Source organism: Oncorhynchus gorbuscha, linkage group LG07 (genome assembly GCF_021184085.1).
Source record: "Oncorhynchus gorbuscha isolate QuinsamMale2020 ecotype Even-year linkage group LG07, OgorEven_v1.0, whole genome shotgun sequence".
NCBI lineage: Eukaryota > Metazoa > Chordata > Actinopteri > Salmoniformes > Salmonidae > Oncorhynchus > Oncorhynchus gorbuscha.
In genome coordinates, this window is record NC_060179.1 from 42,912,344 (window position 1) to 43,056,522 (window position 144,179).

The window sequence follows — 144,179 nt, forward strand, 5'->3', positions numbered from 1 at the left end:
TAAACATACTGATTGCACCCGATAATGACCAAATAGCGCTTGCAACGTTTGAACTATTACTTAGAATTAGTTGAACTGTTATATTAGTGTCGCTGTAGCCTCAAAGCCATAGCAGATGACAACATTTTTAATTTATTTTTTTACAAATGTTTTGAATGAAGTGCGTTATGTGAGCGAGTGGTGCTGTAGTTTAACTAGTCTTGTCAGACCCTATTAGGCCATTTACTGTGAGACAATGTGAATATGCATGACCCATGAGAGTGTTGACTAGAACACCTACTCTAAACATGCACACTCACAGACACGCACCTTGTTTCTCCGGACTGGGTAAAAAAGCTATTGAAGGATTCTCTCAGGTAAAAAAAATTAAATAACATTTTCTAGATAAATGATGATAGACCTTAGATGAACCACAATTGTTAGCTCATCTTTGTTGCCCTATGGATGGAGAATGTTATGCTATGTACTGTTTGCACTCCCTCTCGTTGGTTTTCCCAGTTCCTTCCCCCTTTACCCTTCCTCGTACGAAGAAACTGGCCCAAATACATCCTCATAGCTTTGTTTTAAATGAGAGGGTACTTCTGCCCGCGTGTGTTGGTTTGTGAGTATATCTGTCTTTCCATCTCTGTCTGCCTGTATTTATAATGTCTGTCTGCTTCGGTGTGTGTGTGTGTGTGTGTGTGTGTGTGTGTGTGTGTGTGTGTGTGTGTGTGTGTGTGTGTGTGTGTGTGTGTGTGTGTGTGTGTGTGTGTGTGTGTGTGTGTGTGTGTGTGTGTGTGTGTGTGTGTGTGTGTGTGTGTGTGTGTGTCGGTGGGTGGATGTACGTGCGTTTTGTGATAAACACTCTTGACTCACGCAGGACTTTTCTGTATTTGGGCCAGTTCCTTGCCCGCAGACAAAAATAACTATACCCTACGTTCCAGAAGGAATCACGCCTCACCTTTGCTTACTACATACAGACACGCATACAGTGTACAAAACAGATTGTAACAATCCCGGACAGTGGATTCCTGTTTAATATTCCAGTCTATGCGCTTTCCCCCTTTTACAGCTACAGTGCAAGCAGCAATACTCAGCTGCCCCGCACAGTGAGCGAACGGTCCACTTGCATGGCTTCCATTCAATATGGCAGCAATTCACCATCAGAGGAAAAGCTTTGCACCTCTGTCCACAGACGTGTTCTATTTAGGTCTGCTTAATGCCAATACTTAGTGATGCATCGGAAGCTTGGTATGGCTCAAATTTGTTTGTGGTGTATGTGTGTGTGTCCGTCTTCGTCGGTTTGTATGTGTGTGTTGTGGTGTGTTGAGCATCCACTGACCCGCTTTGGTCTCCCCAACTCCCTAAGCATCTTTTGAGGCCGCAGTACGAGACAGATTTCTGTAAAACAGCCTTGTCATAGGCTCACATTTGTATTTCCCTTGAAGAATGTAGCCAATAACGGGTTTGAGGGGTCAAATAGGGGTGCTTATATTTGTCCTTTTTTGCTCCATGTACAAGTGGGTAACCTGGATGAGTGTGGAAATGTTTTTGTTTTTTTGCATTTCTCAACTCCCCCCGAGGCACCCTCGAAGAGTGGGGTCGCAGCCAGGGATCAAAGATTATTGACGGTGACCCTGGAGCAATTAGGGTTAAGTGCCTTCCTCAAGGGCAGATCAACAGATTTTTCACCTTTTCGGCTCAGGGAATCTGAACTAGCAACCTTTCGGTTACTGTTCCAATACCCTGACCGCTAGGCTACCTGCTGCCCAAAAGGCTTGGGAACCGTTCGGGGGTGGGTGAGGGGGGTTGTAACTCACAAGTGCAGAATGCGAGCTGGTAGGAATGCTTTTTAAAAAGGAAACGGCTGCCTTACTGATTGTGTTTTGTATTGCTCCCATGTGAAACTGTACTGCAGTATTTTATGTAGAGATCGATGATTTGTGTAGACTTTCATTGGTTGTCTTTGAAAAAATGCAGACAATAGAGTTGGGCTCTTGGGGGAAAGATAGGCCTATATGTATGTTTGCTTGATTTTTCCAGCTTCGGTCTCCTAAGAATAACATTAGGAGGATATCGTCACAGAGAAGTAGAAATGACTAGAGCAAACAACCCCATGGAGGCAATTCTGATGCAACCGAAAAACTATTTTTCGAGTTCAGAGATCGGAGGGATCTAATGAAATCACCAGATTGCCATGTTAATCCTGCCAACGATAACAGGGACAAGGGAGTTAGTGTGTGTGTGCGCGCCTGCGTCCATGCGTGTGTGTGTATGCGTGATATAGAGAAAGAGGTAGGTCACGCAGCTCTGTGCGACTATATTTTGTGTTGTGAAGTGCTTGGACTGTTCAAAGTCGTGACTGTTAGGCGTCGGTAAGCCATCCTCTAGATGTGCTTGTGTACAGTAGTAAGTTGAGTAAGAGTGAGCACATGACTGTAGTCATTAAAAAGCACTATGACCATTCTATGGCACATTGACCTGCACTGTGGCCTGCTCACTGTCTCAGGCATGGACAGCTGGGCAAGTTAGAACGTGTGAAGATCTTTTAATTGGAGTAAAGCAATTGCTCCGGCGATTCGTCCGATTGTGATGTATTGAGTCTGTTACTTACTAGGCCAAATTGTTCACATATTTTTCCAATTAGTTATTAGCACTATTAGGTAGTGCCTTCAAGAGCTTTTGAAGGCAGGTGATTATAGTTGGTTGGTCGGCTTTATGCTGCTTGGACATCCTATGTGTCTATTGAAATTTGTAAAATTGAGATATTTTTTGTAAAAGGTGTGGCGGAAATGTTATGCCTAGACAGCAAGGAATGTAGACTATTAATGGAAAAAAATAGAGAATTAACACACCATATGTATGAATGCATATGCAAAGTTTGTCAGGTTGAAAACGGGTTTGATCGGTCGGGACTGCTCAGGTTTGAATGTGAGGCCTCAAAGGGTGCTTTCCTTAAACCCCTCCTCTTCCCATGCTGTCCATCAAATGTCTCTCCTGTCTTCTTTTCATGGCACTGCTCTGACATGTACCCTCCTAGCACAGATCAAACCTCAATCCAATCGACCAATACTCTACTATAGCCTTTTATTGTATGGACAGCCAGAGATATACTCTGTTAGTGAAGATAATGCCGCAAAAGGGATCAAACGTTCTCACAGAGAAGTTCCACACAGAAACAGACGGGTCTAATTGAGTTCCATAGTTCACAAATACCCACTACTCCATCTAGTCTACAGTAGCTGGTCTTGACAGAAGGGTCCATGTCAAACTGCCTTTCTTACCGTTTCCACTGTTCTCCAGTCCTGGAATAGGGACTACACTCTGGGCGATGTTTTGCTGTACAGGTGTGATCTCTTTGTGTTGACATCTATCACCTGCACTTTTGCAGTCCACTGCTCTATCCAGAGAAAACTGGCAGACGTGTGCCAGTTTTCTTCGAAAAGGTCTTGAACGGTGCACTTCGACATGACACCTGATTCAAATCTATTGGGTTTTAATCTTACCAAATTTGACCAACGGAAAGACGTGGAGGCGAGCCTCGATATGGCTGGGTTGGATTGTATTTTCTCTGGTTCGAGTCATTTCTGTGTCTCTTGATGTTGTTTTTATGGATATGTTTTTATGGATAATTGTTTTTGTTTTTTTTCAAAAAAGTTTTTTAACCAGTCCGTTAGCTAACTTCTCATTATATTTGTGGTTATTGTCAGATAAAACAGAATTCAAAACCTTCAGCCAGCAGTACATGTAAATCTATCAAGGCTGTAGTCTTAATCTGAGACTGCCGTAACTGGTGGTGGCCAGAGAGCACACAGTACCCTGCTGAAAAAAACTGCATAGGCTGGTGACCAGCCTTCTCTGTGTTGTTGCTGGTGACCAGCCTTATCTGTGTTTTGGAAACTGGTCACCAGCGTACCAGCATATGCTGGTCACCCACAAAACCTGCGTCAAATCACATTATGCTGGCATGCAAGGTGACGTCTCATTCCTATTATAAACTGGGTGGGTCGAGGCCTAAATGCTGATTGGCTTACAGCAGTGGTATATCAGACTGTATACCACAGGTATGACAAAACATTTATTTTTACTGTCCTATTAGGTTGGTAACCAGTTTATTCTAATAATAATAATAATAATAATAATAATAAGGCACCTTGAGGGTTTGTGGTATATGGCATATTGCTTATATAAGAACAGCCCTTAGCTGTGGTATACTGGCCATATACCACACCCACTTGTGCCTTATTGCTTAACTGGAATCCAGTCTGAGGGGGGATAGCCAACAATTCACTTATCTTATTCACTTATCTTACTCACCCACAACCAGCATTCAGAATGACCGCCTGGGTTGGAAAGACAAATAAACCATCTAAACGGGAACAACCATTTTAGTAACGGGTGCAATAAATCCAACTAACAGATTGGATTAGTTTAGAAAATGTTATGTATCTTTGTGTAGTTAATTGATTAATAAATCAATGTACATGCAAAAATGCAAAAACACAGATATTGAAACAAACAATTGTAAAAAATAAAACTGCAATAGAGCATGCTGGGAAATAGGATTATTATGGGTGTGGTTTAGCAGACCAGTTTGGCCAGCTAGACAATGTTGGACCAAAGCATACAGGCATATCATGAAGGGTTCTTTACTGCTGTGATGGTTGTGAAGAACCATCCTGTTCTTTCCCTCTCCACCATGTTTTCCTTTCCTACAATGAAAATGCTACACTGTTAAACAGTTCCTGTAATTTTACAGTACACTACAGGCTACTGGTTTCAATGAGAGTATGCTAAACGACAACAAGTTACAGATGTTTTACAGCTGAATTAAGGCATTATTGCTGTAAAAGGACAGTATGCTGCTGAATGCTGGTTACCTGAGACAATACCACACTTGGATTTGAACTCACGATCTCTTGGTTGCTAATGACCTGAATTTCCTGCTTTACACTGCCAGGTCTGTGGGCATGACAGAGATTGGCCATAGATTTTAATGGCAAGAATACATTTCTGCACTTTGCTAAAAGTTATCCCAGAATCAGGTCAATCATTGTCAGATAATCTGACAACACAAACTTAAAAATAGCAGTGCTCAGGGACACTTGATGTAAGTGTGCATAATTGCTTTGGGGATTTGAACTTGTAAGCTTTTGGGCTGAAGTGCATTAATGTTTCAGCAGTGCCACAAGGTACACCTTTATTACCAAGAACATACCGCGCCTTAGGAAAGTATTCAGACCCCTTCACTTGTTCCACATTTTGTTAGGTTTACAGCCTTACTCTAAAATGTATTAAATAATATCCCCCCTTATCAATCGACAACGATACCCCATTATTTCAAAGCAAAAACAGGTTAAACATGTTTGCTAATTTACAAAAAAAAAAATGAAACATTTCATTTACATAAATACTCAGACCCTTTACTCAATACTTTGTTGAAGCACCTATGCCAGCGATTACAGCCTCAAGTCTTCTTTGGTATGACGCTACAAACTTGGCACACCTGTATTTGGGGAGTTTCTACCATTCTTCTCAAGCTCTGTCAGGTTGGATGGGGAGCGTTGCTGCACAGCTATTTTCAGGTCTCTCCAGAGATGTTCGATCGGGTTCAAGTCCGGGCTCTGGCTGGGCCACTCAAAGACATTTCAGAGACTTGTCCCGAAGCTACTCCTGTATTGTCTTGGCTGTGTGCTTAGGGTTATTGTCCTGCCCCAGTCGGAGGTCCTAAGTGCTCTGGAGCAGGTTTTAATCAAGGATCTCTCTGTATTTTGCGCCATTCGTCTTTGCTTCAATGCTGACTAGTCTTCCAGTCCCTGCCGCTGAAAAACAGCCCCACTGCATGATGCTGCCACCACCATGTTTTAGTGTAGGGATGGTACCAAATCATGTCCAATCAATTGAATTTACCACAGGTGGACTCCCAAGTTGTAGGAACATCTTAAGTATGATCAATGGAAACAGGATGCACCTGAGCTCAATTTTGGAGTCTTATAGCAAAGGGTCTGAATACTTATGTAAATAAGGTATCTGTTTTTCGTTTTTTTAATACATTTGCAATCATTTCTAAAAACCTGTTTCCGCTTTGTCATAATGAGGTATAGATTGCTGAGTTTTTCTTTTTATTTCATCCATTTTAGAATTAGGTTGTAACGTAACAAAATGTGGAAAAGGTCAATAGGTCTCAATACTTTCCAAAGGCACTGTATAACCACAAACTCTCAAAATTAGGATACGGTTAGGCTACAGTGTTGTTCCCTGGGGTACAAAAAGGTCATACTCACATGGTACTTGTCGTTTCCTTTTTAGGGGACGTGCAGATTATCTAGTATAATGTCACATTTTTCTACCCAATATTTTGAATATAAGGTACAATCATCGCTGCACTTTGAAATCCAGGTGGTGGCAATGTACTGGTGGGGCTCATTAGCATATTTGTGTGTGTGAGCTAAAATACGTGTATATGTGCCAACCGTCAGTAGAAGTGTTTTACCACTTTAATTGGATGATGGTTATGTTGTCAAAGGTTGAGCACCTTTTTTAACACTGTCAGTTCTGGAATCTTTGTAACGAGCATGTGACATTAAAGAGCTTGCACTGTTAAGAGGTTACTGTGTATTTCACAGTAACTTAATGGAAGTTAGTTGCCTGGAAGTTGCTGTGAATTTTGTATTACCTAATTGGCAACCAGCAGTCAGAAAATTGTCAAATTCACATGAACTAAATAGCCAGTAACTGTTAGAAACTAACTGCCAGTAACCTACAGGCAGCCTTAACTGCCAGTAAGATGTTATTGTAAAAGCACAGTAACTTACTAATATAATAATATAATAATATATGCCATTTATCAGACGCTTTTATCCAAAGCGACTTACAGTCATGTGTGCATACATTCTACGTATGGGTGGTCCCGGGGATTGAACCCACTACCCTGGCATTACAAGCGCCATGCTCTACCAACTGAGCTACAGAAGGACCACAGTACCTTCACTGATTACAAGAAAGCTTATAACATTAGCTGACAACGAATACACAGTCTTTGAGACACATCCTAAACTTGCCTCAGCCTCTTGGTTGTGTCAGAGATCAGTTACTGTGAATTTTACAATAACTACTTGCCACAAGCTGACAGTATGTTATTGAACATGAACGTCCTGGTAACCAACTGCCATTATGTTATTGGAACATGCACCTCTTAACAATGCAGCTCTTGATTGTCACAAGCTCTTGCAACTACTACAGAACTGGGAATGGACAAATGAGGTGCTCAACCTTCAACAACATAACAATAAAACCACTTAAACTGGTACAACACTTCCTCTAATGGTTGGGACAAAAACAACATTTTAGACCATGCCCACAAATATGCTAATGAGCCCTCACCTGCACATTGCCCCCATCTACATTTCAAAGTACTGTGAAAGTAATGTTGCGTTTGTAACCAAGTGGGAAGAGAACATTTTCCAGTTGTGAAGTTGTAAATGCCAGCATACACGTTGAGAAATGCTGATTGGCTGATGGATAAAAAGCTGCAAAAACCATAAACTAAAAGTACACTGTAAAAAAAAACAAATTGTTTTTATGGTAACCTACTGGCAGCCAGGTACCTGTATGTTACTGTGCAAAAAGTTACAGTATGTTACTGTAAATTCCAAAGAAACTTGGTTTAACAGTACATTCATTTTTTTTACAGTAATGCACTGTTAAACCAGGTAACTGGCTGCCAGTAACTTACTGTAGAAACAAGTTATGGTTTTTACAGTGTGGTCAACAGTGAAAACACAACAAAGGCTGATCACCAGCAAAAACACAACGAAGGCAGGTCACAAGCGACTCCACAATGAGGACTGGTCACCAGCATAAAAACAAAATATGCTGATCATCAGCAAAAACACAACGAAGGCTTGTCTGCCAGCTTGACCATGCTGGTCTGCCAGCATAACCAGTGACCAGGAGTAGGCAACCCTGGTCCTGGAGTGTCGCAGGCACTTCCAGGCCCTCCCCCCACCCCCACATTTTGCCATGACTTATGCCATGTTAATATGATATCTCAGATCTGAAATGGGGGCCCCCTAGAGGTCAGACAAGTTTAGATAGCTGGCTAGACTAACTACCCTAATTTACCAATCTAAATATTGTTAATTGACATGGGCTAATTGATTTACTGACAGTGAGCTACATATAACAAGAGGAAACTGCTAATGCACAACAAAGTCTTGAAATTGTACTATTCTAATTCATCAGTAAGTTGAGACCCCGACTGAGTTCCACATTTTAAAAAAATGTAAAGAATAAAATACACCTCGGTGTCCTCATATGTAGCTACTGCAGGGTTTCCCACCCCCTTCCTCCTGAACCTGTACCCTCGTCCCATTCCCCCTTCTCGCCCTAGCATCTTAACCCCCACCCCACTCTTCCTCCAAGAATCCAGTGGGTGGTGTGATGTCAGGTTTTTGTGGTGGGCTGCTTATGACAGGTCCAGACAATCAGCGTGTTTGTAAACGTTAGTATGTGATTTTTTTCAAACCTTTGTTTATGGTCAGGATTTTAAAGGAAGATATTTTTATGGTGATTGTCGCTGGTCTATTTTACTATATATTTATGTAATAAATATGTGACTAAATTTACATTCCCCCGCTCCCTGGTCTGTTATTGCCTCCTCCTCTATCCCTTTGTTAACAGTTGGTTACCTGAGCCTGCCAATATCATGGGGTAAGCGGATATATCAGAAGAAAAACTTTCTATCAGCTTAGCGAGCTATTTCTGTGCCCGTGCATTGCAGAGTGGGTATTATATAATAGTAGCTGGCAGGTAATAAATAGGGGGGAGAGAGAAACTGCTGATTGTTATTTTAATTCATGACTCGTAATTGTGATAGTTGGGTAGATGTGAAGCTCACATTGGAAATGACATTTTAGATCCAGTGTTTCCTACTGCAGCACGGCTAGACATACATTATTTCTGAGTGTTGCCAGGCCTATTATTGTGTGGATAGCGGACCACTATAAAAGAACGCTTGGGAAGGGAAGGCGGGAGGGTGGTTGCGTCTGGACTTCACTGGCTTCACCCATGTTTACCTGACATTAACCTAACGTAGCAGGCGTAAAAGAAATGCCTGAGCGGTGTTTCTTTCTTTCTGGGCCGGATGAGAATGTTAAAAACTATTGGGCGAGGTTCTCTTCTGCACTATTGTACCAATCCAGTCAAATGTGGAGGAGGAGTTATGTTGTCAGTTTGTTAACTTCCAAAAGTGGAATTTGCATCACAGGCTCTCTTTCCATTTCCCCTGAAAACCCAGATGCATACGGTTGTTGCCGAACCCCGGAGAGGGGGACATGACATAGACACATCGAAACAGTCTTCCTTTGCCCATTCAGTCAGTGACCCCATCACCCTCCTGAGGAAAAGACACCGCCATGGGAACGTAAACAGGGTAATTCTAGAGCAGACTGATAGTTTGTCTTAACACAAAAAGAAAAGCCTGGCAATTAAAGCAAGTCATGCTTGGCAGGGTCCCCCCACCAGAACCCCTAGGCTTTCTCTCCATCCCTTCCTGACACTGCTTTACTGAAACCCAGACAGTGGCAAGAAAAAGTATGTGGACCCTTTGGAATTACCTGGCTTTCTGCATAAATTTGTCATCAAATTGGATCTGATCTTCATCAAGAATGGACGAACATAGTGTGCTTAAACTAATAACACACAAATTATTGTATTTTTCTTGTCTATGTTGAATACATCATTTAAACATTCACAGTGTAAGTTGGAAAAAGTATGTGACCGCCTAGGCTAATGACTTCTCCAAAAGCTAATTGGAGTCAGGAGTCAGCAACCCTGGAGTCCAATCAATGAGACGTGATTGGAGATTTTGGTTAGAGCTGCCTTGCCGTATAAAAAAAAATAACTGACTTGAGTTTGCTATTCACAAGAAGCATTCCTGATGTGAACCATGCCTTGAACAAAAGAGACCTAAGATGAAGAAATGTTGACTTGCATAAAGCTGTAAAGTGTTACAAAAGCATCTCTAACAGCCTTGAAGTTCATTAGTCCACGGTAGGACAAATTGTCTATAAATTGAGAAAGTTCAGCACTGTTGCTACTCTTCCTAGGAGTGGCCATCCTGCAAGGATGACTGCAAGAGCCCAGTGCAGAATGCTCAATGAGGTTAAAAAATAATCCTAGAGTGTCAACTAAAGACTTACAGAAATCTCTGGAACATGCTAACATCTCTGTTGACGAGTCTACGATATGTAAAACACTAAACAAGAATGGTGATCATGGGAGGACACCACGGAAGAAGCCACTGCTGTCCAAAACAAGCATAGCTGCAAGTCTGAAGTTTGCCAAAGTGCACCTGGATGTTCCACAGGGTTACTGGCAACATATTCTGTGGACAGATGAAACTACAGTTGAGTTGTTTGGAAGGAACACACAACATTATGTGTGGAGAAAAAAAGGCACAGCACACCAACATCAAAACCTCACCCCAACTGTAAAGTATGGTGGAGGGAGCATCATGGTTTGGGGCTGCTTTGCTGCCTCAGATCCTGGACAGCTCGCTATCATTGATTGAAAAAGTAATTCCAAGTTTATCAAGACATTTTGCAGGAGAATGTTAGGCTATCTGTACGCCAATTGAAGCTCAACAGAAGTTGAGTGATGCAACAGGACGACAACCCAAAACACAGAAGTAAATCAACAACGAAAATGTGCCTTCTGGAGTGGCCCAGTCAGAGTCCTGACCTCAACCCAATTTAAAATGCTGTGGCATGACCTCAAGAGAGCAGTTCACACCAGACATCCCAAGAATATTGCTGAACTGAAACAGTTTTATAAAGAGGAATGATCCACAATTCCTCCTGACCGTTGTGCAGGTCTAATCCGCAACTACAGAAAACATTTGGTTGAGGTTATTGCTGCTGGTCAACCAGTTATTAAATCCAAGGGTTCACATACTTTTCCCACCCTGGAATTTATGCAGAAATCCAGGTATTTCCAAAGGGTTCACATACTTTTTCTTGCCACTCTATATAAACCCAAGACAGATTATGAGTGCACATTGGCTCCCTGAGTGTGCGGTTGGGACCCATCCCACTAAGCACTTATCGATAGCGACATCTTTTGGATGTCTTTTTATACTACTAATCATTTGGTCCTGTTCGGACTGGCCTTGATTTCGACGTCCAAGGAAGTAGATTTTTGGTTTGAACTGGACCAAATCTGAACCAATTACAGAGGTCTATGTTTGGTTTAGAAGTACTTTAAAAGTTTCTTCAAGTGCAGTTGCAAAAACCATCAAGCGCTATGATGAAACTGGCTCTCACGAGGACCGCCACAGGGAAGGAAGACCCAGAGTTACCTCTGCTGCATAGGATAAGTTCCTTAGAATTACCAGCCTCAGAAATTGCAGCCCAAATAAATGCTTTACAAAGTTCAAGTAACAGACACAACATCAACTGTTCAAAGGAGACTGTGTGAATCAGGCCTTTGCGGTCGAATTGCTGCAAAGAAACACTACTTAAGGACGCCAATAATAAGAAGAGACTTGCTTCGGCCAAGAAACACGAGCAATGGATATTAGAGAGGTGGAAATCTGTCCTTTGGTCTGATGAGTCCAAATTTGAGATTCTTGGCTCCAACCGCCGTGTCTTTGTGAGATGCAGAGTAGGTGAACGGATGATCTTCGCATGTGTGGTTCCCACGGTAAAGCATGGAGGAGCTGTGATGGTGTGGGGGTGCGTTGCTGGTGACACTGTCAGTGATTTATTTAGAATTCAAGGCACACTTAACCAGCATGGCTACCACAGCATTCTGTAGCGATACACCATCCCATCTGGTTTTCGCTTAGTGGGACTATCATTTGTTTTTCAACAGGACAATAGCCCAACACACCTCCAGGCTGTGTAAGGGCTATTTGACCAAGGAGAGTGATGGAGTGCTGCATCAGATGACCTGGCCTCCACAAATCACCCGACCTCAACCCAATTGAGATGGTTTGGGATGAGTTGGACCGCAGAGTGAAGTAAAAGCAAATAACAAGTGCTCAGCATATGTGAGAACTCCTTCAAGACTGTTGGAAAAGCATTCTAGGTGAAGCTGGTTGAGGGGATGCCAAGAGTGTGCAAAGCTGTCATCAAGGCAAAGGTTGAAAATCAAATATATTTTGATTTGTTAAACACTTTTCTGGTTACTACATAATTCCATATGTGATATTTCAACATTTTGATGTCTTCATTACTTTTCTACAATGTAGAAAATAGTACAAATAAAGGAAAACCCTTGAATGAATAAACATTTGACTGGTACTGTAAGTGCAGTTGAAATTTGGCCATAAAAATCAATGACAGAAAAATATGTATTTTCAATGTCTGTAAATGACATATTTAATTTAGCACCTAAAATGCACCTGATTTCAACACCCGAAAAGTATGTATTTTCAACATCCGGAAAAACATCTTCAACTTTCATTCAGCACCTAAAATGCGCCTGACGTCAACGTCTGGAAAAGACATCTAAAATATGTATTTTCAACGTCAATTTGCTTTCTGGGATCTTTTGTATTTCCATACATTTTCACTGCGATAACAACACATATAAACAGACTATACAGTTGCACGGCCCTTTTATATTTGTTGATCTTCAAGGCTTTCAGAAATGTTCTGGGGGGGGGGGTACATTTGTGATGCTTTTCCAGTTAGAATTACCCCCACACCAGTGGGTCACCATTGTTTTATGTTCATGTTGCCTCTAGTGTTACTGTGTTTCCATCAGGAGTGTGACACTCAAGACTTGCAGTGAGCAGAAGCAACAACTTCCGTATCATTCAAGACTGTTGCTTTGTGAGAAGGTGTGAAAGTACACAGTTAGCCATTGTGATGTCAATGCCAGTTAAAGTACCAGTGGCCTGGCTTTGGTCCTAAGTTAGAGCTGGTCCGCCGGAGCCATGCACGGGTGTCAGCCTGCGTACTGTAGATGGAAACAGAAAAGTCGGAGCCTTTTGGGTAAAACACAGGGGTAAATCCTCATTGGAAATGCACCATTGCTAAGCTCAGTTTGCAGTCAGCCAAGGATGGAAATGCATCATGCACGAATTGTAGCAAATGATGAGTATACAGAACCTGTCATGTCACATTGCTATGGGACTGAATGGAAGGGACTGCTACCACTGTCCGGTCCATCAGTACGTCACACTGAATTCTCCCCCATGACTGAGTGCTGTCTTAAGTTTTATTCATGTTTTCATGTTGTTGTTTGATGATTGCACGCACTAGATTGCAGGTGAAATCTAGCAATAAACACTTGGTGTGGGTGGGTATCGTTCCAATTTCACAATCTCAGACAGCATGATGTGAGGGTCCCTCAGGTGAGGACATGGCCAGCCTGACTCTGTCTCCCTCCGGTGGCGGAAATACTGCATTACCCAAGCTTGACAGCTTCAGGTCAGCATGTGCAAGATCATTTAAAAAAAGAGTATGGGCAAGCTATCACCTTTGCACACATATACACCCGACATGACTGAAAAACAATCAGAAGTGGGTGGACAATATATGATGAAATGTTCCTTCTCTTTAAAAAAAAAAATGTTTTACAAGGCCTAGCTCTACTTAAACACATGTTCATCAATGTGAATGTCAGTCCATTAGCCAGTAAATATGAATGAGTCACATAATAAGATGCACAGTGTTTTCTCATTGATACTTTTCTTGTCTCAGAATCTTTAATAGGGAGCCCGCTCACTCGTCATGTGGGTGGGAAGCTGTTGTGGGGGCTGTGATCTCACAAAGGCAGCTTTTCTGCCAACCAATCCCTCCCTTGCTTTTCGGACCCTAGCACGGCCCCCTCAGCGGCTCCCTCCACCTCTCTTCCCTATTTTCCCTCTCTTCATCCTCAGTTGTAGCAGGAATTTTCCACTCAGCGGCAGGCAAACATCTCAGCCAGCTGTGCTGTCAATTCAAGTATATGCACGCATGTGTACGCGCATACAGAGGCTTCACCTTTCTCGTACACTCCTCCCCTCTCTCACCCGCTCGTTCTGACACAAACACATTGCCATACTGAACATATAGCGCCACTGTGAATTCACTTCCTGCCTGTAGGTCAACGGCACATTTGTTTGGAACCCCATCTTGCCGCTCTTTTTTTGCCCCAAGCTCACTAATGTAGCAAAGAGCTCGGATGAAGTGACAAGAAATAAACATAAACACGAGGAGGGGGGAACCTGCATTCAATCCACCTTTTTTTAATGTTTGAGTGCAGGGATCTTTTCCCATGATGGTTAAACAGGGGGGGGTTAAACAACCCCCCCCCCCGAGTTGGTTGTAAACAATCAGGAAAGAATGTACTCTTGACAGGGGTTCTCTCTCGCTTACTCACTCACTCACTCACACACACACATAGGCTAATCCCACACAGGTATAAGTCCATTGTGAAAGAGTCTCCACTCGCTCCTCAGCTCCACTCCGCTGGGTCAGGTAAGGACAAGAGAGGGGGGCCTCAGCTGCACCCCCCCACAGATCCATTTCAAAACACATAGGAATATGTAGGCTACACCGTGCTGGAAAAGTGAAGAGGGGAGTGGGGGATGATTATACAAGCCCATGGCTGGGACCTAAGCAGTGAGCCAGGGGGTAGAGAATGAAAGGGGATAAAGGATACACAAATCTTGAATGAAGGAGGAGAGGAAAGAGACTTTAGAAGAGGGGGGGGGGGGGCAAGTGGGTCTCTTGAAGGGAAGGAGATGGTTCTCAGAGACAGCAGTGCAAAGAAAAAGTTTGAAATTCAGGGCAGTTGGGTAACTCATCATACATAAAGACAAGGAAACCTATTCAATTATCTCTAGGGTTATAAAAACCCATTAAAAGAGTGTGTCGTAAGAGAGATGATGTACTTGTGGCTGCAGCTCTTCCTAGATAGCAGTGGTTCAGTGCAGCTGCATGTTCAGGGTTGGGCAGGTTGCTTTTCTAAATGTAATCCGTTACAGTTACCTGTCCAGAATTTTATTCAGTAACAATTTTTGGATTACCCAAACTCATTTATGTAATCTGACTACTTTCCCTCTTTTATTTAACCTTTATTTAACTAGGCAAGTCAGTTAATTCAGAACAAATTCTTATTTTCCATAATGGCCTAGGAACAGCGGCTTAACTGCCTTGTTCAGTGGCAGAACGACAGATGTTTACATTGCCAGCTCAGGGGATTCGATTTAGCAACCTTTCAATCACTCGTTCAAACTCGTGTATGTCTGTCACTGTGGCAGTCATAACATCCGGTCAGTGTCCATAGAGACAGTGTCCATCTTGGGAGAGCCCTAAAAACACGCCCCTTCCATACAGTTACGTCTTTTCGTAGCATATTAGGAGGATTTACGCAAGAAATTAGAATAATTAGGTTGAGATTAGGACTTGCGAAAATTCTCTGCTAATTTTACCTTCTACGAAGTGTCTTGTATCGAACTGGAGTGTTTTTAGGGAGTCCCCTTTTGGGAATGGTTTTAGCACCACCAGGTGACAAAATTCAAGAACTACACCACACACACTAATTTCCGGCAGAACCGGAAATGGTGTCATACTCCATCAAATTCCAAATATGTCTGCTGCTGGTTTCTTCTGAAAACAAAACAATCTCGTTCAGAATGGCAAACATCGGAGATAACGAGCTAGAACAGCTCGAATACCTTTCGTTAGTATCCAAAGTGTGCACAGAACTCGACAACCATCTGGGGATAAGCGATAAAGATCTAGGTATGAAAACCGAAAGTTGTTTAGCAGCTAACTAACCAGCTACATGTTAATTTAGGTAGCTAGCTATCGTTGGATAACTGTCTACGGTCTTATACCCCAAATGAGTCCCAGTAACTCGCTTGGCACTGTTGTGGTTGTCTTGTTGCAAATACAAACGTCTCCGGACTAACGTTAGTTAGGTAACCAACACAGCATTGACATCTGTCTGACCTAGCTAGCTAAATTAGTTCTCAATCTCAAGGCGGCATTCTGGCTTCTCCCTGTCTACAGTTCTGAGCCAAAATTAGCTTCGCCCACCACTGCCTCGTGTGAACTGCAATCCCGACGTTGTTTTAACGTGTAGGAACTTCAATAATCATTGGCACTTGTCTTCTATAAGCGATGAAGAATCCTCAAATAAAAAGATATACACTTACGGTATCCGTTTTGGACAGATCCATAACGTTATAACTATGGGTGACTCAATCTACGAAACACTTCCGCTACACTTACACACAGGTGTTAGATGGACAATTAGCACAAGTGGTCGCCTCTTGTCTTCTGCCTGTTTTATTTTTTAAACAATGTAACATGGATATGGCAGTGTGGGAACACTATATCAAGGTGTGCATCAATGTAATGATTTATTTATGTATATACACTACCGTTCAAAATTTTGGGTCACTTAGAAATGTCCTTGTTTTTGAAAGAAAAGCACATTTTTGGTCCATTTAAAAGAACACCAAATTGATCAGATACAGTGTAGACATTGTTAATGTTGTAAATGACTATTGTAGCTGGAAACGGAAGATTTTTAATGGAATATCCACATAGGTGTACAGAGGCCCATTATCAGCAACAATCACTCCTGTGTTCGAATGGCACATTGTGTTAGCTAATTCAAGTTTATAATTTTAAAAGGCTAATTGATAATTAGAAAAACCTTTTGCAATTATGTTAGCACAGCTGAAAACTGCTTATTAAAGAAGCAATAAAGCTGGCCTTTAGACTAGTTGAGTATCTGGAGCATCAGCATTTGTGGGTTCGATTACAGGCTCAAAATGGCCAGTTTCAAAAGAAACAAAAGTTTATTTTAAAACTCATCAGTTTATTCTTGTTCTGAGAAATGAAGGCTATTCCAAGATCTCGTACAACGATGTGTACTACTTCCTTCACAGAACAGCGCAAACTGGCCCTAACCAGAATAGAAAGAGGAGGCCCCGGTGCACAACTGAGGAAGAGGACAAGTACATGAGTGTCTAGTTTGATAAACAGATGCCTCATGAGTCCTCAACTGGCAGCTTCATTAAATAGTACCCGCAAAACACCAATCTCAAGGTCAACAGTGAAGTTGTAAGTTCTTTTGCCCATCTTAATCTTTTATTTTTATTGGCCAGTCTGAGATTTGGCTCTTTCTTTGCAACTCTACCAACGGAACATTTTCAATAACTTTTCAAGTTTCATCAAGTACAGTTGCAAAAACCATCAAGCTCTATAATGAAACTGGCTCTCATGAGGACCGCCACAGAAATGGAATACCCAGAGTTCAAATCAAATTTTATTGGTCACATAATGTGTATAGCAGATGTTATTGCGGGTGTAGCGAAATGCTTGTGCTTCTAGCTCTGACAGTGCAGTAATATCTACCTAGTAATATCTAACATCGGTGCTTTTTGATTGCACATCTGTAAAAGTTTGAGGGTTTTAGGTGACAAGCCAAATTTCTTCAGGCTCCTCAGGTTGAAGAGGCGCTGTTGCGCCTTCTTAACCACACTATCGGTGTGAGTGGACCATTTCAGTTTGTCAGTGACGTGTACGCCGAGGAACTTGAACCTTTGCGGTCCCGTCGATGTGGCTAGGGGGGTGCTCCTTCTGCTGTTTCCTGAAGTCCACAATCATCTCCTTTGTTGTTCTTTTTACATTGAGTGAGAGGTTGTTTTCCAGGCACCACACTCCCAGAGCCCTCACCTCCTTCCTGCAGGCTGTCTCGTCATTGTTGGTAATCAAGCCTACTACTGTTGTCTGAACACTCATTTTATTTAGAATTCAAGGCACACTTGACCAATATGGCTACCACAGCATGATTCAGCGATATGTCATCCCATCTGGTTTGGGCTTAGTGGCACTATCATTCATTTTTCAACAGCACAATGACCCAACAAACCTCCAGGCTGTTTAAAGACTATTTTACCAATAAGGAGAGTGATGGAGTGCTGCATCAGATGACCTGGCCTCAACCAAACTGAGATGGTTTAGGATGAGTCGGGCCACATACTGAAGGATTTTGGGATGAGTCGGACCGCAGAGTGAAGGAAAAGCAGCCAACAAGTGCTCAGCATATGTGGGAACTCCTTCAAGACTGTTGGAAAAGCATTCCAAATCACATACACTTCCCGGTGAGGCTGGTTGAGAGAATGACAAGAGTGTGCAAAGCAGTCAACAGGTCAAAGGGTGGCTACTTTGAAGAATCTCAAATATAAAATCTATTTGGACTTTTTTTTGGTTACTACATGATGTGTTATTTCATAGTTTTGTCTTCACTATTATTCTAAAATGTAGAAAATAGTAAAACTTTTGACCGGTAGTGTGTTATGGAAGATGAGGTCAAAGATTTTTATCACTAACTCAACAGACCAGAGCCTGTCATTTCCAATGGGAGCAAATTAATCATAATGGGCAGAACAAGCAAGGAGGTGGGCCCAGCCAAGCACAAGCTAGTGAGTTCCCATTGGCACGTTCTAGCATTTATTTGAATATTTTCACGAGGGAACACCTACCCTGATGTGTGCAGTAACTCAATTTGCCCTTGCACTCCTTCTAAACAACACAATGTTTTGAAACCTTAGCAAAGGGTGAAGTCTACAAAACAGTGTTACAGATTCTAGTTTTTGAAAGAGAACTGTATGGAGATCAAATGTTTAATCGATGAGTACATTTGCAGAATGTTGGCCAAATTCCATGTTCTCCCACTGCCGGTCACTTGGCTTCCTCATCACAATATTTGGTAGTGAGTGGAAACGCCACCTGGAAGCTTCACATTTTATACAGTGGTCCTTCTGTAGCTCAGTTGGTAGAGCATGGCGCTTGTAACGCCAGGGTAGTGGGTTCGATCCCCGGGACCACCCATACGTAGAATGTATGCACACATGACTGTAAGTCGCTTTGGATAAAAGCGTCTGCTAAATGGCATATATTATTATATTATATATCCAGTGAACGATCTGGCTCATTGTTCTATATGTGATGAGGTCCTTATGCTTCCGATACCCTACCGCAAGCAACGAGTGTTAATGGTCTTAACAAAACGTCCCTGTAAGAGGATCTCTTCATTCAATGACTCTTGTATGTGTAATGGAACTGAGTCATGCTCAAGGGCTATATCTGACCTTAAAGTTGGCTAGCTAGCTGGCGTGATAGCCCTGTTTAACAAGCAAACGAGTACATTCTTAATGTTTAGGAGTAACATTACTTGGCTAATCAGGTTAACCCTGAACTAATGGGTCGTTTCTTTGCCACACAGCCGAGTTTGTCATCAGCCTTGCTGAAAAGCAACCAACGTTTGATGGCTTTAAATCACTTCTATTGAAAAATGGCGCTGAATTCACAGTAAGTACTGTCCACTGCTATCTACTGTCACTAGCTAGATAGCCAGCAGATCTGACCCACTTGTGTACAGCTCCACTAGGTTTGTATGGACTTTCTGTGTAGATTAAGACACTGCGGATTCTGCGCAAGGTTTGGAAAAAGCACATCAATCCAGGTTTAAGAAATGCTTGTGCTGTTACACCGAGAAGATTGAACTACCAGCCGTTCAATCTTCTCTGTGTAACAGTTGGGATAATGGAACAAGTCGGGAGTACAACACATTTCTCATCCCTGAATTGAGGTACGTTTTCCAAGCCATATCTCGCGCTGGCTCCGTGGTGTCTTAATCTACACAGAACGTCTGTCCGACCCTAGTGCAGCTGTAAGCAAGCATTTAAAAAAAATGTATTGTTTATTTTAACCTTTATTTAACCAGGCAAGTCAGTTAAGAACATATTCTTATTTTCAATGATGACCTGGGAACAGTGGGTTAACTGCCTGTTCAGCGGCAGAACGACAGATTTGTACCTTGTCAGCTCGGGGGTTTGAACTCGCAACCTTCCGGTTACTAGTCCAATGCTCTAACCACTAGGCTACGCTGCCGCCCCAATTATCTGATGGCTACAGTTGAAGTCGGAAGTTTACATATACCTTAGTCACAATTCCTGACATTTAATCCTAAAAATTCCCTGTTTTAGGTCAGGTCGGATAACCACTTTATTTTTAGAATGTGAAATGTCAGAATAATAGTAGAGTGATTTATTTCAGCTTTTATTTCTTTCATCACATTCCCAGTGGGTCAGAAGTTTACATGCACTCAATTAGTATTTAGTAGCATTGCCTTTACATTTTTGTACTTTTAACCACAAGATTCCCACACTAAGTTGGGTGAATTTTGGCCCCTACCTCCTGACAAAACTGGTGTAACTGATTCAGGTTTGTAAGGCCTCCTTGCTCGCACACGCTTTTTCAGTTCTGCCGACACATTTTCTATAGGATTGAGGTCAGGGCTTTGTAATGGCCACTCCGACAACCTTTGTTGTCCTTATGCCATTTTGTCACAACTTGTCCATTTGGAAGACCCATTTGCGACCAAGCTTTAACTTCCTGACTGATGTCTTGATTTTGCTTCAATATATCCACATAATTTCCTTCCTCATGATGACATCTATTTTGTGAAGTGCACTAGTCCCTCCTGTAGAAAAGCACTCCCACAACATGATGCTGCCACCCCCATGCTTCACGGTTGGGATGGTGTTCTTTGGCTTGCAAGCCTCCCCCTTTTCCTCCTAACATAACAATGGTCATTATTGCCAAACAGTCTTATTTTTGTTCCATCAGACCAGGGGACATTTCTCCAAAAATTACGATCTTTGTCCCCATATGCAGTTGCAAACCGTAGTCTGTCTTTTTTTATGACGGCTTTGGAGCAGTGGCTTCTTCCTTGCTGAGCGGCCTTTCAGGTTATGTCGATTTAGGACTTGTTTTACTGTGGATATAGATAGTTTTGTATCTGTTTCCTCCAGATCCAAGTACATTTATCTCTAGGAGACAGAACGTGTTTCCTTCCTTAGCGGTATGAAGGCTTCGTGGTCCCATGGTGTTTATACTTGCTTACTATTGTTTGTACAGATTAACGTGGTACCTTCAGGCATTTGGAAATTGCTCCCAAGGATGAACCATACTTGTGGAGGTCTACAAAAAAAAAAATTCTGAGGTCTTGGCTAATGTCTTTTGATTTTCCCATGATGTCAAGCAAAGAGGCACTGAGTTTGAAGGTAGGCCTTGAAATACATCCACAGGTACATCTCCAATTGATTCAGATGATGTCAATTAGCCTAACAGAAGCTTCTAAAGCCATGACATAATTTTCTGGAATTTTCCAAGCTGTTTAAAGGCTTAGTGTATGTAAACTTCTGATCCGCTAGAATTGTGATTAAGTGAAATCTGTCTAAACAATTGTTGGAAAAATTACTTGTCATGCACAAAGTAGATTTTCCTAGCTGACTTGCCAAAACTATAGTTTGTTAACAAGAAATGTGTAGAGTGGTTGAAAAATGAGTCTTAATGACTCTACTTTAACTACGTGTTCAATTTATTTTCGATCTTTCAGGATTCACTTGTTGGCAATTTGCTCAGACTTATTCAAACGATGCGGCCTCCATCAAAGACATCTACAAACAAAGGTATGTGAGCTATATTCCACCTATATCGTCTGATTTATGGTGATGTATGCTTTTCACTTACAATTGCAAAGCTATGGGCTTTGTGCAGTGCATTCGGGAAGTATTCAGACCCCTGCCCTTGACTTTTTCCACATTTTGTTACTTTACAGCCTTATTCTAAAATGGATTAAGTACATTTTTCTTCAATCTACACGATATAAAAAATGTACACATACCTTTTGGGCCCTTTGCAATGAGACTTGAAATTGAGCTCAGTTGCATCCTTTTTCCATTGTTTATTCTTGATGTTTCTGCGTCTTGATTGACGTCCACCTGTGGTAAATTCAATTGGTTGGACATGATTTGGAAAGGCACACACCTGTCTATATAAGGTCCCACAGTTGATGGTGCATGTCAGAGAAAAAAACCAAGCCATGAGGTCGAAGGAATTGCCCGCAGAGCTCCAAGACAGGATTGTGTCGAGGCACAGAGCTGGGGAAGGGTACCAAAAACATTCTGCAGCATTGACGTTCCCAAACTGAGCAATCAGGGCAGAATGGTCAGGAAGGTGACCAAGAACCTGATAGTCACTGATAGAGCTCCAGAGTTCCTCTTTGGAGATGGGCAACCATCTCTGCAGAACTCCAGCTATCAGGACTTTATTGGTGGAGTGCTCAGTAAAAGGCATATGACAGCCCGTTGGGGTTTGCCAAAAGGCACCTAAAGGACTCCCAGACAGTGAGACACAGGATTCTCTGGTCTGATGAAACCAGGATTGAACTCTTTGGCCTGAATGCCAAGCGTCACATCTGGAGGAAACCTGGTACCATCCCTATGGTGGCAGCAGGATTGGGGGAAAGATAACCCGAACAAGGTACAGGGCGATCCTTGATGAAAACCTGCTTCAGAGCGCTCAGGGCCTGCGACTGGGAGCGAACAGAACAACAATCTAAGCACACAGCCAAGACAACACAGGAGTGGCTTTGGGACAAGTCTCTAAATATCCTTGAGTGGCCCAGTCAGAGCCCGGACATGAACCCGATCGAACATCTCTGGAGAGATGTGAAAATAGCAGCGCGGCAATGGTCCCCATTCAACCTGACAGCTTGAGAGGATCTGCAGAGAAGAATGGGAGAAACTCCCCAAATACAGGTGTGCCAAGCTTGAAGCGTCATACCCAAGAAGTCTCGGCTGTAATCGCTGCCAAAGGTGCTTCAACAAAGTAAAGAGTCTGAATACTCATTTTGTTTTTTTCATTTGCAAAACATTTGACATGTTTTTGCTTTGTCATTATGGGTTTATTGTGTGTAGATTGTTACGTACCAGTATTATTCTATATTGATGGGAAAACAATTTAATCTATGTGGAAAATATAATGGCGTCTGACTACTTTCCGAATGCGCTGTTTATGCTATTGTTACTATGTTGTAGACTTGCTGACTCTTTACTCTATGATTCTAGCTTTTGAGCCTGTGGTCAAGCAGAAGAGTGAGAAGGACAAACTGAAGGAGTTGTTTCCTGCGTTATGCAGGCCAGACGATCCGGCTCCTAAGGTAAGTCTTTGTGCTTTAACGTAGTTCATTTGCAGGTAAAATATACATTATAGACTACTTTGGTTGACTGTGTGACCTACTGATATTTGGCCTACCATTTCTGACCCCCCCCAAGGCCATACTAGACGAAGACGACGTGAAAATTGCAGACGCTGCCATGAAGGAGTTGGAGATGTTCATGCCCAGTGTGAGTAGATCAGACTCAAAGAGCAAGAGCAGGTAAAGAGATTTCCCCAATTACACTCTTATTGGCTTCAAGTGTACATTTTCCTCAGTTACTTAGATGGGAGCTCATAGATTTGCATTCCTCAGGTCGGACAAAAAGAGGCGGCACAGCAGAAGCCGGAGCCGAGACAGGGACAGGAGGAGGCGTCATCGTTCTCGGTCCCGCTCTCGCTCTAGATCTCGCTCTAGGGACCGCGATCGTCAAAGAGACCGAGACCGTGAGAGGGACCGCGACCGTGGTAAGAAACGTGCGTCTCGCTGGAGTGAGCGCAGTCGCACCCCCAGCCCCCACAGAGACCGAGACAGGGACACAAAGGACGGCTCTGACCGGTGGAAGGACAAACACGTGGACCGCCCACCACCAGAGGAGCCTACCGTGGGAGACATATTCAACGGCAAAATCACCAGCATCATGCAGTTTGGCTGCTTCGTGCAACTGGAGGGGCTGAGGTCAGTAAAAGAGTTGTTAATGCCTCGGCAAAAGTCATTAATTCAATAGTGATGAACTTGGTTTGCGTTTGATTGTGCAGTGTTGAAAGCCTGGGGCGGCAGGGTAGCCTAGTGGTTAGAGCGTTGGACTAGTAACCGGAAGGTTGCAAGTTCAAACCCCCGAGCTGACAAGTTACAAATCTGTCGTTCTGCCCCTGAACAGGCAGTTAACCCAATGTTCCTAGGCCGTCATTGAAAATAAGAATTTGTTCTTAACAAACGTGCCTAGTTAAATAAAGGTAAAATAAAAAATAAATACAAATAATCTGTTTTGCATTGTAGGAAACGCTGGGAGGGGTTGGTGCACATCTCTGAGCTACGAAGAGAGGGACGTGTTGCCAATGTGGCTGATGTGGTCCAGAAAGGTCAACGAGTCAAGATCAAGGTGCTGTCCTTTACTGGCTCCAAGACCAGTCTCAGCATGAAGGTATGTGCTTTCAGGAAGTATTCATACCCCATCAAATTGTATTGGTCACATACACGTGTTTAGCAGATGTTAATGCGGTTGTAGCAAAATGCTTGTGCTTCTAGCTCCGACAGTGCACTAATATCTAACAAATTACACAATATATACCCGATACACACACATTTAGTAAAGGAATGGAATGAAGAATATAAAAATATATGGACGAGCAATGTCAGAGCGGCATAGAACAGGATACGGTATATACATATGAGATGGGTAATGCAAGATGTGTAGACATTTTTGAGTGACTAGTGTTGCATTTTTTAGTGGCCAGTGATTTCAGGTTTATGTGTATATAGGCAGCAGCCTCTGTGCTAGTGATGGATATTTTAACAGTCTTATGGCCTTGAGATCAGTCTCTCGGTCCCATCTATAATGCACTTGTACTGACCTCGCCTTCTGGATGATAGCGGGGTGGTTGTTGTCCTTGATGATCTTTTTGGCCTTCCTGTGACATCGGGTGCTGTAGGTGCCCTGGAGGACAGGTGACCCTGTGATGCGTTGGGAAGACTGCACCACCCTCTGGAAAGCCCTGATGTTGTGGGCGATGCAGTTGCCATACCAAGCAGTGATACAGCCCGTCAGGATGCTCTCGATTGTGCATCTGTAAAAGTTTGGGGGTTTTAGGTGACAAGCCAAATTTCTTCAGCCTCCTGGAGTTGAAGAGGCGCTGTTGTGACTTCACCACACTGTCTGTGGGAGTGAACCATTTCAGTTTGTCAGTGATGTCTACGCTGAGGAACTTGAAGATTTCCACCTTCTCCATTGCGAGATTGCAAATGTGGATGGGGGGCGCTCCATCTGCTGTTTTTTGAAGTCTACGATCATCTCCTTTGTTTTGTTGAGTGAGTGTTATTTTCCTGGCACCACACTCCAAGAGCCCTCATCTCCTCCCTGTAGACTGTCTCGTCATTGTTGGTAATCAAGCCTACTACTGTTGTCGTCTGCAAACTTGATGATTGAGTTGGAGGTGTGCTTGGCCATGCAGTCATGGGTGAACAGGGAGTACAGGAGGGGACTAAGCACGTACCCCTGACGGGCCCCTGTGTTGAGGATCAATCTAGTGGAGGTTTTTCCTACCTTCACCACCTCGGGGCGGCCCATCATGAAGTCCAGGACCCAGTTGCACAGGGCGAGGTTCAGTCCCAGGGCCTCGAGCTTAATGATGAGCTTGGAGGGTACTATGGTGTTGAATGCTAAGCTATAGTCATTGAACAGCATTCTTACATATGTATTCCTCTTGTCTAGATGGGATAGGGCAGTGTGATGGCGATTGCGGCGTCTGTGGTTCTAATTGAGACAGTAAGCAAATTGAAGTGGGTTTAGGGTGACGGGTAAGGTAGAGGTGATATGATCCTTGATGAGTCTTTCAAAGCACTTCATGATGACAGAAGTGAGTGTTACGGGGCGAAAGTAATTTAGTTCAGTTACCTTTGCTTGCTAGGGTACAGGAACAATGGTGGCCATCATGAAGCATGCGGGGACAGCAGACTGGTATAGGGAGAGATTGAATATGTCCGTACACACCAGCCAGCTGGTCTGCGCATGCTCTGATGATGTGGCTAGGGCCGTCTGGGCCGGCAGCCTTGCGAGGGTTAACACGCTTAAATGTCATACATCGGCCACTGAGAAGGAGAGCCAACAGTCCTTGGCAGCGGGCCGCGTCAGTGGCACTGTTATCCTCAAAGCAAGCAAAGAACGACGTGGCTGGTTTTCCTTTTTGTAGTCCGTGATTGTCTGTAGACACTGCCACATAGGTCTGCTGTCTGAGCCGTTGAATTGTGACTCCACTTTGTCTCTATACTGACATTTTGCCTGTTTGGAAATAACTACACTGTTTGTATTCTGCCATATTCCCAGTCACCTTGCCATGGTTAAATGCAGTGATTCGCACTTTCAGTTTTGCGCAAATGCTGCCATATATCTACGGTTTCTGTTTAGGGTAGGTATTGAGCACAACATCTCCTATACACTTCCTGCTAAAGTGAGTCAGTCTATTCGTCTATGTTGTTCTCGGAGGCTACCCGCAACATATCCCAGTCCGCGTTATCAAAACAATCTTGATGCGTGGATTCCGATTGGTCAGACCAGCGGTGAATAGTCCTTAGCGTGGGTACTACCTGTTTGAGTTTCTCCCTATAGGAAGGGAGGAGCAAAATTGAGTCGCGGTCAGATTTACCTTATAGGTATCCCGGAAGTTGGAGTAACAGTGGTCGAGTTTTGGCAGCGCAAGTCCTACAGTCGATATGTTGCTAGAATTTTGGCATCCTTTTTCTCAAATTTGCTTTGTTAAAATCTCCAGCTACAATAAATGCAGCCTCAGGACATATGGTTTGCATAAAGCCAACTGGAGTTCTTTGAGGGCTGTCACAGTATCAGCTTGAGGAGGAAATATACACGGCCGTGACTATAACCAATGACAATTCTCTTGGGAGATAATACGGTCTGCATTTGAGGTATTCTAGATCGGGTGATCAAAAGGACTTGAGTTCCTGTATGTTATCACAATTACACCATGAGTAGTTAATCATGAAACACACCCCCGCCCTCCTTCTTCCCAGAGAGATATTTATTCCTGTCTGTGCAATGAACTGAGATTCAAACTGGCTGGACTGATTCGGACAGTATATCCTGAGAGAGATGTTTCCGTGAAGCAGAGTATGTTACAATCCCGGTATCTCTGGAAAGAGACGCCATCCATGAGCTCCTCAACTTTATTATCTAGATAGTAATATGCTTGGAAGCGGTGGGTGGCATGTGCGCCTCTTAAGTCGGACTAAAAGACTACTCCGAGTACCTCTCCTTCGCCGGAGTTGTTTTGGGTTCTGGAATCAGTTCATTTTCCCTGGGGGGTGCGAACAATTGATCTGCTTCGGGAATGTCGTATTCCTGGTAGTGCTAATGAGTTACCGGCGCTTTGATATCCAATAGTTCTTCCCGGCTGTATGTAATAACACAACATTTTCTGGGCTAACAATGTAAGAAATTATACATAAAAATAAAAAATTCTGCAGAGTTTCCTAAGAGCAAGAAGCGAGGCAGCCCTTTATGTCAGTGGCATTTTTTACTTATTCAGAAGGTTGTTACAGCCTGAATTCAAATTGGATTAAGTGGATCCCCCCCCCCTCGCCTATCTACACACAATTCCCAATAAACTTTGTTTTTAGACATTTTTGCAAATTTATTAAATTCATTAATTAATTTACATAAGTATTCACATACCCGAGTTAATAAGCACTTTTGTGGCGATGATGGCTGCTTTGAGTTGTCTTGGGTATGTATATCAGCTTTGCACATCTGGATTTGTGGATATTCTCAAGCTCTCTTAAGTTACAATAAATGGAGAGTGGTGGTGAACAGCAATCTTCATGTCTTTCCACAGATTTAATGGGATTCAAGTCTAGGCTTTGGTGGGACCACTCAGACTTTCACATTCTTGTTCTGAAGCCATTCCAGCTTTGCTTTGGCTGTATCCTTGGTGTCATTGTCCTGTTGGAATGTAAATCTTCACCCCAGTCTACCATAATTGCTGGACTATTAAGCGCACCTGAATATAAACCGCACCCACTGAATTGTTAAAAAATATGTATTTTGAACATAAATAAGCTGCACATGTCTATAAGCCGCAGGTGCCTACCGGTACATTGAAACAAATGAACTTTACACAGCCTTTAAACGAAACACCTCGGTGTCGGAGTTGAATAGCCTCAGAATTGCTTCATCCGATGTTGGATCGTTTTCATTGTCGCTCTCGTCACTTTCATCCGGAGGCAAATACCCCGCTGAGCTCATGCTGCCCCTTCAACACGCAGCAGTCCAGCCTTTCGAAACCCGTTGATGATAGTGGATTTTTTGACAATGCTCCACACTGTCAGGACCTACTGGCAGACTTGACCATAAGATGCTCTTCGCCTGCGGCCCGTTTTAGTGAAGGATTTCTCCCCACTTGTCATCCAAGCCTCCCACTGAACAAGGAGCGCCACCTTAAATGCACGATTTACACTGATGTCGAGTGGCTGCAAATACTTTGGGCCATCTGCTTTTCTTCCCTCTGAAAGCTTTTGTTGTCTTTCTGCACTGAGTCAGTTCCTCACGCTGCTGTTTCCAACGTCTTATCATCGACTCATTAAGGCCAAGCTCCCATGCAGCAGCTCTATTTCCTTTTCCAACAGCCAGATTTATCGCCATCAACTTGAAAGCTGCATCATGCATTTCTCCGTGTCTTTGTCATGATGAGGGTGACAAAATTACTACGGTAATCAGAATGATGGGAAGTTTGAGCGCGCTCGATTTACGTCACATTATGTGACTGTGCTCAGTTTTTTTGGCGGCATGAATCTTGTGAAAGCGGGAAAAATCCATAAATTAGCCGCATCATTGTATAAACCGCGAGGTTCAAAGTGTGGGAAAAAAGTAGAGGCTTATAGTCCGGAAATTACGGTAAGTTCATTTACATTCTGAAGCAAGTTCTCATGAAGGATTTGCCTGTATTTGGCGCCATTCATCATTCTCCCTATCCTTACCAGTCTCCCAGTCCCTGCTGCTGAAAAGCACCCCCATAGCATGATTCTGCCGCCACCATGCTTCACAGTAGGGATGGTGTTAGACGGTTGATGAGCTGTGCCTGGTTTTCTCCACACATAGTGCATTTCATTCAGGCCAAAGAGTTCCATTTTGGTCCCATGAGACCAAAATGTGATCCCACAGGGCGAACCCTATGGTATCGCGATACTACTTGGTATCACATCATTAGTATATGTTGGTGTTGTGACAAACACACTGAAAATAGATATTTTTCACGCGGAAATTTGCATCACCTTTTTGGGCGCTCACTAGTTTTCGTCCCTGTAATCATGTTGGTAAAAATATGGGCATTTAAAGTAATTTTCCTGATTTAATTTTTTAAATATTTTATATTTATTATCTTAATTTATATTTATTTTTTGACAACTGCAAACTTCAAGGAGTTGGTTTGTCATTCCCCTTGCTTGAGGAACAAAAGAGAAGAGCCCCCCCCACACTCGGGTGCTATGGCATGACTTACCTTGTACCACATATTGAGATGTACCCTTTCTGTTCAGAAATCAGCTGTTAAATGAGGTGAAAAGGAGACTGGAGTGCCACTAAGTTTTAAAGACTTTGGAACTTTTGGAAAGCACTATGAAAGACCTGTTTAATTATTACTGAAACACTGGCTCTCCTCTTTGTTGACAGGATGTGGACCAGGAAACTGGGGAGGACCTGAACCCCAACAGAAGGAGGAACCAGGGCCCTGATGGTGAGGAGGAGAAAATCATGAGGAACCCCGACCGCCCAACCAACCTCAACCTGGGCCACGCCCCTGAGTTGGAGGATGACACACTGGAGCGTAAGAGACTGACCAAGATATCTGACCCCGAGAAGTGGGAAATCAAACAGGTATGTGTGCACACAGGGTTTTTATCAAGACCTCTTGACTGTTATCAGTGTGATTTTTGATCTAATAATGCTATTTTCTTCTGTTCTCAGATGATTGCTGCTAATGTTCTTTCTAAAGAGGAGTTCCCTGACTTTGACGAGGAGACTGGTATCCTCCCCAAAGTTGATGACGAAGAAGGTAAAACATTACTTATGTTATTGTGTGTTCCACAGCGGATTGGTCAAAGCAAGCTTTGTGATTTGCTTGAGATGTGTTCTAAGCCATACTAAAAACTGTTTAGCACGGGTGAGTCGATGATGCAAAAATGGGCATCTTTTTTTCTGTTCCATCTGAGAAATCCCTGCCCATCCGCTGTCTCATCGGCCCAGCCAGCCAATTCATTAATTTGATCTCCATTGTAAAAAAAAAAAGTATGTCGACGTTATTTCCTCTTGCTTCGAGCCTATCATTTGGTTTGCAACAACAGGGATTTGTATAAACGTTGCTGCCAGTCTCTCGACATTTGCAACATTGTATCAATATTGAAATTCGATCTCCACTGTCTTATTGAGAATGAACGTGTCAGGACGAGACAGTTATCTTTTCGCAGGCAGTCAGTCATGAATCTGCATTTTTATATATATATATATATATATATATATATATATATATATATATTGCTCAAACAAATAAAGGGAACACTTAAACAACACAATGTAACTCCAAGTCAATCACACTTCTGTGAAATCAAACTGTCCACTTAGGAAGCATCACTGATTGACAATAAATTTCACATGATGTTGTGCAAATGGAATAGACAACAGGTGGAAATTATAGGCAATTAGCAAGAAACCCCCAATAAAGCTGTGGTTCTGCAGGTGGTGACTACTGACCACTTCTCAGTTCCTATGCTTCCTGGCTGATGTTTTGGGCACTTTTGAATGCTGGTGGTGCTATCACTCTAGTGGTAGCATGAGACTGAGTCTACAACCCACACAAGTGGCTCAGGTAGTGCAGCTCATCCAGGATGGCACATCAATGCGAGCTGTGGCAAGAAGGTTTGCTGTGTCTGTCAGCGTAGTGTCCAGAGCATGGAGGCGCTACCAGGAGACAGGCCAGTACATCAGGAGACGTGGAGGAGGCTGTAGGAGGGCAACAACCCAGCTGCAGGACCGTTACCTACGCCTTTGTGCAAGGAGGAGCAGGAGGAGCACTGCAAAATGACCTCCAGCAGGCCACAAATGTGCATGTGTCTGCTCAAACGGTCAGAAACAGACTCCATGAGGGTGGTATGAGGGCCCGACGTCCACATGTGGGGGTTGTACTTACAGCCCAACACCGTGCAGGACGTTTGGCATTTGCCAGAGCGCCCTGTGCTCTTCACAGATGAAAGCAGGTTCACACTGAGCACAAGTGACAGACGTGACAGAGTCTGGAGACTCTGTGGAGAACGTTCTGCTCCCTGCAACATCCTCCAGCATGACCGGTTTGGTGGTGGGTCAGTCATGGTGTGGGGTGGCATTTCTTTGGGGGGCCGCACAGCCTTTCATGCGCTCGCCAGAGTTAGCCTGACTTCCATTAGGTACCGAGATGAGATCCTCAGACCCCTTGTGAGACCATATGCTGGTGCGGTTGGCCCTGGGTTCCTCCTAATGCAAGACAATGCTAGACCTCATGTGGCTGGAGTGTGTCAGCAGTTCCTGCAAGAGGAAGGCATTGATGCTATGGACTGGCCCGCCCGTTCTCCAGACCTGAATCCAATTGAGCACATCTGGGACATCATGTCTCACTCCATCCACCAACGCCACGTTGCACCACAGACTGTCCAGGAGTTGGCGGATGCTTTAGTCCTGGTCTGGGAGGAGATGCCTCAGGAGACCATCCGCCACCTCATCAGGAGCATGCCCAGGCGTTGTAGGGAGGTCATACAGGCACGTGGAGGCCACACACACTACTGAGCCTCATTTTGACTTGTTTTAAGGACATTATATCAAAGTTGGATCAGCCTGTAGTGTGATTTTCCACTTTAATGTTGAGTGTGACTCCAAATCCAGACCTCCATGGGTTGATAAATTTGATTTCCATTGATAATTTTTGTGTGATTTTGTTGTCAGCACATTCAACTATATAAAGAAAAAAAGTATTTAATAAGAATATTTCATTCATTCAGATCTAGGATGTGTTATTTTAGTGTTCCCTTTATTTTTTTGAGCAGTGTGTATATATATCACACACACACACACGTCACTAGAAAAGCCGGTCCAGCTAAATGAAAGGCAGCTACTTTGCTATTATAGCATAGTTTGACGTGACTGTGTTAGTTGTAGTTGGCTAGCTAGCAAGCGAGGGATAATAGCTTTGCCAGCCAGCATGGCAATGGAACATTTAGATTGGAAAATATATACATATTTCAATTTGACTCGTAACCCATTGTAGAAAAGCAATTGTACACTTGAGGTTGTGTAAAAATGTTTTTTTTTTAGCACGATTGTGCTAATCTGCGGTACTCTGCTCCTCCTCGTACTTATGGCCGTAGCACAGTCGTGCTGAAAGAGTAAGTTAGCACGCCCTCGTGTACATTTTCTTCATAGAAAACCACTGTCGGTTTAGATTCACATTGAAGTATTGGATGCTGATTTGCCCACCACTTTCTTTCAGATGAGGACCTGGAAATTGAGCTGGTGGAGGAGGAGCCTCCGTTCCTGAGAGGACACACTAAACAGAGTATGGACATGAGCCCTGTCAAGATTGTTAAGGTATGTTTCCATGTCCTCTTGATCAACCTACTTTCAAGGCAATTTTGTTTGAGGGTTTTCATCCTGTTTAGTAGTGTGAACAATTGCAGCTCACTTTGTTTCCCTCTGTCAGAATCCAGACGGCTCGCTGTCCCAGGCTGCCATGATGCAGAGTGCTTTGGCTAAGGAGAGGAGGGAGGTGAAGCAGTGTCAGCGAGAGGCTGAGATGGACTCTATCCCCATGGGCCTGAACAAACACTGGGTAGACCCTCTGCCTGATGGTAAGTCCGTATGGAAGCACACAGTAATCCTCATCACAGTCCGGTCTGAGCCACTACATCAGACTTCCTCCAGTGTAGCAGCAGCAGCCCTCAGGGTTTGCAGGGCTGGAGATGGTTATCTGGTTTCTTTTAGCATCCTAACAGGCCGGATAGAGTGGCCTGCTGTAGTGTGCTGTGTCTTCCAGGGTTACAGGGGAGGCTTTGTGGGTGTAAAGGTTCCTCCCAGGTGTCCTAGACTGGGTCTGGATCACCAGTCATCTGAAGGGGTGGAGGTTAAATATCACACCAGTTCATCTCAATTAAAGACGCTTCCCCCTTACACAGTTGATGGAAGGCAGATTGCAGCCAACATGAGAGGAATTGGCATGATGCCAACTGACATCCCGGAGTGGAAGAAACATGCCTTTGGGGGCAACAAGGCCTCTTACGGCAAGAAGACGGCAATGTCCATCCTGGAGCAGAGAGAGAGCCTGCCCATCTACAAGCTCAAAGAGCAGCTCATACAGGTTTGTGCAAAAGTTTGCAAATTATATATCGCTAGTTATTTATATTTCAAAAGCTGTTTTTGACCATTTATGCATAACATTTTGCTCACATCTCTGCTTCTCTATTACAGGCTGTCCACGATAACCAGATCTTGATTGTTATTGGAGAGACTGGTTCTGGGAAAACTACCCAGATCACCCAGTACCTGGCCGAGGCGGGCTACACCACTCGGGGGAAGATCGGCTGCACTCAGCCCCGTCGTGTGGCAGCCATGTCCGTGGCCAAGAGAGTCTCTGAAGAGTACGGTTGCTGTCTGGGCCAGGAGGTGAGTGATCTCCTGGCCCACGTGACCATGAGATGATGACGAATACATCTGATCGCAGAACAATCTCAAACGTCTGGCCCTAGTTATTTTTAACTTGTGTCTCCGTTCTTCTACACCAGGTGGGCTACACCATCCGTTTTGAGGACTGCACCAGCCCTGAGACGGTGATCAAGTACATGACAGACGGTATGTTGCTGAGAGAGTGTTTGATAGATCCGGACCTTGGCCAGTACGCCATCATCATGTTGGATGAGGCCCACGAGAGGACCATCCATACTGATGTGCTCTTCGGTCTGCTCAAGAAGGTATACCAGGGTCTTGTTTCCCCTTGACTTCAGGGTCTAAACATCGCTAATATTTTAAAGGAAAGTTTTGTATTAAGCTAAGTCTCCCCCTTTTCAGACAGTGCAGAAACGCACAGACATGAAGCTGATTGTCACTTCAGCCACGCTAGATGCCGTCAAGTTCTCCCAGTACTTCTACGAAGCGCCCATCTTTACCATCCCAGGACGTACCTATCCAGTGGAGGTGCTCTACTGCAAAGAGCCTGAGACGGACTACCTGGACGCCAGTCTCATCACAGTCATGCAGATCCACCTGACCGAGCCTCCAGGTACGGTTTTAACAAAGGTTAAACCCAGTCTATAGTCTAACTGTAATTTATAGTCATTGACCTAAATCACTGCATGAATGCAAATCCATTGCTATAAAATGTCAGTTTGAAATTCACCCTTGATTGTGAAGAGTTATCAACCTTCTTTATGTCCTCTCTCGCTCCTTGTTTGCAGGTGATGTCCTGGTGTTTCTGACGGGTCAGGAGGAGATTGACACCGCTTGTGAGATCTTGTATGAACGGATGAAGTCTCTGGGACCTGAAGTGCCCGAACTCATCATTCTACCTGTCTACTCTGCGCTGCCAAGCGAGATGCAGACCCGTATCTTTGACCCTGCTCCCCCCGGCAGCAGAAAGGTTGTCATTGCCACTAACATTGCTGAGACGTCTCTGACCATTGACGGTATCTACTACGTTGTGGACCCAGGATTTGTGAAGCAAAAGGTGTACAACTCCAAGACTGGTATTGACCAGCTGGTGGTGACTCCCATTTCACAGGTAGACTGGTTAATCACTCAGTTCATATTTATTTTCTAAACCTACCAAGATTGTAACCCCTCTGTCTCTCTCAAGCAATTACAATTTGGTATGCTAAGGGCTTCAATGTAACTTCTGTTAGGCCCAAGCCAAGCAGCGGGCTGGTAGAGCTGGAAGAACTGGCCCAGGGAAGACCTACAGGCTGTACACCGAGAGAGCATACAGAGACGAGATGCTCACCACCAACGTGCCTGAGATCCAGAGAACTAACTTGGCCAGCACTGTGCTGTCCCTCAAGGTATGCATACAGTCACAAAAGGGGATAAACCTTGTTTCACTGTACATTCTTCTGTGATCTATACTTGTCTGCTGAGACCAACTCCTCCCGTATCATCCCCTGATGTCCCTTTCTCCATATTCCTTCAGGCCATGGGCATCAATGACCTGCTATCGTTTGATTTCATGGACGCTCCACCCATGGAGACGCTGATCACTGCCATGGAGCAGCTCTACACTCTGGGGTCTCTGGACGATGAAGGGTTGCTCACTCGTCTCGGACGCAGGGTAAGAGTTTATACCAAAAAAAGGAGACTATTGTTAAGAAAGGCAAAAGTGAGGATTAATTACCAATGAATTATTTCCATCTCTCTGTCAGATGGCGGAGTTCCCTCTGGAGCCCATGCTGTGTAAGATGCTGATCATGTCCGTCCACCTGGGCTGCAGTGAGGAGATGCTCACCATCGTCTCTATGCTGTCTGTGCAGAACGTCTTCTACAGGCCCAAGGTACGTCAAATCACAACACTCATAAACACTGAAATAGGGTCATATCACTTCTCTGGGTATCCTGATTAGATTTTTTTATTTTCTTTGCAGCACAGTTGAATGTTGTTGAGGTTTAACATTATGGTTGGACACCTCAATGAGGCAATTATATGGTGTGCCATTGTTGATCATTTGATGACTAACAGTTCTTTTATTCTCTGTGTCTCAGGACAAGCAGGCCCTGGCTGACCAGAAGAAGGCCAAGTTCCACCAGGCCGAGGGAGACCACCTTACTCTGCTGGCTGTCTATAACTCCTGGAAGAACAACAAGTTCTCCAACCCCTGGTGCTACGAGAACTTCATCCAGGCCCGTTCCTTGCGCAGAGCCCAGGATATCCGCAAACAGATGCTGGGTATCATGGACAGGTAGGTTCCACTGTCCATTTGATGATCAAGGTAATTGTATGTCTGGTAAAGAAACCTCACTTACTAGAAATCTTCTCACACAAATCCAAAAAAACGTTTACCTCTTCTCAGACATAAACTGGATGTGGTGACTTGTGGAAAGGCCACGGTGCGTGTGCAGAAGGCCATCTGCAGTGGTTTCTTCCGGAATGCAGCCAAAAAGGATCCCCAGGAGGGCTACCGTACGCTCATTGACCAGCAGGTGGTGTACATCCACCCCTCCAGTGCCCTGTTCAACCGCCAGCCTGAGTGGTGAGTCGACCCTCATTTCTGATTACCACGGGGACTAATGGATTAGTCACTAGTTTACATTGAATGTCAACTGTTACTGAGCCATCCTGGACATTATTTTCCTCTTGCTCCTCTCTCCACAGGGTGGTGTACCATGAGTTGGTGCTGACCACTAAGGAGTACATGAGGGAGGTGACCACCATTGACCCACGCTGGCTGGTAGAGTTCTCGCCGGCCTTTTTCAAAGTGTCTGATCCCACGCGTCTCAGCAAACAGAAGAAGCAGCAGCGCCTCGAGCCCCTCTACAACCGTTACGAGGAGCCCAACGCTTGGAGAATCTCCCGCGCCTTTCGGCGGCGCTAGAATGTGCATCTTGTATCACAACACAGAAAGAGAGGGACACATTCCTATATCAGCTGGTTGAGAAATACCATGGAGAGACATTGTCTGCCAACAGGCCTTTTTAGCTGTAACATGCGATTTGATAAAGCTGGGTCATTATCTACTTGTTTTGGACATGTGTAAAGTATGTGTTATATGTGCTCAGCTGTTTTCTATTAACTGCAATTCTATAATTTTGAGCTGAATTCTGGTAGGCTGAATTCTTTCTCTTGACCTGTATAGTAGTCAACTAGTAAAATGAGGTCATTGCTCTCCTGTTCTTACAGGCTTACCTGGGTAACATGAATAAAAAGGTCTCATCCCCCTGAGGAGAATCAATCTTATATTTGAGTATCATGGACAACGAAACATGTTTGTTTTACTTGAATGTCACATCTGACCTGTGTGTAAACTTCTGAAAAATGATCAATTGAATAGGAAGGGGACTGGGCAGTAATTTGACAAGGCAGTGAACGTCTTTGTTTAAAAAGCACAGTGCTCTGAGACAGTTTGTCTTTTATAGTAGGCTATATTTTTATACAATGAAGGGAGATAACAGGATGGAACTTAATACTTGGGCATTGTCTTTGGTTTAGCTTTGTGTGATTGCTTTACTGTGCTAGTGTAATCCTAACATTTTCTGCACTCATTAAATGCATGTTCTCATACTTTTTGTTTCTAATGTTTCATTTAGAAGTGTTTTATTGACACCCACACTGGAGACCACAATATCAGTTTTGTGGCTCCTGAGTGGCGCAGCGGTCTAAGGCACTGCTCAGTGCCAGAGGTGTCACTACAGACCCTGGTTCGACTCCAGGCTGTATCACAAGCCGTGATTTGCAGTCCCATAGGGCGGTGCACAATTGGCCCAGCGTCGTCCGGGTTAGGTGGTCATTGTAAACAATAATTTGTTCTTAAACTGACTTGCCTAGTTAAATAATGGTTTAAAAAAATGAACTTGGAGTTTAGGTTGTCATATTGGCAATGAGTTTACCCCCACCTGGTGACCAATAAAATAATTACCCGGAAGTGTGGTCTAAGTTCAAAGTTCGTAACGTGCGTGTTACCAATGCCTGCGTTTTCTGAAAACAAAACAAACACTGGACACAATGGCAGACTTTGGAGTTGAGGAGCTTAAGCGGCTTGAATACCTGTCTTTGGTGTCCAAAGTGTGTACAGAACTTGACAACCATCTCGGTATATGCGAGAAAGATCTTGGCAAGTTCAATCGTCACACACTACTTCTGTCACCCCACATTTGGAATAATCTTACTAGCTTGCTGCTAAGCTAGCTATCTTAGCTACCTTCGGTTTTAGCTAGCTAACGTTAATTTTACTCCCGAATTCCGATTGTAAAACGTATTTTTATTTAGTCATAACGTTGTCTATTGTAAAGGAGATGTTTACTTTGCCTTGAAAGTGTGGTGGGTGGTCTGAACCCCGTAACATGTTTAAGCGTGTGACATTTCCCTGAGTTCTATAAAAGCTAGCGAGTTCATGTTTCATGTGAGCATTCTTGGCAAAACAATAAAAACATTTTTTTGCTGCTGATCAGTTATTTATGATAGTGGCATAGTTACCCTAAGCGAATACAGTAGCCTACCATTTTTTCTCTTCTGAAGTGTATTATTCTTGCTGTCTCTTTTAGCTGAGTTTGTCATCTGCCTTGCTGAAAAGCAACCAACATTTGATGGCTTCAAATCACTTCTGCTGAAAAATGGAGCAGACTTCACAGTAAGTGTTATAGTGTGATGTAGCTGTATGATATGTTTAAAATTAGCCCGGCCCATTCAATACTCTTTCATTCTGGTTTTGAATCCACTTTCACTCTTTCATAGGATTCTCTCATCAGCAATTTGCTCAGACTTATTCAAACTATGCGGCCGTCAAAAGCATCTACGAGCAAAGGTTAGTTGATCATATGCTGTGTATAACTCTGGTTAGTGTCGAATGCAGCTGATGTCTTACATTCAAGTATGATTTATACAATGTTGGTATACAATTTGATATACTGTGTCTGATTATTTCAAAATGTCATACTGAATCTCTTTAATTTTATGGCGGTAGCCTCTGAGCCTGTGGTCAAACAGAAGAGTGAGAAGGACAAACTGAAGGAGATGTTTCCTGGATTGTGCAGGCCAGACAATCCAGCTCCCGTAAGTCTCTCAGAAATTAGTACATACATAGTGGCTAAACAAGTACGGTTAAACAAGGCGCTGCTATTACGTCCCACTCCCCACACACAGCATATGGTTGTCAGTAGACCAATGCTCTCTAACAACACCCACAGATTCCGCTAGAAGACGATGATGTGAGGGTAGCAGATGCTGCCATGAAAGAATTGGAGATGTTCATGCCCAGTGTTAGTGGAACAAACTCAACGAGCAGGTAAAGACATTTGATGATAATTCAGGGTTTGCAGTTTTACTGGTGCACTATGAATAGCAAAACCCTGAATTGGATGAAAAATAGGTGTTTTTTAAATTTATTTTATGGCTCTTGTTTTAGGTTGGACAACAAAAGGCAGCGAAGCAGAAGTCGGAGCCAAGACAGAGACAGGAAGAGACGCTCACGCTCTCCATCTTGCGACCGTGAGAGGGACAGAGACTTCAAACGTGGTCGAAAACGTGTTTCCCGCTGGAGTGATCGCAGTCCGAGCCCCTCCAGGGATCGAGACATTGAGGTTGGTTCTGACCGCTGTAAGGACAAACACATGGACCGGCCCCCACCAGAAGAGCCTGCTGTAGGGGACATATTCAACGGCAAAGTCACCAGCATCCTGCAGTTTGGCTGCTTCGTGCAACTGGAGGGACTGAGGTTAGTAAAGAGAATAGGAAAATATCGAAAGCATGCATCCAACACGTTCTGTATCTTACGGTGATCCAATGTTTTGAAAACCTTTTTGGTTTTTCATTGTAGGAAACGCTGGGAGGGGTTGGTCCACATCTCTGAGCTACGCAAAGAGGGACGTGTTGCCAATGTGGCTGATGTGGTCCAGAAAGGTCAACGAGTCAAGATCAAGGTGCTGTCCTTTACTGGCTCCAAGACCAGTCTCAGCATGAAGGTAAGACAGCAACACAGAGCAGGAATGAATTCAAAGCCTACTGCCCTTTGGTAAGCATGATGAAGGACATGAAGCTAAATTAAATTATAACTGAAACTTATACTCTACTCTTGGTTGCCAGGATGTAGACCAGGAAACAGGGGAGGACCTGAACCCGAACAGGAGGAGGAACCAAGGCCCTGATGGTGGGGAGGAGAAAATCATGAGGAACCCCGACCGCCCAACCAACCTCAACCTGGGCCACGCCCCTGAGTTGGAGGATGACACACTGGAACGCAAGAGACTGACCAAGATATCTGACCTTGAGAAGTGGGAGATCAACCAGGTATGTGTACATATGTAGGGTTTTTCAAGACATCTTTGCTCATTTTGTGTGTGATGTGTGATGTTGATCTATACATGGTATTTGTCCTGTCCTCAGATGATTGCTGCTAATGTTCTTTCTAAAGAGGAGTTCCCAGACTTTGACGAGGAAACGGGTATCCTCCCAAAAATTGATGATGAAGAAGGTAACATTTTAGCATGTTTTTTGGGGGGGGTCGGGAACAGTGATCTACTGAAAGCATTAGGGGTGTAATGATTCATCGATACAGATCGGAATCCGGTTCAATTGTTTAAGATGCTTCAGTCAAAAACAATCCAAATGTTTATTTATTTTTATTTAACCTTTATTTAACCGGGTAGGCAAGTTGAGAACAAGTCTCATTTACAATTGCGACCTGGCCAAGATAAAGCAAAGCAGTTCGACACATACAACAACACAGAGTTACACATGCAGTAAAACAAACATACAGTCAATAATACAGTAGAAAAATAAGTCTATATACAATGTGAGCAAATGAGGTGAGATAAGGGAGGTAAAGGAAAAAAAGGCCATGGTTGCCTAGTAAATACAATATAGCAATTAACATTTACATTTACATTTAAGTCATTTAGCAGACGCTCTTATCCAGAGCGACTTACAAATTGGTGCATTCACCTTATGACATCCAGTGGAACAGTCACTTTACAATAGTGCATCTAAATCTTAAAGGGGGGGGGGTGAGAGGGATTACTTATCCTATCCTAGGTATTCCTTAAAGAGGTGGGGTTTCAGGTGTCTCCGGAAGGTGGTGATTGACTCCGCTGTCCTGGCGTCGTGAGGGAGTTTGTTCCACCATTGGGGGGCCAGAGCAGCGAACAGTTTTGACTGGGCTGAGCGGGAACTGTACTTCCTCAGTGGTAGGGAGGCGAGCAGGCCAGAGGTGGATGAACGCAGTGCCCTTGTTTGGGTGTAGGGCCTGATCAGAGCCTGGAGGTACTGAGGTGCCGTTCCCCTCACAGCTCCGTAGGCAAGCACCATGGTCTTGTAGCGGATGCGAGCTTCAACTGGAAGCCAGTGGAGAGAGCGGAGGAGCGGGGTGACGTGAGAGAACTTGGGAAGGTTGAACACCAGACGGGCTGCGGCGTTCTGGATGAGTTGAAGGGGTTTAATGGCACAGGCAGGGAGCCCAGCCAACAGCGAGTTGCAGTAATCCAGACGGGAGATGACAAGTGCCTGGATTAGGACCTGCGCCCCTTCCTGTGTGAGGCAGGGTCGTACTCTGCGGATGTTGTAGAGCATGAACCTACAGGAACGGGCCACCGCCTTGATGTTAGTTGAGAACGACAGGGTGTTGTCCAGGATCACGCCAAGGTTCTTAGCGCTCTGGGAGGAGGACACAATGGAGTTGTCAACCGTGATGGCGAGATCATGGAACGGGCAGTCCTTCCCCGGGAGGAAGAGCAGCTGGAATGATAGATTTAACAGTAGATGAGTGTGCAAAGTAGAAATACTGGGGTGCAAAGGAGCAAAATAAATAAATACAGTAGGGGAAGAGGTAGTTGTTTGGGCTATTTTATAGATGGGCTATGTACAGGTGCAGTGATCTGTGAGCTGCTCTGACAGCTGGTGCTTAAAGCTAGTGAGGGAGATGTGTTTACAGTTTCAGAGATTTTTGTAGTTTGTTCCAGTCATTGGCAGCAGAGAACTGGAAGGAGAGGCAGCCAAAGGAGGAATTGGCTTTGGGGGTGACAATATGAGTGAGTGTGAGATATACCTGCTGGAGTGCATGCTATCGTGACCAGCGAGCAGAGATAAGGCGGGACTTTACCTAGCAGGGTCTTGTAGATGACCTGGAGCCAATGGGTTTGGCGACGAGTATGAAGCGAGGGCCAGCCAACGAGAGTGTACAGGTCTCAGTGGTGGGTAGTATATGGGGCTTTGGTGACAAAACGGATGGCACTGTGATAGACTGCATCCAATTTGTTGAGTATGGTGTTGGAGGCTATTTTGTAAATGACATCGCCAAAGTCGAGGATCGGTAAGATGGTCAGTTTTACGAGGGTATGTTTGGCAGTGAGTGAAGGAGGCTTTGTTGCGAAATAGGAAGCCAATTCTAGATTTCATTTTGGATTGGAGACGTTTTATGTGAGTCTGGAAGGAGAGTTTACATTCTAACCAGACACCGAGGTGTTTCTAGTTGTCCACATATTAAAAGTCAGAACCACCCAGAGAAGTTATGCTGGACGGGCGGGCAGGTGCAGGCAGTGATTGGTTGAAGAGCATGCATTTAGTTTTACTTGTATTTAAGAGCAGTTGGAGGCCACGGAAGGAGAGTTGTATGGCATCGAAGCTCTGTCTTAAGTAGTTGAACATGTTAGTACTCCAACCTCGTGGTAGTGACAAACTGACACGTTTTCAATACTGTCAAAAAACAACTTTATATCAAAGGAGTGCCTTTGATTTGACGGCCTGCACATGCTCAGTTAGGCGTGACCAGATGTCATGTTTCTATGCATGAGCTTAGCTAGCCAACGTCGCCATGACATCGCCTACATGTGTGCTCTATCGGAGAAGCCGTTTCAGCCTGTCTTCATGCTGTACTGTCTTTGGTTTCTCTAGAGATAAATCAGATCCAGCCTGAACTGTGTGATGTTGTAGTTTCCCAACAGGCCAATATTCTACATAGTTTAGCGCATAAAACATGGTAATTAACTACGACCATAATCCATTGCTCATCTACCTGTCCGGTCTGTTTCTTTTATGCCTGCTATGGAAGAGAAAAGAAGGCGCGGTCGTGAGGGGATATAGAGAGCAGCTGTTGATAAAAGATAAAAGAGATTCAGCAGTCATAAAAGTATGCCTTATTTACTTTGAATTACTTCAAAATAGTGATTTTGTCAGACAGGATAGGCAGTAGCTCTGTAGAAATGAGAGGACTTGGAATTAAATGATTAAGTCATCAAATGTAACAAACATAACAATTTAAATATATTTTTTAAAGTAATGTGAATAAATGATGGTTAATAAGTGATCAGCAGTAACGGGCAGTCACTACCATTATGGGACTTTTATTAATTGTTTCGTTCTGTGTTACAAACATTCAACCCAAATAATCGAAACCAAAATCGGAAACCGTGGTTGTTTTTATAATCACACTGACCTCAAAAAGCACTAGTCGCTCAGTGCTATTAATATTGCAAGACAACACCGCAAATAAATTAAAATGTTTGCCAAAATTAAAGATTTGGGTGAAATCCAATATAACAGCAGCATTATGTTATAGATATGCTTGTCACCAGCAGGGCCTGGGGAGTTCCAGGATCAAAATAAATTAATAAAACCAAAAGCTTACCTTGGATAGCCAAAGCTAACATAGCATCCCTCTCTGTTTGGGTAAGCTAAACTAGCTAAGTAAGTGAAAGTCAAAAAGAAAAACCCCCAAAATATATAGCTAACTCTTCTTGCTTCTCGATTTTTTAAAGAAATGAATTTGTTCAAAATTGTTCAACTATTTTATTTTTCTCTCTTTGAGTCAACTACTCATCACATTTTGTACTGTAGACCTTCATTGCAAAACAGTGTGTTTTAATAAATTATTGGTCACGTGAATATATTTAGTATACTTTTATCTAAAATTGATAACTTTTTTACAGCTCTGAGTCTTTCTGGGTAAGTCTAAGAGCTTTCCACACCTGCATTGTGTGACATTTGCCGATTTAAAAAGAAAAAATAAACAATAAAAAAAATCATATTTTTTTACAATTTTCTAAATTCTTCAAGTGCTTTCAAATTGGATGTTGATCAATTCTAGACAACCATTTTCAAGTCTTGCCATACATCTTCAAGCAAATTTAAGTAAAAAACTGTAACCCGGCCACTCAGGAACATTCACTGTCTTCTTAGAAGCAAGTGCAGTGTTGAGTTGACCTTGTGTTTTAGATTATTGTTCTGCTGAAAGGTGAATTCATCTCCCAGTGTCTGGCGGAAAGCAGACTGAACCAGACATAACTTTAGGATTTTGTCTGTGCTCCATTCCGTTACCTTTTTTTATCTTGAAAATAACTCCTCAGTCCTTAACTATCACAAGCATACCCATAACATGATGCAGCGACCACTAGACTTGAAAATATGGAGAGTGGTACTCAGTAATGTGTTGAATTGGATTTGCCCCAAACATAACATTTTGTAATCAGGACAAAAAGTTAATCGCATTGCCACATTTTTTGCAGTATTACTTTAGTGCCTTGTTGCAAACAGGATGTTTTGGAATATGTTTTATTATGTACTGGCTTCCTTCTTTTCATTCTGTCAATTTGGTTAGTATTGGGGCGTAACTACAATGTTGTTGATCCATCCTAAGTTTTCTTCTATCACAGCCATTAAATTCTGTAACTTTTCAATTGGCTTCATGCTGAAATTCCTGAGTGGTTTCCTTTCTCTCCCGCAACTAAGTTATTCATTTTATTTAACCTTTATTTAACCAGGCAAGTCAGTTAAGAACAAATTATTATTTACATTGATGGCCTACCAAAAGGCAAAAGGCCTCCTGCGGGGACGGGTCCCGAGATTCTTTTAAAAAATATATTGGAAAAAAAACACATCAGGACAAGAGAGACGACACTTCATAAAGAGAGACCTAAGACAGCAACACATGAAAACACAGCATGGTAGCAACACCACATAACAACAACATGGTAGCAACACCACGTAACAACAACATGGTAGCAACACCACGTAACAACAACATGGTAGCAACACCACATAACAACAACTTGGTGGCAACACAACTTGGTAGCAGCACAACTTGGTAGCAGCACAAAACATGGTACAAACATTATTGGGCACAGACAACAGCACAAAGGCAAGAAGATAGAGACAACAATACATCACACGAAGCAGCCACAACTGTCAGTAAGAGTGTCCATGATTGAGTCTTTGAATGAAGAGATAACTGTCCAAGTTTGAGTGTTTTTTTGCAGCTCGTTCCAGTCGCTAGCTGCAGCAAACTGAAAAGGGGAGCAACCCAGTTCAAGAAATAGTTAAGGGCTTGTAAGCAGGATTGCACGTGTTGGGTAATATTCAGAGGTGGAAATGTTCTGTGAGAATTAACAGAAATATATGCAAATGAATGTAGATGTTTTTTGTATTGGTTATATTTACCATATCATATGGAAACAGAAACATAAACCTTTTACCTTATCATAAGTAGACATAATTGCAAATGATTAAATCATTCCAATAGAATATAAAATAACAATTTAGTTACGAATTTAACTTTAATTAAAATGAGGTGACTCTTCACATGGGAGGATTTCACTGAACAACAAAAGGGAATATTGAATGATCCCCAATGATCCATCGTATCTCCCAAAAATGTTTTCAACATACATCTGTAAAATGATAGTCTAGAAACTAAAGCTTTGGTTGTCTTCCTCTCAGGCTTCCATGTCTTCTCCACCTCTTGAACGTCAGACTCTGAGGCCTCATCTTCACTGTCACTTTCCAACCTTGTTGAGGATGGCTCGTTGTCAGGCTCAAAAAGCCTCAAATTTGCCCGGGTGGCTACCAATTTTTCAACCCTTGTATTGGTCAGCATGTTGCGTGCCAAACAAGGACCAGTTGTGCTCTGAGGTGGTTGATGTTAGTGGGATTTGGAGGATGATGGAGGCAACAGGGGAAAGTGCCTCAGATCCACAAAGTCCCTTCCACCAGGTGGCTGATGAGATATGTTGGCACGACTGCCATATTGAGTCTCCATCCCAAAGCCCTTGCTTTGAAGTGTACTTCGCCAGACTGCCAATAACCTTGCCCTCATCCAGGTTAAGGTGGTGAGACATGGTAGTGATGACACCATAGGCCTTGTTGATCTCTGCACCAGACAGGATGCTCTTGCCAGCATACAATCCGTACAATGGCTACTGCTGTAGGTTTCAGGAGTTTCAGGCTGCTTACCACTCTCTCCCAAAATACATCATCCAGGAGGATCCTCTTGATGGGGCTGTCCATATCGGAAGACTGTGATATGGCCATTTCTTGTAGAGAGTCCTTCCCCTCCAGGAGACTGTCAAACATGATGACATCACCACCCCAACGGGTGTTGCTGGTTAGCTTCAATGTGGTGCTCTTATTCTTCTCACTTTGCTTGGTGAGGTAGATTGCTGCTATAACTTGATGACCCTTCACATACCTTACCATTTCCTTGTTTCTCTTGTAGATTGTATCCATTGTTTTCAGTACCATGATGGCCTTGATGAGAAGATTCCATGCTTGAGCAAGCACAGCCAATTGGTGTGATGTGAGGGTAGGACTCTTTAGACCAAGCAGCCTTCATGTTTGCAGCATTGTCTGTCACCAGTGGAAATACTTTCTGTGGTCCAAGGTCATTGATGACTGCCTTCAGCTCATCTGCAATGTAGAGACCGGTGTGTCTGTTGTCCCATGCGTCTGTGTTCTTGTAGAATACTGGTTGAGAGGTGGCGATGATGTAGTTAATTATTCCTTACCCACGAACATTCGACCACCCATCAGAGATGATTGCAATGCAGTCTGAATTCTGTTGAACTCTGCATCCAGCAAATTAGTAGATAAAGCATGTCTGGTTGGAGGGGTGTATTCTGGGGGAAGAGCATTCAGAAGTCTCTGCAAATACTCATTGCCTGTGAGCATCAGAGGTGAACCAGTTGCATACACAGCTCGAGCAAGACATTCTTCAGCATCTCTCTGACTAGGTTCCTCCATTGAGTCAAAAACAACTTCTGATTCCAGGAGGACCATCAGGTGTTGCTATCGATAAGGTGTCTGATTCATCATTTTCAAGTAGAGGGACTTTTGTCAGAGGTTGCTTGTTGTGAGCGCCGAGGGAACTTTATGCACTTGGCCAGATTATTCTGCATCTTTGTTGCATTCTTCACATGATTTGGCACAGTATTAGCAAATGTACACAGCTTTACCTTCTACATTAGCTGCAGTGAAATGTCTCCACACATCAGATAATGACCATCAAACTTTCCTGTAAAGATGAGTAAAAAAAAAAAAAATACTATTCCTTGTACCAATAAATAGTTAAGCAGTTAGATTAAACAACTCCTTTGTAAGATAAATGTTTTAAAATGAAACATGTATGGAACAGGTGAATTTAACACTCAGTTAGCAGGCTCAAGCAAGCTAAAACCCACTATCAAAAACGTCCCATGGAAAATTTCTGGGGAAAATTACCGGAACTTTTCTGACCCTTTGCAACCCTACTTGTAAGTAAGGATTTCACAATAAGGTCTACACATGTTGTGTTCGAGCGTTGTGACAAATAAAGTTTGATTTGATGTGGAGGATGAGGGCTGCAGTAGGTATTTCAGATAGGGGGGGTGAGGCGTTAGTGGGTTTTATAAATAAGCATCAACCAGTGGGTCTTGCGATGGGTATTCAGAAATGACCAGTTTACAGTGGAGTATAGAGTGCAGTGACGTGTCCTATAAGGAGCATTGGTGGCAAATCTCATGGTCAAATGGTAAAGAAGATCCAGCCGCTCGAGAGCACCCTTACCTGCTGATCTATAAATTACATCTCCGTAATCTAGCATGGTTAGGATGGTCATATGAATCGGGGTTAGTTTGGCAGCTTGGGGTGAAAGAGGAGTGATTATACCAAATCTAGATTTATCTTTATCCTGCAGCTTCGATATGTGCTGAGAGAAGGACAGTGTACCATCTAGCCATACTCCCAAGCCCTAAACCCTCAGAGGTAGTAATCACACCTGTGGGTAGAGTGGCATTCTTCTTTTCCAAACCACATTAACTTTGTTTTGGAGGTGTTCCGAACAAGGTTTAGGGCAGAGAAAGCTTGTTGGACACTAAGAAATATTTGTTGTGGAGCATTTAACACAAAATCCGGGGAGGGTCCAGCTGAGTATAAGACTGTATCATCTGCATATCCAATTTGTAAGCCGCTCTGGATAAGAGCGTCTGCTAAATGACTTAAATGTAAATGTAAATAAATGGACGAGAGCGCTTCCTACTGCCTGAGCTATGTTGGTGTAAATTGAGAAGAGAGTGGGGCCTAGGATCGAGCCTTGGGATACTCCATTGTTGAAAGGCAGTGGCTGAGACGGCAGATGTTCTGACTTAATACACTGCGCTCTTTTAAAAAGAGGTAATTGGCAAACCATTCCAAAGACCCCTCAGATACACCAATACTCCTTAGCCGGCCCACAATAATAGAATGGTCTACCGTATCAAAATCTTTGGCCAAGTCAATAAAAATAAAGAAGAAAGGATCTAAACCATCTGACCCAGATGGGGGGGGGGGGTCAAGTTTCAGGAGCCCCTTTCGCACCTCGGAATTAGGGAGAAACTATTAGAAGGGGCAGGGGGAAAAGAGGGAGGCGCATCGGGGCTAGTCGCATTAGAAGGGGTGGGAGATGAGGAAATGTTGGACGGGCAAGGAGGCATGGCTGAGTCAAATAGGAATCCTGACTTAATGAAGTGGTGATTTGAAGAGCTCAGCCATGTGCTCCTTGTCAGTGACAGCCACATCATCAACATTAAGGTACATGGACAGCTGTGACGAGGAGGCTTTATTCTCAAAATTCTTTAACCTTTTTCCAGAGTTAGGAAGGACAGCTGTATCTATCTTTGTAGTGACTGGTAGAATTGATACACTATCCAAAGTGTAATTAATAACTTCACCATGCTCTAAAGGATAGTCAATGTCTGCTTTTTTATTTTATTTTTACACATCTACCAATGGGTGCCCTTCTTTGTGAGGCATTGGAAAACCTCCCTGGTCTCTGTTTGAAATTCACTGCTCGACTGAGGGACCTCACAGACAATTGTATGTGTGGGGTACAGAGATGAGGTAGTCATTCAAAAATCATGATACACAATATTATTGTACACAAAGTCCATGTAACATATTATGTAACTTGTTAAGCAAATGTTTACACCTGAAGTTATTTAAGCTTGCCATAACAAAGAGGTTGAATGCTTATTTTACTCAAGATATTTCATCTTTTCATTTTTTAAATTAATTTGTAAAAATGTCTCAACATAATTCCACTTTGACATTATGGGGTATTGTGTGTTGGCCAGTGAAAAAAATCTAATTGTAAATTCAGGCTGAAACTCAAAATGTGGACAAATTTAAGGTATATGAACACTTTCTGAAGCCTCTGTATGTTGCACTAAGAGTTGTGCAAAGTAGGTAGAATCTTTAAAAAATGATTCCCAGCTGTAATGGCTGCCAAAAGTGCTTCCACCAAGAATTAACTCTGGGGTACGAAAACATACGAAATCCAGACATTACACTTTTTTATGTTCTTAACTTCTCTTTCACTTTGAAAATGTGTAGATTATTCAGGGGGGAAAAGCGAATTATAATCCCTTTTTTAGATTTGAATTTTAAGACCGCAAAAATGTGAATAGTTTGCCAGTCGTCGATCTACAAGTCATTGCATGCCGAGCAACCTCAATACCTATCAGTAGCTCTATAACCACTTTGTGCACGCTGTCCAACAAAAGGTAGGTCTATCTCTGATCTACCTGCTGATTTGGGGTTTACGTCGTTTTGATTTGATTGCTCAGGTTCACCATCAGAAGAAATAGCTTTTGGTAGTGTTGCCTTAAAGGTGCAGTCTGCAGATGCTTCATCCATTTTAGGATGATTTATGAAATGGATTCTTGAAGAATATAACTTAATAAATAAATGGCTCATGAGCTTAGTACCTCCATCAGAACCCATAATATAAGCTTGAAAACAAAGTAAGCCTAAACAAACACAATATAGCCTCAAAACAAGATTGAAACTATAGTTTTGATATCATGGATGGTCAGTCCTTGCATCCAATGCTCTGTGCATGAATTTGAGTGGTTACATTTCTCCAGCTTTTTACTGAAATGGGTGGGGAGAAAGCTTTGTTACTGTTTCAAATTCTGATTACCACTTTAAACCGTCGTTGTATATGGTCATCTTTATATGAATAGGCAAAGTTCCGCAGCTCATTTTGTAAAAAAGGACAGTAATCATTTTGCCCAACTGCATTGTTGGAGGAACAGAGAAGCTCACTCCGTGAAACATTTACTTGAGATGTTCGACTTCAAGAACAACACATTTCAGCTTTTTGGTATAAGAACCGTGTTGCGGTTTCACTTTAAAGTTATGGTTAGACGTGCCGCTGTCCTTTTGAACACACATACTCCTGTCGTCGTTACTACCTGTTCCATTTTAAGACTGGGTGTTCTCTCTTGAGTCAGGGAACATTCCATTCTGTATGCAGTCACAGCCATGCTACATTCTCATACAGGCTTTCACAAATAACCCATAACGCACACACACCTAAGTTTTCATCAACTGTGAAATCAAGTCTCCATTGTGTGGGTAGAATGGGTTCATTTAGTAAAATTGCTACAATTTAGGCGATAAAAGGGGATTTCAACAGTATCCCCTTTTTAACCTTGTCAATGGTCTATGTGGCTTTAGAATGCAGGTGATTGACTGAGAATTATACCTGCAGTGATATTATGCTTAAAAGAACATTTAAATTGATACATTATATTATATTTAAAATGGCAGATTATTAATTTTTTTGTTCCAATGGATGAATAGAATCAGCGACCAATGAAACAACCTGGGGGTCTACTCATTAGTCGCTCACCGTAGCAAAAGTTTGTATTACTCGAAACGGGTAATGTTACGCCATGTGTGTCACATTTCCTCATCTCCCCGCCCACTGCCCAGTAATAATAATAATATATGCCATTTAGCAGACGCTTTTATCCAAAGCGACTTACTAGAAAGCACAACTTTGGCTATATTGTTAAGCTTATAGGGCAACGGACACAATCAGGACTAACTCACATAAATTCACCAGTCAAGTCTCCATTGTATGGATAGAATGGTTTAATTGGTCAAATTGCTACAACTTAGACAATAAAAGTGAATTTATCGCCTGACCTCTACCTGCTGTAACCTTTTGTGGCATAAGAATGCGGGTGATTGACTGCAAATTATACTAACCTGCAGTGACATTATGCTGGAAAGAACATTACATTGATTCATGACGATATTTGCCTACCATTTAGGGGACGGAGGGAAGAATTGACATGAAATGGAAAATATTTCATCAACAACAAATATGAACATTTTTGTAGCTTTTTTTTGTGACCAGATAGTAGAAACTGGCAACCATGTCCACATCCAGGCTGTTCCATACACACTAACACTCGCTCGGAGAAGTCCGCTCAGAGAAGCTCTAAGCTCAGAGTCGCCCAGCTCCTGAGCTCCATCAGAAGCAGATTTTAATTTTCGAATGGAAAATTCATGTCTTCATACAATAAATGTTCTAATAAAATCGTATCGCATCAATTTCGTCCTCCTAATCGAACTGAATCGCTTCAAACTAAAACGTATAGTTTCTGTATCGCATTGGAGCTCGTATCTAGATGTGTGTCCAACCGTCTTTGAAAGGGAAGATGCACACCCCTAGAAAGCATACATTGACTGCAGTGTCCTAAGTGCAAATTTGATTTAATTCAGATCAGGACCTGGAGATTGAGCTGGTGGAGGAGGAGCCTCCGTTCCTGAGAGGACACACTAAACAGAGTATGGACATGAGCCCTGTCAAGATTGTTAAGGTATGTTTTATATTCCTCTGCACCACGCTACTTTCACCCTATCTTTTTTTAGGCCTAACTGTTTTCTCCTGTCCCGTGTAGTGTGAACAAATGCCGTTCTCTCGGTTTGCCTCTGTCAGAATCCAGACGGCTCGCTGTCCCAGGCAGCCATGATGCAGAGTGCTTTGGCTAAGGAGAGGAGGGAGGTGAAGCAGGCTCAGCGAATGGCTGAGATGGACTGCATACCTATTGGCCTCAACAAGCACTGGGTAGACCCCCTGCCTGACTGTAAGGACCTGGACCACACAAAAACAGTGCATTTAGGGATGCCAGACATACAGTATGCTTTCCAACCATGCGGTTTATCATGCTTTCCTTTCTGCCCTCCACAAGGTCACTACCACATAGTAAAACACAGTCCTGTCCAGTGTTCCTCCTCGGTTACTCTTCCTGGGGTTCACATGAAACTTGACATAATACCGAACATTAATAGACAAGAACAGCACTACATCAATAGTTATCTGGTTTCCTTTAGCATCCTAACAGGGAGGATAGAGTGGCCTGCTGTAGTGTGCCATGTCCTCCATGGCCCAGGGTTACAGGGTGTGGGTGTAAAGGTTCCTCCCAGGGTCCTAGACCGGGTCTGGATCACCAGTCATCTGAAGGGGTGGAGGTTAAATATCACACCAGTTCATCTCAATTAAAGACACTTCCCCCTTACACAGTTGATGGAAGGCAGATTGCAGCCAACATGAGAGGAATCGGCATGATGCCAGACGGCGTCCCGGAGTGGAAGAAACATGCCTTTGGAGGCAACCAGGCCTCTTATGGCAAGAAGACAGTGCTTTCTATCCTGGAGCAGAGAGAGAGCCTGCCCATCTACAAGCTCAAAGAGCAGCTCATACAGGTTTGTAATAGTAATTTCCCTATAGGGAGAATTAAAGTTGTTGTAAACATTGCTTTATTTCTAATGTTACCCTACTTCATTGTGACTTCAACAGTTTCAATGATCCATTTTATCTGACATTGGTCACCTCTCTCTTCCATTATTAGGCTGTCCACGATAATCAGATCCTGATTGTGGTTGGAGAGACTGGCTCTGGGAAAACTACCCAGATCACCCAGTACCTGGCCGAGGCGGGCTACACCACCCGGGGGAAGATCGGCTGCACTCAGCCCCGTCGTGTGGCAGCCATGTCCGTGGCCAAGAGAGTCTCTGAAGAGTACGGTTGCTGTCTGGGCCAGGAGGTGAGTGAGCAGTTTTAGCTTGGTAATTCCTTATAATTTGCTTATAGACAATGACTTCCTTTTTTGAGGGACCTCTCACCTCTCAATTATTTTCCACACCAGGTGGGCTACACCATCCGTTTTGAGGACTGCACCAGCCCTGAGACGGTGATCAAGTACATGACACATGGTATGCTGCAGAGGGAATGTCTGATAGATCCGGACATGGGTCAGTACACCATCATCATGTTGGACGAGGCCCACGAGAGGACCATCCATACTGATGTGCTCTTTGGTCTGCTCAAGAAGGTATACCAGGGTCTTGTTCATAACAGAACAGTCTAAATATTTCCTTGACTGTGTGTTAATTCCTTTGAATTCTCTCTGTCAATTTCAGACAGTGAAAAAACGCCCAGACATGAAGCTGATTGTGTCCTCAGCGACACTAGATGCCGTCAAGTTCTCCCAGTACTTCTTCGAGGCGCCCATCTTTACCATCCCAGGACGCACTTTCCCAGTGGAGGTGCTCTACTGCAAAGAGCCTGAGACGGACTACCTGGACGCCAGTCTCATCACAGTCATGCAGATCCACCTGACCGAGCCTCCAGGTACGGTTCAAACACGGTTACAATGCATGCATCCGCAAGGACTGAACTCCTTGATTGACATCCGTAGTTAAGGATTCTGCGATCAGTGACTCATTGTCCTCTCTCGCTCCTTGTTTGCAGGTGATGTCCTGGTGTTTCTGACGGGTCAGGAGGAGATTGACACCGCTTGTGAGATCTTGTATGAACGGATGAAGTCTCTGGGACCTGAAGTGCCCGAACTCATCATTCTACCTGTCTACTCTGCGCTGCCAAGCGAGATGCAGACCCGTATCTTTGACCCTGCTCCCCCCGGCAGCAGAAAGGTATCAGCCGTGCCCACCCAAACACAAACCAGAACGGTCCCAAAAACACACACACAATCTCCTGCTGCCACACATGCCCGATATCGGAGGTAGGACTAAGCCTAATCATTTCGTGTTATTTGATTCTGCAGGTAATCATTGCCACTAACATTGCTGAGACGTCTCTGACTATTGATGGGATTTACTATGTGGTGGACCCAGGCTTTGTGAAGCAGAATGTCTACAATTCCAAGACTGGCGTCGACCAATTAGTGGTGACCCCCATATCACAGGTAGGTTGAATAAGACAGATATCATTATCATACATGGAGAAGGAACACTGAAAACGTTGAACACCTGCTCTTTCCATGACATAGACTGATCAGGTGAATCTATGTGAAAAGCTATGATCCCTTATTGATTTATTTTGTTAAATCCACTTCAATCAGTGTAGATAAACGGGGGGAGACAGGTTAAAGAAGTATTTTCAAGCCTTGGGACAATTTGAGACCTGGATCGTGTGTTTGCCATTCAGAGGGTGAGTGGGCAAGACAAAAGATTTAAGTGCTTTTGAACGGGGTATGGTAGTAGGTGCCGGGCGCACCGTTTTCTGTCAAGAATTGCAACGCTGCTGTGTTTTTCACACTCTGTGTTCTTTGTGTAGTCCAGAGCATTGACATTCAATCTAACTGAATTGCTTTCTCTATATTTCTCAGGCCCAAGCCAAGCAGCGTTCTGGTAGGGCTGGAAGAACGGGCCCTGGGAAATGCTACCGGCTATTTACAGAGAGAGCCTACAGAGACGAGATGCTCACCAGCAATGTGCCTGAAATCCAGAGAACAAACCTGGCCAGTACCATGCTGTCTCTCAAGGTACGTAACACATACAGCCAGACACTGACTGGCCTACAATGTTTCTGTAACCATGGGCCCTCATTAACAATGCAACACCCTTTTTCTTCAAATATTTGTATATATATTTTCTTGTATTATGCCCCAAGCCCACTCTCTACTGTTTGGAGGACTAGATGGAAAACATATTGAATGTTAACATATACAGTGCATTCAGGAAGTATTCAGACTTTCCCCTTCCCTTTTTCCACGTTTTGTTACGTTACAGCCTTATTCTATATATACACACAGTACCAGTCAAAAGTTTGGACAACTACTCATTCCAGGGTTTTTCTTAATTTTTTTACTATTTTCTACACTGTAGAATAATAGTGAAGACATCAAAACTATGAAAGATCACACATGGAATCATGTAGTAACCAAAAAAGTGTTAAACAAATCAAAATATATTATATATTTGACATTCTTCAAAGTAGCCACCCTTTACCTTGATGATAGCTTTGCAAACTTTTGGCATTCTCTAAACTAGCTTCACATGGAATGCTTGGACATGACGTTTGGCATTCAGGTCAAAGAGTTCAATCTTGGTTTCATCAGACCAGAGAATCTTGTTTGTCATGGTCAGAGAGTTTAGGTGCCTATTGCCAAGTGTAAAGGCCTGATTGGTGGAGAGCTGCAGAGATGGTTGTCCTTCTGGGAGGTTCTCCCATTTCAACAAAGGTACATCGGAGCGCTATCAGAGTGACCATCGGGTTCTTTGTCACCTCCCTGACCAAGAACCTTCTCCCCCGATTGCTCAGTTTGGCCGGGCAGCCAGCTCTAGGAAGGTCTTGGTGGTTCCAAACTCCTTCCATTTAAGAATGATGGAGGCCACTGTGTTCTTGGGAATCTTCAATGCTGCAGAAATGTTTTGGTACCCTTCCCCAGATCGGTGCCTCGACACAATCCTGTCTCAGTGCTCTACAGACAATTCCTTCAACCTCATGGCTTGGTTTTTGCTCTGACATGCACTGTCAACTGTGGGACCTCATATAGACAGGTGTGTGCCTTTCCAAATCATGTCGAATCAATTGAATTTACCACAGGTGGACTCCAATCAAGTTGTAGAAACATCGCAAGGATGATCAATGGAAACAGGTTGCACGAGTCTCATAGCAAAGGGTCTGAATACTTATGTAAATAAGTTCTTTTTTAAAAATTAATAATACATGTCAAAAAAATCTCTTCACTTTTTCATAATGGGGTATTGTGTGGAGATTGATGAGGAACATTTTTTTATTTAATCAATTTTTAGAATAAGGCTCTCACGTAACAATGTGGGAAAAGTCCAGGGGTCTGAATACTTTCCGAATGCACTATGTGATATATTTTATTTATTTAGATGTGTGTATAAGTGATAATGCCCTCGAATCCAGTGTTTGGAGGATATATTGGCACGGGTGTTAGGCCCTCGACTTTGTCTCGGCCCAGCAAACCATGCCAATATATCCACCGGCTTCGAGGGCATTATCACTTTTATACAACTGGTTACCAACATTTTCAAGTAACGATTGACATTTTCATTTTAAAACATTATTTGGGTGAATTTATTTATACTATTTCATCCTTCCACAAGATATAATCCCGACACACATTTAGGGTTGCTACCCAAGCCGGCCAGTCGTTCATTCTATCGGTTCAGTTGCTAGAGTGTTTTTTGGGTCGCATCCATAGATACAGAACAGTCATTCATTCTAAATGTTCCATTGCCATACTGGCTGGCAACGTTCTTATCCCTTGCTTGCTAGCTAGCCAACTACGGCTAACTTAGTCTCGTCAAAAAGTGCAGCCAGAGCCTCCCGGGTGGCGCAGTGGTTAAGGGCGCTGTACAGCAGCGCCAGCTGTGCCATCAGGGTTCGCGCCAAGGCTCTGTCGTAACCGGCCGCGACCGGGAGGTCCGTGGGGCGACGCACAATTGGCCTAGCGTCGTCCGGGTTAGGGAGGGCTTGGCTGGTAGGGATGTCCTTGTCTCATCTAAACCAAGGTTGCCAGGTGTACGGTGTTTCCTCCGACACATTGGTGTGACTGGCTTCCGGGTTGGATGCGCGCTGTGTTAAAAAGCAGTGCGGCTTGGTTGGGTTGTGTATCGGAGGACGCATGACTTTCAACCTTCGTCTCTCCCGAGCCCGTATGGGAGTTGTAGCGATGAGACAAGATAGTAGCTACTAAAACAATTGGATACCACGAAATTGGGGAGAAAAAGGGGTCAAATTTAAAATATATATATTTTTTAAAGTGCAGCCAGAATAACCGCAACATAGCTGCATTTTAATTTGTTCAATTGGTTTTCTAGTGACATTTATTTAGATACAATGAGCTAATGAGGTGCAATTTTGCCTGGCATAGAAAATGTGCGCACTCATCAAGACACTGTAGTTCAGAGGAGCTAGCCAACAACACAACTAACAGAATCTCTTCAAACCGAAGCTGGACTGCAAACTAGCTGCACTTCGTTTTACCTTTTTTGTTTTGACATTTCTTCTGGCCGAGAAACGCCGTCTGCCTGCCTGTCCCGTCCCGACACGTTCATTTCTATGGGACAGCTGGAGATCGAATTTGAATATTGAAACAGTGTTACAAATTTCAGAGAGACAGACACCAAGGTTTATACAAATCTCTGCTGTTGAAAACTAAATGTTAGTCTAAAAGAAATTTGAGAATGTCTAGATGCTTTTTATAGTGGAGATCAAGTTTATAAATTGCCTGGCTGGGCTGGTGAGAAAGTGGATTGCGCAGTCAGATGGAACAGAGTAAATAGGCATTTTAACATCATAGATTTAGCCAGTGGTAATTTGTGGAATAGACATCAGCTGGAATGCAGTTTTAACCAATCAGCATTCAGGATTAGAACCACCCGTTGTGTGTGTGCATGTACAGTTGAAGCAAAATACATTTAAACTCCGTTTTTGACAATTCCTGACATTTAATCCTAGTTAAAATTCCCTGTCTTCGGTCAGTTAGGATTACCACTTTATTTTAAGAACGTGAAATGTCAGAATAATAGTAGAGAGAATGATTTATTTATTTCGTCACATTCCCAGTGGGTCAGTAGTTTACATACACTCAATTAGTATTTGGTAGCATTGACTTTAAATTGTTCAACTTGGGTCAAACGTTTCAGGTAGCCTTCCACAAGCTTCCCACGTTGTGTGTGTTTGTATATATATAAATACAATACTCTGTTCTTCCAATGCCAACCCTTTACTTCCTTCAGGCCATGGGCATCAATGACCTGCTATCGTTTGATTTCATGGACGCTCCACCCATGGAGACCATGATCACAGCCATGGAACAGCTCTACACTCTGGGGGCTCTGGATGATGAGGGGTTGCTCACTCGCCTTGGACGCAGGGTAAGATGGAGTATTGAACAACAAGCGATCTATTCAATGTATTGAAGATGAAAATCAGGCAAGCAATTATATTTGAATTGAAGCAGTAGTTAATATGAAAAATTTGAAAAACATGTATTAAAATTTGGAAGTTCATGGTCATTGAATTGTCTGAGTTAAAATTGACATGACCCCAACCACAATATTGTTGTAATGAATGTGGTTAAATGTTATACACTCTTCCCCATTCATCTCCCTCTGTCTCTATGTTTGTATCAGATGGCGGAGTTCCCTCTGGAGCCCATGCTGTGTAAGATGCTGATCATGTCCGTCCACCTGGGCTGCAGTGAGGAGATGCTCACCATCGTCTCCATGCTGTCTGTGCAGAACGTCTTCTACAGGCCCAAGGTACGGCAAATCACCGGTCCATAAATACTGTGTAACCAGGCTCTGGATGATGACTGAAATATTACATAAAAACCATGCACGGATAAAATAAATAAGCTTCTGCAGCTCGACAATGATGGTGGCTATTCGAATTGGAATACATTTTCTACTGTGTCTGCAAATATTGTTTTGTAATTAAACATTGACGCCAAAATCATTTTCAATGTTCACTTTCAAGCTTGGCAGCTAAAAAATTACCTGTAAGTCAGCCTCACATGCTGGTAATTTTGACTGCAAATATTGAATGTTACATTACTTAATTAGATACATGTCTGTCTCAGATTGGTTTCAAATGTGCACATCTCAGCTTTGTTATACAGCACACGTATTAGCTAATAGCTACCGATGCTAGTCCGCTAGCTAGCAGAAGCCAAGCTAGCATCAAAGTAAAATGTTATTCAAGTCAATGAGTGGCGCAGCTGTCTAAGGCACTGTATCTCGTTGCAAGAGGCGTCACTACAGTCCCTGGTTAGAATCCAGGCTGTATAGGGCGGCGCACAATTGGCCCCGCGTTGTCCGGGTTTGCCCGGGGTAGGCCGTCATTGTAAATAATAATTTGTTCTTGACTGACTTGCCGAGTTAAGTAAAGGTTAAATAAAATAAATGTGTATTTGTCACATGCTTTGTAAACAACAGGTGAAATGCTTACGGGGTCCTTTTCCAACAATGCAGAGATAAAGGTACTATATACAGTTGAAGTCAGAAGTTTACATACACCTTAACCAAATACATTTAAACTCCGTTTTCACAATTCCTGACATTTAATTCTAGTAACAATTCCCTGTCTTAGGTCAGTTAGGATCACAAGAATGTGAAATGTCAGAATAATAGTAGAGTGATTTATTTCTTTTATTTATTTCATCGCGTTCCCAGTGGGGCAGAAGTTTACATACACTCAATTAGTATTTGATAGCATTGCCTTTAAATTGTTTAACTTGGGTCAAACGTTTCGGGTAGCCTTCCACAAGCTTCCCACAATAAGTTGGGTGAATTTTGGCCCATTCCTCCTGACAGAGCTGATGTAACTGAGTCAGGTTTGTAGGCCTCCTTGCTCGAACACACTTTTTCAGTTCTGCCCACCAATTTTCTATAGGATTGAGGTCAGGGCTTTGTGATGGCCACTCCAATACCTAGACTTTGTTGGAACTATGCCTGAGGTCATTGTCCATTTACAAGACCCATTTGCGACCAAGCTTTAACTTCCTGACTGATGTCTTGAGATATTGCTTCAATATATCCACATAATTAATTTTCCTTTCTCATGATGCCATCTATTTTGTGAAGTGTACCAATCCCTCCTGCAGCAAAGCACCCCCACAACATGATGCTGCCACCCCTCATGCTTCATGGCTGGTATGGTGTTCTTCTGCTTGCAAGCCTCCCCCTTTTTCCTCCAAACATAACATGGTCATTATGGCCAAACAGTTCTATTTTTGTTTCATCAGACCAGAGGACATTTCTCCAAAAAGTACAATCTTTGTCCCCAGTTGCAAACTAGTCTGGCTTTTTTATGGCAGTTTTGGAGCAGTGGCTTCTTCCTTGCTGAGTGGCCTTTCAGGTTGTTGATATAGGACTTGTTTTACTGTGGATATAGATACTTTTGTACCTGTTTCCTCCTTTTTTTTTTTTTTTTTTGTGAATTTTACCCCCTTTTCTCCCCAATTTTGGGGTATCCAATTGTTAGTAGCTACTATCTTGTCTCATCGCTACAACTCCCGTACGGGCTCGGGAGAGACGAAGGTTGAAATTCATGAGTCCTTCGATACACAACCCAACCAAGCCGCACTGCTTCTTAACACAGTGCGCATCCAACCCGGAAGCCAGCCGCACCAATGTGTCGGAGGAAACACCGTGCACCTGGCAACCTTTGTTAGCGCGCACTGCTCCCGGCCCGCCACTGGAGTCGCTGGTGCGCGATGAGACAAGGATATCCCAAGCCCTCCCTAACCCGGACGACGCTAGGCCAATTGTGCATCGCACCACGGCCCTCCCAGTCGAAGCCGGTTACGACAGAGCCTGGGCGCGAACCCAGAGTCTCTTGTGGCACAGCTGGCGCTGCTATACAGCGCCCTTAAATTTTGGGTTCACTTAGGAATGGCCTTGTTTTTTAAATCTTTTTTTAAAATATCCATTAAAATAACAGAAAATTGATCAGAAATAAAGTGTAGACGTTGTAAATGACTATTGTAGCTGGAATTGGCTGATTTATGGAATATCTACAGAAGCCCATTATCAGCAATCATCACTCCTGTGTTCCAATGGCACGTTGTGTTAGCTAATCCAGGTTTATATTAAAAGGCTAATTTATTATTAGAAAACCCTTTTGCAATTATGTTAGCACAGCTGAAAACTGTTGTTCTGATTAAGAAGCAATAAAACTGGCCTTCTTTAGACTAGTTGAGTATCTGGAGCATCAGTATTTGTGGGTTCGATTACAGACTCAAAATGGCCAGAAACAAAGAACTTTCTTCTGAAACTCGTCACTCTATTCTTGTTCTGAGAAATGAAGGCTTTTCCATGCGAGAAATTGCCAAGAAACTGAAGATCTCGTACAACGCTGTGTACTACTCCCTTTACAGAACAGCGCAAACTGGCTCTAACCAGAATAGAAAGTGGGAGGCCATTATGCGCATGCACCCTCTGTAGGATTAGAATACCCTTGGGCAGGGGGTGGTTTATGGGTTTACAACAAGAATCAACTGCTGTCGCATTTGTTGATGGTGGTGAATTATGGTTGACTGACTTGTCATATGTTGCTTCAAATCTCCAACCATAATGAGACAGTTGTAGCCTAATGTGATTTAATGTTGATCAGTTGGTGGCCAGTGCTTATAGTAATTTTATTCTCTGGTGCCCCAGGACAAGCAGCAGATGGCTGACCAGAAGAAGGCTAAGTTCCACCAGGCCGAGGGAGACCACCTTACTCTGCTGGCTGTCTATAACTCCTGGAAGAACAACAAGTTCTCCAACCCCTGGTGCTTCGAGAACTTCATCCAGGCCCGTTCCTTGCGCAGAGCCCAGGATATCCGCAAACAGATGCTGGGTATCATGGACAGGTAGGACACTCATCATAATCATATGTAATTAATTCTATATCTGGCAAAGTTCTCAAATGGTAGCTTTACTTGTGAGTCATATTAATCCTGTGACTCAAAGAAGCAATCTCTAGGGCCTAAATTTAACCTTATCTACAGTGCATTCGGAAAGTATTCAGACCCCTTGACCTTTTCCACCTTTTGTTATGTTACAGCCTTATTTTGAAATGTATTCCATTTGTTTGTTTGTTTTGTCAATCTACACACAATACCCCATAATGACAAAGTAAAAACAGGTTTTTAGAATGTTTAGCAGATTTATTAAAAATAAAGACCTGAAATATCACATTTACAAAAGTATTTAGAGCCTTTACTCAGTACTTTGTTGATGCACCTTCGGCAGCAATTACAGCCTTGAGTCTTCTTGGGTATGACACTACAAGCTTTACTCCTCAGTTTCATCAGCTGTCCGGGTGGCTGGTCTCAGATGATCCCGCAGGTAAAGATGTTTGATGTGGAGGTCCTGGGCTGGCGTGGTTATACGTGGGCTGTGGTTGTGAGGCCAGTTGGATGTACTGCACTCCCTCAAAACTTGAGAAATCTGTGCCATTGTGTTTTTGTGACAAAACTGTACATTTTAGTGGCCTTTTTATTGTGCGCATGTGTAATGATCATGCTGTTTAATCACAGCTGTCAGGTGGATGGATTATCTTGGCAAAGGATAAATGCTCTCTAACAGTGATCTAAACAAATATGTGCACAAAATTTGAGAGAAATTAGCCATTTGTGCGTATGGAACATTTCTAGGATCTTTTATTTCAGCTCATGAAAAATGGGACCAACACTTAGCATTTATATTTTTGTTCAGTTTACTTCATAGAAAATCTACAGGCCTTACTGTATCAATATGTCAGACATAGGACGCCAATAATTCACCTTTACTTTGACCTGTTTTATCAGGCATAAACTGGACATGGTGTCTTGTGGAAAGGCCACAGTGCGCATACAGAAGGCCATCTGCAGTGGTTTCTTCCGGAACGCAGCCAAAAAGGATCCCCAGGAGGGCTACCGTACCCTCATTGACCAGCAGGTGGTGTACATCCACCCCTCCAGTTCCCTGTTCAACCGCCAGCCTGAGTGGTGAGTCTATACCCGTGGGGGTTATAGGCATAGTCTCAAGTTTACATTGACATTCGTCAATTGTTACTCGTAAAAGTTTTTGACATCCTTGCCTCTATGTAGTAGAGTCATTGTATAGATCAAACATTTTTGGAAAGTAAAGAGTACTGTATAAGTTTATAGACTGATAGTTTTTAAATATATATGATCAGGCAATAGAAATAAAGGTTAAAAACATGCTCTTCTGTACACTAATTTCCCCCACTCCTTTCATCCCCATATCGCCAGGTTAGTGTACCATGAGTTGGTGCTGACTACTAAGGAGTACATGCGGGAGGTGACCACCATTGACCCACGCTGGCTGGTAGAGTTCTCGCCGGCCTTTTTCAAAGTGGCCGATCCCACGCGTCTCAGCAAACAGAAGAAGATGCAGCGCCTCGAGCCACTCTACAACCGTTACGAAGAGCCCAACGCTTGGAGAATCTCCCGTGCCTTTCGCAGGAAGTAGAGGTGTATCCCTATACCCTTACACACTGGCTCACACCACAGCAGGAGAGAGAGGGAGACTGTCCTTGACAACTGGTTGAGAAATACCCCATAGATTGTTCCTTGCTGTGTTCCTTCCGAGTCATTTGGCTTCATGGTCAATGTCAGTTAACTTACCTCCCATCAGACAGATAATCAGAAGTGCCCATATATTACCAAAAAGGTTTTTTTGTCCAATGTATAAATTATCTCAGAACATTACGGATTCCCTCAAAGAAAATGACCATTAAGTGATTAGGAAGGAGACTGGACACTTTAAGTGGGCAGTAATCTGATCAGTCAGTGGAAGTCTGTTTGTTTATGAGGACGCAATGCTCAGAGTCCATTTAGTCTAGAGGTCTCATGTAATATAGTTTATATCTAGGGAAATGGATCGGACTTTGATTGTGGTCAACAATTACCAGATCTGTGGTTTTATTAAGATGACGGAAATGTAAGCGAACTGAAATGAGTGATATCTAAATGACCATATTTTTCCATATTAAATATTGGATGGTCTCATGTCTGCTGATTTTGTCTTGTTGCTGTTATAATTAAACTGTCTTGGTCCGCCAATGATGGAAAGAGAAAGTATAGTACAGACAAGTTACAGAATTGGCCATTGCAGAACTACCAGCAAAAGTCAACTGACTTTAATTTATGAATGTTCAGGTGTCCCCATTACAGCTGTTTGCAGATACAGTGCATTTGGAAAGTATTCAAACCCCTTGACTTTTTCCACATTTCGTTACGTTACAGCCTTATTCGAAAATGGATTAAATCGTTATTTTCCCTCATCAATCTATGCACAATACCACATAATGACAAAGCAAAAACAGGTTTTTAGAAATGTTTGCACATTTTATATAAAACAAAAAGTAACTGAAATAACATTTGCATACGTATTCAGACCCTTTACTCACCACTTTGTTGAAGAACCTTTGGCAGTGATTACAGCCTTGAGTCTTCTTGGGTATAACGCTACAAGCTTGGCACACCTGTATTTGGGGAGTTTATCCCAGTTCTTCTCTGCAGATCCTCTCAAGCTCTGTCAGGATGGATGGGGAGTGTCGCTGCACAGCTGTTTTCAGGTCTCTCCAGATATGTTTGATTGGGTTCAAGTCTGGGCTCTGGCTGGGCCACTCGGACTGTGTTGTCTTGACTGTGCTTATGGTCATTGTCCTGTTGGAAGGTAAACCTTTGACCCAGTCTTAGGTACTGAGCACTCTGGAGCAGGTTTTCATCAAGGATCTCGCTGTCATTTGCTCCGTTCATCTTTCCCTTAATCCTGACTAGTCTCCCCTGCCGCTGAAAAACATCCCCACAGCATGATGCTGCCACCACCATGCTTCACGACTACCGCCCCGTAGCACTCACTTCCGTAATCATGAAGTGCTTTGAGAGACTAGTCAAGGACCATATCACCTCCACCCTACCTGACACCCTAGACCCACTCCAATTTGCTTACCGCCCAAATAGGTCCACAGACGATGCAATCTCAACCACACTGCACACTGCCCTAACCCACCTGGACAAGAGGAATACCTATGTGAGAATGCTGTTCATCGACTACAGCTCGGCATTCAACACCATAGTACCCTCCTAGCTCGAGACCCTGGGTCTCGACCCCGCCCTGTGCAACTGGGTACTGGACTTCCTGACGGGCCGCCCCCAGGTGGTGAGGGTAGGCAACAACATCTCCTCCCCGCTGATCCTCAACACTGGGGCCCCACAAGGGTGCGTTCTGAGCCCTCTCCTGTACTCCCTGTTCACCCACGACTGCGTGGCCACGCATGCCTCCAACTCAATCATCAAGTTTGCGGACGACACAACAGTGGTAGGCTTGATTACCAACAATGACGAGATTGCCTACAGGGAGGAGGTGAGGGCCCTCGGAGTGTGGTGTCAGGAAAATAACCTCACACTCAACGTCAACAAAACTAAGGAGATGATTGTGGACTTCAGGAAACAGCAGAGGGAACACCCCCCTATCCACATCGATGGAACAGTAGTGGAGAGGGTAGCTAGTTTTAAGTTCCTCGGCATACACATCACAGACAAACTGAATTGGTCCACTCACACTGACAGCGTCGTGAAGAAGGCGCAGCAGCGCCTCTTCAACCTCAGGAGGCTGAAGAAATTCAGCTTGTCACCAAAAGCACTCACAAACTTCTACAGATGCACAATCGAGAGCATCCTGGCGGGCTGTATCACCGCCTGTTACGGCAACTGCTCCGCCCTCAACCGTAAGGCTCTCCAGAGGGTAGTGAGGTCTGCACAACGCATCACCGGGGGCAAACTACCTGCCCTCCAGGACAACTACACCACCCGATGTTACAGGAAGGCCATAAAGATCATCAAGGTCATCAACCACCCGAACCACTGCCTGTTCACCCCGCTATCATCCAGAAGGCGAGGTCAGTACAGGTGCATCAAAGCTGGGACCGAGAGACTGAAAAACAGCTTCTATCTCAAGGCCATCAGACTGTTAAACAGCCACCACTAACATTGAGTGGCTGCTGCCAACACACTGTCATTGACACTGACCCAACTCCAGCCACTTTAATAATGGGAATTGATGGGAAATGATGTAAATATATCACTAGCCACTTTAAACAATGCTACCTTATATAATGTTACTTACCCTACATTATTCATCTCATATGCATACCTATATACTGTACTCTACATCATCGACTGCATCCTTATGTAATACATGTATCACTAGCCACTTTAACTATGCCACTTTGTTTACTTTGTCTACATACTCATCTCATATGTATATTCTGTACTCGATACCATCTACTGTATGCTGCTCTGTACCATCACTCATTCATATATCCTTATGTACATATTCTTTATCCCCTTACACTGTGTATAAGACAGTAGTTTTGGAATTGTTAGTTAGATTACTTGTTGGTTATCACTGCATTGTCGGAACTAGAAGCACAAGCATTTCGCTACACTCTCATTAACATATGCTAACCATGTGTATGTGACAAATAAAATTTGATTTGATTTAGGGATGGTGGCAGCTTTCCTCCAGACGTGACATGACGCATGGCATTCAGGCCAAAGAGTTCAATATTTGTTTCATCAGACCAGAGAATATTTTTTTGTCATGGTCTGAGAGTCCTATAGCACCAGTAAAGCACCCCCACACCATAACACCTCCTCCTCCATGCTTTACGGTGGGAAATACACATGCCGAGATCATCCGTTCACCCACACCGCATCTCACAAAGACGCGGCGGTTGGAACCAAAATTCTCCAATTTGGACATCAGACCAAAGGACACATTTCCACCTGTCTAATGTCCATTGCCTGTGTTTCTTGGCCCAAGCAAGTCTCTTCTTATTGGTGTCCATTTAGTAGTGGTTTCTTTTCAGCAATTTGACTGCGAAGGCCTGATTCACAGTCTCCTCTGAAAAGTTGATGTTGAGATGTGTCTGTTACTTGAACTCTGTGAAGCATTTATTTGGGCTGCAATTTCTGAGGCTGGTAACTAATGAACAGAGGTAATTCTGGGTCTTCCATTCCTGTGGTGGTCCTCATGAGTGCCAGTTTCATCATAGTGCTTGATGTTTTCTGCAACTGCACTCAACTTTCAACTTTCACAATTTCCGTATTGACTGACCTTCATGACTTAAAGGAATGATGGACTGTCGTTTCTCTTTGCTTATTTGAGCTGTTCTTGCCATAATATGGACTTAGTCTTTTATCTAATATCCCTATCTTCTGTATACCACCTACAACTGATTGGTTCAAACGCATTAAGAAGGAAAGAAATTCCACAAATTAACTTTTAAGAAGGCAAACATGTTTATTAAAATGCATTCCAGGTGAGTACCTCATGAAGCTGGTTGAGAGAGTGTCAAGAGTGCAATGCTGTCAAGGCTGGATGGCTATTTGATTTGTTTAACACTTTTTGTTCACTACATGATTCCATATGTTATTTCATTTCATGTCTTTGCTATTATTCTACAATGTAGAAAATAGTCAAAAATAAAGAATAACCCTTGAATGAGTCGGTGTTCTAAAACTTTTGACCAGTAGTGTGTCTTTAAAAAAAAAAGTAAATACATTTGCAAACATGTTTTCGCTTTGTCATTATGGGGTATAGTGTGTAGATTATTGAGGAAAACATTTAAGTAATTTTAGATTTAAGGCTGTAATGTAACAAAGGGGAAGGGGTCTGAATACTTTACGAATGCACTGTATTTGGAGTGGAACAGTCTGACCTATAAGAACCTTCGTAGTAATCACGTTTCCTAGTTCACATACGGTGTGACCACTGATAATGTCAGCATGTGAGGTCGGAAATGCATGTGCTCTTTTGTCAACGACTTTGGGAAAATCTCAATTGCGTACTCCTCGCGTACTCCCCTCAAAACCCATTGGATGAGAAAGCCAGAGGAGAGAGGAGTCGAGGAGTATGCAATTGAGAGTCTGCCATAGACTGAAGTTAGATTAACTGATTTTCATGCTCATGATCTATACTGTAAATTACTCCATGTGTTGAAATAACACCCATTCTCCCTCTGTGTAGCCATTCCAAATCTGTCACAATCAGAGAAAGAATATATGTCTTTGCACAGAGTAGTAGTAATATTGTGTCTTTATTAAGCAATCTCTTTAACCACAGTCATGTGTATGGATTAAATAGGCCTCAGAAGTGAGAGGAATGCAGCTGTTAAAAACTCAAAGAAACACCATAGCCTTTTTATATACAAGTGAATGGGGTGGACATGTGCAATAGGGGCCGGGGTAGGCAACTAGATTAGATTCAGACGCGGGACTATTTTTTTTCCGGAGCGGGTGGTCGGGGGTCCCGGAACATAATCATTTGCACGCTGCAAATTTACCACAACTAAGCCCAAAAAAGAGATTGTATTTTTAAAAAACAACTTTCATACCTTGATTACATTGAGACATTATCACCTCTTTTTATTTGTGGGAATACTTGGGAACAAATGTCCTAAATTAAACACATTTTGGCCTGAATTCCAGGTGATGTTAGTCTTTGACAAAACGAAAACCCGAAAAACTTTGAGGCCCCGCCCCCCAAAAAAACACTTGTCGGTCGGTTTCGTCCCACGGGCCGCCTGTTGCCAACTCCCGACAGAGAGGATAGCGGGTGGGGTGGTGGCATTAGTACATGTAACCTTTGGAGTACGGCTGGGCGCCCATGTTTGGTGGGGCTTGTTCACTGGGGTAGGAGGCCCCCTCGTCCATGTGGGACAGGGGCACAGTGTCCTCCTCGTTGACGTAGCGCTCAAACTCTGCCTTCAGGCTGGGCCGCTGGTTGTCGGGGAAGGCCAGGGAGATGAGAGCCTCGGGCTCGCACACAAACTTGTAAACATAGCGCTCCCCTGCCACCTGCCAATACGAAGGAAAGGAATTCCTTTGTTAGATATGTTCATTAGTCGGTGTCGTTATACTAATGCAAGTGTGTGTAACAAATCTAATCAAATAAATCCGATATACACATTAGCCATTTAATGTAAAACATTGCTTCTAAATTAAATGGAAGAGCCAACCATATGATCGGCAGACCCATCGCTCTGAGACACATTTGATCTACTGAATAAAGAATATTGTACAGCTAGGTTTATAAATGCCTTTAGTTTGTACCTTTTGCATAATGCCCTTCTCGTAGTAATAACGCAGGGAGCGACTGAGCTTGTCATAGTTCATGGCTGGACGGTTCTTCTGCATGCCCCAGAGCCTGGCCACCTGAGGAGAGCGGGAACGAGAGAGGGGGAGGGAGGGAAGAGAGCAAGAGGTGGTTACATCTGGGACTGTTCAGCTCCAGGCCCTCTGCTCTTCACGGGTGAATGAACACAAATTTAAAGGAGTTTTTAGCATCTGCCAAAGGACACTCCGATTATATTATTTTATGGATTGAGGTCAGATGGAGTGAGGACCTGTGTATATATTCTATATTTATTTAGCAGGGGTGGCACACCGCGGCTTAATTGTCGCCCCCTCTGCCCAAATTCTTTTGGGGCTATATATGTATTTTTGCGGAGACGCACTTTCAAATGGATAGTCGTTGGCTCAATGACTGGAGGTCTATGGGAACAGTTAACATGTCGTTGCGCAATGGAATAGCTAGCATATAACTGCGCTAACGCTAGTAGTAATCTTAGCCTCCCCGGCCACCACTGAAGAAACAAATCCTAGGGGGAAAGCTGCTGGGGCCAATATGAATGAATTCCAAATCATTTGCCCTGTAGGGAACAACACCATTTTTCTTCCTTCTGCCTACAAATCTCCAATGCCACCACTAGGGGATCCTCGGTGACCAGTTTTGAGGCTCTTTCTCTCCGAGTTAACTGGCTCATCATATCAAAAGCCCCCACATGTGGATTCACTTCCTTTTTATATAACCCATCACCACTTTAATGCAACCAGAGTCCCACAATGTGCGCAGTGAAATGACCCTGGTGCCAGGTTGTCATAGAGGCAGCATCGTGAAATATTGTCTCAACCTCAAGTTGAACTCCCCACTGACTGCCTGCTAATTCCAATACCTACTAAATGTCTCACATCTCCAGACGAGACCAGAATGGAACTGCGCCGTCTGAGATGTGTGTTGATGACAAACAGCCTGGTCACTATAGGAAGACTTGAGTGTGGATAGAGGACACGTTGTGAAGGCGTAGTCGACTCCTGATTTAGGGGATTAGGGAATGCTGATTTTCCCTGAGCAGACTACTCTCTCTGATCCTGAGTGGACACTCAACCTTAGCTGCTCTTGTAGTATGAATTATTTATGTACAGTAGCCAGATAATGGAAGTATCATTGTATCAGAATGTTTTCTAAATGTCTTGTAAATTCAGTTATCTGTTTGCGTAAACTTCAAGTCAACAGCTCAACTTCAAAAGCATCTCTCAACCAGTCCATTTACTTACAGGTGATGTGTAGTGAATATGAGGTGATGGAGCTCATCTTCCATTTTGTGTGTGTATCTCCTGTTAATACGTGTGGTAAATAATGCATGGAGGTTAATGGGCAACTGGCAGTTTAGATCAGTGCACTGCCCCAGAGATGGTTTAGAAGGGTGGAGGGGGGAGCAATATCAAACATTGAAACCTTTTTCTAGAGAAAGCTCAATCAGCGTTAAAGGGGCAATCAGTGCTTGAAACCATGAAGTGTACTCATTTACATTTACATTTAAGTCATACTCCTCTCCCCTGTTTCGGTAAAAAGCTGGGGTTGGAGAAATCCAACCACTCTCAAATTCATCGACAGAGCTATGGACTTACCGTCCATGAAATCAAAATGATAGTGTTAGACATGTTTTGAGGCTATAGACTCACATTAAAAAATACTACAGTTTACTATAGAATACTACAGTACTTACTATAGAATTATGGAGTGAACTGTAGAATACTATACTAAACACTAGTATACCTATAACATGTGTAGTACTTACTAGAGAATGTTGTAGTATATTGTAGAATACTATAGTAAATATACAGTATACTACTTACCACAAAAACACTACAGTAAATCCTAAAGAAATGTCTGCAAAAACACTACAGTGTTTAATTTGCATATACCCTGCCCATTCCCCTCCCCATATCCAAATATGTGCCACCTCTAAGTGAGAAACCTAAAAGCCAATTATAGACCATATATTGTGTTCCCTACAGGTTATCAAAAGAGCAGGAGCTCTGAACTGTCCGTGTAGACCTAAGTTCTACCCAGCTACAGATAGGGAAAATTTGCTCTTTCAAGTATTTTGTCCAGTAGGTTTTCATTGCTATGTCAAAGATAATAAAATAAAAACACTATATTAAATACTACAGTAATGTCAGCAAAAACTCTACAAGTAGTACAGTCCATACTACAGTATACTATAATACACTATAGTGTATACAGTGCCTTCAGAACGTATTCATACCCCTTGACTTATTCCACATTTTTGGTGTTAAAGCCTGAATTCCCCCCAAAATGTGTCACCCATCTACACACCTTACCCCATAATGACGAGAACATGTTTTTTGACATTTTTGCTCATTTATTAAAAATGAAATCCAGAAATATAAATATTCATACCCATTTGCTCTAATGCTCATAATTCCTTTGATCATCCTTGAGATGTCACTACAACTTGATTGGAGTTCACCTGAGGCCAATTAAACTGAAATGATTTAGAAAGAATCACACCTGTCTCTATATGAGGTCCCATAGTTGACAGTGCATGTCAGAGCAGAACCTATACCATGAAGTCTCTGTAGATCTCCGACAGAGAATTGTGAGGAGGCACACTGTATATCCTTGGTCCTTCGTACAACATGAATTGGCTGAGATGGGAGAACTTGCCAGAAGGAAAACAGTTTCTAAAGCACTTCACCAATCTGGACTTGATGGGAGAGCAGCCAGATGGATGCCACTCCTAAGAAAAAGGTACATGAGCACGCCTGGAGTTTGCAAAAAGGCACGTGAAAGACTGAGAGCATAAGCTAAAAGATTCTGTGGTCTGAATGTAAAGCGCCCACCTAACACCATCCCTTCCGTGAAGCATGGTGGTTGCAGCATCATGGTATGGGGATGCTTTTCGACTGCAAGGACTGGGAGACTGGTAAGGATAGAGGGAACAATGAATGGAGCCAAATACAGATCAACCCTGGATGAGAACCTGCTTCAGAGTGCAAATGACCTTAGACTGGGGCAAAGATTTACTTTACAACAGGACAATGACCCCATGCATACATCCAGCAAATCTGGAATGGTTTCAGGACAAGAATGTGAAAGTCCTATAGTGGCCCAGACTTGAATCACGTTGACAATCTGTGGAAAGACTTGAAGATTGCTGTTCACCACCGCTCCCCATCTAATGTAACAGAGCTTGAGAAAATGTGCTAACATTTCTAAATTCATGTTTTCACTTTGTCATTATGGGGTATTGTGTGTAGATGGGTGAGATTTTTTTACATCCATTTTGAATTCAGGCTGTAACAAAACTGTGGAATAAGTCAAGTGATATGAATACCTTCGGAAGGCACTGTACTACAGTTTTTTTCTTACTACAGTATTTATACTGAACAGAAAAATAAATGCAACATTGTTGGTCCCATGTTTCTTGATCTGAAATAAAAGATCCCAGAATTTTCCATATGCTCAAAAAGCTCATTTCTCTCAAATTTTGTGCACGCATTTCTTTACGTGTCTGTTAGTGAGCATTTCTCCTTTGCCAAGACAATCCATCTACCTGACAGGTGTGGCATATCAAGAAGCTGATTAAACAGCTTAATCATTACACAGGTGAACCTTGTGCTGGGGACACCAAAAGGAATTTAATGTTCATTTCTCTACCATAAGCCATTTTAGAGAATTTGGCAGTATGTCCAACTGGCCTCACAAGTGCAGACCAAATGTAACCAAGCCAGCCCTTGACCTCCACATCCGGCTTCTTCACCTGCGAGATTTTCTGAGACTAGCCACCCGGACAGCTGATGAAACTGAGGAGTATTTCTGTCTGTGATAACTCATTCTGGGGAATAACTCATTATGATTGGCTGGGCCTGGCTCCCAAGTGAGTGGGCCTATGTCTTCCCAGGCCCACCCATGGCTGCACCCTTGCCCAGTCATGTGAAATCCATAGTTTAGGGCCTAATTAGTTTATTTCAATTGACTGATTTCTTTATGAACTGTAACTCAGTAAAACAATTGAAGCTGTTGCATGTTGTGTGTATTTTTATGTTCAGTAAAGTCTGTAAAGACACTACAGTGAATACTATAGTATTTAAACATAGTATATGTCTTTTTTCATGTGGGTAGTGTTTAATTATAATTTTTTTAAACAAGCTTGTATTTTGGGTTCTGATGTGGTACGACAGTTGAATTAAGTTCATGAGGCGTTTCTAAGTTAAATGATTCAAGACTCAATGGGTCCATAATCATTCATTTATAAGCCCAGAAAGGAATGTAGCAACTGCAGATTGCCCCTTTACATACCTCTTACGTCTGACCCTGCAACACATAGCAGGGGGGAACTACTTCTGATGGTCAAGCCTATAACGTTTCTTAACAAAGAGAAAAGATCCCAAATTGGGAGATGCCATTTCAAGGCACACTCCGCATGAAATACCTCTTATGTCTGTCTCTGACCTCCCAAACAAGCAAACTTAGCCTTGTTCTAACAGTTAAGCCTACTTCTAACAATTCTTTCCAAAGAGGACGTGATACATTTTGTTTTACAGTAGATATAGTTCCGCTAGAGATGTCATTACTGTCGTTCTAATTACTTTAGATTTCGACTTGTAGGTTGGGCCTTACCTCCTCAGGCTCGATGAGTTTGAACTCCATGCCGCGGCCGGTCCAGGCGATGAAGTGGGCGTTTCCCGGGTCATCCAGCAGGGCCACCAGGAACTGCCAGAGCTGCAGGGATCCCCGGCGCTGGTAGGGGGCCCCATCACGGAACACACTACCCGCCTCCTGCTTCACCTCACCTGGAGAGGAATAGGGACACCGGAGGTTGGACTAGGCTGTAGGCTCAGGCTGGTTTAAGGAAATAGGCAGCTACCATTGACATAAGACGGCTACTAACAAGCATGGTAATGTGGGCAAAGCTTGTTTACCATTACTAATAGGATATGGATAAGACTGTCATTTTGGGTTGAGTCCAATCAATGGCTGTCTTGACATGCTTAAGACACTGTAGTAACTGCAACCATGTGAGGGAGAGTTGATTATCTTGATGGTCAGGGTGATGGTGCATTTCCACTGAGGATTTACCCCAGTGTTTTACCCAAAATTATCCTATTTTTGGGGGGTTTCCATCTATGCGGGCCGGTACCCGTGTCTCACTGGGTCTTCAAGGGAAGGCCCTGGGTACTTTTCAGCTTTCATTTACATAGCAGCGGCTAACTGTGAACTAACTGAACAATTTAACACCTTCTCACAAAGCAACAGGTTGTTGCTTCTGCTCGCCACAAGTCTTTAGTTTGCCACCAATGCTCCTTACAGGACACATTACTGCACTCTATACACCTCTGTGAACTGGTCATCTCTGTATACCCGTTGCAAGACCCACTGGTTGATGCTTATTTATAAAACCCTCTTAGGCCTCACTCCCCCCTATCTGAGATATCTACTGCAGCCCTCATCCTCCACATACAGTGGGGCAAAAAAGTATTTAGTCAGCCACCAATTGTGCAAGTTCTCCCACTTAAAAAGATGAGAGAGGCTTGTAATTTTCATCATAGGTACATACAAATCATATTTGTATGATTTTTTATGAATTTATTTGCAAATTATGGTGGAAAATAAGTATTTGGTCAATAACAAAAGTTTATCTCAATACTTTGTTATATACCCTTTGTTGGCAATGACAGAGGTCAAACGTTTTCTGTAAGTCTTCACAAGGTTTTCACAAACTGTTGCTGGTATTTTGGCCAATTCCTCCATGCAGATCTCCTCTAGAAGCAGGGATGTTTTGGGGCTGTTGCTGGGCAACACGGACTTTCAACTCCCTCCATAGATTTTCTATGGGGTTGAGATCTGAAGACTGGCTAGGCCACTCCAGGGCCTTGAAATGCTTCTTATGAAGCCACTCCTTCGTTGCCCGGGCGGTGTGTTTGGGATCATTGTCATGCTGAAAGACCCAGCCACGTTTCATCTTCAATGCCCTTGCTGATGGTAGGCTTTGTTTACTTTGGTCCCAGCTCTCTGCAGGTCATTCACCGTGTGGTTCTGGGATTTTTGCTCACCGTTCTTGTGATCATTTTGACCCCACAGGGTGAGATCTTGCTTGGAGCCCCAGATCGAGGGAGATTATCAGTGGTCTTGTATATCTTCCATTTCCTAATAATTGCTCCCACAGTTGATTTCTTCAAACCAAGCTGCTTACCTATTGCAGATTCAGTCTTCCCAGCCTGGTGCATGTCTACAATTTTGTTTCTGGTGTCCTTTGACAGCTCTTTGGTCTTGGCCATAGTGGAGTTTGGAGTGTGACTGTTTGAGGTTGTGGACATGTGTCTTTTATACTGATAACAAGTTCAAACAGGTGCCATTAATACAGGTAACGAGTGGAGGACAGAGGAGCCTCTAAAAGAAGAAGTTACAGGTCTGTGAGAGCCAGAAATCTTGCTTGTTTGTAGGTGACCAAATACTTATTTCCCACCATAATTTGCAATTAAATAAATTAAAAATCCTACTATGTGATTTTCTGGATTGTTTTTCATATTTTGTCTGATATATTTGAAGTGTACCTATGATGAAAATTACAGGCCTCTCTCATCTTTTTAAGTGGGAGAACTTGCACAATTGGTGGCTGACTAAATACTTTTTTGCCCCACTGTAGAACACCCGTTCTGCCAGTCACATTCGTTAAAGGTCCCCGAAGCACACACTAGGTTGCTCGTCTTTTCAGTTCGCTAGCGACTGGAGCTCAAACTGGACAGTTTTATCTCAATCTCTTCATTCAAAGACTGAATCATGGACACTCTTACTGACAGTTGTGGCTGCTTTGTGTGATGTATTGTTGTCTCTACCTTATTGACATCTGTGCTGTTGACTGTGCCCAATAATGTTTGCTGCATGTTTTGTGCTGCTACCACGTTGTGTTGCTACCATGCTGTGTTGTCTTGTGTTGCTGCCTTGCTGTGTTGTTGTCTTAGGTCTGTCTTTATGTAGTGTTGTTTTGTCTTATATTTATATTGTATATATTTTTATTTTTAATTCCAGCCCCCCCCCCCATCCCCGCAGGAGGCCTTTTGGTAGGCCATCATTGTAAATAAGAATGTGTTCTTTACTGACTTGCCTGGTTAAATAAACTAAATAAAAAGTGTCACACTCCTGATGGAAACGCAGTAACACTAGAGGCAACATTAACATAAGACAGTGGTGACCCACTGGTGTGGGGGTAAGTCTAATTGGATAAGCACCGTATGTGTGGGAACTTGGGGCAAGCCGCTTGTAAGTAAATGGTGCTCTAACGCAGTGTGTTTCGCCGGCTCAACCTGTGCAGTAGCCCTCAGGCTCTCCCCTCACGTCAATCACCCCCAGCGCACAATGGGAAACCGACTGTCACCTTGCTCTCCATGACACAGGAGCCTGGTCCCTACCTCACGCACGGGGAAACAAAACCCGCTAACTCAGCTCCAACCAAGAGCCTGTCACGCAAAAAAAAAAACTCTACAGCTTATTGTTCAGTCAGCGACACTCTATCTGATACGATTGGCACTTAGTGTGCTGATACCAAACGGAGAGACACGTGATGTGATTGAATGGATTCTGTTCCTCTCATATGGAGAACGGACAGTGGACACCCTCAGTGCCATCACCCATAACCATTATCTGATCTCAGTGACACCTATTGAAGTGGATTGGAGTGTGCAAGTTTTAGGCTCTGTGTCTTGAGCTGACTCCTGGACGGTCGATAGCAGGTTGTAAGGCTCACCTTCGAATTTCTCCGGAACGACGCAGGAGTCGTTTTCAAAGAGATAGCCTGTAACACAAGACCGGTGTTATAATTAATTCCTCAAGTTGTCCTGTGTGGCTTTAACTTGTATGCCAAATCTTGAATCACATTGTGGCAAAATGAATGAGTATGAAAACGGTGAATTCGCCCATGACACATGTTGAAGTGGTTGAGAAGAGAACACTCTTTATTGGATGTGCTTATCCACTTAAACACAAAGGAGTAGAGTACTTTGTGAGAAGGGGAGGATTCCTTCATGTAAATATCTCAAAAGGACCCCATCTTCCTTTTGTTTTCATATTTCATTTGAAGTGTTTAATACTCTGATGATCTTAAGTAATACAGTCTGTCTTGGGAATGGCTGTTCAAGGGCAGTTCCTGAGTTCTCACTTGTTTAAGAAATGATCCTGGACAATAACTAGAATGGTGTGACAAACAAAGGGAGTGAAGAGGAGGAGGAGTGTTTTTCTTTTCTCAAGGAAGAATACACAGGCTTTTTCCAGTAGAAATGTTTATCCGGAGATCCTTGAGGCAGGAAAAGGGGCCAGAGCCTCTGCCAATGGAAACATAGCGACACCTCCGGTTAGCCAATGGAAATACGGACACTGGGCCGGTTACAGCCAGTAGCAAGGCCTCATTTAAATAAATAAAAAATGGGAGAGGGAGATTCGGTGCATGTAGTATGCCCCTCCCATCTACAGTGCAATGAACCGGGGGCACAGACTTTTGGTAATAAGGCATAAATGTAAAAAGAAAAAACACAAAAAACATGCTGCAGTCATAATGCATTATAACATTAGTCATACGTGTCTATGAAGTATCTATGAAGGGTTTATACATGCTTCTGAACAAGTCATAATTCGTATAACCTAGTTACCAGAGTTTTTGCTTACCTTCATTGTTGTGCTGGGGGTTGGGGTACCCCTCGTTGTGGTGGTACATGGAAGGACATCCAGGCACGTCTATAGGACAGAGACACAAGCATACACCTATTGCTCAAAGCAGTGTGAACTTGTTCAATGTACAGATGGCTTTTCTTCCTCAGTCTATAAATACCAGGCCAATATCCACAGGGAGAGAGAGAGTATTAATGTGCATATTTTTGGTTTGATCGCCTCTAGCCCTGCAAGGACAAAACCTTCATTTGTCATAATATCACTTGTCCTCGAAAGTATTTTTAAGCCATGAGTAAGGACCTAGTGGGGAGCAGCAGTGTAGTGTAGTACAGTGGTAGAGAATGGTGAGTCTGCGGTGTCGGCACTCTGCCCATCCACCTGGCATTAGTAATATACAGGTCAGTAACTGGACACACCCTGACAACCAGCCACACCGCAAATGGATGAGATCTTTACATGTCTATCAATCCCTAATCAAATCCTTTAATCACATTTCTATTTCCGGAAGTTGTATAAATTAAAAACCTCTCTCATCCGGGGTGGGTGGTCGATGTTTCTCCTTGTTGCTAATGGTTGGTGACGACCTGGTCTCATCTCATACACAGTATAGTGTATGTGTGCCTGTGTGAGTGAGTGCATGCGCATGCATCAGTGTGTTTGTTTGTATGAGTGGCTGAAGGGCAAGAGCAGGCAAAAGTGGGTGAAGCTCTAGTCTCCTGCACCTCAGCAGTGTGGTGAGTTTGGTGACTCACTCCTGGGGAATTCAGTTGCAGTGCCGTGGCTCTGATAAGATGTCACTGGGGGAAATCAGACTCTTCATTCCCGGGCCAGCACTCTATCACACTGTAAATAATATCACTGCCAGCCAGTGATGGGGAGATTTGAGGCGATAGCACCAGTGTCAATTGTGTGCTGGCTGGTGTAGCTAGCTTTAGTAGGCACACATTATTTTACGCAACGTAAATGTAAATGTGAAAAAGACTTTATTCGCAAGCCTGAACCACATAACTGCCTAAGGCCTAGTGGCGCACTTATCTATCATTTTGATTTGATTTGGTCATATTAGGATGATGAGGTCCTTGTAATAGAATTTCTGAACAGGCAAAATAGCTGGCCAGCTCTTATTTGTGGCACAACACTCAGGCAGGCCCACCAGCCCCCTCAAACTCCTCCTCCTACCAACAGAGTCCAGTTTATCCACAGACGTCCTTTTTCTTCTATCAGATTCCTTCAAGCACCAAGTTGAGCACTATCCCGGCTTCTATCAAAACATTAAAAAGTCAAAAGAATTTCAATCGTCGGTCTTATTGTATTGAGATGTATGCTGGTTTCAGCGCTGATAGGCTCACGTTGTAGCTGTGTTTGTCCACTGTGCCCATAAGACCCAAGGGAAACACAACAAAGACAGCTCTGCTCCCAGTTGACTGTCACTTATATGCACAACATCCATATGCCGTATGTCCCCTATACACCGTATTGCATTTCCAGCCCTTGTGTTTGCATCCTAGCACTGCTTAAAGGGAACCGCCAGGGCTTTGGGGCGGTGCTGTGGTGGTAGGGCTGGTTCTCAGTTTGTTGTTGCCAAGGCCCATAGCTACCCCCACCCTCTCCTTCCCCCTCCCCTCCCCTCCACATCCCAGCCAGTGAGAGGTTCGGGTTACTGCGGCCACGCTCATTTTTCCATTATGAGTTCATCTGCCTGCAGAAAGAAAGCCGCTGTTGCAACCCAACACCCCAGAGTGCTCCACTGGGGACTCTAGTCTTTCCAGTGCCCTCCATTTTCTCAATGAAATTCCTCTGCCTTCCTTTCGGTGAGACGAGCGAGCGGCGAGAGGGAGTTGGGAGGAGTGTAGAGGAGGAGAAAAAAACGAATTACAGACAAGAGTCGACCTTTTTTGCAAAGTGTCAGGGAGTTGAAAGGAGGAGTTTGGAGGTAGGGAGGGGGTAGGGAAAAGTCTGTTGTAGATATAGAAGTGTCTGTTTTTGGACATTTTGTTCTAAGGTTAGCCATACACAGGTTGGCTCAAAGCAACTTTTGTAGGACCGAGAGCAAAAGTCACAAAGCAATATGTACATAACATTTCAATGCGTAGGTAATTGGGTTGTATACATCCTACGTCCTACAGAAGGCCTACGTGTTCTTTTGAGTGACATAGGATTAGTTTGGGTATGTTTTGCAGTGTTCGGTGTGTTGTGATTTGTCAGGGAGGAATGATGCTCAGTGACTTCCATTAGAGATTAGCTTCTCTCCAAAAAAAACATAGACTATTTATAATAAAGGGATTGCTGCCATTCAAAACATTCTCATACTGTATCTGTCATTCTGCTCTCGGGCTCACCATGATTGAATTACTCACCAGGCTCATAGGTGTAGTCAGTTGGCTCCTGCTTCACCATCATGTGGGCAGGGGGGAACCTGTGAGGATGGGGGTGGGAGTTTTGGGGTTGGTGAGGTAGGTGCCTTGATCCATGCCCTGGCCCAGGCCCGTGTCCTTGTCCTGCCATGTGGGCTGCCCTCTCATACAGAGGGTCCAGATACTCCTGCTTGAAGCTCTGCTGCAGGTAGGGCAGACAGGGTTCTGAGTGCTGCCGATGGTAGCCACCCCCGCCACCACCACCATCTCCACCCGGTCCTCCACCTCCTCCTCCACCGCCACCACCTCCGGCTGGGGCAGCGTGCATTCGCTGGAAGGCCTGCCCTTGGGGGGGGAACCCTTGGGGGCTCATGTCTGCTGAGGGGGCCTGATACCTGGAACTGAGAGAAGGGAAGAAAGGGCAATGAAAAACTATCAGTATCAAATCAATCTTTATTTGTCTCATGCGCCATATACAACACCGTGAAATGCTTACTTACAAGCTCTTAACCAACAATGGAGTTCAAGAAAGAGTTAAGAAAATATTTACCAAATAAGCTAAAGTAAAAAATAATTAAAAAACTAACACAATAAAATAACAATAACGAGGCTATATACAGGGGGTACCAGTACCGAGTCAATGTGCAGGGGTACAGGTTAGTCAAAGTAATTTGTACATGTAGGTAGGGGTAAAGTGACTGTGCATAGGTAATAAACAGTGAGTAGCAGTAGTGTAAACACAAATGGGTGGGTGGGGGGTCAATGTAAATAGTCTGGGTGGCTATTTGATTAATTGTTCAGCAGTCTTATGGCTTGGGGGTAGAAGCTGTTAAGGAGCCTTTTGGCGCTCTGGTACCGCTTGCCATGCGATAGCAGAGAGAAGAGTCTATGACTTCGGTGACTGGAGTCTTTGACCATTTTTTGGTCTTTCCTCTGACACCGCCTAGTATATAGGTCCTGGATGGCAGGAAACTTTGCCCCAGTGATGTACTGGGCCGTACACACTACCCTCTGTAGCGCCTTACGGTCAGATGCCGAGCAGTTGCCATACCAGGCGGTGATGCAACCGGTCCGGAAGCTCTCGATGGTACAGCTGTAGAATTTTTTTGAGGATCTGGGACCCATGCCAAAACTTTTCAGTCTCCTGAGGGGGAAACGCAACCACGAGCTGTGTTGTCGTGCCCTCTTCACGACTGTCTTGGTGTGTTTGGGGCATGAAAGTTCATTGGTGATGTGGACACCAAGGAACTTGAAACTCTCGACTCGCTCCACTACAACCCTGTCGATGTTAATGGGGGCTTGTTCGGCCCACCTTTTCCTGCAGTCCACGATCAGCTCCTTTGTCTTGCTCATATTGAGAGTGGTTGTTGTGTCATGTTTGTCATTCATTGTCATGTCTTGTCCCTGTGCTCCCCATGCTATTCGTTTCCCTCTGCTGGTCTTGTTTGGTTCTATCCTTCTCTCTCCCCCTCCCTCTCTCACTCTCTCGCTCTCTCTTCTCTCTGTCGTTCCGTTCCTGCTCCCAGCTGTTCCTATTCCCCTAATCATCATTTAGTCTTTCCACACCTGTTCCCGATCCTTTCCCCTGATTAGACTCCCTATTTATTCCTTTGTGATCCGTTCCTGTTCCGTCGGTTCCTTGTTTTGTATTCCATGCTGTAATTGCGTTTCGCCCTGTCCTGTCGTGTTTTTTGCCGTGATTGTGTATCACCCTGTCCTGTCGTGTTTTGTGCCTTCTTCAGACGCTGCGTGTGAGCAGGTGTCTCAGTTGACTACGGCCTGCGCCTACCCGAAGCGACCTGCAGTCTGTGGCCGCTTCTCCAGTTGTTTTCCCCTCTACTATCTAGAGGATTTCAGTTATTCGGTTTTGAGCATTAATAAACTCTGTTTCTGTTAAGTCGCGTTTGGGTCCTCCTTCACCTGCATAACAGAAGGAACCGATCAAAGAATGGACCCAGCGACTTCAGACGCTCGTTACACTGCCGTCGAGATCCAAGGAGCCATGCTCGGCAGACACGAGCAGGAATTGTCTGCTGCTCGCCATGCCGTGGAGAACCTGGCCGCTCAGGTTTCCGACCTCTCTGGACAGTTCCAGAGTCTACGTCTCGTGCCACCTGTTACTCCCTGGCCTGCCGAGCCTCCTGAACCCAGGGTTAATAACCCACCTTGCTACTCCGGGCAGCCCACTGAGTGCCGCTCCTTTCTCACGCAGTGTGAGATTGTGTTCTCTCTCCAACCCCCACATACTCTAGAGAGAGAGCTCGGGTTGCTTTCGTCATTTCACTCCTTACTGGCCGGGCTCGAGAATGGGGCACAGCTATCTGGGAGGCAAGGGCTGATTGCTCTAACAGATTCCAGAACTTTAAAGAGGAGATGATTCGGGTTTTTGACCGTTCAGTTTTTGGTGAGGAGGCTTCTAGGGCCCTGGCTTCCTTATGCCAAGGTGAACGGTCCATAACGGATTATTCCATTGAGTTTCGCACTCTTGCTGCCTCTAGTGAGTGGAACGAGCCGGCGCTGCTCGCTCGTTTTCTGGAGGGACTCCACGCAGTGGTTAAGGATGAGATTCTCTCCCGGGAGGTTCCTTCAGATGTGGACTCCTTGATTGCTCTCGCCATCCGCATAGAACGACGGGTAGATCTTCGTCACCGGGCTCGTGGAAGAGAGCTCGCATCAACGGTGTTTCCCTGCTCCGCATCGCAACCATCTCCCTCTGGCTTTGAGACTGAGCCCATGCAGCTGGGAGGGATTCGCATCTCGAATAAGGAGAGGGAACAGAGGATCACCAACCGCCTGTGCCTCTATTGCGGAGTTGCTGGACATTTTGTTATTTCATGTCCAGTAAGAGGCCAGAGCCCATCAGTAAGCGGAGGGCTACTGGTGAGCGCTACTACTCAGGTCCCTTCATCTAGATCTTGTACTACTATGTCGGTCCATCTACGCTGGACCGGTTCGGGTGCTACATGCAGTGCTTTGATTGACTCTGGGGCTGAGGGTTGTTTCATGGACGAAGCATGGGCTCGGAAACATAACATTCCTTTCAGACCGTTAGACAGGCCTACGCCCATGTTTGCCTTAGATGGTAGTCATCTTCCCAGTATCAAATTTGAGACACTACCTTTAACTCTCACAGTATCTGGTAACCACAGTGAGACTATATCTTTTTTGATTTTTCGTTCACCGTTTACACCTGTTGTTTTGGGTCACCCCTGGCTTGTATGTCATAATCCTTCTATTAATTGGTCTAGTAATTCTATCCTATCCTGGAACGTTTCTTGTCATGTGAAGTGTTTAATGTCTGCCATCCCTCCCATTTCTTCTGTCCCTACTTCTCAGGAGGAACCTGGCGATTTGACAGGAGTGCCGGAGGAATATCATGATCTGCGCACGGTCTTCAGTCGGTCCCGAGCCAACTCCCTTCCTCCTCACCGGTCGTATGATTGTAGTATTGATCTCCTTCCGGGGACCACTCCTCCTCGAGGTAGACTATACTCTCTGTCGGCTCCCGAACGTAAGGCACTCGAGGATTATTTGTCTGTGTCTCTTGACGCCGGTACCATAGTGCCTTCTTCCTCTCCGGCCGGGGCGGGGTTCTTTTTGTTAAGAAGAAGGACGGTACTCTGCGCCCCTGCGTGGATTATCGAGGGCTGAATGACATAACGGTTAAGAATCGTTATCCGCTTCCCCTTATGTCATCAGCCTTCGAGATTCTGCAGGGAGCCAGGTGCTTTACTAAGTTGGACCTTCGTAACGCTTACCATCTCGTGCGCATCAGAGAGGGGGACGAGTGGAAAACGGCGTTTAATACTCCGTTAGGGCATTTTGAGTACCGGGTTCTGCCGTTCGGTCTCGCCAATGCGCCAGCTGTTTTTCAGGCATTAGTTAATGATGTTCTGAGAGACATGCTGAACATTTTTGTTTTTGTCTATCTTGACGATATCCTGATTTTTTCTCCGTCACTCGAGATTCATGTTCAGCACGTTCGACGTGTTCTACAGCGCCTTTTAGAGAATTGTCTCTACGTAAAGGCTGAGAAGTGCTCTTTTCATGTCTCCTCCGTTACTTTTCTCGGTTCCGTTATTTCCGCTGAAGGCATTCAGATGGATTCCGCTAAGGTCCAAGCTGTCAGTGATTGGCCCGTTCCAAGGTCACGTGTCGAGTTGCAGCGCTTCTTAGGTTTCGCTAATTTCTATCGGCGTTTCATTCGTAATTTCGGTCAAGTTGCTGCCCCTCTCACAGCTCTTACTTCTGTCAAGACGTGTTTTAAGTGGTCCGGTTCCGCCCAGGGAGCTTTTGATCTTCTAAAAGAACGTTTTACGTCCGCTCCTATCCTCGTTACTCCTGACGTCACCAGACAATTCATTGTCGAGGTTGACGCTTCAGAGGAGGTAGGCGTGGGAGCCATTCTATCCCAGCGCTCCCAGTCTTAAGGTTCATCCTTGCGCTTATTTTCTCATCGCCTGTCGCCATCTGAGCGCAACTATGATGTGGGTAACCGTGAACTGCTCGCCATCCGCTTAGCCCTAGGCGAATGGCGACAGTGGTTGGAGGGGGCGACCGTTCCTTTTGTCGTTTGGACAGACCATAAGAACCTTGAGTACATCCGTTCTGCCAAACGACTTAATGCCCGTCAAGCTCGTTGGGCGTTGTTTTTCGCTCGTTTCGAGTTTGTGATTTCTTACCGTCCGGGTAGCAAGAACACCAAGCCTGATGCCTTATCCCGTCTGTTTAGTTCTTCTGTGGCTTCTACTGATCCCGAGGGGATTCTTCCTTATGGGCGTGTTGTCGGGTTAACAGTCTGGGGAATTGAAAGACAGGTTAAGCAAGCACTCACGCACACTGCGTCGCCGCGCGCTTGTCCTAGTAACCTCCTTTTCGTCCCTGTTTCCACTCGTCTGGCTGTTCTTCAGTGGGCTCACTCTGCCAAGTTAGCGGGTCATCCCGGTGTTCGAGGCACTCTTGCGTCTATTCGCCAGCGCTTTTGGTGGCCGACTCAGGAGCGTGACACGCGCCGTTTCGTGGCTGCCTGTTCGGACTGCGCGCAGACTAAGTCGGGTAACTCTCCTCCTGCCGGTCGTCTCAGACCGCTCCCCATTCCTTCTCGACCATGGTCTCACATTGCCTTAGACTTCATTACCGGTCTGCCTTTGTCTGCGGGGAAGACTGTGATTCTGACGGTTGTCGATAGGTTCTCTAAGGCGGCACATTTCATTCCCTCGCTAAACTTCCTTCCGCTAAGGAGACGGCACAAATCATTATTGAGAATGTATTCAGAATTCATGGCCTCCCGTTAGACGCCGTTTCAGACAGAGGTCCGCAATTCACGTCACAGTTTTGGAGGGAGTTCTGTCGTTTGATTGGTGCGTCCGTCAGTCTCTCTTCCGGGTTTCATCCCCAGTCTAACGGTCAAGCAGAGAGGGCCAATCAGACGATTGGTCGCATACTACGCAGCCTTTCTTTCAGGAACCCTGCGTCTTGGGCAGAACAGCTCCCCTGGGCAGAATACGCTCATTCGCTTCCTTCGTCTGCTACCGGGTTATCTCCGTTTCAGAGTAGTCTGGGTTACCAGCCTCCTCTGTTCTCATCCCAGCTTGCCGAGTCCAGCGTTCCCTCCGCTCAAGCGTTTGTCCAACGTTGTGAGCGCACCTGGAGGAGGGTGAGGTCTGCACTTTGCCGTTACAGGGCACAGACGGTGAGAGCCGCCAATAAACGCAGGATTAAGAGTCCAAGATATTGTTGCGGCCAGAGAGTGTGGCTTTCCACTCGCAACCTTCCTCTTACGACAGCTTCTCGTAAGTTGACTCCGCGGTTCATTGGTCCGTTCCGTGTCTCCCAGGTCGTCAATCCTGTCGCTGTGCGACTGCTTCTTCCGCGACATCTTCGTCGCGTCCATCCTGTCTTCCATGTCTCCTGTGTTAAGCCTTTTCTTCGCACCCCCGTTCGTCTTCCCTCCCCCCCCCTCCCGTCCTTGTCGAGAGCGCACCTATTTACAAGGTACATAAGATTATGGACATGCGTTCTCGGGGACGGGGTCACCAATACCTAGTGGATTGGGAGGGTTACGGTCCTGAGGAGAGGAGTTGGGTTCCGTCTCGGGACGTGCTGGACCGTTCGCTCATCGATGATTTCCTCCGTTGCCGCCAGGATTCCTCCTCGAGTGCGCCAGGAGGCGCTCGGTGAGTGGGGGGGTACTGTCATGTTTGTCATTCATTGTCATGTCTTGTCCCTGTGCTCCCCATGCTATTCGTTTCCCTCTGCTGGTCTTGTTTGGTTCTATCCTTCTCTCTCCCCCTCCCTCTCTCACTCTCTCGCTCTCTCTTCTCTCTGTCGTTCCGTTCCTGCTCCCAGCTGTTCCTATTCCCCTAATCATCATTTAGTCTTTCCACACCTGTTCCCGATCCTTTCCCCTGATTAGACTCCCTATTTATTCCTTTGTGATCCGTTCCTGTTCCGTCGGTTCCTTGTTTTGTATTCCATGCTGTAATTGCGTTTCGCCCTGTCCTGTCGTGTTTTTTGCCGTGATTGTGTATCACCCTGTCCTGTCGTGTTTTGTGCCTTCTTCAGACGCTGCGTGTGAGCAGGTGTCTCAGTTGACTACGGCCTGCGCCTACCCGAAGCGACCTGCAGTCTGTGGCCGCTTCTCCAGTTGTTTTCCCCTCTACTATCTAGAGGATTTCAGTTATTCGGTTTTGAGCATTAATAAACTCTGTTTCTGTTAAGTCGCGTTTGGGTCCTCCTTCACCTGCATAACATGTTGTCCTGACACCACACTGCCAGGTCTCTGACATCCTCCCTATAGGCTGTCTCATCGCTGTCGGTAATCAGGCTACCACTGTTGTGTCATCAGCAAACTTAATGATAGTGTTGGAGTTGTGTTTGGCGACGCAGTCGTGGGTGAACAGGGAGTACAGCAGGGGACTATTCACACACCCCTGAGGGGCACCAGTGTTGAGGATTAGTGTGGCAGATGTGTTGTTGCCTACCCTTACCACCTGGGGGTGGCCCGTCAGGGAGTCCTGAATCCAGTTGCAGAGGAAGGTGTTTAGTCCCAGGGTCCTTAGCTTAGTGATGAGTTTGTGGGCACTAAGCTAAGGGGTTTGTGTTGAACGCTGAGCTGTTCCTTTTTTCCAGGTGGGAAAGGCCAGTGTGGAGTGCGATTGAGATTGCGTCATCTGTGGATCTGTTAGGGAGGTATGCAAATTGGAGTGGGTCTAGTGTATCTGGGATAATGCTGTTGATGTGAGCCATGATGTGAGTGCTTCAGGACGGTAATCATTTAGGCAGGTTACCTTCGCTACCTTGGGCACAGGGACTATGGTGGTCTGCTTGAAACATGTTGGTATTACAGACTCGGTCAGGGAGAGGTTGAAAATGGCAGTGAAGACACTTGCCAGTTGGTCCATGCATACTTGGTAATCCATCTGGCCCCGCGGTTTTGTGAATGTTGACCTGTTTATTAAAGGTATTACTCACATCGGCTACCGAGAGCGTTATCACACAGTCGTCCGGAACAGCTGGTGCTCTCATGCATACTTGAGTGTTTGCTTGCATTGAAGCGAGCATAAAATGTATTTAACTCATCTGGTAGGCTCGCGTCACTGGCAGCTCACGGCTGGGTTTCCCTTTGTAGTCTGCAAAAGTTTTCAAGCACTGCCACATCCGACAAGCGTCAGAGCCGGTGTAGTATGATTCAATCTTAATCCTGTATTGACGCTTTGCCTGTTTGACGGTTTGTCTGAGGGCGTAGCGGGATTTCTTATAAGCGTCTGGATTAGTGTCCTGCTCCTTGAAATCGGCTGCTCTAGCCTTTAGCTCGATGCGGATGTTGCCTGTAATCCATGGCTTCTGGTTGGGATATGTACGTATGGTCACTGTGGGGACGAGGTTGTCATTGCACTTATTGATGCACTGTCATGCAGGTGAAAGAGGACCCAAAAGCGACTTAACAGAAACAGAGTTTATTCAAGTCCAAACAGAAAACGACAAATCCTGAATCCTTAACAGGAAATGTCCAAACAGGGAATAACAGAAATCCTCTAGTCTGTAGAGGGGAATAACAGGAGAAGCGGCCACAGACTGCAGGTCGCTTCGGGTAGGCGCAGGCCGTAGCTGACAGAGACACCTGCTCACACGCAGCATCTGATGAAGGCAAAAACACGACAGGACAGGGCGATACACAATCACAGCACGGTGAATTCTAAACAAGGAACCGACAGGACAGGGACGGAACACAAAGGAAGAAATAGGGACTCTAATCAGGGGAAAGGATCGGGAACAGGTGTGGGAAGACTAAATGATGATTAGGGGAATAGGAACAGCTGGGAGCAGGAACGGAACGATAGAGAGAAGAGAGAGCGAGAGAGTGAGAGAGGGAGGGGGAGAGAGAGGGATAGAAAGAGGGAAAGAACCTAATAAGACCAGCAGAGGGAAACGAATAGAATGGGGAGCACAGGGACAAGACATGATAATAAATGACAAACATGACAGTACCCCCCACTCACCGAGCGCCTCCTGGCGCACTCGAGGAGGAATCCTGGCGGCAACGGAGGAAATCATCGATGAGTGAACGGTCCAGCACGTCCCGAGACGGAACCCAACTCCTCTCCTCAGGACCGTAACCCTCCCAATCCACTAAGTATTGGTGACCCCGTCCCCGAGAACGCATGTCCATGATCTTATGTACCTTGTAAATAGGTGCGCTCTCGACAAGGACGGGAGGGGGAGAGGGAAGACGAACGGGGTGCGAAGAAAGGGCTTAACACAGGAGACATGGAAGACAGGATGGACGCGACGAAGATGTCGCGGAAGAAGCAGTCGCACAGCGACAGGATTGACGACCTGGGAGACACGGAACGGACCAATGAACCGCGGAGTCAACTTACGAGAAGCTGTCGTAAGAGGAAGGTTGCGAGTGGAAAGCCACACTCTCTGGCCGCAACAATACCTTGGACTCTTAATCCTGCGTTTATTGGCGGCTCTCACCGTCTGTGCCCTGTAACGGCAAAGTGCAGACCTCACCCTCCTCCAGGTGCGCTCACAACGTTGGACAAACGCTTGAGCGGAGGGAACGCTGGACTCGGCAAGCTGGGATGAGAACAGAGGAGGCTGGTAACCCAGACTACTCTGAAACGGAGATAACCCGGTAGCAGACGAAGGAAGCGAATTGTGAGCGTATTCTGCCCAGGGGAGCTGTTCTGCCCAAGACGCAGGGTTTCTGAAAGAAAGGCTGCGTAGTATGCGACCAATCGTCTGATTGGCCCTCTCTGCTTGACTGTTAGACTGGGGATGAAACCCGGAAGAGAGACTGACGGACGCACCAATCAAACGACAGAACTCCCTCCAAAACTGTGACGTCAATTGCGGGCCTCTGTCTGAAACGGCGTCTAACGGGAGGCCATGAATTCTGAATACATTCTCAATAATGATTTGTGCCGTCTCCTTAGCGGAAGGAAGTTTAGCGAGGGGAATGAAATGTGCCGCCTTAGAGAACCTATCGACAACCGTAAGAATCACAGTCTTCCCCGCAGACAAAGGCAGACCGGTAATGAAGTCTAAGGCGATGTGAGACCATGGTCGAGAAGGAATGGGGAGCGGTCTGAGACGACCGGCAGGAGGAGAGTTACCCGACTTAGTCTGCGCGCAGTCCGAACAAGCAGCCACGAAACGGCGCGTGTCACGCTCCTGAGTCGGCCACCAAAAGCGCTGGCGAATAGACGCAAGAGTGCCTCGAACACCGGGATGACCAGCTAACTTGGCAGAGTGAGCCCACTGAAGAACAGCCAGACGAGTGGAAACAGGAACGAAAAGGAGGTTACTAGGACAAGCGCGCGGCGACGCAGTGTGCGTGAGTGCTTGCTTAACCTGTCTTTCAATTCCCCAGACTGTTAACCCGACAACACGCCCATAAGGAAGAATCCCCTCGGGATCAGTAGAAGCCACAGAAGAACTAAACAGACGGGATAAGGCATCAGGCTTGGTGTTCCTGCTACCCGGACGGTAAGAAATCACAAACTCGAAACGAGCGAAAAACAACGCCCAACGAGCTTGACGGGCATTAAGTCGTTTGGCAGAACGGATGTACTCAAGGTTCTTATGGTCTGTCCAAACGACAAAAGGAACGGTCGCCCCCTCCAACCACTGTCGCCATTCGCCTAGGGCTAAGCGGATGGCGAGCAGTTCACGGTTACCCACATCATAGTTGCGCTCAGATGGCGACAGGCGATGAGAAAAATAAGCGCAAGGATGAACCTTATCGTCAGACTGGAAGCGCTGGGATAGAATGGCTCCCACGCCTACCTCTGAAGCGTCAACCTCGACAATGAATTGTCTAGTGACGTCAGGAGTAACGAGGATAGGAGCGGACGTAAAACGTTCTTTTAGAAGATCAAAAGCTCCCTGGGCGGAACCGGACCACTTAAAACACGTCTTGACAGAAGTAAGAGCTGTGAGAGGGGCAGCAACTTGACCGAAATTACGAATGAAACGCCGATAGAAATTAGCGAAACCTAAAAAGCGCTGCAACTCGACACGTGACCTTGGAACGGGCCAATCACTGACAGCTTGGACCTTAGCGGAATCCATCTGAATGCCTTCAGCGGAAATAACGGAACCGAGAAAAGTAACGGAGGAGACATGAAAAGAGCACTTCTCAGCCTTTACGTAGAGACAATTCTCTAAAAGGCGCTGTAGAACACGTCGAACGTGCTGAACATGAATCTCGAGTGACGGAGAAAAAATCAGGATATCGTCAAGATAGACAAAAACAAAGATGTTCAGCATGTCTCTCAGAACATCATTAACTAATGCCTGAAAAACAGCTGGCGCATTGGCGAGACCGAACGGCAGAACCCGGTACTCAAAATGCCCTAACGGAGTGTTAAACGCCGTTTTCCACTCGTCCCCCTCTCTGATGCGCACGAGATGGTAAGCGTTACGAAGGTCCAACTTAGTAAAGCACCTGGCTCCCTGCAGAATCTCGAAGGCTGATGACATAAGGGGAAGCGGATAACGATTCTTAACCGTTATGTCATTCAGCCCTCGATAATCCACGCAGGGCGCAGAGTACCGTCCTTCTTCTTAACAAAAAGAACCCCGCCCCGGCCGGAGAGGAAGAAGGCACTATGGTACCGGCGTCAAGAGACACAGACAAATAATCCTCGAGAGCCTTACGTTCGGGAGCCGACAGAGAGTATAGTCTACCTCGAGGAGGAGTGGTCCCCGGAAGGAGATCAATACTACAATCATACGACCGGTGAGGAGGAAGGGAGTTGGCTCGGGACCGACTGAAGACCGTGCGCAGATCATGATATTCCTCCGGCACTCCTGTCAAATCGCCAGGTTCCTCCTGAGAAGTAGGGACAGAAGAAACGGGAGGGATGGCAGACATTAAACACTTCACATGACAAGAAACGTTCCAGGATAGGATAGAATTACTAGACCAATTAATAGAAGGATTATGACATACTAGCCAGGGATGACCCAAAACAACAGGTGTAAACGGTGAACGGAAAATCAAAAAAGAAATAGTCTCACTGTGGTTACCAGATACTGTGAGGGTTAAAGGTAGTGTCTCAAATCTGATACTGGGAAGATGACTACCATCTAAGGCGAACATGGGCGTAGGCTTCTCTAACTCTCTGAAAGGAATGTCATGTTTCCTAAACCCATGCTTCGTCCATGAAACAACCCTCAGCCCCAGAGTCTATCAAGGCACTACATGTAGCACCCGAACCGGTCCAGCGTAGATGGACCGACAAAGTAGTACAGGACTTTGATGGAGAGACTTGAGTAGTTGCGCTCACCTGTAGCCCTCCGCTTACAGATGAGCTCTGGCTTTTACTGGACATGAATTAACAAAATGTCCAGCTACTCCGCAATAGAGGCACAGGCGGTTGGTGATCCTCCGTTCCCTCTCCTTAGTCGAGATGCGAATCCCTCCCAGCTGCATGGGCTCAGTCTCAAAGCCAGAGGAGGGAGATGGTTGCGATGCGGAGCAGGGAAACACCGTTGATGCGAGCTCTCTTCCACGAGCCCGGTGACGAAGATCTACCCGTCGTTCTATGCGGATGGCGAGAGCAATCAAAGAGTCCACATCTGAAGGAACCTCCCGGGAGAGAATCTCATCCTTAACCACTGCGTGGAGTCCCTCCAGAAAACGAGCGAGCAGCGCCGGCTCGTTCCACTCACTAGAGGCAGCAAGAGTGCGAAACTCAATAGAATAATCCGTTATGGACCGTTCACCTTGGCATAAGGAAGCCAGGGCCCTAGAAGCCTCCCCACCAAAAACTGAACGGTCAAAAACCCGAATCATCTCCTCTTTAAAGTTCTGGAACTTGTTAGAGCAATCAGCCCTTGCCTCCCAGATAGCTGTGCCCCATTCTCGAGCCCGGCCAGTAAGGAGTGAAATGACGTAAGCAACCCGAGCTCTCTCTCTAGAGTATGTGTTGGGTTGGAGAGAGAACACAATCTCACACTGCGTGAGAAAGGAGCGGCACTCAGTGGGCTGCCCGGAGTAGCAAGGTGGGTTATTAACCCTAGGTTCTGGAGGCTCGGCAGGCCAGGAAGTAACAGGTGGCACGAGACGTAGACTCTGGAACTGTCCAGAGAGGTCGGAAACCTGAGCGGCCAGGTTCTCCACGGCATGGCGAGCAGCAGACAATTCCTGCTCGTGTCTGCCGAGCATGGCTCCTTGGATCTCGACGGCAGTGTAACGAGCGTCTGAAGTCGCTGGGTCCATTCCTTGGTCGGTTCCTTCTGTCATGCAGGTGAAAGAGGACCCAAAAGCGACTTAACAGAAACAGAGTTTATTCAAGTCCAAACAGAAAACGACAAATCCTGAATCCTTAACAGGAAATGTCCAAACAGGGAATAACAGAAATCCTCTAGTCTGTAGAGGGGAATAACAGGAGAAGCGGCCACAGACTGCAGGTCGCTTCGGGTAGGCGCAGGCCGTAGCTGACAGAGACACCTGCTCACACGCAGCATCTGATGAAGGCAAAAACACGACAGGACAGGGCGATACACAATCACAGCACGGTGAATTCTAAACAAGGAACCGACAGGACAGGGACGGAACACAAAGGAAGAAATAGGGACTCTAATCAGGGGAAAGGATCGGGAACAGGTGTGGGAAGACTAAATGATGATTAGGGGAATAGGAACAGCTGGGAGCAGGAACGGAACGATAGAGAGAAGAGAGAGCGAGAGAGTGAGAGAGGGAGGGGGAGAGAGAGGGATAGAAAGAGGGAAAGAACCTAATAAGACCAGCAGAGGGAAACGAATAGAATGGGGAGCACAGGGACAAGACATGATAATAAATGACAAACATGACATGCACTTATTGATGAAGCCGATGACTGAGGTGGTATTCTCCTCAATGCCATTGGATGATGGTAGCTAGCAAAACAGTCTTGTAGCGTAGCATCCGTGTCAAAAGCACATTATTACCCACCAAAGCACATTGTCACCCACCAAAGGCATGCACTTTTTTGGCACAAGTTTAAGTATTTCATACAGTACAGGGGGGGAATACCTGGTGTTCATGGCGTAGTTGTTGTGGCTGGGCAGTGGCTGGGAGGCAGCAGGGTGGTTCATGTTGTAGGCCATGTTGTCAGGCCTTCCACCAGCGCCTCCGACTTGCTTGGGGGAGTAATGGTGCTGCATGGGGGACATGGGTGTCCCTTGGGTGCAGGAGCTCTTATTTGGTCCTGGAGCCCTCTTCTGCTCGTAGGCACTGGAAAAAACACACACAAACATGGTTTATGAATCCCAATGTGGTTTATGAGCACTACCATGGCATCAGTAGTAGGCCCTAGCAATAATAATACAGGTCATTAAGCCAAACTGGGCTTATGGAGGATGGCTGTTTTGTAGATACTGACGTTGTGGTCAATAGCTTGTGGTCTAGTCACTCTCTTTGCCGCACTGACTTATGCCTGATAATTGACTGAAATTGGATGACTAGTGACTTGCTATGGACCGTCTAACTCTAAAATGTTTGTAAACGGGCCATAATTAGTCTTGCCACTGTAGAGTACACAGCTATGTGAACCCTTTGGATTTTTGCATAAATTGGTCATCAAATTTGATCTGATCTTCATCTAAGTCACAACAATAGACACACATAGTGTGCTTAAACTAATAACACACACATCATTGTATTTTTCTTGTCTATATTGAGTACATAATTTAAACATTTACAGTGCAGGGTGGGAAAAGTATGTGAACCCTTGGATTTAATAACTGGTTGACCCTCCTTTGGCAGCAATAAACTCAACCAAACGTTTTCTGTAGTTGCGGATCAGACCTGTACAGCAATCAGGAGGAATTTTGGACCATTCATCTTTACAAAACTGTTTCAGTTCAGCAATATTCTTAGGATGTCTCGTGTGAACCACTCTCGAGGTCATGCCACAGCATTTTAAATCAGGTTGCGGTTAGGACTCTGACTGGGCCACTCCAGAAGGCATATTTTCTTCTGTTGAAGCCATTCTGTTGTTGATTTACTTCTGTGTTTTGAGGCAGTGTCCTGTTGCATCACCCAACTTCTGTTGAGCTTCAATTGACAGACAGATAGCCTTACATTCACCTGCAAAATGTCTTGATACATTTAGAAATGCATTTTTCTGTCGATGATAGCAAGCTGTCCAGGCCGTGCAGCCCTAAACCATAATACTCCCTCCACCATACTTTACAGTTGGGATAAGGTTTTGATGTTGGTGTGCTGTGCCTTTTTTTCTCCACACATAGTGTTGTGTGTTTCTTCCTTCCAAACTACTCAACTGTAGTTTCATCTGTCCACAGAATATGTTGCCAGTAGCGCTGTGGAACATCCAGGTGCTCTTTTGCGAACTTCAGACGTGCAGCAATAGTTTTTTTGGACAGCTGTGGCTTCTTCCGTGGTGTTCTCCTATGAACACCATTCTTATTTAGTGTTTTATGTATCTTAGACTCATCAACAGAGATGTTAGCATGTTCCAGAGATTTCTGTAACTCCTTTTAGCTGACACTCTAGGATTCTACTTAACCTCATTGAGAATTCTGCTCTGTGCTCTTGAAACCACTCCTACGGAGAGTAGCAACAGCGCTGAACTTTCTCCATTTATAGACAATTTGTCTTACCGTAGACTGATGAACATCAAGTCTTCTAGAGATACTTTTGTAACACTTTACAGCTTTATGCAAGTCAACAATTCTTCATCTTAGGTCTTCTGAGTTCTCTTTTGTTCGAGGCATGGTTCACATCAGGCAATGCTTCTTTTGAATAGCAAACTCAAAAGTTGTGAGTGTTTTTTATAGGGCAGGGCAGCTCTAATCAACATCTCCAATCTCGTCTTATTGATTGGACTCCAAGTTAGCTGACTCCTGACTACAATTAGCTTTTGTAAAGGTCATTAGCCTAGGGATTAACATACTTTTCCCAACCTACACTGTGAATGTTTAAATGATGTATTCAATAATAGACAAGAAAAATATAATAATGTGTGTGTTATTAGATTATGCACACTGTGTATGTCTGTTGTTGTGACTTGGATGAAGATCAGATCAAATTTTATGACGAATTTATGCAGAAATCCAGGTCATTCCAAAGGGTTCACATACTTTTTCTTGCCACCGTTGTGCTGACATGGGTACCTGGCATAAGGGCACTGCTCTCCATTGGGGTAGGTGAAGGTCTGCTTGTGGCTACAGGATTGGCTGGGGTCGGAACCTGGGCTCTGTGGCTCCTTCTTGATGGTGACTGGCGGGCTGTGGAATGCCACTGCTGTAGAAGAAACAGAGACCCGAAAAGGAGGTTGGCATACATGGATCATTTTCTTTTCCCCTCTGTGGTGTTGTCAAGCTCAAAGGCTAAGCAAATACTTCTGATCCACACAGGAATCTCTAATACGACCCAGAACACTCAAGTGACAGTCAATTGAAAACAAGGGATGCAGACAGACACATCTAAACACACGTATAACATGTGCGTACACACATTCCCGCAGTTCATTTGGAAGCCGTTGGTGTCCTCGCCCACTTTCTGTCCTCTCCTCCAGACACAACACCAGCCATAACATCCTATGTACCAACACAAAGTCAGGCCAAACCTAAACAACGACACTGGCCAAGACACTGTCTTTAGATGAGCAAAAGGCAATGTAACACTTTGGTCAGCATGATGTTTGACTGAGACATAATACATTCTTCATTTCCTTGGCAGACAATGTTATATCATTTTTGGTATTTCAGTTAAGAACGTTCTTTTCCAAAGGGAAATGGCTAGATACAAATGTTTTGTCTTGGTTTAGTTCTTCGTTTGCAAACGTTCAGAGCTGTTTATTAGACGCTTCTTTTCTGCATAGTCTATATTTCTTTTCGTGTCCAATCCAAACTCCACCTAAGACGTCTACTGTCTATCAAGCTCCTCTCTTGGTGAGGACCTTTGTCTAAAAGGCCACACAAATCACCAAAAGTGGGGCTTCAAACTGTGCCGAGAATGTGTTTATTATGTGAGGGGAGGTTTTCACCCACTGTACAGCACAGGATGTTTTTCTGGCCCTGAGAGGGTAAACAGCAGCAGCTGTGCACTTCCAGCTGGTGTGTGTGTGTGTGTGTGTGTGTGTGTGTGTGTGTGTGTGTGTGTGTGTGTGTGTGTGTGTGTGTGTGTGTGTGTGTGTGTGTGTGTGTGTGTGTGTGTGTGTGTGTGTGTGTGTGTGTGTGTGTGTGTGTGTGTGTGTGTGTGTGTGCGCGCACTGTGTGTGACTGCAGTGGGTGTGGTGCTGACAGAACAGGCCCCGCTGAAACCCGAGACCAGGTAATTACGTACTGTCTGTATCCCATTCACAAAAAGGGAGGAGAAAAATGCAGCGACTGACTGTAAAAGGCTGCGAAAGGAACTTCTACAGCTATTCAAAGAGAGCAACACAGTAGAATAGAAGGCTAGAGAGGAATGGAGAGAGGCCAAAAGAAAGAGACAATCGGGGAGAAATGTAGACAGAATGAAAGAGACTGAGAAAGAGAGAGAGAAAGCGACACACAGAAAGGCAGGCAAGGCAGACAGACAGACAGACAAAAAGCCAGGCAGGCAGACAGACAGAAAGAAAGACAAAAAGACAGGCAGGCAGACAGACAGAAAGAAAGATAAAAAGACGGAGGCAGACAGACAGAAAGAAAGACAAAAAGACAGGCAGACAGACAGACAGAAAGAAAGACAAAAAGACCGGCAGGCAGACAGACAGAAAGACAGGCAGACAGCTTGTAGAACAGAGGAAATCCTATTATTTTAGTCTCCCCTCCTTGACAAACCCGGGCAGGTGAGGAAGTGTTGGCTTTAGAGTGCGATCAGAAAGGATTAGAAAGTATTTACCCAGATTTCCCACACAGACACATTAAGATTGCAGCACTCCAAATCCCTCTGCTCTCTTCACTTCTCTTAATACCCAGGGCGGCACATGACTGACTGACTTTCGAATACGTCTATGAGAGTGTGGGATGTGTTTGCCTCACATATTGACCCTCTCACTTTGTGCCACACTTATGAATGGCAAACAATCCATGGTGTGTAGTGTGTACTGTAAACAAGTCCAGCCACAATGCAGCCCAAGTGGAGCAGCTAATATGATTGGCAGACATATTGCCTTTTGATGTGGCCGCACTTCTGAGGACAGCCTCAGAACATGTTTAATTTCAGAACCTGCATACTTCTCTGAACAGCATTGAGCCAAGAGCATGGGTCACTGTTTGAGAATGAAGCACAGCACTGTTCAATAGTGAATTGGTGGAGATTTGTCTGTCAGGATCTACAATATTAATTACTCTTGTAAATGAGCACGGGATGGCTGTGAGTGTGTGTGATTGCTGCTGTTGTTGTCTGGCACGCTTCCTCAATTAGCAGAAGTTGGCTGACTTCCCCGTTAACGAAGCCCTAATGGATCAAATGATTTATCAAGCCCAGGATCAAAGGATGGGAGACATTGGATTAGTTTCCATCCCTTGATGCCTATAGAAATATCCCAAAATTTGAGCATATGAATGGTTTCAGTTGTATTTGATATCTTCTCTGGCCTGGCACCGCAATGGTGGCACCAGCTTCCCCCTGAAGCTAGGACAGCAGAGTCCCTGCCCAAAACTTCTGAAACTCGACCTCTCCAAAGAGTATCTTAAATGAATGACACGACAGAAAAATTATGGTTTATTTCAAATAGAAAAAGGTTGATTCCTAAAATGTGCGGTTTGAAAACGGTTTAAACAAATGATGGTTTTACAAATCTTGGAAAAAACTTACATTATAGAGGTTAATCCAGTTCAAATTATATCAAATTTTCCGCCAAAGTTTATAAAGTAGTGGCAGTCATATAAACAGTTTGGACAGCATTGCCCTTCCCTGCTGGTTTCATTTTGGGACATTTGACCCCAGTTTACAGGCTCCGGTTTCTCTCTCTACAGCCCTGTTAGTAGTTGCATCACTTTTTCTCCAAGATCCTCATATTTTACTTCAAGGAGTTTTTTTCTAAGGAGGTGTGGTGAACTTAAATATAATGTACCGTATAATGGCCTAGAGAAGTGTTCAGTTAAAGCAGAGAGGGGATGCATGTGTCCTCTCTTAATATTTGGAATGGGTGTTGGGGGGGGCTATTATGTGAACACATCCTAATATCTCAACATCATTCGGTAGGGGGTCGGTAACCCTTAGAGACGTTCACTGCTGATGCGCTTGTCTTATTCTCTCCACTAAATAAACGGAGCCGGGCTACAGGGCATGTGGATGTGGAAAGGGTTCTTCTTGTGGTGAAAGTTAAACGTTTTTTCATCTTGTGTTTCCTCCTCTTTCTGATTAGTTTTTTTTCCTTTCCAACCTTTCGATTTATGCTTTCTCTTCGTGTCTCACCGTTCACTCTCATTCTGACTACCCCTGTAGGTTGGGGTGGGGGGTGGAGGGAGGAGCAGGAGGACTTTACATATGTAAATGGTGAAAGCCTTGGGGGAGGATGCAGGGTGAAAGGTGATGGTCATGGTTGAGTGCTTCAGGAAGTGGCAGGATTATTATGGAAGGGGGGCACTATTCAGTCAACACCCACCACAAACAAAATGTCAGGACCGAAGACCTCCAACCCCTTCAACACTCCACCACACCCCCTCCCCGCCCTCACAAAAGGGTGCTCAGCTGGAACACATGGGGGTACTAATAGGAACTTCTCAGGACTGAGGAGCCGCCCGAAGCTCGTCTGAAATGGGACATAGCTCTGAGGCTTAAGACAGGAAGTGCTAAAGAAATACCTAGTCATAGCCATGCTACTACATTGTGTAACGCAAAGAGGAATTCAGGGTTCAGAGTGTTGCATCATCAAGAGACTTCAAGTTGAAAACGTAAAGTATCAAGAAAGAATAAAAGAAATAGGGTATCTATCTCGTCTCACTATCCTCTTGTGATCTTCAGTTTGTTCAGGATTCCAATCATAGCTTGGTAGCTAATGGCAATGATCAAACAAGTGGCAGCCAGGATTGAATGCCAGGTAGGAAACTCCCCTCCCCTGTAAACTTCTTAGTTTATTTTATACAGAGCATTTCCTACCATTAAAGGTTCTCCTCTAGGGGAATTTAAACCTGAAGTGAGAGAGGATCTGGAGAACTTTACATTGGGGTGTTTATCTCTAGGATGGGAAGTCTCTGGAAGTCTGCAGGCCGTGACAGCTTCTGTACCCGCCAGCCAGCCAGTGAGCTTCCCAGTGATTCTGGTTCAGGGCCGATTCCAGGCACAAGCGACATAAGTGGTCACTTAGGTCCCCAGGCGGCTAGGGCCCCCCCCCAAAACTCAACTTACTGTTGAGAGTTAGAATAGTAGAATACACAAGTTCGACATTTGGTTGTGCACCAGTAGTCAGCAACGCCAGTCACTGGAAGTCACTCAATTAGCCATTTTAGCTAACAATTTTTAGATTGGTAAATTAGTCTAGCCAGCTATCTAAACTTGCTGCAATCATGGCTGAATATCGACTGGTCACATGCCCAGGGGCCCTGACGTCTAGGGAGCCACTATTGATTTGGTAGGTCCCTCTCACCTAAATATAATTAACATGGTATAAGTCATGGTAAAATGTGTAGAATTGCAGGAAATTACTTTAAAAACATTTGTATTTTCACCATCAAGAGGGGGGGGCACTAAAATGTTTGGCCCACGATGTGGGGGAGGGGGGCAATGTCAAATAGGGTGAATAGTATTGCAAACTACTGCCATAGGTAAACCATGAGAATGATTGTAGGTGTATTTCAACTGTCACAGGACTTTTCCTTGAATCTTAATGATATGGCATTTCTTGCATTAGTGCATGACTCTTTCTAAAAAGCCAGAGAGAGAGAGAGAGAGAGACCTGGTCCCCCACTGGCCAATTGATCCCAACGATGACAGATCAATAAAAACAACAAGGATTATAATATCACAATGGCTCTAAAGGTTTTGAAAGGAACTAAATGGATTTCTGAGATATGTTATATAGCATTCTTCTCTCTGACTTTGTGGACTGGCTCAACAATAGTTTTATATGTTATGATGGCAAAGGTCAAAATATATCAACATATGCTGCTTCACCTACACCTAATTCTGGCACCTTTTTTGTTGAAGTGATTCTTACTTTCAACTGGGCTTGTTGCCACTGCTGTAACTTTCAACCCTATCAAGTACAGAATAATGGCACTCAATTTCACTCACTGTAAACATTTAGGTGAAATTTAACATTAACTGACATTTTAATTCCAAGTATGTTGGCCCACACATTGAAAGTACTGTGTGTATAATGTATACTGAACAAAAATATAATCGCAACATGCAACAATTTCAAAGATTTGGCTGAGATACAGTTTACATAAGTAAATCAGTCAATTGAAACACATTCATTAGGCCCTAATCTATGGATTGCATTTGACTGGGAATCTAGATAAACATCTATTGGTCACAGATACATAAAAATAGGGTCGTGGGTCAGAAAACCAGTCATATCTTGTGTGACTACCATTTGTTTCATTCAGGGCAACACATTTATTTCCCATAGAGTTGATCAGGCTGTTGATTGTGGCCTTGTGGATTGTTGTCCCACTCCTCTTCAATAGCTGTGTGAAGTTGGTGGAACATACTGTTGTACACATCAATCCAGAGCATCCTAAACATGCTCAATAGGTCTGGTGAGTATGCAGGCCATGGAAGAACTTGGACATTTTCAGCTTCCAGGAATTGTGTCCAGATCCTTGCAACATGGGGCTGTGCATTATCAAGCTGAAACATGTAGTGATGCCAGAGGATGAATGGCACGACAATGGGCCTCAGTATCTCGTCACGGTATCTCTAAGCATTCAAATTGCCATCGATAAGATGCAATTGTGTTCATTTTCCGTAGCTTATGCCTGCCTATACTATGACCCCACCGCCACCATGGTGGGGCACTCTGTTCACAAAGCTGACATCACCAAACCTCTCACCCACACAATGCCATACACGTTGTCTGCGGTTGTGAGACCTGTTGGACGTACTGACAAATTCAGTAAAACGACATTGGAAGCGGCTTATGTTAGAGAAATCAACATTCAGTTTTCTGGCAACAGCTCTGGTGGACATTCCTGCGGTCAGCATGCCAATTGCACTCTCCCTCAAAACTTGAAACATCTGTGTCATTGTGTTGTGTGACAAAACTGCACATTTCAGATTGGCCTGTTATTGTCCCCAGAACAAGGTGCATCTGTGTAATGATCATGTTGTTTAATCAGCTTCTTGATATGCCACACCTGTCAGGTGGATGGATTATCTTGGCAAAGGAGAAATGCTCACTAACAGGGATGTAAACAAATTTCTGCCCAACATTTGAGAGAAATGAGCTTTTTGTGCGTATGGAACATTTCTGGGATCTTTTATTTCAGCTCATGAAACATGGGACCAACACTTTACATGTTTAGTTTATATTTTTGTTCAGTGGAAAATCCAGTGGGCAAACTGACAACTCGGCATCTTTAAAAGCCAAAGCTTGGTCCATTTAACCATTAGTTTCTCCTATCTGATTTACGGGTCCCCCATTCTGATCAGATATTGTTTTTACGACTTGACTTCCTTGAATATTTAAAGGATTGTTGTCAGATACCTGCCAAATGAGCCTGACACGATAGATAGACAGTACTGAAGTATCAACAGGAAGCAATTGGAAGGTAAAGCGAAGTGGCAGGTCCCTTTATCTCCCTTGGCTTTGTTTGCTTCAAAACCGATTAACTATGTGAGAGATATCAAGACTCTTTTAGAGAAACGGAAGTGTTCGATGTATTTTTGGTTTCATATTATTGGGTGTAGCTTGATGTTGTTTTGGGTAAGAGGATGTGGCGGACTTGAACGAAACCCAGTTCATGTGACCAGAGTATGGAGTTCAGTCATCCAAGTTTCACTTCTTACTTCTCGATCATTTTAACACTTTGTCAGGTTGCCTTTTTTTGACCGTGGAAATTCCTTTTTCATATCCCGTGTGCTTAATATTTGAAATGAAATGATGTCACCCACCAATGACTGTAGCATACTCTACATATCCTTAGGACAATATGACTGTAGGACCTGCATGAGAAACCGGAACAGTTCAGGAGTAGCTAGTGAAGAGACGGTACCGTGAATCAGAATGTGTGTGTGCATGTGACTGTCATGTCCATCCTGTGGTCAAGACAAGGATGAGTGGACACAGGATTTAGAAAAAGGCAGCTCTTCCACCAGAATGATCCCTTAACCTACTTCGCCTCTTCTCGATGAATGAACCTAATAGCGATTAGCACTGACAACAGGACGTGTTGTGGATAAGAGCGTGGTACATAACAACATGTACAGTGGTACAGAATCAAAGTTTACGCGGCTACACTGAAATCTAAGTCGAATCAAAGTTGGCCATTGGCTTCCTATTGACAAAAAAACATGACCTGTATCTCTTTAAACATTTAGATTAATCACACTTCATCCATTGTCCATTTCATCCCCAGTGCGTTGCGGTGGTATTTTATGAATGGCCATTGACCGTCTATAAATCTTTCTCCCCCCATTGCTGTTTAGTGGACACAATACAATACATCCCCATCCCAGGACATGGGCAGCGAGCGGGACGTTCCATGGCAGAAAGCAAGGGGTGTGATTAATGTGGCACAATATTGACTCTTCACTCTCGATCCCTCAGTCCCCAATATAGCTGCCCCCTCTTAATGTTTAATGTGCCGATCGATTCCCGCCCCCCCCCCCCTGCCATTACCGAAATGATATAATGAGCTCCCAGTGACCTGGCTGATATCCGTCTAGTGCTGAAGTGAGGGAGGGGAGGGGATGGGGAGGGGAGGAGATATGGGGGCAGACCAGGCTTATCTTGACTGGAGATATAGAACACGTGCTGCACTGTTCCCATCAAGTCCTAGTAGAAAGCCTGGCCGGACACCTCCCTGTAATTATCAGAGCACATGCCACGTCCACAGATCCTCTCGCCCTATCGCTCCCTTCAATCTCTCTATTTCTTCCTCTATCTCTCTTCCTCTCTCTCTCCCCTTTCCTGATTTATCCACACTTTATCCTTTCATCTATCCCTCCGCCTCCCACTCTTCCTCCCCCGTCTGGGGAATCTTTAGGATCAATACAGCGCTACTAGGTTCACTCCACACACACGTCCTGTCCACTGTCAGCAAGTCACTATAGCAAGACCACAGCCTCAGCCATCAGCCATCCCGTCTTAAAGTCACATGTGGCGGTTGTAAACAATGAGCAAACCAGGGTCATGTTTAGTAAGACACATAGAAGATCTGTGTTCTTACTGGTGTTCTTAAGTTCAGGTGCAGGTCCCACTTTCACGTATTTTCAAAGCATTTTCTACCTATTGAACAGGACCCAGGTATGACTGACTCAGTCAAGAAGAGAAAATAGAGGTATAGCCCTAGCTGCCTGCCTTGCCTCACCAATTAACGCTGGTGCTTTTTTGTGATGCCATGTGTGCTTTGCTGACGTGCCCTCCTTGTTTCTCGTCAGTCATGTATTATTGCTCAAAGTGGAACTAACTGGCCTGTTATTTTTAGGCCTCATCCCTGCCTGTATCTGCTCCTCCTTGTTCTCCCCTGTTCTCACCTTAGAAAGAGAAAACATTCCAGCTGCGGAGAACGTTAAAGCACAGCAGTTCCTCGAGTCCCCCCTTTCTCTCCCCGACATTTCACCCCCCCTTCTGTAATAAAAAACACACTACTGCCCATTCAGAAGGTTGAGCTGACACTCCGCTAGAGCTGGCTCAAATCTCTACATATACAGTCCCTGGTCTGCAGTACTGGTCTGAATCAACATTTACTCCATCCATAGAAGCCCGTTTTTAGTGAGTATTATGTGGCAAAAGTATTATGTTAGTATGTGCATTACAAGAGGGAAAACAACTGTTGATTCTTTCAAATCCCTACATCGAGAAGACATAAGACAGTTTTTGGAAAATATATTTAAGGGATTGCATGAGCAGAAACCAAATGTAAAGAGATAAAGCATTGTTCTCCCTCTCTTTTTGTAGTGTTAGTCGTAGAATAACGGCCCTCCAATTCATGAATTGAAATTCCCTCTCCTTGACCCAATGTGCTGCTTCAGCCAGTCTCTCACAACCAGCCCATTCATAAAACTGTGGGGCTGAAGTGTGTATGCGTGTGTGTATGTGTGTGTGCGTAGTGTGCATGTGTGTGTGCGTACCATGTGTAGGATGCATGGGCAGGATGCATGTGTGTTTGTAGAGAGAAATGACCTATTCACTCATATAACCACTCGCACGCATGGACGCATACACATTGAAGAGGAATCGTCCTCCCGGGGCGAACGGTATCCATGCATATCTGGCAGTCACCTGGATGTTTTTGCAGACTTGTTGCATAGCAGCTGTATTTTGGAAAGTTGAGAACACTGGGCTGCATATTTCTTTTCGTTTGAGTAGAGAGAGAGCAGAGGGAGAGACTCACCAATTTACTCTCCCTCTGCACCAAATGGGGACCGATTGGGCCAGCTCTGAACGAGTGAGCAGGGGAACACAACAACACAAACAAGAGAGAAGGTTAAAAATGAGTGTCGAGGCAGAATGCTTCCTACCGATGAGACAAACTGCTGTGAGCGTTCGCACTCAACTGCACTCAACTGCACTCAACTGCACTCCCTATCTCTTTCTTTCTCTTTCCGTTCTCTCTCTCTGTTTCCCCTTTTCTCTCTAAAAGACTGGAACGGCATCTACAGCCACAACTTCCTATATAATTACTACAAGGCCCAAAACTAAACAATCGGCCCACACAGCTCCGAAATGACTGGATCAGCTCACATCTTGGAACACTCAATGTGTAGAGAAAGAGAGAGGGTAGAAGGGAGGAAAGGAGAGAGAGAGAGGGAGGGGGGTAGTTAGGGGTGTCCAGATTTAAAACTCAGCTTAGTTTGTACAGAGGCAGGAAGAGGGAGGGGTCAGAGAATCCACTCGTAGAGAGGGGGGTCACAAAGGGGGTAACGTAGTACTGTAGCACTTTTTTTATGAATGGGGAGAGGGGGAGACACGCTTCCTCTTACACTCAGGAGAAAATGTATGAATGGGATGTGTCTGTTGGGCTGCTCTACATCTAACGGAACCCAAAGAACTCTTGCTTGCCACACAATTTGTATTTCAGTAACAACACATTTATCAATGGCTTATTTATTCTCTCTTAGACAATTCTAAAAACCTTCAAATGTAGAAACTAAGTAAACAGTCAGCGTGTAGAAGATTTGTTTGACAATCGACTGAGTTCCCTCCCTGCAGCCAGACACACTGAAAACAAATGGGCCTGTCAGTATCCAACAGCCTCATTACAGATCAGATAGGGGGATTTGTCAAACCCCCAAAAGTCAACATACCTCCTCCCTTTTAGGTATCACGAGCTGAAAGTCATCCCCGTCTTTAGAATTTACTTCATTTCATAACGGTATTCGGTGAATCATATATTAAGGAACACACATGTATTGTATTAAAGCTTGAAGGTCAAGTTCCATCAAATACACAGTATAATTCAGAGGTAAAGGACATGTGTTTACATAACCTTCCCTCAGTGGAACTCTGCAGACAGAGCATGCTTGTTATCTGTTATTGAGGGAGAAGGGAACAGATAGATTTACCAGATGTGCAGGTATTGCACAATAACTTATTGTCCCCCCCCCCCTCCTCCCATCTCCTTCATCTAGCATTCCAGTGTCCCAAAGCCTGGCGCTCTGTTTTTACTCTCTTCATCCCTCTCGCTCTCTCGTTTTCACTCTCTTTGTCATTCTCGCTCCCTTTCCCTCTATCTTCCACCCATACAGGTAACAACCTGACTCAGAAAACAACTTTTGATTTGCTGTGGCGCCTTTTCAATACGGCCTCTAGAAAACGTTAGGACTTTGTTTGCCAGCTTTGCGCCCTGTACTCTGAGTTACCATAACATCTGACTCACCTGTTTAGAACTATATTACAAGACTGAAGAGTGATGAGTTTGATGGAATAATGCATAACCGGGTATGGGAACAGACAAGGCTTTCATTTAACCCGCAGGGGGCTTCAATAGACTCGCTACCAGTCGCAACCACAAACACGTAGAAGAATATCTTTATGTCAATGGCAGCCTGTCTACTTGGAGCTTCCCATCACATCATGTTGAATAGAGAAGCCCAAAAGAATGTTCTGGCCATTGAGTACGAACAGCAGGAGCTAGCAGGAGTGCTGTCTGTCAACCTGAGCCCATCTCTGCTCAGACTACTGCATATAAGTGAGCTGCCTGTCAAAGTGAATCCCCAATGACCCTACGGATCATACCAGGGTCAACCATGGGCAGCAAGCTGGCAGTGATTGGCTGGGTTAGCCTAGGGTTAAGTAGACATGACCCTTGCGTGCCCTAGGGTTCATCGCCACTTCCTCCTCCTCATTGTTGTTCCACAGACAGGAACAATATGTTTCACTGGGCATGTGTCACTGGGGCTCATGGGTTTTGAGCAGGGCCAGGGGGAACTCCGTTGCTAAGTTTCACACTGTACTACTTCTGACTTATTTTCAGGTTTAAATTATGTTCAAAACATGTTTAATTGGGACTTTATCCATTGAAATTGCTATGTTAATTCTGCATAAAAAAATTATGTTAAATATACCAATGTCCTCTTCGTCATCATTTTGAACGGACTCACCCATAAGGGCCTATTCAGATTGACGAAAATTGGAAGAGAGTCTGAGGAGCGGACTGGTGAAGATACACTACATGGCCAAAAACACGTGGACACCCCTTCAAATCAGTGGATTCGGCTATTTCAGCCACACCCGGTCCTGATAGGTGTATAAAATCCCACAGCCATACAATCTCCATAGACAAACATTGGCAGTCGTATGGTCCATACTGAAGAGCTCAGTGACTTTCAACGTGGCACAGTCATAGGATGCCACATTTCCAACAACTCAGTTAGTCAAATTTCTGCCCTGAAAGAGCTGCCCCGGTCAACAGTAAATGCTGTTATTGTGAATTGGAAACGTCTAGGAGCAACAACGGCTCAGCCGCAAAGTGGTTAAATGCACAGTGCCAACTAAAGTTTGGTGGAGGAGGAATAATGATCTGGGGCTCTTTTTCATGGTCCGGGTTAGGACTCTTAGTTCCAGTAGAGGGAAACGCTACAGCATACAAAGCCATTCTAGACCAATTCTGTACTTCCAACTTTGTGGCAACAGTTTGAGGAAGAACCTTTCCTGTTTCAGAATGGCAATGCCCCCGTGCACAAAGCAAGGTCCATACAGAATTAGTTTGTCGAGATCGGTGTGGACTGGCCTGCACTGAGCCCTGACCTCCACACCATTGAATACCTTTGGGATGAATTGGAATAGCAACAGCGAGCCAGGCCTAATCGCCCAACATCAGTGCCCGACCTCACTAATGCTCTTGTGGCTGAATGGAAGCAGGTCCCTGCAGCAATGTTCCAACATCTAGTAGAAAAGCTTCCCAGAAGAGTGGAGACTGTTATAGCAGAAAGGGGGGGGACCAACACCATATTAATGCCCATGATTTTCGAATGAGATGTTCGAAGAGCAGGTGTCCACATATTGCTGGCTATGTAGTGTATTTAGATTTTTCAATTTACATTACATCCTTGCTTTACCTTTCGACATGGCTGGAAATGTGACATTCTTGCTTTTTAGCTTCAAATTTACCATAAATATCACAGTAGACACTAGCCAGTAAGCATGCAAACTATTCAACAATGCAAGCAACTCTTCATTTTGTTAAAACATATTAGCTACACTCTTAAATAATGCAACCCTAGCATATTACACTCTTCAATAATGTAACCAGAGCATATTACTCTCTTGAATAATGCAACAATTCACAAGCATGTGCAGACAATTAAAGGGTTTATTTTCTTGTTCGTACACACATTAAATGTACCTAGCACGTAAGACAATAGCACAGTTAGCTAAGCTACCACTAGCTAGTAATGTTAGCATATCAAACATGAACGTTTACCTGTCTCATACGAATATAAAATACAGTAGCATTATCATACAGTGTCATTCATAGTATTGTATAGAGCTTGATAGGAAGCAAGCTAAACAAAATAATTTCTGTATTCTCATTAGCTATCTACATCATAATAGCTAGCTACTAACGTTAGCCAGTTAGCTGAATGCTGAACCATAGCTAGATTGCTAGCTCTTAGTTCTACATGACAATATCAGCGTATTAAAGTTCCCTTAAAACTGGGGTCTTCAACCTTCTCTTGCCCAGGGAACCCCACACCCCAGGCAAACCCGCGACCCAGGGTCCCCCATCAGATGTTTGCAAAAAATAATTTTCACAACTTGTCTTATCCTCAGGTGAGAATGATAATGACAAGGAGAGAGGTAATCAATGTTTTAAAATTAATAGATTTGGTAAAAAAAATGGTTTAATTGTTCTGATCTCCCCACGTTATAATTGGAAGAGGAAGTGTAAACGTTAACATAGCCTATTAGCTAGAAAGGTAACTCCAAATCTGGTTTTGCTAAGAGCAGCTGTTTAGCTGGTTAAACAAAAAATTTGCTCATGTGTTGGCAAACATTTATGTCCAAGTCAAGAAAGCTTTACCAGCAGCACTTGCCGTAGTGGTAGCATGTTCGTGGGTGGTTTTTCAAAACCTATATCACATATTCCAGTAAGTTTAATACCAACGACAGTAGAAACTCTGTGTAATTTGCTCAATATTAGGAGTTAAGAAAAAAAAGTTGACATCATTAGAAAGAAGATATTCTGCTTTTCTGCTGTATGTATGTAATTCTACATTTGTTTATTCTGTTGTTGCTATCGATATTCATAAAAACATTATTATTATTATTTTATTTTTTTGCGGACCCCCTGGTTGAATAACCCTGCCTTAGAACAAACCAGGCTTCATTTAATCAACACCATGGAAGTCATTATATGAGGTAAACACAAATTGCGACTAAAACGTTGATCATTTCCTCCGGAGCTGATCAGGTCTAGCTTGCATAGCTCGATCAAATGGCTTCCTGCCTGGAAAAGTGGCTCAGTGCAGGGTAGCCAAGCACTGTTGAGATTACTTTTCTTAAAGCTACGGCTACAAATGTAGAATGTAACAGGCTGTTACTGCAATTTCAGGTAAGAACTCAATAATACAAGTCTCAAATATAAGGAAAATGTCTATGCATTTCAGCTGTTCCAAAAACATTTTTACTGTAGGAGTGCTGGACTCAATGAGACAATTCTGTTTACACTGCCCTGTTTGTGCGTTACCCCTGAAGGTAGCTAGCGGTCGAGATGTGAGCAATTCACAGCTTTAAATTCCATTATTAATAAGTATATATTCTCACAATTTATTTATTTATTTAAAATAATAATAATGGGAATTTTACCCCGTTTTCTCCCCAATTTCGTGGTATCCAATTGTTTTTAGTAGCTACTATCTTGTCTCTTCGCTACAACTCCCGTATGGGCTCGGAAGAGACGAAGGTTGAAAGTCATGCGTCCTCCGATACACAACCCAACCAAGCCGCACTGCTTCTTAACACAGCACGCATCCAACCCGGAAGCTAGCCGCACCAATGTGTCGGAGGAAACACCGTGCACCTGGCAACCTTGGTTTAGCGCGCACTGTGCCCGGCCTGCCACAGGTGCACGATGAGACAAGGATATCCCTACCAATTGTCATGGCCGGTTACTACAGTACCTGGGGGCGAACCCAGAGTCTCCGGTGGCCCAGCTGTCTTACAATTGATTTTGATACCTCTCGAGAATCTCCTCTCGAGAATGTCCAACTTTCGTCAATGTAAAAAGGGCCTAACTCTATGAATGGCTTTAAATGAAAAGGGCACGGAGGACGCTGTTTGTAAAGCGCACACTCCCCTACAGATCCTGAATCCCCATTGTCTATACACACAACAAAAAGGGAAACCCATTCAAATACTAGCCACGCAGTTGTGTAGTACAGGAATTTGCTTTCCCCTCTTACACTACAGACATACACAAAAGGGAATCTTTGTACCTGGACTCTGAATGATCTTTTACTGGTTTCCTGGGCTGATCCATTCAGCTTTCATAACTATGCAAATGGATGGAGGAGGACAATAGTAGCATCCAAATTCACCCATGATGAGTAGGTTGTATTAAGTATGTGTCTTGGAAATGCTTTGTTTCACAGGCAAAGATTACCGTAACTTTGACAAGTACAGTAGCTCCGCCCAAGCCTTGAACAGTTTAACATCCCAACGCTGACCCCGTACCTAAGTTTCTCTCTCTATCCCTCACGCACACACACAGAATTCTTAGCAGTGACACATGCATTTTTTTCTTACAGTTTTCGGAGTGGAAATCAGGAACAAACTGCTCATCACTGTCAGGAACTTGAGCTGAAATCAGAAAAGAAAGAGAAACCGTTAGTCATGTCATGGGTTGAGCATAATGTAGCTAGCCTTGTTAGCCTTGGTGGTCGGTCTGTCAATTTATCTAGAGAGAGTGAGCACTATGCTAGCCTGCTATGCTAGCCTTTCTAGGCGAGTGAGCACTACGTTAGCATGCACGCTTAGCCTGTCTAATGCTAGCTACATCTCTCCATTAACTGAGCCAGTCTTAGTGCTTCATGCTGTCCAGCAGCTTTGCCAGTGTGGAAGCTCAGCTCAACCTGCCCATGGTCCTTGGCGGTCATGGTGCTGGGCCTCGTCAGACTCTTTCCTTGGCCATGAAACCTGAGTCACTGCCTGGGTCCAGCCAAGCAACCTTCACTTCCACACTTTCCAGTGTGCCAGCACTTTTCCATGAGCGACAGATCAATACCACATAGTCAAGGGGGGAATGAAGCTTAGCTGTTGGACTCGGTCACAGCTACATGCTACCTCGCTCTCCTCATTTCATGTGGCATTTAACGTCTGGATGGCGCAAACACTGATTTATTCGTTAACTTTTCGAGCTGCGCCTTGGAAGGGTTTAACCTCAGCTATGCCTTGACCGCAGTCAAGCATCGTTACTGTGACTATTGACTGTCTCATTTTTGTTCTGACCTCAATTAGTGTCAGGAGTTTTTCCTGACCTCATGACCTGACCAGGAAAAACTCTGGGTCCCATCTGATAACTCATTTTGGTATGAAGGACGATGCCCTGACCAGTAGCGGTGCGTGGGTAAAATAACTGGCAAAGCCAAGCCAGATAAAAAGCCATATTACAGCCTATGTGTTGTGATAATTGTGTTGTTTGCTCTATAACATGTTAGTTCACATGCCTTGCTACAGTGATATATAATCCTAAAGGCCGAGACAATAAGAAGACACGGTGGCAGAACAAATTCAACCACACCTTAGTTTCATCACAAAACCGGAGAGCAAACTCTGTCTGGTGAAGTCCACAACGCATATTGCATGTAACAAACAGTTACATGACCTACAGAATGGTCAAGAAAGTTCATGTTTCTGACATTGTTGGACTATTAAACAACTATTGATTTAGAACCACGGAGAGTTACAATAAGTCGCAAAGAAAACAAGAGCTGCCTCCACTATTCCAGCACCATTTCAACTTCAACATTTCGACATCCTTTAATCACCTATGCTCTTAGTCTAATACATTGACAACTAAAAGATACCAAAAACAGTTTAGTCCAATCAACTTAAGCTAAATAAGATGTGGCTGTCCATGGTTCTGATTTCTGTGTGTGTGTGTGTGTGCGTGCAAGTAGAGAAAACATGTTAACTCACCCTATTTGTAGAGAAATGCCAATGCCATCCTCCTCTCTTTCATGTTGACGAAACGGTCTATGATTCTGTTGTACAGTACACAATTTTATTTTTTGTTGTCCTGGGCTACCTGCCTAAAATGCTTGCTCGCTCTAGCTAGCCTAACTTCCTTTTTATGGGCAACGTTAGCTAGTAGACATTAGCTTCTACATCTAGCTACATATTGAACTTCCATCCTCTCAGGCTAGGGGCACAATGTATGAATTTATGGTTGGATCAGATTTGTCGTTATAATCATTGGCCACTGGGAGAATTAAGTAAAACCACAAGTGCAAATCCCTATCACCATCCATGGCTAATTTAGGAGGGGGACAATTTTAGCTAGCTAAGTAGCTAGCCACCAGATGCAACAATTCAAGTTGTTTCTGTCAATGATGTATTGCTCTCGATGTGATGTGATTTGAGGGAAGCCAAATCCAAACTGGCTTCCTTTCACAATTTTATTTTGGTGCGCTAGGACCATTCACAGTTGAGCTCACTCAATTCAACTCAACTGTGATTGGCTATTATATTATTTTAAAATTATCAAGGGTGGCCAAATGCTCGCTGGCTTCCCTTGCATTAAATGCTACGGGTGGCAATAATGTATACTCTTTTGACCAGTCAGGATCAGATAGATGCCTTACACATACAGAGACAGAGGAGTGCTGTTTCGCTCGCTCGGATGCTTTCTCCGGTGAGATAGAGTCAGCCTCTTGCCAATTGAAGGAAAATGAATAAAGATAAATTATTATTATTTTATTGGGAGGGGCCTGACTTCCCTTGGCATCCATGAACACATGCCACTGGCTCTGACATGAGGCCTAACGATGGCAGCACAGGGTGATTTAAGACCTTAAGAGGTGCACTTACAGTGGAGACAGGGTTACTGTCACTCACACAGACTAGCTATCGAACCAAAGTGGTGATTAATGGATCAGTACAGAGGTGGAGCTGCCTTCCTTTCCTCCACCCACGGATCCCATTTCAAGACATTCAGTTGGAATCGTATTCTCTTTGTAAATCCTGGCCAAATATCCACAGAGATATGTTTTGCCCTCATTGATGTGAATTGTGACAAGACGTCAGTGGCATGTAAAATGTGTGCATGTTGTTTACTTGTGTCTGTGTACTTTCCATCACAGAGCACAGACAGACTAAACAGGCTTTTTAAACAGGGAAGGAAGTCAGATGTCTTCTGTCGGTCTTACACCCATTTAGTGGAGCTAGAGGACATTCTTGGTCAATCTAGATGCTCTGCGGCTAGTGAAGTGTTCTGGAATTTGTCACCTGCTTTGAGGCCTTTGAGATATTGTTCTTAAGGTCAAGCTAGAGGTGGTAGGAGGACGAGGAACTGAGAGAGAAGTAGGGGGAGCTGAGGGCAAGTTTAGGTTAGCACTATTTAGATCTTGGTCACAAGGCCACTAGCATGAATGAGTGATGTTTTGTTGAATAATTCTATCATAAAAACGTCAAAAATGTTCAACATTTACAGAAACACTGGACCTGGTGAAATAAATATTAATGTATTCATACTTGATTTAACTTGCAGTCAGTTTAATTTACAATCTTATTACTGACATTATAGTCAAATTAACCTTATCCTACCATCTAGGCCGTATCTAACTGAAGTGTCGCAGTCGTTTTGTAAAACCAGCCCATTATATACGGGTGCAACAGGGCTTGATAGTATTGTACTTTTCTGTTTGCTGAGATTTTCAGATCCAAATACATTTCCGATATCAATTGTCCTCCCAAGCACTAGACTTTGAACCACACAAACAGGTTAGGAAGTCCAGATTAGTGGACTGCCAATGTCCCAATGGGTGAAAAGGTCAAATTTACCCAGTGAGCCATGAGCACACTGGCATCTGAATCGCTACCCGTGGCTGAATGGCCTAAACCTCGCCTGCAGCCAGGTCTGGAAACCTTTACAACAGGCACGAGTCCAATTTGAAAGGTTCCTGCTTTTTCATAAGCCTTTTAATTGCTTTGGTCTTGCACTTACGTAATGGTACACGTCAATTCTTAGGAAAAGTTGATGGTTTACGAACAAAAACAAAATGCCACCACATGGGAAGCACATGTCCCCTCTCCACTCTAACATGGTTTAAGATAATGAGAATAAGTAAAGTGAAAGCGTATAGTATTATAGGAAACCAAATCTGAAGTTTCATTTACTAACATTAAAAAGTCTCTCAAATTGAAACTCAGATGTGACATAACCAAATTTACTTAACACTTTGCTTTTTTTCCTTAAACAAAGCTAGGGCAACTTCATAGAACCCTTTTTTCTTCAAACACAGAGCAAGGGCAACATCATAGAACCCACAAAGAGAAAGTTAGTAAGTGCCAGCGCCTGTGACATCACCCAGCCAAGTTAAAGACCCAAATCTAGCCAAAAGGCCCCCTCTCTCACTTCAGCTAACAGTCCACAAAACAAAGCAGGGAAAACGGAGCGAAAAGAGGAAATAGGAAATTCAAACCCACTTTCACGTATTTCTGCCCCGCTTCCTGTGAGGAGGAAACCGGATGATGGCGTCTTGGAGCATGTTCAGATAAATGACATTGATTTCTTATATAATGCTGCGTCCTGTTCCTTTACGGTAATACTATTACCCCTTTTAACTTTAGCCCTAAGGAGAAGGATAAAGCTGCTTTATGAGAAAGAGCAGAGGCCAATATTTAGTCCATCATATCAAACAATAAATCATTTCCACCCGTTTCAACGCGTTTAAAAAAGGAACACGTTGGATCGAGCTAAGAAAAAGGAAGAGAAGAAAGAAAACATTAAGGATATCTGAGCGTCAGTGCGACTGGCTCGTAGACAAGAGCACAACCCTGTGCTTAGGGAGACAGAGGGAGAGTGTGTGTGTGTGTGTGTGTGTGTGTGTGTGTGTGTGTGTGTGTGTGTGTGTGTGTGTGTGTGTGTGTGTGTGTGTGTGTGTGTGTGTGTGTGTGTGTGTGTGTGTGTGTGTGTGTGTGTGTGTGTGTGTGTGTGTGTGTGTGTGTGTGTGTGTGTGTGTGTGTGTGTGTGTGTGTGTATCCGATTTGCTTCCAGGAACACCCTCGTCAAAGGCTTTGAGATGCAAGTCAGCACAAGACAGAAAATGTGTTTATATGAGCAAAGACACATTTCCTTTTAAATGTTTTGTTATTTATTTCAGGCACATTGAATTACTTTTTTTCCCTCAATGGGAGATCCTGGGAAGAGCATAGAACTCTGTCATAAACGCCAATGACAAGATGTGACAAGAACCTGAACTCTCTCTCTCTCCCTCCCTCTCGTAACCTTCCCGTCTCCTTTATTTCTTCCACACTCTCCAGCAGAAAACTCCCTCCAGCTAGCGAGTTTTTACAATGCGGGTGAATCCCTTGCAACCACAATCAGTCACAATGATAGGCCTCTAATTAATGCAACAGGACAGAGGAGTTCTGCCAGAACAGTTCAAAAACAAGCTACTATTTAGGGTTAAATAACACACCGATAGTTACGCCACTGACTTCCACCCAGGCAGCTCGGGCTTTTTCATTCTCTCTATGGCCCAGCAAGTCCTCCTCTTGGCAATCTGTTGATGCAGTACAACAGAACGCCATATCTATTGCTCTGCTGTGGATGTTACCTTTATGGTTGACGAACTACAAATAGAATGTCCATCAAAGGGATCAGACTTTGGGATGGTTCTCATTGTTGTCCCTTTTATTGGTGCCGGCTCTGTCTTTGTCTGTGGAGCGTGGTGGTGTGAACTTGCCAGTTTGACGCTGCATGAGAATTAGGTGCCCGAGGCCGAGATACAAAGAGAGCATTGTTTGCCGGGCATCATAAACAATCATTTTTCATAAGAGTCGAGGCCCATTTCAATGACTTGAACCCTTTTCGCGCTAGCGTGCCGACCCGAACGGTACTGTGTTGGCTCGGGTATTTTCCTTTCACATTGGCCTTTCTAGCACAGTTCCAGCAATTATGGTGGATGCGTAACCGGACCAATGCAGTACAGCTCGGCTCAGTAGTGTGAAAAAGGTATAGCTCAACTCAAGCATCCACAACAACTTCCTTCAAGTAGTTTGTGTCGATAATACTTCTCACAGGATCTGGTTATAGATTTTGGTCTTGTGTGACTCATGGTCAATACTAAGGATGCTACTGTGAACTGCCCTCTACCATGAAAAAAATGGTTACTTCAAGATAAGCAGATAAGCTGTGTCTAGGGATAGTCGTGCAAAAAATGCATAACTTTAGAAATCCCCTTTCCTCACAACAACAGTCTGGAAGCACCTCCCATGTAATCACTAGTGTACCCACTACTCTTTTACAATGAACACAGCACTGGCAATTCAAGACTCCTGTACATGTACGTATGGAGATGAGCTTTTTGGTGTTCATTCAAGGCAATAAGATACCCTTTCGAGCCAAAGAGAAGAATATTACATAAGTTATCTGGTTGTTTTGTTATGTACATGATGTATACTGTAAACCAGTCTCGGGTCTGAAAGGATTTGAGGTGCACTTGATTCATTCAACTTGGAGTTTGCACTTTTGGGACTGTTCTATTGGCTCCATTATGCAAATAAAATCAACCGAAGCTCAAGTATTTGAAAGCATTTGACATACATGTATATTTGACCCAGGTCTGCTACAAATCACAGGATATCATTTTGGCTGGTTTAAGATGGCAGGCATTTTGTAGCAGGTTTCATTTCTTGTTTAGAGGTTGTTTAAGTGTTACATATTGCCCTTCCACTTCTGGGCCACAGATTTACCAAACATGCGTGAGTCATTCCTTAGTGTTGTTGTCCCGTCCTAACATATAATTGCTTCTTTAGAGCGCACGTCATATTGTACCTTTAAACTCCACACTGCTGACAATTGATGATGCCTGCCTGGGTCCATTTCATCGCTATGTGCTTTTAGTGACATGCTGTTTGTTTGCATTGACTGGGATTATTGACACGCAAGGACACTACATGCCAAAATAGGGAATGTTTACAGCTTATCATGTCCTGTCTATGTTCACCAAGGAAATGTTTCTGTCGTAACATATCACTAAAGACCATGTGTATTGCAACATAATGTTTAACTCCCGAGCCTTTCTTCACCTCTTAAAGTGAAAAGGTCATTGTTTTACTGTCTACATTTTCACTGAAACTACGTTTTGCTACTCAACCCTGTGTACTGTGTGTCTAACACTCACTAAAGCTGTGATATTCAAAGTCGGGGTTACGACCCCTAGTGGGTAAATAATCATCTTTTATTTCAATTTTTGGGGGAACAAAAAATTAAGAGTACAGATTATTGAATGGGACAATATAAAAACGTTTTTCAAAAAGATATTTCAAAAAATATTATTTTATTGAGTATTTATTGGTTTCTTTTCATTTTGATAAGAGATGAAAATGCAATTAAATTGAAATTTACCGATTTTAAGTTTGTGTAAGATTTGGGTGGGGTGGGGTTGCGAGACATTCCTGTCCAAAAAATGGTGTCCCCAAATATTCTGGTCGAAAACATTGTGCTGAAAAAGTTTGAATACCACCACAGTAAAGTAAAATAGGCCTTTCCTGATGTCAACTAAATATTTGGTACAGATGACCAGGGGTGAAAATTTCACCTGGGACGGGTCCCCCCCACATTCTGGAATTACATTTTTGTCTCCCCCAGTTTTAGCATTGGCATGTGATATAAAACAAGGCAACAGTGCTTATGTTATCCGACTGGAGTGTTTATTCAACTAGAAAAAAAATGTAACTCGTAAAAAAACATCCCCCCCACTTCTAAAACCAAAGTTGTGCCCCTGCACATGACTAATAGTCAAATGAATTGTAATTATCATACTGTACATTCTTTCAGTCCCACTCTTTATTAATAAGTCTCTAGGGATTTAATTACTGCTTCGTGGTGGTATGTGTTCTCATCAACCTAGCAGTCATCAACTGAGAAATTGAGATCAAACACACTCACATCTATGTCAACAAGACTCCTTTTGTAATGGATCATTTCCATATTAATATGTCTGACCAAGGGTGGTCCTCCAGGATATCAATATCACTAATGTTCAACAGATCACACGCATATTTAAACATACTATCTACCATATTCAAATATGGTTGACCTTTCCCTAGTCTCTGTTGCGATATGATTTATCATTGCCACTCTCACTGAAACATAGCAATTAATCAACAAAAAAAAAACGAATTTTAGTAAATGCTGCAGGCAGTCTCACCTTCTGTGAGCCATGTCTCCTGAAGTTGGCTTAAATCCTGAAAGAGGTCTGAAAGAAGAAGAAAACGACATGATTACCACAGAACGACAAGATCAAAGAGCATTCACTCACAAGATGGTCTGGTCATGTCGGCTAGATCAAGTTTAGGCAAGTTAAGTCATGTTTATCAATCCATAAATAGGAGACATACATCTGTATGATGCTTTGGTAAACAGACGAGGTAAACTTGTGTCACCTAAAGGGGACATTGAGAGCCGCCGTTGGAGCTCTAACTTTACCTTCAGATTCCTGAGGGGGTAATTCCGTGTCCATGTATTTCCTTTTTGCAGCCATCAACAGTCTATTTAGGGGCCCATGTCCTTGTGACTTCTGCAAAGCATCAGAAATATTACAGAAGTGGGAAATACACACAAACATGACATGTAGCCTACCTTTGATATCATAGGCTACCTAGAACATTCCCATGGTCACTAATTGGTTTAGGTAATTAGTCAATATGGCAATCAATACTAAAATAATCACATATTACATTATCTAAAGGATATTAAAATGATATAATTATACTTTTTATAAGTAGTTGTATCCTAATTATTATTATAGAGTTGTAACTTTTGGGGTTTTTATTTTTTTGTTTTCATTCCAGACTGAACAAATATTGTCCCTTCAAATACCATTGAGAATTACTCTCATATAACCTATTATCAACCCAATACAACCACAACAGAATACCAACGCAGCTTGTCACCGTAAACTGCAACAGTGTTGCAACACAAACGCGCTCTACAGTTCCATTTGCCCTCTCAAATTGTTAACCCATTTGCTAGGGGACACTGTTAACATGTCCTGTCTATAGACAAGCAATGTGTTAACGAACAGTGTAAAAGAAAAGCTTTCATTTAGTTTATGTAGTAAAACAATTATGCAGAACTTTTGATAGTTTAGAAGCGAATGAAAACAGTTTTCTTCGCGCACACAATTGCTTCAGACAAATCTCATGCAAAGGGCGATCAGAGAGAAAGCCCGGTAGCAAAGTCCTAAAAACTGAGCACAGCATTTACAAATACCTTACTTTATCCATACGTACATTTGCTAAAGTGTAAGGCACTTGCTGGTCCAAATATCCATCCATTTTATAATCCATCCGTTAACCGTTTGTGGTCATTTAGGCTGAGTTGAATGAGATCCACGCAGCCTGCAGGGAGAGAGGGAAGAGGGACAAGAGGAGCGATAGTTGTGAATGGAGCTGCGAGAAAGCTGCATACATAATGAGCTCCATTCACATAAAATGCAGAGGGAAGCGATGGCGAGCTTTTACTCAGGGAGCTGCTGCCCCCTTTACAACGGCCATCTCTAGATGTAATACAACTTTGTCAAATTGCCATCGAAAGTGTTATTTTTTTTGTGGGGGGGCATTTTAGCTAACCCTAAGCCTTTTCATAACCTTAACCCAATTATCCTGACATGCTGGGTAAAATCTCATAAACCTGCTACGAAAATACATTTTTTTTTTTACAAAAGCTGCATCCCTTCTAGACAATAACCCTTTACTGCTGGTTCGTGATATATCTCGCACAGTCGTCAGATACCGCACAAAATTCTCTCAACAAGTAAGCCTATGCAATGTGCCTCTTCTTTGCTCTTATAGTTATAAAATGTTATTTGTTGTTTATAAATGGCTTATACAGGATTTATGGAAATAATGGGTCACACTTTATTTGGATATCAACAACCTATCAGTTGACAAGCTACTGCTTGCTAAGGTTACGGTTAGGGTTAGGTTTGGAATAAGGGTGAGTATAAAGGTTAAGGTTATGTTCAGAGCTAGGGTTAGGGTTAGTAGATATTTAGTTGAAATGTTACTGATAGTCTGTATCTATCCAAATAAAGTGTTATCTAATAATGTTGAATTTTCATTTGTAAAATCGACAGGCAAAACCAATAAGTTGGATTTTTATAGGACCATGCACTTACAAAGAATAGGCTTTTCTTACAACAACAAAAAGTACCTTATACTTTATATTTACACGAACGACGCGAGAGGAAATGGAACTGTGGATAATGTGAAGAATAAAAAACAAATGTCGCGTCTCGACTTTACAGGCTACAGGGTAACTAAATAACTATTGCTCTATAATCAAACTAGAAGCTTGATCCGTGTGTTATCAGCTTGGGTCGGAAATGCCCCCAAAATCAAGGGTGTTGTCAATTATTTTCCAGACTTGAGTGTTGATTTGGACAACATATACTTGCTTTCAGACGCTTGCTCTGGCCAAATGACTTGGGTGATTGGTTGATTTCTTCATTCAAGGGGTTGAATTTCTACTTTTGTCCTAATGAATGACCTGATTTATGAATGAAAACTAGGTTCCCTCTTTGAACCAATCGGCTATGAGGCTGTCCAGGTCCCTAGCAACCATGGGTGGAGTTAGAGGAGTGGCAGCCAATCAGAGCTTGGGACTCAGAGAGCCTTTATACTAGAATGTCATGTTGTTTTTCATTCACAAAAAGAGAGAGAGGTAAAGTTGGGAAAAAACTTCCATTCATAAAAACATGCCCTAGCTTGAATGTCCCTCCTGCCCAGACACTGTCAAATAAATTAATTTGTTTACCTTCTTACACTTCTTCTCCTCACTTTTAATGACTAGGCTACATAAACACGTTTTACAGTATGTAATGTACAACTAGAAATTACTTTGCTCACTGACTGAGTCAGAGGTCAGCTATTTGGAACACCTTTTGAAAAAAATGCCACGAAACGTCACAGGTTGCCCTTAAACAAACATCATACCGAGTTGGAAGGAACATCGTCACTATCGTGTTATTATGTTTTATGACGCAATTTAAAACAAGTATTCTATTCAATTCAATTCTATCACATGCACTCTAAAATGAAAATAAAAGGGGGGAGGGGAATGGTATAAAAAAAGCTTTCTGTGGCTTATAGTGGTAGTTAATTTCTGAAACTAATGGAGTTGTTTCATTATCTTAAAAGTACTCATATAGTCTATCTCATTTCCAAAACATTTACTAATAGCCATGTATGCTTGTCTGAGGCAAACCTCAATGTGTGTCAGCAGGGTTAAGAAGAGTCCACAGACAGCGAAAGGAGGCTCTTTAAAGTGTTCTGTAGAAGGGATGCTGTTTTTAATACAAAATAGAACACAACCACACCAGTATTTTATAAAATGCTCACTCATATTGAGATATAGAACATTGATAAGTAAGCATTTCACGGTAAGCTCTACACTTGTTGTATTCGGCGCATGTGACGAATAAAGTTGGATTTGATTTGGATTATGTCCTGAAATGATGTGCTTGTACAACTGTTATTTTTTTACCGCTCATTTTATTGAAAATCATTCTTATTTTCAACCAAATATTTTATTCATTTGAGCAATGCCAGGCTACGTGTTTTTATTGTGTCTATGAGACAGCTTGCCCTGGGTCAAGTCGGTGGCTCCATGGCGGGACATACCATTATCCCCACTGGGAATCTAATGAGTTCCCATACCAGAGTCGAGCCATGCCAGACCAGACCATGCCAGAACTAAACCATGTGTGCTACTCAAGAGATCTCTGCCAATACCCCACCCCCATATACATCCTCTTGTCCTTGATCATATCTCAAAGAGTATTGTATTATGTTACTGTGTAACAATAACCATAATATCGCTGAATTCTATGTTCATAATTCCTAAATTGACACTAAACATTTACGATTTATAAACCATGTAGTTTTCATTCTTTTAATCTTCATTCCCCCAAATTGTGACACATTTATAACGCTACATTTAGAATGCTTACAGCTTTTTACAATCACTTTGGCACTAATTTCGGAACATTGATGTCCTTTTTCAAAACTCTAGACACAAAACTCACAACCAATGATCAAAATGCACATTTTTCAAAACTCTAACACTTTTTCCAATTGGATACAATACACATAAAGCTAAGATCATTTGTTCATTGAACGGAAATCACCTGTTCAAGATGACACAACTTAACATCAAAGTATTACCATTTCAAAATGCAATTCACACATTACATCTGAAATGACTGTCTATTCATTTCATTACAATGATCTAACGATCAATTGATCCAACTGCTCAAAATGATATGTAACTGTTGCGTTACTCTTAATGCATAGCTTTACGGAAACTGACAAACAATATTCCATGTTTAGATCATGAAAGTTTCAGGATAACGAGATCCATTGACCCCAATTACCGTGGACTTCATTATCTATGGATGTAATATTTCATCATCATTCTCTATCAGAAACAGTTTTTATGGTCCCATGTACCACTTTTCCCGACCATGTTTTCAGATTTGACATTGCTGTACACTCACCGGACACTTTTTTAGGTACACCTATCTAGTACTGGGTAGGACCCCCTTTTGCCTCCACAACAGCCTGAATTATTCACGGTGTTGTACGTTAAGAGATGCCCTTCTGCACACCACTGTTTTAAACAGCTGTTATTTGAGCATGTGTGGCCTTTCTGTTAGCTTGAATGAGTCTGGACATTCTCTTCTGACCTCTCACATTAACAAGGTGGTTTTGCCCACAGAACTGCCACTCAGTGAATGTGTTTCGTTTATCGCACCATTCTCTGTAAACTCTAGAGTCTGTACTGCGTAACTATCCCAGGAAGGTAGCTGTTTCTGAGATGCTGGAATCACCATGAGTGGCATCAACAATCATACCACGGTCAAAGTTGCTTAGATTACGCATCTTGCCCGTTCTAGTGTTTGGTCGAACAACATCTAAAGCTCTCTAATCTATATACTCTATATATTGAGTTGCAGGCAGCCACATGATTCGCTGTTCAAATGTAACCGTCCTTGATGAGCTAAATCAGGTTGGTAGAGTTGATGGCATGACCTATGTCATTGTGTGGGATAATGTCAGGTTCCACCATGCTCAAATGGTGCAAGCCTGGTTTCAGGCCCATCCACAATTTACCACCCTGTACTTACCCCCATACTCTCCTTTCTTTAACCCGATTGAGGATTTTTTTTCCACATTGAGGTGGAAGGTAGGCGCCCTCAAAAACAAGCCGCCCTTCTCCAGGCCATGGATGACGCATGCAATGACATCACAGCAGACCAGTGCCATGCCTGGATTCGCCCGAAGATTCTTCCCAAGATTTTTGGCTAATGAAAACATCCATTGTGATGTGGATGAGAACCTGAATCCACAAGACAGGGTTGATGGAAATATTGAAGTACAGTAATCAATCTTTTGTTTAGCTTTTTACAGTAAGCCAGGAGAGGAACACTGCAGTTGACCTCTGTTTTTTCTTTTTTTGTAGCCAATTATTTTTGCTTTGATTCAAGTTGTGATTTTATTGTATTTCATCAATACATTTCATATTTTGTTCAATGATTCCACTGTGTCTGTAGTATTCTCTCTACTAGTCCTTTTACAGTGATGTATTTAAGTCTAGTAGCATAATGAAACATGTATCACATACATGTATCACATACAATATTTAATGATTGTACGATCTTGTGTGTGGGTGATCTAAATGAATGTTCCTATGGTATTTCACGATAAATGAGTTATTTGAACCAATGATTCTGCAAGTGCAAGGTTTCTTTAACGATATGAAAGCACAATGCAATGTTTTGAACATTGGACATCCTGTGTAACAAGTGATGACCGTTTTGAGTTGTGTGGCTAGAGTTTTGAAAAATGACCACAAGGTTCTGAAATTAGTGCCAAAGTGATTGTTAAACCCTGTAATATAATACTTTAATGCCCATGAGGGTGTCCATTCATTTCATTGACCCGTGCATGACATCCATGTTTCTCATCCATAGAGGGTGCATCTCTGGGCCATTAAAACAAACAGGACATACTCTCTCAGGCAGAGGGCAGAGGCCAGACAAGACAGGCAGCCCTGGCTGTTTGCAATAGGGACGGGCGTTCGAGGAAGAGCAGCTTGCTCTCACATGCCATGTCAACTGGAAGATGATTCCCAGTCCAAACAGTTGCCGTGTGAAAAGAGGTGCAGGGCGAGTGTGTGTGTGCGTGAGAGAGGGAGTGTATGTGTGTGTATGCGTGCATGTGTGTGTCTTTCTGTGTGTGCGCTAAACAAACGTTTCCAGTGAAATAGCTACTAAAAATACACTCTACACATTTGGGCATGGACTTATCGCACATCCTTTTTGTGCCAGGCTGCCTTGCCCTTATGTCCTGACTCCTCTGGGCCAATGGCGTCTCCATTCATTTCAGGACTTCCTCCATCCTCCTGAACAGCAAACAATGCTCACCTGAAAATAACTCAAGCATAAACCAGAGCCAGTTATTTTTATTAAGGCCAAGAGGTCAGATTTAATAGTTGTTGACACTACACAAATTCAAATCAGGGTTTTGAACCCTCATCCTTGAGAGTTGTGTTGTTCTGTTTCTGTCAGTGTCTGCCGCTGCCTGTCAGTCAGGCACTTGCCCTGTTATGACTACACCTGAATAGTGAACAGATTTGCCCCAAATAGTGAAGGGAGTGAGAGTCACTTGCGGTGCATTTTCTCTGATATGAGCGCTTGTAAGTTATGAGCTGATTTATGTCTCCTGGCTCGGGCCTGGTGCATGGGATTGTCACTGGCTGCTGGCTTAGACCGCAACACATAAATTGATTTCCCACCGCCAACCCTGTGGAATGCCTGGCACTGCAGTTCACACAGACCCCAGACAGGCTTAGCTCAGCCTGCCTCCCCCACAACAACAGATGAGCTTTAACGGCTGTGTGTGTGTGTGTGTGTGCATTCATCAGTGTGTGTATCGTCTATCTGTGTGTGTGTTCTCTATCTATGTGTGTATACTGTCTGAGTGTGTGTGTGTGTGCTCTGTACCCGCCGGTGGCCTATTATTAATTCCCCCAGGACATAGCTTCATTGCTGTGTATAGTCACAGGCAGGAAATGTCACCATTGGCATCTGAGGAGGACTAGCGCGCCAACCCAAGCATGCTCAGCACCTGCAGTCTCAGTCTCCTGCCACAGACACTGACTTGCTTGTTTGTCAACCCCACAAGCCCCACCAAAGCCAGCCTGTATAGCCTGCACTGCCCTATGAAAGATCAATCAGGTGAATACAATCATCTCCTCGTTTATGGGGGTGTTTTCAGATGCCGGCTGAAAGTCCCCAAGCAGCTGCACTGGCCCAGCTGAGGTTCCAGATAAGAGACAAAGCAAACCCCCCTTTATTCAAGGTTTAGACTGGCCCTCTCCAGTTTTCTCAACGAGCCAACAGCACACATCAGGAGCCCATAGAGAAGAGCTGGGACTGGGAGAAGTTCTTCCTTTTTTTTAGGGCGGGATGGTTCAGATGAGGAGACACAGAGGAGCCTTGTTGCTGTCTCTGTCGCTCCACAGCACTGGTTATGTAAACTCTCTATTGTCGCTCCAACCAACTCGCCCACATTTTCATTTATATCCCAATATCCACTTCATTTCCATGCTAATTTGGGGATAAAACAAAATCCCATTTACTTCAGCTATAGTAATCCAGCTGCATCATCTAGGCGCATGGGGAAAGCCAATGGTTTGGCTTTGGGGCGTGTGCTGTGCCTCATCATCACTGTCTTAGTCTGATCAAAAGGCTATATGGATAGAAGGAATATTCAGTATTGTGGAATGTTTATCATCAATTTTACAGTGGAAAATGTTAATATGAAATCATGGTGATTGAGTATGGGTCATCATTGATTAGAAGTTGATATGTTGAGAAATCATTTGTAAAAGAATACATTTGTTAAATAATTCTATAGATGTGCGTAATATACAGGAAACCCCTGCAGGGCTCTGTCCACTTTCAGTGCTACTCAGACAGACATCAACGCTCTACACAAGAGCATGTTGAGAAAAGAAGAGACTTCTCACAGATTCACTGATCAGTGGTGTCTCAGATTTAACCAGTCTTCTCGCCCATCCTCACCCCTTCTCTTTTCCTAAATAATATTGTTGAGGTTCCATGATTTAGCATCACTATAGTTTTGTTTCCACAAGCGAGCCTCACTCATTTTGTCAAAATTCTTGTTGTAGTTAGTTATGAACCCTGCACGTTTAAACAGTGCCCCTAGACCTTCCCCCTCAAACACGAGGGCCTGTGTTGGGATTCCAAACAACTGGGCAGTAGTGTTTAGTTTGGGTTTATCCGGTTTAGGCTGACCTGATAAGACAATGTCTCTCAGCTTGATCACAGATTTACTGCACGACAGAGTGTCAAGAAATACTGTAGTTCTGGTTTGGATTTTTGCAGCTGGTAGTTTTTAGTTTCTTCATACTATATATTTTACTGTAATTCATGTTGACTCAATTCTCAATTGCTTATGTAACTTGAAATCTCACATTTGTTAGAAAGCACTCTTAGGAAAACAGAGGTATGGACTAAAGCAAAGCAACTAAGCTCAATCTAACATCCTGTATGCGTATTACATCAGTATGAAGTGAAATCATATAAATATAGCGATACAGTATGTGGACATATACACGTTTAACACACTGTCCTATTAGTTAAATACTCTTACAAATCTTACGCACCCACCATCAACCTCAACAAGATTATACAGACACTGAAGATAGAGGTGACCTTTTGCAGCTACAAGTGTACCAAGCTAATACCAGGCTTATAGGCCACACGTGGAGAATGCCTGGCCCTCCACCGTTCTCTTTGAAGGAAGATGGATGTGACACTGGCACTAGAGCCATCAGGTGCCATCTGGGTATTGGTGAGGCCTGGTATATGAATGACCTCCTGTTGGGATGAGCCGGGTATGTGGGACTGACAGATCAGTGGCAGTGTGGACATGCTTTATCGCCATTAGACATAGGAGATGAAGAAGATGTACCCAGTGGACAGGGATGGAAATGCCAGTGGGTTACTGGGAGGATTCTAACTAATGAGTGAGAGTGGTGGACATTTGATCCTGTGTGGCTCAGTTGGTAGATCATGGCACTGGCAACGCCAAGGATGTGGGTTTGATTCCCACTGGGAACCAGTATAAACAAATATGAAAATGTATCCACTCACTAGCGTAAGTCGCTCTGGATAAGAGTATCTGCAAAAGTATGTAAATGTGGAACATAGCTTTAGCAGTGGCCTGGATTTACATTTACATTTACATTTAAGTCATTTAGCAGACGCTCTTATCCAGAATTTGAATAGGAAACAGCTTTTAATAGGTTTGGTTTGAATAAAATATTTGTTCAAATATTTAGAGGTCTATCTATTTCTCTATTGAAATAAAGTCAATGTATGAGGGAGGGAGAATCATTATCTGTGTCATTTTGAAATGACAATTGCCATCTAATATATTGGCACTTGCACATTTAGAAAATATTTCACTATTTCTTCTAAAATGTGTTGAAATGGACAACACCTTTGGTGTTCTCTTGTGTATTTGTTCGATTTACAACTGCACAGAACCAAGAAATAACTCATCTAAACTGCCCTGTACTAAATTATTCAGAATTAATTTGGTTTGAGGCAGGTGATTCTCATTTACTGTGTAATTGATCTGATCTGTGGTAAATTGCAGCTGCTTACAGGGTAGAAATACAGTGCCTTGCCCCCTTGAACTTTGCGACCTTTTGCCACATTTCAGGCTTCAAACATAAAGATATAAAACTGTATTTTTTTGTGAAGAATCAACAACAAGTGGGACACAATCATGAAGTGGAACGACATTTATTGGATATTTCAAACTTTTTTAACGAATCAAAAACTGAAAAATTGGGCATGCAAAATCAAAAAATCATCCGGATCCTTCTCTCGTTTTTGGAACAAAAATAAAAGTGCGCCTGTTAACACTACTCTGCTCTCCTGCACCTGACTTTGCCTCTAGTACACCCCTTGACAGAATTACACACCGACTATGGAGTCAGCAGGAGCAGGTACCCCGGTTAAAGGAGTCGAGGAGCACGTCCAGGAACATTCGGCTATGATACATCATCTTGGTACCATGATGGATTGCGTTGTCCAGAATATGGACCACTGGGAGAGACAGGCAGTCTCTCCAGTGCCTCGACCAGTACCCGTCCCATCTGGAGCCAGTCCTAGTGGGATACGTCTCTCCCATCCCAGGGGGTATGATGGGACAGCCACACAGTGCCGGTGATTCTTATTACAACTGGACTTTTACCTGGCCAATATCAGTGTAGCCTGCGAGAGGACGTCCGATGAGAGTTGGCCTGCAGGCATGCCATCATCTCTTTCGACCAACTGGTGGATTTGTCCATCCGGTTGGATAACCTGCTGGTCACCCGCGGACGTCCAGAGGGGGCTCTGTCGGTGCCATCCTCCAGCACCCCCGCTCCGGTGCCCATGGAGTTGGGAGGGGCTACGTTTAGGGAGACTGGAGGTGGAGCCATCACGTGCACCATCTGTGGCCGCAGAGGACACACTGCCGGTCGGTGCCGTGTTGGTTCCTCTGGGAGTCGAGGTAACAGGCAGGGCACTCTGGCGTCACCTCAGGTGAGTTTGCACCACACTCATCCAGAGTCCTCTGTTGACCAAATGTTTGTACCTGTTTGTTTCCCTGAGTTTTCCCCACATTCCCAACATAAGGCGCTCGTACAATTCAGGCGCAGCTCGAAATTTTATTGACACAGCGTTAGCAATTAGTTTAGGGATTCCCATTTTTCCTGTAGTTAGACCCTTCCCGGTACACACTCTTGGATAGTCGACCATTAGGGTCTGGGCTAAGCAGGGAGGCCACCATCTCCTTGGCCATGGTGACGCAGGGGGATCACGAGGAGAGAATCAGCCTCTTCCTCATTGACTCTCCTGCGTTTCCTGTGATACTAGGCCTTCCCTGGCTGGCTCATCATAACCCTACCATTTCCTGGCAACAGAGGGCTCTCACGGGGTGTTCGCGAGAGTGCTCGGGGAGGTGTGTAGGGGTTGCCGTTGGTGCTACCACGGTGGAAAGTCCAGACCAGGTCTCCACCGTGCGCATCCCCCCAGAATATGCCGATTTGGCTCTCGCCTTCTGTAATAAGAAGGCGACTCAATTACCACCTCATCGACGGGGGGATTGTGCGATAAATCTCCTGTCAGACGCTGCGCTTCCCAGGAGTCATGTGTATCCCCTGTCGCAAGCGGAGACGGTGGCTATGGATACATATGTCTCTGAATCCTTGCCTCAGGGGTACATTCGGCTCTCTATTTCTCCCGCCCCCCCCTTTTTTTTAGTGAAGATGGAGGTTTATGCCCGTGCATTGACTATAGAGGTCTCAATCAAATCACGGTGAGGTAGTTACCCGATACCTCTTATCGTCATATCACGATTGAGTCAATGCATGGGGAGCGCTTCTTCACAAAACTCGATCTCAGGAGTGAGTATAACCTCACTCCTGAGGTGAGTATAACCTCAGGAGTGAGTATAACCCGTGCTGGCACATCCGGATCCTTCTTTGGCATTCATAGTGGAGGTGGACGCTTCCAAGGCTGGGATAGGAGCCGTGCTCTCACAGCGCTCGGATACACCACTGAAACGCCGCCCCTGTGCTTTCTTCTCGAAGAAGCTCAGCCCGGCAGAGTGTAACTAGGATGTGGGGGACCGGGATTTGTTGGCTGTGGTTAAAGCGCTGAAGACGTGGAGATATTGGCTTGAGGGGGCTAAACATCTTTCCTCATCTGGACTGAACACCGCAACCTGGAGTACATCTGGGCAGCGATGAGACCTCGTCAGGCAATGTTCTTTACCCGTTTTGTGTTTACCATATCCTACAGACTAAGTTCCCAGAATACGAAGGCAGATGCACTGTCCCGTCTGTATGACACAGAGGAGCGGTCCATGGATCAAACTCCCATACTCCCAGCCTCCTGCCTGGTAGCACCGATCGTGTGGGAGCTGGATGCGGACATTGAGCAGGCGATACGTACAGAGCCCGCTCCCTTCAGTGTCCCGTTGGGCATATGTACGTTCCGTATAGTTGATCTATTGGGCCCATACGTCTTCCTCTTCGGGTCATCCTGGGATCGGTTGGACGGTGCATTGTTTGACTGGGAAGTACTGGTGGCCCACCTTGGCAAGAGACGTGAGGATTTATGTTTCCTCCAACTCGGTATGTGCCCAGTGTAAGGCTCTGAGACACCTGCCCAGAGGTAAGTTACATCCCTTACCCGTTCCACAACGACCTTGGTCATATCTGTCAGTGGATTTCCTAACAGATCTTCCTCTTTCACAGGGAAATACTATGATCCTGGTCGTTGTGGATGGTTTTTCTAAGTCCTGTCGTCTCCTCCCTCTGCCCGGTCTTCCTACGGCCCTAGAGACTGCAGAGGCCCTGTTTACTCACGTCTTCCGGCACTACGGGGTGCCTGAGGATATAGTGTCTGATCAGGGTCCCCAGTTCATGTCGAGAGTTTGGAAGGCATTCATGGAACGTTTGGGGGTCTCGATCAGCCCTTACCTCAGGTTTTCAGGTAGAGAGAGTCAACCAGGATGAGGAGTACACCACCTCAGTAATCGGCTTCAGCAATAAGTGCACTGACGACAACGTCCCCACAGTGATGTCCATACCCCAACCATACCCCAGAAGAAGGAAGAATAGGTAATAACCTGGGAGGAGATTGAGAGTTGGTCGATCAATCCAGGGAGAGTGCCAGAGCCTGCGTGGGATTCTTTGGAACATTGCGAGGAGGGATACAGGAGAATGGAGGAACGGCAAAGATATAAGGGTACACGGCTAGCACTGAAGCCCGAGAGGCAGCCCCAATAATTTTTGAGGGGGAGCGCACGAGGACATTGGCTATGTCAGGTAGGAGACCTGAGCCAACTCCTTGTGCTTACTGCGGGGAGCGTGTAACTGGTCAGGCACTGTGATATGCAGAAATGCGCATGGTGTCTCCAGAGCGCATTTCTAGCCCGGTGCGCTATATTCCAGCTCCTCACATTGGCTCGGGCTAAAATAAGCATCCAGCCAGGACGGGTTGTGTCAGGATTACACTCCAGACCTCCAGTACGCCTCCACAGCCCAGTGCGTCCTGTGCCTGCTCCCCGCACTCACCCTGAGGTGTGTGTCCCCAGCCCAGAACAACCAGTGCCAACACCACGCACCATGCTTCCTGTGCACCTCGCCAGTCCAGAGCATCCGGCTACAGTACCCAGTCCAGAGCGTCCGGCTACAGTACCCAGTCCAGAGCATCCGGCTACAGTATCCAGTCCAGAGCGTCCGGAAACAGTACCCAGTCCAGAGCGTCCGGCAACAGTACCCAGTCCAGAACGTCCGGCAACAGTCTACCGACCGGAACCTCCTACGACGGGCCGCAGACCGGAACCTCCTACGACGGTTTGCAGTCCGGAACCTACCAGGACGGGTCGCAGTCGTGAACCTACCACGACGGGTTGCAGTCCGTGACCTACCAGTCCGGATCCGCTAGAGTCTCCCTCCAGTCCGGATCCACCAGAGTCTCTCTCCAGTCCGGATCCGCTAGAGTCTCCCTCCAGTCCGGATCCACCAGAGTCTCCCTCCAGTCCGGATCCGCGAGAGTCTCCCTTCAGTCCGGATCCGCCAGAATCTCCCTCCAATCCAGAGGCGCCACTCACTCCAGACTCGACCATCAGTCCAGTGGCTTCCTCTAATCCGTGGTGTCCGCTCCAGAGACATTAAGTAATTGTGACGAGTCAGAAATGGAGCGGGGTCCACGTCCTGAGCCAGAACCGCAACCTCGGAGTCATGCCCACCCACACCCTCCCATACAGGTTTAGGTGTGCGGCCGGGAGTCCACATCTTTGGGGGGAAGGTACTGTCACGCCCTGACCTTAGTATTCTTTGTTTTCTTTATTGTTTTGGTTAGGTCAGGGTGTGACATGGGTGATGTATGTGTTTTTGTACTGTCTAGGGGTTTTGTAGGTTTATGGGGTTGGTCAGCATCTATGTGTTTATGTATGTCTATGGTTGCCTAGTTTGGTTCTCAATTAGAGGCAGCTGTTTATCGTTGTCTCTAATTGGGAATCATATTTAGGCAGCCATCTTCTTTGGGTATTTCGTGGGTTATTGTCTATGTCTATGTCTAGTTGCCTGTGTCTGCACTTTTGTAAGATAGCTTCACGGTCGTTTTGTTATTTTGTATAGTTTGTTTAGTGTTTGTCTTCATTAATAAATAGAAGATGTATTCACACCACGCTGCGCATTGGCTCCTCACTACGACGAACGTGACACCCCCGAGTTGCCCGGTGACGCGAGCCTACCTGACGAGCGAAATACTTTTTATGCTCGCTTCAAGGCAAGCAACACTGAAGCATGAATGAGATCACCAGCTGTTCTTGACAACTGTGTGATATTGCTCTCGGTAGCCGATGTGAGCAAGACCTTTAAACAGGTCAACATTCACAAAGCCGTGGGTCCAGACAGATTACAAGGACGTGTACTCAAAGCATGCGCAGACCAACTTTCAAGTGTCTTCACTGACATTTACAACCTCTCCCTGACCGAGACTATAGTACCTACTTGTTTCAAGCAGACCACCATAGTCCCTGAAGTGAAGGTAACCTGTCTAAATTATTACTGCCCCATAGCACTCACGTCGGTAGCCATGAAGTGCATTGCAGGGTTGGTCATTGCTCACATCAACAGCATTATCCCGGATACCCAAGACCCACTCCAATTCACATACCACCCTAACAGATCCACAGATGACACAACCTCAATTGCACTCCACACTGCTCTTTCCCACCTGGACAAAAGGAACACATATGTGAGAATATGGTTCATTGACTACAGCTCAGCATTCAACACCATAGTGCCCACAAAGCTCATCACTAAGCTAAGGACCCTGGAACTTAACACCTCCCTCTGCAACTGGATCCTGGACTTCCTGACAGGTCGCCCCCAGGTGGTAAGGTCAGCTAACAGACATCTGCCACACTGATCCTCAATACTGGGGCCCCTCAGGGGTGCGTGCTTAATCCATTCCTGTACTCCCTGTTTACCCATGACTGTGTGGCCAAACATGACTCCAACACCATCATTGAGTTTGCTTATGACAACAGTGGTAGGCCATGATTACCGACAACGATGAGACAGCCTATAGGGAGGAGGTCAGAGACCTGGCAGTGTGGTGCCAGGACAACAATCTCTCCCTCAATGTGAACAAGACAAAGGAGCTGATCGTGGACTACAGGAAAAGGCGAGCCATTTCAAGCTCATTGGTGTCCACATCACCAAGGAACTATCATGGGCCAAACACACCAAGAAAGTCGTGAAGAGGGCACAACAACACCTTTTCCCCCTCAGGAGACTGAAAAGATTTAGCAATGGATCCCCAGATCCTCAAAAAGTTCTACAGCTGCACCATCGAGAGCATCCTGACCGGTTGCATACCCCCTGTATATAGCTTCGTTATTGCTATTTTATTGTGTTACTTTTTACTTTTTATATTTTTTCACTTTAGGATATTTGGTAAATATTTTCTTAACTCTTTCTTAAATTGCATTGTTGGTTAAGGGCTTGTAAGTAAACATTTCACGGTAAGGTCTACACCTGTGGTATTCAGCACGTGACAAATAAAGTTTGATTTGATAAAGTTTTTGTAAAGTGCAAGAGATTTTAAATTTGATTTGTAAAGTGCAAGAGTGCCAATATATTAGAGCACAACAGTATGTGTTGTAACCAAAGTGTTATGGCTCTCGTTTGTGGAATGAATAGTTGACCAAGGCGCAGCGTGGAAAGTGTTCATGATTTTAATATTCAAAAAATACTTAAACAAAATAACAAACGTGAAAGTGTACAGTTCTGTCAGGCACAGACACTAAACAGAAAACAAGATCCCACAAAACCCAAAAGGAAAATGACAACTTAATATACGATCCCCAATCAGAGACAACGATAGACAGCTGCCTCTGATTGGGAACCATACTCGGCCAAAAACAAAGAAATAGAAAACATAGACTTTCCCACCCGAGTCACACCCTGACCTAACCAAACATAGAGAAATAATAAGGATCTCTACGGTCAGGGCGTGACACAAAGACCTAGCACACTGCATAAATCTGGCTTGATGGCTCAGTTGATTGGGACCATGACATTGGAAATTCCAGTATAGGGTAAATGCTGTATAGTACATAACAGGTACAATGGATAAAAGCATTGAAAAAAGGCCATACTTTCGTCATATACTGTCCCATCTATTTTCCCTATATTACCTCAGTCAAAAGCGCCAATGAGGGTATAGTCACCTATTATATAATATGAAAGTAATAAACAATTCATAAAATGAGGCCTTTATGAATGGTATCAAAAGAACCCTCCCTGCTAATACTATGGTAGAAAGATGACGCTGCAGTGGATAGCTGTCGTCTTACGGGCTCCTGGCCAATTGTGTTATTTTGTGTGTTTTTTTACACTGTTTCCATTATTTCCTATGACTGAAAACAGCTTCTGGACATCAGAACAGCAGTCACTAACCTCGATATGAATTATCATTTCTACTTCAACAAGTCGGCAGATCTGGGCATTATGCAAAGCTTGGACCAGGCCCTGATCCCCGGGACTCGAATAAGAAAGAGGTGACGGAGGAGAGGCAAGCTAGGAGTCGTTATGATAAGACTACTTCGGCAAGCATCTAGAACACCATTGCCCTCTATTTTGTTGGCAAACGTACAATCACTGGAGGACAAACTGGAGGACCTTCACCTCTCCCGAGTCCGTACGGGAGTTGCAGCGAGTTGCAGCGATGAAACAGGATGGGAAAAGTGGTGAAGCTGTGTTTGAGATGCCGGAACGCCCGGTCCGCAGCAGGGGACCACGTGAACTGAACCTTGAGAGAGGTGAGAGCAGACAGGGGGAAGCCAAGGTGCTGTAACCCTGGACGAAGCGGCGATAGAAGTTGGCGAACCCTAGGAAACATTGCAGCTGCACCCTGGACGAAGGCTGGGGCCAATCCACCACCGCTCTCACCATCCCGGGATCCATCTGGACACTCCCAGCAGAGATGATGTACCACAGAAAGGGGATGGTGGAGTGATGGAACTCGCACTTTTCCTCCTTAACGAACAGCTAGTTCTCCAGGAGGAGTTGAAGAACCTGTCGGACGTGAAGAACATGTTCTTGGGTGGTGCGGGAGAAGACAAGGATGTTATCAATGTAGACGAAGACGATCCGGTTCAACATGTCGTGGAGAACATAATTTACCAGAGCCTGGAACACAGCAGGGGCATAGGTGAGGCCAAACGGCATGACCAAATACTCGTAATGGTCGCTGGCCATATTGAAGGCGGTCTTCCATTCATCCCCTCCCGTATCCTCACCAGTTGGTAGGCGTTCCGTAGATCCAGCTTGGAATACACCGTGGCCCCCTAGAGCGGCTCGACTGCTGAGGAGATGAGTGGTAGCGCGTAGCGGTTCTTCACCGTTATGTCGTTGAGTCCCCAGTAGTCGATGCACGGGCGCAGGGTCTTGTCCTTCTTCTCCACAAAGAAGAACCCTGCGTCGGCAGGAGAGGAGGAAGGTCGTACAAATCCTGCAGCTATGGAGTCCCCAATTTACAGTTGAAGTCGGAAGTTTACATACACTTAGGTTGGAGTCATTAAAACTCGTTTTTCAACCACTCCACAAATTTCTTGTTAACATACTATAGTTTTGACAAGTCGGTTAGGACATCGACTTTGTGCATGAAACAAGTCATTTTTCCAACAATTGTTTACAGACAGATTATTCCACTTATAATTCACTGTATCACAATTCCAGTGGGTCAGAAGTTTACATACACCAAGTTGACAGTGCCTTTAAACAGCTTGGAATATTCCAGAGAATTATGTTATGGCTTTAGAACCTTATGATAGGCTAATTGACATCATTTGAGTCAATTGGAGGTGTACCTGTGGATGTATTTCAAGGCCTACCTTCAAACTCAGTGCATCTTTGCTTGACATCATGGGAAAATCAAAAGACATTAGCCAAGACCTCAGAAAAAAAACATTGTAGACCTCCACAAGCCTGGTTCATCCTTGGCAGCAATTTCCAAATGCCTGAAGGTACCTCGTTCATCTGTGCAAACAATAGTACGCAGGTATAAACACCATGGGACCACGTTCAGGAAGGAGATGCGTTCTGTCTCCTAGAGATGAACATACCTTGGTGCGAAAGTGCAAATCAATCCCAGAACAACAGCAAAGGACCTTGTGAAGATGCTGGAGGAAATAGGTACAAAAGTATCGATATCCACAGTTAAATGAGTCCCAAATCGAAATAACATGAAAGGCCACTCAGCAAGGAAGAAGCCACTGCTCCAAAACCACCATAAAAAAGCCTGACTATGGTTTGCAACTGCACACAAGGACAAAGATCGTGCTTTTTGGAGAAATATCCTCTGGTCTGATGTAACACAAATAGAACTGTTTGGCCACAATTTCCATCGTTATGTTTGGAGGAAAATGGGGGAGGCTTGCAAGCTGAAGAACACCGTCCCAATCGTGAGCACGGGGGAGGCAGCATCATGTTGTGGAGGTGCTTTGCTGCGGTGCACATCGCAAAATAGATGGCATCATGAGGGAGGAAAATGATGTGGATATATTGAAGCAACATCTCAAGACATCAGTCAGGAAGTTAAAGCTTGGTCGCAAATGGGTCTTCCAAATGGACAATGACCCCAAGCATACTTCCAAAGTTGTGGCAAAATGGCTTAAGGACAACAATGTCAAGATATTGCAGTGGCCATCACAAAGCCCTGACTTCAATCCTATAGAAAATGCGAGGCAAGAGGCCTACAAACCTGACTCAGTTACACCACCTCTGTCAGGAGGAATGGGCCAAAATTAACCCAACTTATTGTGGGAAGCTTGTGGAAGGCTGCCCGAAATGTATGACCCAAGTTAAACAATTTAAAGGCAATTCTGCCAAATACGAATTGAGTGTATGTAAACTTCTGACCCACTGGGAATATGATGAAAGAAATAAAAGCTGAAATAAATCATTTTCTCTACTATTATTCTTAAATTTCACATTCTTACAATAAAGTGGTGATCCTAACTGACCTCAAACAGGGAATGTTTACTCGGATTAAATGTCAGGAATTGTGAAAAACTGGTTTTAAATGTATTTGGCTATGGTGTATGTTAACTTCCAACTTCAACTGTAGGTGTCCATAGCCTTGGTCTCCGTTCCCAACAGCGAGTACAGTCGTCCCCGCGGCGGAGTGGTGCTAGGGAGAAGGTCAATCCCGCAGTCATATTGTCGGTGCCGCGGAAGCGAAGTAGCCTAGGCCTTGTTGAACACCTGCCGAAGGTCCTGGTATTCCACGGGAACGGCGAAGATGTCCGGGGAGCCTTCCGAGCCACCAGGAAGACGTCCCATGGGCAGGTTGCGCTGACTTCAGCCACTGGGCGTGGCAGAACTGACTCCAGCCCATGATGGCACAAGTAGATGAGGGGATTGTGTCGCTGTGGAGCCAGGAGAATCCCAATATCATGAGAATCTGAGGAGACTTGATGAGTAGGAATTGAATAGTCTCGCTGTGATTCCCTGACACCTGTATGTTGATGGGAGTGGTAGTATGAGTGACCCGGCCTATAGAGCACCCGTCAAGTGCTCTAACATCCATGGGAGTGGAGAGAGGCTGAGTGGGGATGTTCAGCTTGGAAGCCAGCGTACCATCCAAAAAACTGTCATCGGCCCCAGAGTCAATGAGGACCCAGAGAGATTTAGACTGGTTTCCCCACAGCAGAATGTTATGCACAGGGGTGCAAGCATGGGAAGCAGGAACATTCTAACTATGACCTACCAAAGTACTCGCTCCTACTAGTGAGCCTGATCTCTTTAACGGACAAGAGAACCCAAAATGACCAAACGTCTCGCCATACAGACAACTCTTTGCGTTGATCCTGTGTTGCCGTTCCACTGGTGGCAGCACAGCTCTGCATAGTTGCATAGGTTGGGAAACAGTGCCTCGGCCGTCTTCGGCGACTCTCGAGGGAGGACGGGAAACCTTGGTTGCTTTCTTCAACTGGACCGTCGGGGACTTCCGGGATGACTCGGAGGCAAGGTGGAATCCCTGGATGTGCGAGTGAAATCTAATTATCTCTCCATCTGTCTTTCCCGTAATCGCCCATCGATGCGGATGGTCAAAGCGATGAGGGAATCAAGATCCGTGGGTAACTCCCAAGCAGCAAGCTCGTCCATAACCTCCTCCGAGACGTCATGCAGGAACATGTTGAACAGTGCTTCCTGGTTCCAAGCATTCTCCGTTGCCAACGTCGGAAATCCCCGGCATAGTCGGCCACACTGCGGGCATTCTGACGGAGCTAGATTAGCTTCTGGGCAGCTTCTCTCCCACGAACCCCTCCAGACTCACGCACATGGCCGACTGTTTTTATCATACGGCGGTAGCCCAGATGAGATCCCTCTCGGAGATCAGCGTGATGAGGTAGGATATCTTGGTGTGATCCGAGGGGAAGGAGGAGGGCTGAAGCTCGAAAATGAGGGCACACTGAGCTAGAAACGCACAGCTCTCCATTAAAGTGTCCTGGGGGAAGTAAGCGAGGCTCCCGAGAAGTTGTAGTGGCCGGTGGATCCACTGGGATTCTCTGCCTCTAACCCTATTACAGGGGCTGAGTCACTGGCTTACTGGGGCTCTCTCATGCCGTCCCTGCAGGGGGTGCGTCACCTGAGTGTGTTGATTCACTGTTGTGGTCATCCTGTCTGGGTTGCCCCCCCCCCCCTTCGGTTGTGCTGTGGCGGAGATCTTTGTGGGCTATACTCAGCCTTGTCTCAGAATGGTAAGTTGGTGGTTGAAGATTTCCCTCTAGTGGTGTGGGGGCTGTGCTTTGGCAAAGTGGGTGGGGTTATATCCTTCCTTTTTGGCCCTGTCCGGGGGTAATATAATAATAATATAATAATAATGGGGCCACAGTGTCTCCTGACCCTTCCTGTCTCAGCCTCCAGTATTTATGCTGCAGTAGTTTGTGTCGGGGGGCTAGGGTCAGTTTGTTATAACTGGAGTACTTCTCCTGTCCTATTCGGTGTCCTGTGTGAATCTAAGTGTGCATTCTCTAATTCTCTCCTTCTTTCTTTCTCTCTCGGAGGACCTAAGCCCTAGGACCATGCCCCAGGACTACCTGACATGATGACTCCTTGCTGTCCCCAGTCCACCTGGCCATGCTGCTGCTGCAGTTTCAACTGACCTGAGCCCTAGGACCATGCCCCAGGACTACCTGACATGATGACTCCTTGCTGTCCCCAGTCCACCTGGCCATGCTGCTGCTCCAGTTTCAACTGTTCTGCCTTACTATTATTTGACCATGCTGGTCATTTATGAACATTTGAACATCTTGGCCATGTTCTGTTATAATCTCCACCCGGCACAGCCAGAAGAGGACTGGCCACCCCACATATGCTCTCTCTAATTCTCTCTTTCTTTCTCTCTCTCGGAGGACCTGAGCCCAAGGACCGTGCCCCAGGACGACCTGACATGATGACTCCTTGCTGTCCCCAGTCCACCTGACTGTGCTGCTGCTCCAGTTTCAACTGTTCTGCCTTATTATTATTCGACCCTGCTGGTCATTTATGAACATTTGAACATCTTGGCCATGTTCTGTTATAATCTCCACCCGGCACAGCCAGAAGAGGACTGGCCACCCCACATAGCCTGGTTCCTCTCTAGGTTTCTTCCTAGGTTTTGGCCTTTTTAGGGAGTTTTTCCTAGCCACCATGCTTCTACACCTGCATTGCTTGCTGTTTGGGGTTTTAGGCTAGGTTTCTGTACAGCACTTTGAGATATCAGCTGATGTACGAAGGGCTATATAAATAAATTTGATTTGATTTGATTTGGGAGCTGCGCAGCTACCGGCCGTGTATTTGAGGGGCGGTGGGTGTACCACCGTGGCAGGCTGCCTCCCAGACAACCCACGGAATTGCTCCAGCAGCATGTCCAATGCCCGGTCATGGGGCTCAGCCGATGTTTGGACCCCCTCTATAAGACCACAAAGAAATTACTTGTTCCTACCAATGGAGGAAGATGGCGTTGCACAGCTGGCCCAGGTTTGCTTGGTCAGTCATGGCCAGTTCGTACTATCAGGATGAAGGTAAGACCCAGAAGCAGACTGTGTCAAAGTAACAATGTTTATTACAGGTACAGGACGGCTGGCAGGCTCGGGGTCAGGGTCAGGTGGGCGGACTTTGTCAGGACAGGCAAGGGTCAAAAGCAGGAGGACGAGAAAAGAGAGACTGGGGAAAAGCCGGAGCAGATGTAAAAAACGCTTGTTGACTTGACAAACCAGATGAACTGGCAACAGACAAACAGAGAACACAGGGGACATACACAGGGGATAATGGGGAAGATGGGCGACACCTAGAGGAGGATGGAAACAATCACAAAGACAGGTGAAACAGATCAGGTCGTGACAATTTACCAAGATAATTTTCATCTATATTTTTCATAGCTGTCTATTTACCACCACAAACCAAGGAATGCATTAAAACCACACTCAATGAACTGTATAGGGGCAATAAGCAAACAAGACAATGCACATCCAGATGCAGCGCTTCTCGTGGCATGTGATTTTAATGCAGGGAAACTGAAATCCGCTTTACCTTATTTCTACCAGCATGTCACCTGTGCAATTAGAGGTAACCAAACTCTAGATCACCTTTACTCCACACACAGAAACAAATACAAGGCTCTCCCTTTGGCGAATCAGACCATACCTCAGACCGTACCTCTATCCTCCTGCTACCTGCATACAAGCGAAAACTCAAACAGGAAGTACCAGTGACGCACCAAATACGGATGTGGTCCGATGAAGCTGATGCTAAGCTACAGGACTGTTTCACTAGCGCAGACTGGAAAATGTTCCTGGGATTCATCCAATAACATTGAGGAGTTTTCCACATCAGTCATCTGCTTCCTTAATAAGTGCATCAATGACATCGTCCCCACAGTGACAGTACTTACATATCCTAACCACAAGCTCTCCCTGAAAGTCAGCAAGACAAAGAAGCTGATAGTGGACTACAGAAAACGGAGGGCCGAGCATGCTCCCATCCATATCGACAGGGCTATAGTGGAGCGGGTTGAGAGCTTCCACACGACTAAGGAATTAACATGGTCCACACACAACAACACAGTCATGAAGAAGGCACGACAACACCTCTTCCCCCTCAGGATGTTGACAAGATTTGGCATGTGCCCTCAGATCCTCACACGGTTCTATAGCTGCACCATTGAGAGCATTTTGACAGGCTAGATCACCACTTGCTATGGAAACCGCAAGGTGCTACAGAGGGTAATGCATACGGCCCAGTGCATCACCGTTGTCGAGCTCCCTGCCATCCAGGACCTCTATACTAGCCGGTGTCAAAGGAACGCCCTAAAAATGGTCACGGATTCCAACCAGCGGTACCGATGCACCAAGTCCGGAACCAACAGGACCCTGAATAGCTTCTACCCCTAAGCCATAAGACTGCTAAATAGTTAACCAAATAGCTACCCAGACTATCTGCATTGACCCTTTTTGCGCTCTTTTGACTCATCACATTACGCTTCTGCTACTGCTTATTATCTATCCTGTTGCCTAGTCACTTTACCCCTACCTATACATGTACTGTTTGTACAACTGACTTGTTGGAAAGGTAGAATCCTATGATGGTGCCACGTTGAAAGTTACTGAGCTCTTCAATAAGACCATTCTACTGCCAATGTTAGTCTATGAAGATTGCATGGCTGTGTGCTCAATTTTATACACCTGTCAGCAACGAGTGTGGCTGGAATAGTGAGATGCTGCAGGACCACTTCACACTAGCTCATTAGATGAGTCTAAAACAGCCCTGCTGATGTTTTCTCACCCTCATCAACCAACCTCCAGACACACATGCAATAAACTCACAGGTACACGCACACACACACACACTTTCTCGCTCTTTCTCTCTCTTTCTCTCTTTCGCTCTCTCTCTTTCTCTTATTCTCTGTCTCTCAATTCAATTCAATTTATGGGGCTTTATTGGCATGGGAAACATATGTTTACATTTCCAAAGCAAGTGAAATAGATATTAAACAAAGGTGAAATAAACAATACAAATAATTTAGAAAGAAGAAAGACATTTGAAATGTCATATTATGTCTATATACAGTGTTACAATAATGTGCAAATAGTTAAAGTACAAAAGGGAAAATAAATGAACATAAATACAGGTTGAATTTACAATGGTGTTTGTTCTTCACTAGTTGCTATTTTCTTGGGGCAACAGGTCACAAATCGTACTGATGTGATTGCACACTATGGTATTTCACCCAATAGATATGGGTGTTTATCAAAATTGAATTTGTTTTCAAATTCTTTGTGGGTCTGTGTAATCTGAGGGAAATTTGTGTCTCTAATATGGTCATACATTTGGCAGGAGGTTAGGAAGTGCATCTCAGTTTTCACCTCTTTTTGTGGGCAATGTGCACATAGCCTGTCTTCTCTTGAGAGCCAGGTCTGCCTTCAGCGGCCTTTCTCAATAGCAAGGCTATGCTCACTGAGTCTGTGCATAGTCAAAGACTTCCTTAATTTTGAGTCAGTCACAGTGGTTAGGTATTTTGCCGCTGTGTACTCTCTGTGTAGGGCCAAATAGCATTCTAGTTTGCTCTGTTCTTTTGTAAATTCTTTCCAATGTGTCAAGTAATTATCTTTTTGTTTTCTTATGATTTGGTTGGGTCTAATTGTGTTGCTATCCTGGGGCACTGTGGGGTCTGTTTATGTTTGTGAACAGAGCCCCAGGACAAGCTTGCTTAGAGGGCTCTTCTCCAGGTTAATTTCTCTATAGGTGATGGCTTTGTTATGGAAGGTTTGGGAATCACTTCCTTTTAGGTGTAAAATGTAATGTCTCGTTTCTGGATTTTGATCATTTGCGGGTATCGGCCTATTTCTTGTGAGTATCGGCCTATTTCTGTTCTGCATGCATTATTTGATGTTTTACGTTGTACACAGAGAATATTTTAGCTCATTTCTGCATGCATAGTCTCAATTTGGTATTTGTCCCATTTTGTGAATTATTGGTTGGTGGGCTGACCCCAGACCTCACAAATATAAAGGGCAATGGGTTCTATAATTGATTCAAGTATTTTTAGCCAGATCCTAATTGGTGTGTCAAATTTGATGTTCCTTTTGATGGTATAGAAGGCCCTTCTTGACTTGTCTCTCAGATTGTTCACAGCTTTGTGGAAGCTACTTGTGGAGCTGATGTTTAGGCTGAGGTATGTATAGTTTTTTTGTGTGCTCTAGAGCAACAGTGTCTAGATGGAATTTATATTTATGGTCCTGGCATCTGGACTTTTTTTTGAACACCTTTCTTTTTTGTCTTACTGAGATTTACTGTCAGGTCCCAGGTCTGATAGAATCTGTGCAGAAGATCTAGGTGGTGCTGTAGGCCCTCCTTGGTTGGGGACAGAAGCACCAGATCATCAGCAAACAGGAGACATTTGACTTCAGATTCTAGTAGGGTGAGGCCGGGTGCTGCAGACTGTTCTAGTGCCCTCGCCAATTTGTTGATATATACGTAGAAGATAGTGGGGCTTAAGCTGCATCCCTTTCTCACCCCTGGTGATATGTAAACATTACACTCACAAACATTATTTATTTATTTATTTATTTCTCTCTCTCTCTCTCTCTCTCTCTCTCTCTCTCTCTCTCTCTCTCTCTCTCTCTCTCTCTCTCTCTCTCTCTCTCTCTCTCTCTCTCTCTCTCTCTCTCTCTCTCTCTCTCTCTCTCTCTCTCTCTCTCTCTCTCTCTCTCTCTCTCGCTCTCTCTCGCTCTCTCTCTCTCAAACCAGGCCCCCTAATCCTGTATTGTCTAGGTTAGGGACATAACCACCCCAGTTAGTCACCACCATGTGGGCTTCTGCCTTTACCCCCCTCTCCTTCACTGAAGGGGAGATATATGACACACCTACCCCACTCCCACATACACACACTCACTCCCCCTCCCCACCAACTTTACCCATCATCACAGCATGACATCACCCTATCCTGGGTTACACGGCCTCCTGAGTGTCCTGATGGAAGAGATAAGGCAGGAAAGTCACTGATTAGCTTGGAATCTCGTTACACTAGAGCAATGGATCCCTCCCTTCCTCTCCGGCCTCCACTGACAGCTGCATGAGCAGGCCCACAAAACCCAGGCAGGTGAGCTGAAACCAGCTCCATCCACAACACTGATCTTAGATAATGTAGAGAGAGATGCTGTGGTAAAAGCATATAGAGATGAGTTCTAACAATATGTAACAATATTCCATAGCACCTGGTCCATTTCCTGCTACTCTCTCTACGGGGCGGCAGGGTAGCCTGGTGGTTAGAGCGTTG

At 44.3% G+C, this 144,179-nt stretch overlaps 3 protein-coding genes across 4 annotated transcripts; 2 read left to right on the plus strand and 1 right to left on the minus strand.

The window, feature by feature from the left end:
* Positions 1–15,544: 15,544 nt before the first annotated feature.
* Positions 15,545–37,004, plus strand: LOC124039884 (ATP-dependent RNA helicase DHX8-like). Its single transcript, XM_046356403.1, has 22 exons — positions 15,545–15,719; positions 19,219–19,304; positions 21,397–21,469; positions 22,910–23,001; positions 23,117–23,220; positions 23,314–23,676; positions 23,998–24,142; positions 29,396–29,599; positions 29,690–29,777; positions 32,238–32,335; positions 32,448–32,595; positions 32,920–33,101; positions 33,212–33,406; positions 33,526–33,711; positions 33,809–34,019; positions 34,195–34,517; positions 34,639–34,794; positions 34,923–35,060; positions 35,152–35,280; positions 35,489–35,685; positions 35,797–35,976; positions 36,099–37,004. The coding sequence occupies exons 1-22, from the start codon at positions 15,611–15,613 to the stop codon at positions 36,316–36,318; spliced, it is 3,627 nt and encodes a 1,208-aa protein (XP_046212359.1). The 5' UTR covers positions 15,545–15,610; the 3' UTR covers positions 36,319–37,004.
* Positions 37,005–37,275: 271 nt separating this feature from the next.
* LOC124039885 (ATP-dependent RNA helicase DHX8) lies at positions 37,276–63,289 on the plus strand. Of its 2 annotated transcripts, XM_046356404.1 has the most exons (23): positions 37,276–37,554; positions 37,985–38,070; positions 38,175–38,244; positions 38,404–38,492; positions 38,627–38,724; positions 38,845–39,153; positions 39,256–39,400; positions 39,522–39,725; positions 39,822–39,909; positions 51,231–51,328; positions 51,448–51,595; positions 52,033–52,214; positions 52,361–52,555; positions 52,658–52,843; positions 52,932–53,142; positions 53,263–53,444; positions 53,576–53,716; positions 54,140–54,295; positions 57,528–57,665; positions 57,924–58,052; positions 60,951–61,147; positions 62,087–62,266; positions 62,534–63,289. In XM_046356404.1, exons 1-23 carry the CDS (start codon positions 37,446–37,448, stop codon positions 62,751–62,753), a joined length of 3,561 nt encoding a protein of 1,186 aa, XP_046212360.1. In that variant the 5' UTR covers positions 37,276–37,445; the 3' UTR covers positions 62,754–63,289. The 2 variants fall into 2 exon arrangements, with proteins under 2 accessions (XP_046212360.1, XP_046212361.1); XM_046356405.1 differs by lacking the exons at positions 37,276–37,554; positions 37,985–38,070; positions 38,175–38,244; ... (4 more) ...; positions 39,522–39,725; positions 39,822–39,909 and having other exon boundaries at positions 51,234–51,328; positions 51,410–51,595.
* A 4,081-nt stretch (positions 63,290–67,370) lies between these two features.
* LOC124039887 (ETS translocation variant 4-like) lies at positions 67,371–119,157 on the minus strand. Its single transcript, XM_046356406.1, has 12 exons — positions 118,981–119,157; positions 118,175–118,265; positions 117,897–117,944; positions 110,266–110,319; positions 95,090–95,219; positions 92,988–93,188; positions 79,460–79,857; positions 77,100–77,168; positions 76,186–76,233; positions 73,062–73,234; positions 68,405–68,506; positions 67,371–68,149 (listed from the first exon to the last, which is right to left on the minus strand). The coding sequence occupies exons 1-12, from the start codon at positions 119,035–119,037 to the stop codon at positions 67,922–67,924; spliced, it is 1,599 nt and encodes a 532-aa protein (XP_046212362.1). The 5' UTR covers positions 119,038–119,157; the 3' UTR covers positions 67,371–67,921.
* Between the last annotated feature and the right edge of the window lie 25,022 nt (positions 119,158–144,179).

Excerpts from the sequence above, each read along its gene's own strand:
- LOC124039884 (XM_046356403.1), top strand. The coding sequence starts at position 15,611 with ATGGCAAACATCGGAGATAACGAGCTAGAACAGCTCGAATACCTTTCG. Across the intron at positions 24,143-29,395 it reads AGACCAGTCTCAGCATGAAG|GATGTGGACCAGGAAACTGG; the intron begins GTATGTGCTTTC and ends CTTTGTTGACAG. Across the intron at positions 34,518-34,638 it reads TGGTGACTCCCATTTCACAG|GCCCAAGCCAAGCAGCGGGC; the intron begins GTAGACTGGTTA and ends AACTTCTGTTAG.
- LOC124039885 (XM_046356404.1), top strand. The coding sequence starts at position 37,446 with ATGGCAGACTTTGGAGTTGAGGAGCTTAAGCGGCTTGAATACCTGTCT. Across the intron at positions 58,053-60,950 it reads ACGTCTTCTACAGGCCCAAG|GACAAGCAGCAGATGGCTGA; the intron begins GTACGGCAAATC and ends CTGGTGCCCCAG. Across the intron at positions 61,148-62,086 it reads ATGCTGGGTATCATGGACAG|GCATAAACTGGACATGGTGT; the intron begins GTAGGACACTCA and ends CTGTTTTATCAG.
- LOC124039887 (XM_046356406.1), bottom strand. The coding sequence starts at position 119,037 with ATGGATTATAAAATGGATGGATATTTGGACCAGCAAGTGCCTTACACT. Across the intron at positions 73,235-76,185 it reads CGTTCCGGAGAAATTCGAAG|GTGAGGTGAAGCAGGAGGCG; the intron begins GTGAGCCTTACA and ends ATTCCTCTCCAG. Across the intron at positions 68,507-73,061 it reads AACTCATCGAGCCTGAGGAG|GTGGCCAGGCTCTGGGGCAT; the intron begins GTAAGGCCCAAC and ends CGCTCTCCTCAG.